The sequence below is a fragment of the Excalfactoria chinensis genome, chromosome 3 (assembly GCF_039878825.1).
Source record: "Excalfactoria chinensis isolate bCotChi1 chromosome 3, bCotChi1.hap2, whole genome shotgun sequence".
In the NCBI taxonomy this organism is placed as follows: domain Eukaryota; kingdom Metazoa; phylum Chordata; class Aves; order Galliformes; family Phasianidae; genus Excalfactoria; species Excalfactoria chinensis.
In genome coordinates, this window is record NC_092827.1 from 35,478,185 (window position 1) to 35,622,363 (window position 144,179).

The 144,179-nt window shown below is 35.5% G+C and overlaps 1 protein-coding gene across 1 annotated transcript; it reads left to right on the top strand.

Annotated features, from left to right (window-relative positions):
- The first annotated feature begins 12,128 nt into the window (after window positions 1–12,128).
- On the top strand, window positions 12,129–66,417 carry LOC140249911 (uncharacterized). The gene is made up of 3 exons (XM_072332187.1): window positions 12,129–12,180; window positions 62,166–64,770; window positions 65,640–66,417. The coding sequence occupies exons 1-2, from the start codon at window positions 12,129–12,131 to the stop codon at window positions 64,319–64,321; spliced, it is 2,208 nt and encodes a 735-aa protein (XP_072188288.1). The 3' UTR covers window positions 64,322–64,770; window positions 65,640–66,417.
- Window positions 66,418–144,179: the final 77,762 nt, after the last annotated feature.

Here is a 144,179-nt window from a genome sequence, read left to right on the forward strand (position 1 = left end):
CTGGAAGATCTTTTAGGTCTTTTCCAATCTTGGTGATTCTGTGATTCTATGACTGAAATGTACGTAGGTCACACAGAAAGTAATGCCTCCTGTTTGTTTCCAGGAAACTACAACAGATACAGAAAGCACAATAGCACTACTTCATAGAGCAAATTCCTGGCCATGAAACACTCTATTTCAGCATAGTCACCTCTGTTCGTTATGCATCCTCATCAGGGCCAACAGGAGCCTGCATACAGGCATGACAATCTTCACCAGTGGAGGTGACCCACTGTCATTGCTGAAATGTACCACTACCTCCTCAGTGCGCTCAGATCCACTGTTTGGTCTCCACAACCATGCAGGAAGCACTGTTGAATGTTAATGGCTGCATTTGTATTTTTTTTTTTCCACATGGGACAATTCAGTGGCACACCTTTGCTTCATATACACTTCCATGTCCAACACCATCTTGTCAGACCGCCCCTCTGCAGAGGGGTGAGAAAGTTCAGCCTCTATTGCCATGTCATCAGCATCCATTGTGGGCCAACATAATAAAATACAAGACATTATTTTCAGAGCATTCCTCATAAATTTAAATTTGAGCTTCAAATGGAGTTAAAGGGACTTTCATAGTTAGATGTAAGCTAAGCTGGATGAGAACAGCAAAGAAATCTTAATGTAATAGACCGAAACATCATTCTCAGCAAATCTATTGAATAGAATATTCCTTGAAATTCTTCCAGCACTGCATTCTGGATCCTTTTTGCTGATAGTAATGAAGAGAATTAAGCTGACAAACTTCTCTAACCAGCTGCAACTGACAGTCCTATTATTCTCATTTTAGAGGTGAAATATGAATTTGATGATAATCAGTGCACTGCTCTATGTCCAGGTGGAGGCTGGTAACGAGCAGTGTCCCCCAGGGATCTGTCTTGGGACCGGTGCTCTTTAACATTTTAATCAATGACATCGACGATGGAATCGAGTGCACCCTCAGCAAGTTTGCTGATGACACTAAGCTGAGTGGTGTGGTTGACACGGAGGAAGGAAGGGATGCCATTCAGAGGGACCTTGACAGACTAGAAAGGTGGGCCTGGGTGAACCTAATAAGGTTCAACACTGCAAAGTGAAAGGTTTTGCACTTGGGCCGGAAGAACTCCAGGCACCTGTACAGACTGGGAGGAGTAGTCCTTGAGAGAAGCTCAGCAGAGAAGGACCTGGGGGTCCTGATGGATGAGAAACTTAACATGAGCCAGCAGTGTGCTCTTGCAGTTTGAAAATCAAATGGTATCCTGGTCTCCATCAAGAGAGGGGTGGCCAGCAGGGATAGGGAGGTGATTGTCCCTCTCTACTCTGCTCTTGTGAGGCCCCATCTGGAGTACTGTGTCCAGGTATGGAGAACTCAGTACAAGAAAGACAGAGAGCTATTGGAAAGGGTCCAGAGAAGGGCCACAAAGATTACCAGGGGCTGAAGCACCTCCCCTACAAAGACAGGCTGAGGGAGCTGGGCTTGTTCAGCCTGGAGAAAATAAGGCTGCAGGGTGACCTCATTGCAGCCTTTCAGTACCTGAAGGGAACCTCTAATCAGGAGGGGATTTTGAAAGGACTGATAATAGCAGGACAAGGGGAAATGGTTTCAAGTTGAAAGAGGGAAGATTTAGGTTGGATGTCAGGGGGAAGTTCTTTACTTAGAGAGTGGTGAGGTCCTGAACCAGGCTGCCCAGGGAGGTTGTGGATGTCCCATCCCTGGAGGTGTTCAAGGCCGGGTTGGACTGGGCCCTGGGCAACCTGATCTACTAGGTAAAGTATTCAGTCAATGAAGAAGGACCAAGTCATCTCTGGAGGATGAGTTGTCTCTAATAATATGCAAATTTATTTTGAATAAAATAAATTGCCCTCTGATACTGCCTTCTTTATTCCACAGAATGTGAAACAGCCATGTTCTACATTATTAAATTGTTTACTATAAAAAGTAAAAACTATCATCTACATTTCAGGTGACAGAAGCATGGATAACTTAATAAACAGAAGTATCAGAGATTGTTAGAGACAGACCTCAAAAAGGCTTCTCATTCTACTGAAGAAAAATGTCATTTGAGTGCAAACAGATTTTTTTCCTGCTTTTATTCTCTAAAAGACAACTATTATATTGCCTGCTCAGTGGCCCATACATTATTTAATTTGCAATGAAACTCCTTAGAAAGTAAAACACAGGAGGTGAAGGAGGACTGTTCATTTAATCTCATCAAGGTCACATCAAATTGATTATTTCAGATTTGTATGTTTCTGAAGTAGCAATCTGTACATTATTGGGGAAATGGAAGAAAATTGACACAAGAGACCTCTAGACTAAAAACACCCCACAAATCTTCCAAGTGATAAAGATCAATGCAGTTCACTTCTCTCCCATCATTTTTAATTTAGCACACATGCACAGACATTATTTCTTTCAATATGTGATGTCAATATTTCTCTTTGCTTTTATTCCACAAACTCATAGTTTTACTTCTCATACTTTAGCTAAATTTTACCCCTATTGTACCTTGGGAAAAATCCATACTAATTAGATCACTAAAAATTCCGAAATAAACATTGCTATACATATGTTTTCAGTGTTTCAGTGTTCGGATGAAATCTTGTCCTATATGGAACTAAATGAACTGCTCAGCTTTGATTTCTTTGAAGGGAAAATGTCCAGTGAGTTTTGTGTGACATTTGAGATTACCAGGGTAATTTCTAGGAAAAAGTCAAAATAAAAAGCTCAAAACGTAAAAAATTCCTAACTTCTGGTTTAATATTTAATTTCTACCAGTCTGTTGCATGCCATTCTTTAAATTTATGGGGAAAAATAGAATAGGAAATAAGCTTATACTTGAAACTCCTATATGAAGGATTCAGAAATTAGTTTGGTTCATATAAAGGCAGCAACCCTTTTCACCCCTACATGATTCAAAGTAAGAAAATTGAAAGTAAACACTGAATTAAGGAAAATGCAATTTTGGTAAACGTTAATATATTGAAGCTTGTGAATTATATATAATCATTGATTAAAGATATAATATAGGTCAGGAAATACAATTAACCAGAGAAGATAAATTGACACTTGTATTATTTTTTATTTATGAGATTTTTCTGTTAATAAAGTACCTTTGATAGTGTACTTTTTGCAAATAACAATAAGTAATCATGATTTTATTTCTTCAACAACACATCAGTGAAACTTTGTTTTTATATTATTGTATATGGCATGATATTGAATGCACATAGGTCACTCTCAAAGTAGTGTCTCCTATTTATTTCCATGGAACTACAACAGATACAGATAGCACAATAGTAATGACTGATAGGGAAAATTCTTAGCTGCAAAACACTATTTTTCAATCTAGTCACCACCAGCAGCTGATTCACATGATGAGCAGATGAGACACTCTTCATTTCATGGTGTGACAGCTGTGCATGACACTCTGGAGTGTGGCTTGTCTTTAATTTTGCTGTCACCATTAATGAAATGCATCACATACCATCTCAAACTTTGTTCACATCCACTGGTTGATCTCCACAAATGTTTAGTAAGTATCTACGATTGTTAGTGCATGCCATTCTTTCTGCTGGGAAGAAATCAGCGACATACTTTTGCTTCATGCCCACTTCCACGCCAGATGCCACAACATCTTGTAATATACACAACATATTGTAATATAATATTGGACAGAAGGTTCGGCTCTACAACCAATATCTGCCTCTGACGTCATGGGAGAACATCATAAAATAGGAAACATTACTTTCAGAATAGAACTTGTATACATCACTCTCTATACTAATGTAGTAATATTTTAAATTATACTTCTGTTCATCATATCAACTCCCAATTTGTTTGTTGTCTCTCTCTGTTGTAAGTCATGTTAACTTTTTAAAATCTAAATCATTAGACTGTTTGTTTATTGAGAAGCAGGAGGGCAAATGTGAAAGTTAATGCTATTTACTGTCTCTGTTCTGTGAGCCTGTCTTACTAGTCATTAGCCTGTTTCTTCAGATCCTAAGAATTCATGACTATCCCTGAAATAAATGAAGTTGTTACAAAGTTATCAAGAGACAGAGTCAGAATCAGGCCCCTGAGTGTAGGGAGAGAACAGACATAGTACCCCAAGACATCTGAAACTAGACAACTCCTTTTAGCTAATTGCATTTCCCATTATAAGATAAACTACAAAGACTATTAAAGTCAAGAAATAATAACAGTCATAATACCAACCAATATTCAGTGATGTCACAAGAGAGACCTCTCATTAGGGTCTTTATGAATTTTGCTTTACTATGTAGAAAATAACAAGATAAATTATATGTCCCTTAATTAAGCAACATTAGCCTTTATAGTCTCTGATTTTGTAGTCAGGAAAATGAAGCTCTAGGAAATAGACTTAGTATACACTCCAGGACACATAGGCAACTGTGGTTCTATTCCTCTTCAAATCATGAAGAAGTGTACTAATGCTGTGACTGCAAAACATATCTCTGAATATTTTTCTCAAACATCTATGGGTTCTTTAAAGGACCAAACTATTAAAGCACCATTCCTGTACATCTGAGATTACACTTATCCTGCACTGTTTTAGTTTGATCATCTTGTCATACAAGTTTGACAAGCACATACTAGAGTTAAATACATGACAAAAAAGTTAGGTAATTAAGAGGTTGCTTACTGTAATGATTCAGTTGTAATTTTAATAGAAATCTGCAAATTACCGGTAGCTTTATATAAATCTTTCTTGCAAGCAATATGCCTCTAGAATTTAGTCCACCTTAGACATAGTTGCACAAACACCAGCAGCTGAAGTGCCATTACACTGTATGCAAAATTTACCAGTAGATAAGCCTGTTTGCTTCAGAGGGCACAAAACAATAAGACACATTTAATTTAGTGTATGTATTCTTATCAATCTTCATTAGCTAAAATACTGACCTAGAAATTCTAACTCAGTAAACCTGAACGTCAACATTGTTTTTATTTTCTTATGAAATTCTATATTGTAATAAAGTACTTAGGTATGTTCTGACAATTAATTTGCTGAGTAAATGGAATGGTCTAAATGCTGTAATTGTGCAGTTAGAGTCATTTGGTTTGTGTAGAACTGGCAACTCTGAGATTAGCAGATTGATAAGGATACAAAAGGAAGGCCAAAACATTATTTTAAACTGAAACTTTATTTCATTATCATGTAATTGGGTTAGGTTTTATTTTGTTATTCCAGCTTTCAGTGGGTATGATAAATATGAGGTGCCTAAGGGTGATACCTGTGCTATGATTTACCTTGGTGTGGGGTTTATCTGTGATTATGTTACTGTCTTAAGATTTGGGTTTGGAGCGTGGTATTTAGAGTAGCCCAAATATCTCTTTAACTGTGGAATAGAAGATTTTGTGCCTGACATACATAATTTTTGTGCTTGTATCTTTGTGCATTTTTTATACATAATTCAAGTTTTTGTGCACTTTCATTTCTGATTTCAGCAGAAAATTCAAGTAAATTTTGAGTAGTGATTTTACAGATTTTGTACTTCTGTCTGTTACTTCACTATTCTCGACATTAAAATGTAACAATCAAAGAATGTTTAGGAAAAAGATACCTGATCTTCAACAGTTATTTTTATTTCTGTTAGCAGTTTTCTCCTGTGTAATACAATTATACTCAAAATATAAATGGTCTCCTGTACCTCAGTGAAGAATGGAATTTTGCTTCCTACTATAATGCTGCTGACTTTTTAGATGTAGTGTAAGGAGGGAAGGTATATGGTAGATTATTAAACAATTTTTTTTTCATAGTGGAATGTAGTTATTTCTCCTATTAAATTGTTTGAGCAACACATGGACATGCCTTCAGTCTAAGCCAACTGGTACTCCGCCACACATTTCCTGGATATTGTTTGGGAATTAACATACATGAGGTTATGTTCTGAACAAATTGGGTTTGACCACTCTGTTTATTAAGTGTAACAGTGCAACCCCGTCCAGTTTTGTGCTGGTAGGCATGAAATATCTGAGAACGGCTGTGGGAACTGTTCAATTAATTAAGCTATATCTATAGTTGATATATCTTCTCTAACTTCCTTGTTTTTAACTTTTCTGAATAGTTTTTGTTGTTGTTGTTGGTAATCTCTTTTGAATATTGATTGTTATGCTGTATCTGATCCAGTATGAGTATGGAGAGTTTTCTCATCAGTTCTCTTTTTCTCTCAAAATAATAAATTAACCATGGAGCTGGAAGATATAAAAATAATACTGATGAAATTATATAATATCATATTTGGGGAAAAAAAAAATAAAAAAAAATTGAACTGATGACCCTTATATAAATATAACCAATAACATCAAGAAAATAAGATCTTTTAAACAATATAATTTTAGAGATAATTGTATGTTTTCTTATGCTTTTGTGAAATTCACCTTGCAACTCATGTTCACTGATAAATGTTCAAATCTTTCTTAAATTAAAAACTTACTTTTGTGTTTGGGGTATAGATACTTCTCCACATGGGACTGAAACATCCAAATAATAATAGAATCAAACATAAACCAATAATTTATTGTGCTTACTGAAGAATGTCAATCCTTATGTTGGAAATTAAATATCTTATTCCCAGGTGATGTGTTAAAACAATTAATTCTGAACTCTGAAGATCAAGTGACACTTAAAGTAAGGCTTATTGCACTAACAGAAGTTTCAGATTCATTTCTTTGTCTACTTATGGAAATCAAACTTGAAATTCATTTGAAAGTCAGTGTAATCTATCTCTGCTTATCACAACTGATTTTAACTCTGTGTGTAACTCTGCCTATCAAAACAAATGGAATAAAGTAAAATCAATGCTGTTAGGGAATCTTGGGGAGATATGCTGTGCATTTTGATTGTAAAAATGGGAAAAATGTTTACATGTCCTTTACATAGATACAGATATTCAAAAGACATGGATTATATACTGGTAGAGGACTAGGTAAAAAGCTTCCTCCCTAAATATTGTGCAGCTGCATGTCAAGTGAAAATAAATTTGTAAAGTCTCATTGGGATACTGGCTCCATAAATTTAAGATGCAAGGGAGCTAAGCCTTTCATGTCCTTTAATATATGCATGCACACATGCCTATGCACTCTATCAAAACAAGTAAGAAGGGATACCTTTGTTTTTAATCCTTCATTAATGCATTACTATTGCATCAAAGTGACAAAACTTTAGCAAAACTAAATATGTGAGTTGCTCAAAAAAAAGTTAACAAGATGTGCAATCAGTAAAAGCATGTACTTTTGCCTACTATAACAAAGGTCCACCTATGCCAGTATATTTTAGTATATGCCAGTATATAGTGGAGGTATCAGTCAATGTTTAAGAAGAGAGGACAAGAGCTTATTTGATTGATATATGTTCTTAGATGTCCGAAACCTGAAATCTGACTTCTGGAGCAAGAAGCTGCAGATGTATACCTTGCCTTTCTTGAAGCTGTTCAGTTTCTTCCTCAACCCACACTGCAAACATCTTATAATGACACATTCTTCAGTGTGCACTATACATCTAATTTGCTCTAAAGCAGTCTCTTAACAATTTCACTAGGCTCATCTTTGTGTCTTATGCTAAATAATGAAGGTTTCATCCCTATTCACTTGCTCCACTGAATCCTTTGTGCTGTAAATCCTTCTTGCATTCCCCTTTAAATTTCGTTTCCAAGTTGGAAAGTAGCAATCTGTTCACTAGCTTCTCACAGAAAAGGTTGTCATGAGCCTGACCAATTTTTTTCTCTTCTGAATCTTTTTTAGTTCTGTATCTGTGGCATGTGCAGGAATGTAACTGTGTACACTGTACAGCACAAACTGTCGAGCTGATTAATAATGTAAATAGAAAGTTTTCTTCCATAGTAGAAAAGTAGAGCATTTGCACAAGCACAGATTATCATTTAAATCTCATATTTTAATGTGTATGATTCTTAAAGAAAAAATAAGGTAAGAAACCAGATTCTGTGTTCTTAGGTGAGAAGGGTTAAAAAGTATTCTAATATTAGTTATTTCAATGTGCAATATTTTTTAGCATATAAAATTCAGTTCTTTTCTTCATTAAGTCATATTCTAGCACTGGAATTAAGAAAAAGATAGATTCCAGGGGGGAAAGGGTTTCTAACAAATCTAAGAACAAGCAAATGAGCTCAAGAATTTATGTCCCCATTTTGGTTTATAATTGCTTGTTATTAGGGATTTATGCAAGATCTTGTTTACACTTAGTAGTGATTCCACCTGCCAGAAGTCCTGAAGAACAGTGATCTAGTTTGATATGTTTTAATATCATTCTCTCTGTGTTCCCTCTCCATATTGGTTCATCTAAACAAGCAAATTTTTGACTCTGTTTCCTGCATAGGGTCGTTTTATGTTTTTACCTTGGACACTTTGAAGTTTACCTTCATGCACATCATAGCTGCTGTTCAATTTTACTGTTCTTATACTGCCTAAGAAAGCAGTGTTAATGCAGAAAATATCTATTTCCTGATTTGTTACTGTGACTCAATACAATTCTCAAGTTTAATGATTTCAGAGAAGATAACTGTGCTTCAAGCATGACAAGTATTTAAATTGTATTCGTATGATTTTGTGGAAGGAGGCTCTACAGAATGTCCAGTTTGCAGTTAAATACAAAATCAGTGCAATTATCCCATTGAGGGTATCACTTGATAACATTAAAAGATCTAGTTCTAGAAACTATTCTGTTAATATTAACATAACATATTCTCAGATAATTCATCTATTTTTGCCAAGGATGCTTCATTTATAGCAGTACAATTTCCTGATACAGATTAATCAATTTCTTTCCTCATTTCTTCAAGTTAAAAATCATGAGATTCTATCAGGGCCTCTTGAACAAAGTGGGACTTTGTTCAAAAATACAAATCAATGACATATGTGCTAAAATAAACAAAACTACATCACACACACCACAGAACAGAATAAGGCCACAAATAATTTTTTAAACAACTTTGCTCTTTACTTTTCTTAAAATAATAAAAATTTAAACCATAAAAATGACAATGGGCAGGGAAAGAGGCTAGACATAGGGCAAAAACATAGTAATTGCACTAAAATTATGATTTATTTGATTATTTATTTTTAGGGAGCTCAGAGCAGGTGGAGGTTTCTCTCACTCTGAATATTTTTGTGTGTAAGTCAAACTAAGTATGATATCTTCAGCACAGAGTAAATTTGTTGCAGCAAGTTTGTTCTAGGGCCTGGATAGAGAATTGTTGTGTTAAGAGAGTGAAGTTAACTGCTTGCTCCAGTTCTGACAGAATAGAAAACAGCAGAGTGAATGATCCAGGAAAAAGAATTTGTAACAGAGACTAGATCATATAAATACATGAAACTCCATTGCAGATTCTGGCCAGTGACAGAAGGAAAAAAAAAATTCACATGATTTCTGTTTCTTAGTACCATGTCAGCAATGGCTAATTCAAACAGTCCCATGGCCTTTGTATGGGATTTGTAGCTTCAAGCCAGGTGAAGGTGGGAATCATCAAAAGCAACTGAAGGAATTTCTCCAATATATGTCTATGTTTCTGATTGGGCTTAACACTGACTATTCTTCTGGTGAAAATAACAAAATGTGGGTCATCTAAATCTGTACGACTGATCTAGTAGGAGATAAATAATAACACAGGGAAATCCTCTGACTTTCTCTGAAAATATGTTGCTATTTTAAACAGAGTCTTCAAGAGACAATGAGCCATAATGGTGACACTCAGTAGGATCATATGGGTAGAATACCAATGCCTGTGAAAAGAGACAGAGACCAGCATAACTAAACTGAATTAAATTGAAATAACAGACTTGAAACTTCTTCTGCCAAGGAAGCTTTTGGCCTAAGGTTTTTCACTTGTTTGTGGTAGTGATTTTGAAACCATTGTTCATATTTCAACATGTTTGCTCTGTGTCTCCTGGGTAAACTCTCACAAGGAAAATATTTGCTGTATCAGATTTTTCAAAGGTCAATTACTCCAAATGTATTCAGCCCTTGGGACTTGTGTATATAGATTTTGATGCTGAAAATTTTTATCACATTGTCTTGCTTAAGGTACTGTAAAAGGTCTATTAGTTTATTTTCTGTATCACCTAACTGCCATATATTCTGAAGAGAAAACAACTTGGTGAATAAAGAAAATAATTTAGATTCATTATTTCAAGTTATATTAATACTTATTTTTCCTGTTAGAACTGTTAAAACCATTATATTTCCATATTGACTCTAAGAGTGCTTCTATTATAAAGTTCTCTTAGTTATTAATATGGGCTAATGTTCAGCTGTAAACAAAATGTTTCTTTTGTGTTCTAAAGAAATAACTAAAACACTGTTATTAATGATCTCCAGAGAATATAACACTGATGGGGTCAATCCTCAGTCCCCTGTGGAGTTAATTAATTACCACAAACACACACTCCAAGTAAGCTAGAGGACTAAGAAAGATATGGAAGTACTGGAGCAGGTCCAGAGAAGGGCAACGAGGCTCGTGAAGGGCTTGGAGAATCAGCCCTACGAGGAGAGGCTAAGGAAGCTGGGGTTGTTTAGTCTGAGGAAGAGGAGGCTGAGGGGAGACCTTATTGTCGTCTTCCAGTACCTGAAAGGTTCTTACAGTGAGAGTGGGGCAGGTCTCTTCTCACTAGTGACAAGTGACAGGACGAGAGGAAATGGCCTCAAGTTGCGCCAGGGCAAGTTCAGGTTGGATATTAGGAAGAACTTCTTTACAGAACGGGTGGTTAGGTACTGGAATAGGCTCCCCAGGGAGGTGGTTGAATCGCCATCCCTGGATGTGTTTAAGAGCCGTTTGGATGTGGTACTCAAGGATATGATTTAGCAGAGTTTTTTGTTTTTGTTGTTGTTTGTTTGGTGTTTTTTTTTTATTTGTTGGTTTTTTGTTTTGTTTTTTTAGAGATGGGGTACTGGTTAGGCTGCGGTTGGACTTGATGATCTTCAAGGTCTTTTCCAACCTGGGTAATTCTATGATTCTATGATTCTATGACTATGCTCAAAATATTTAGTGAAGACCCTGCGCTATATATGACAGTTCCAGAGTGCATGGCTTACTAATACTCAAGTGACACAGCCTGGTTTCTGAGAAGACTTAAACACAAAGACTTATCCTTCACTTGCCTTTCAAAAACATCTCAGACTCTCTCATTTACCACCTGAACTACTTACACACCATTCACTTCTCTATAATACAGGCCTTCCTATATAGCATGGCTTGTTTCCCTTAAGAATGTCTTCAAATTGTTAATAGACTGTTCCCATCTTCCACAATTCATGAGCTAAAATGGAATGAATGAGCAGTCCTTGAAATACAACTGGAATTCTACATTTCTAAGATAAAAGTAAGCAAGGCAGAAAGTCCAATAGGATAAGCACAATTTTGGTACAATTAATCTCCACAGCTGAACTCCCTACCCATCCACCCCCCCCCCCTTTTTTTTTTTTTTTTTTTTTTTAAATAAGAAGGTTGAAGAACAAACTTGAATTTTAGTGTTTAAATGACTCTGCAGCTGCTGCAATTTAAATATAGGTTTAACTTTAGATATAATCAGACAAGGTTTTCTGAACACAGAAAATTACTTTAAAACCCACTGGTTAGAATAGAAAACAATAGTGGAAGATCTGGGATTAAAATCATTATATCCGAGTGATCCAAAAATTTGAAACTGATGCTGAGGTTTTGTTTTGGTCCCAATCCTTACATTTAATCTGATCAAATTATTACTGACAGAAGAACTGGCCATTGTGTCAGACTGCCCCTCTGCTGCTATCTGTCATAGAGCAACAAAATGTAAAGGAATATTGACAGGAAGGTTCAGCTTCTACTGCTGTACTACCAACATCTGCCTCTGATGTTGTAGGCCAAAGTAATAAAGTTGGAGGCGTAACAACAAGCCCTCACTGAGATTTCCATACAGTGTTTCATCACTTCCTTGGACAGGTGTCTAAGATGACTAAGGAAAACTAGTGTTTGAAACTACTAATATTTTTTTTATTCATTGTCTAGAAAGCATAACAGAATCCAGCTTTGACCAGTTAAAGGTCAACTAGGGGATCAGGCCCAGTCAGCATAGGGTTACAAATGGTAGATCCTATATGACGTACGTGATTTCATTCTATGACAAGGTGACCCGCTTAGTAGATGAGGGTAAGGCTATCGCTGTGGTCTACCTGGACTTCAGTAAGGCCTTTGACACTGTCCTCCACAGCATCCTCATGTAGAAGATGACTGCCCATGGTTTGGATGGAAATACACTCCACTGGGTGAAACACTGCCTGGATGGCAGGGCCCAAGAGTTGTGGTCAATTGGAGTTAAATCCGGTTGGCAGCCAGTCACAATTGGTGTCCCCCAGGGCTCAGTACTGGGGCTGCTAGCATCCTAACATCTTTATCAGTGACCTTGATGAGAGGATGGAGTGCGCCCTCACTAAGCTGGCAGACGATACCAAGTTGGGAGGGAGTGTTGATCTGCCATAGGGGAGAAGGGCACTCCAGAGGGACCTGGATAGACTGTATTGATGATTCAAGGCAAACTGCACAAGTTTTAATAGGGCCAAGTGTCGGGTCCTGCATTTTGATCACAAAAACCTCAGGCAACACTACAGGCTTGGGGAGGAGTGGCTGGAAAGCTGCCTGATGGAAAGGGACCTTGGTGTACTCGTGGACGGTCAGCTGAATATAAGCCAGCAGAGTGCCCAAGTGGCCAAGAAGGCCAATGGCATCCTGGCTTGTATCAGGAATGGTATGGTGAACAGGACTAGGGAAGTCATCCTGCCCCTGTACTTGATACTGGTGATGCCTCACCTCTAGTACTGTGTTCAGTTTTGGGCACTTCAGTACAGAAAGGACAATGAGGTGCTGGAGTAGGTCCAAAGAAGGGCAACAAGTCTTGTGAAGGGCTTGGAGAACATGCTCTACAAGTAGAGACTGAGGGAACTGAGACTGTTTAGTCTTGAGACAAGGAGGTTAAAGGGAGGTTTTATTGCTTTCTTCCAGTATCTGAAATGTGCATACAGTGAGAGCAGTGTTGGTCTCTTCTCACTGGTGTCAGGTGACAGGGCGAGGGTAAAGGCCTCAAGTTGTGTCAGGGTAACCCCTTACAGAAGGGTTGTTAAGATGGAATTTTCTTGGAATTATTCCTGGAATATTTACTGGAATAAGCTCCCCAGGGAGGTGGCTGAGTCACCATCCCTGGATGTGTTTAAAAACCGTTTGGATGTGGTGCTCAGAGATGTGATTTCGTGGAGGGCTGTTAGTTAGGGTAGTATGGTTAAGTTGTGATTGGATGCGATGATCTTAAGGTACAATCTGAGTGATTCTATGATTCTATGACTTATTCAACAAAATGTAAGATATAAAAATTGAGAAGAAAACTACTGATTTTAGATGCAGTTCCCCACTTTGGCTTTGCTGCTACACCAGCTCCAAGTCACCCATAAACTTCATAGAGGCTGTATTACAATTTCTACTTCTACACGTTGACCTTGAATGGTTTTACTTTCAGTAGTGAAGTTCATATTTTTGGTTCTGTTTTTACATACTCTTCTTTATCTCATGTTATTTTTGTCTTTACTAGGGGCAATGGAAAAGAAGAATGGAGAAGAAAAACACATTCCAAAATTATGTTTTGTTTCTTTGAGCTATTGTTTGTCTATGACTAGTTTAATCATGCACAACATTCACCCTTCATTACACTGAATGCTGTTAGTAGTAGATGCCTCTGAGCACAATAATGTCTAATTTACATTAATCTTGCTTTTCCCAATTCTTTTATAGTGATGCAAACATATGCCACAAATTACTCCCCATTTTTCAAACTACAATAAATGTATGAGCTACACTCCCATATTAAGCAGCACTTAATTTACCAAACCATTTTAAACTAACTAAAAATGTTATAATATCACTTCTGCAAGAAAATGTAGAACCAAAATTTCTCAAAACAGGCAACAAAACAGTGTCTGCATAATGATGCAAACAGGTAATCAAGCATAAACAATATTCTCCAAGGCACAAATAAATAAATATTTGCACGGTGATTCTGGACTTTTAAATTCTTTATCCTCACAGTCCTTTATTTTCCTACAGATACAATTTTGCAAGAGCAGCCCAGACAACTTCATTTTGATAGGGTCTCTAGAAAAAGGTTTTATCTAAATATAGCTGTCATCTCATATAGCTGCTACTGAAAATGCTATCCATTCTAGCACCCATTTGTATTCTTTAATATATACTGCATCTTTATCATTCATTTTAATTGTTCAAGTTCCACTGTAAGTTCCTGTGGGTTTTGCTCAGAGAAGTCAGCATTCCTCCCACTTATTTGATAAGATTTGCTTTGTAACTTCTATTTAACAGTCTAAGCCATAACATTTTGCAGAAAATGAGAGATCCACTTCAGCACCATTCTGTCTGAGAAATGTTTCTTCAAAATTTCTGGAAAAGGGTCTACCAAACAAAGTTGGTTGCTCCAAATAAGGAATCAGGTCACTGTCCAGCACTTCTGAATCCTAGATTCCCTCTTCTCTGGTATTCACCTATTTTTCTACTTGAATAAAAAAATAACATAGACCTAGACAAAAAGATCAGCACAAAGGAATTGATTTGCTGTAAGTGTTATGATTGTTAGCAAAATGACTATGCTCTGTCATAATCTTACTCCTATTTTGATCCAACAGAATTTGATCTTTCACAGCAGCCTGCTTCCCCCCTTACCATATCTTCCCCCCTCCCTCCACACAAAAGAGTTTGAAGGAGATAAATGAATCATCATTGGCAGAGAATATCCAATCCTTAATGAATATTCTCATGAAGTGGATGTGGCTTAGCATAGTCTCAGACAGATGTGCAAATTTCACCTGTGTTTTTTTTTTTTATGGGCAAGTTTTCTAATCACTAATTAAAATGAGGTTGCCACTTAATTTTTATTTCCTTCAGCGACCTTTCCAAAGAAGGCATTGTTCTTTGAATATCTACTGGATAAAAAATAAAAAAAATAGATATCTCTGCAGGAGGTCTGAGCTGTAGATCCTAGATGGGATCATATTTCTGCATATATTCTGTGATAAGGCACTTGGGATTTGGACTAATTCACATTAACCTCATGTTATACTCTTTTTTGGGCTCCAGAGAACTGTGTACCATATACCATCTTGCCTACATTGTGCAGTTATCTCTGAATTCATGCCAAACGACTTGCCTTCAGTCGTGAAAGTAATACAGTTATTTCAAAGCTGATGCTCACTACCTGCATGTAGTATCTTGCTGTCACAGCGTTAACTTAGCAAGTCAAAACCTTATCCAGGATGTGTACTCAGTCCTTTTCATGCATCCATCCCCCTCCCAAGCAGCTCTGTAAATCAGTTTGAATTTCCACATACTCCATGATAGGAAAGCTGCAGATCACAGCAGAATTATAGCTAGTGCAATTGCTGAAAGGTGAAGGGCATTATTCTGTATGCTGTCCTCACCTCTCTGTCCAATATTGGTCTCAGGGAGAATTTCATCCAAGAAAGCTGTCAGAATTCCCAAGTGAAACAGCTCTCAGAGGGGATTAACCTTCTCCATGACACAGCAGTATTCCCTCCTGAGGGAAACCATATCATTTTAGTCTATGGAAGGTGTCTATTACTTCAGAATTTCAGAACTTGCACATTTCTTTTTGTAGAGAGAAGCAATTACTTTAACTACTGTGCTCAGCACGAAAATGTTTGGGGAAAAATGCCTCTCTTAATCATATTTTGACATCTGTATTTAAAATGGGGCTAAATATATAAAAATCTGTATGCACCTAAAATATAAAATGCACACATATAATAACTATTGTGAAACTGCAAAATACAATGTATGCATTATTAATATTTTACTGTCTATAAATATTGTTTTATGTGGTGTTCTGTATAAACTGAGGATTATTTTTTTTTTCATTGTAAAGCAATGAAAATCTTGGAAATGACAGTTTGGAAGAAAGAAATTCTCATAAACAAGAGCATGCTTGGATATGTAAGTATGACCCTTCATTTTGTATTCTTTAACAGTTCTTTTATCAGCTGAATACTTTCTGCAATTGCAAGTGGAAACTCCTCAAGATTTTTCTAGAACTGACAAACAAAATTCACCTTGTGATTTTAATATACTAATGTCAGTAAAGTATTTGATTATACCAAGACACATTCTATTATCAGGTTATAGATTTCTAATTATTATTTCCCTTTTTTTCCCCACTAATTCAAATATGTGCAAACACGGTATGCAAAATGGCTCTTGAGTATTTCCTACAATCTCTCCTACTGCTGTTGTTCAGTCACTTAATTTACCTTTCTTTCTTGCCTTTCCCTAATTTCCATGGAGGAAACTGAAAGACACTAAAAGTACAGGACATTCCAGGGTCACAGAGAAAGTAATTTTTGGTGGCTGGATTCCAGCATGCAGCCCCTTTTTCCACAGTTCCCTGTTGGCATGATCCCAATTTGAATTTCCCTTCTAGTCTCCATAGTTTTCACAGTCATGACTTCTGCAGAAAGGTTGGATAATCCCAATCTGCATTATCTTTCGAGAGGAATCACTTAATTAAAGAGGATGAAAAAGGGGATAGGAGACTGATAATAACTTAAAGTTTTCATTCTTCGCTATGGCTTGCTGAAACCTGTGAGTGAATTAGTGTAATTTAGTCTCAGAGTGATTAAATGAGGAATTTTCATCAGCAGTAAATTCACTGTGAAAATTAGGACAAAAGGTAAAAAAATTACATTATAATCATCATCAAGTAGAAAAAAAAAATCATTATGCAAAATTTATGGTCAAATAAACACAATAAAAAGAACACTGAAAAACACATCCTTTTTAGGGCACATTCCATCTTCCCTGTTCTATTCAAAGAGAGTAACAGGGAAGATTAAATCAGTAGGAGAGACATAAATGTCATCCTTGTAAATTATTTTGGTGTTATTGAAAGAAGGCATCTGAAAACAAGCAGTCCAGAGACAGGAAAAGCTTGATCTGTATCAGTCACAGGGAAGGCAGCCAACCATCTACAGAAAAAAATTTGCAGTGCACAGCTGTTGGGGAACCCTGTATAAATATCTTCACTGGGGTTTTTAACAACTCTTTGTAACTGTGTCTTGCCTTCCTAAATGCTTTCCTTAGTGCCAGAATAAAGGTTGTATGACTTCAAGTTAATTCAACTTCAAACTATAAACTAATGCAGTGTGTTGCCTTCTATGTTCTGTTTGATATCAGCTTGGAAATGACAGTACATGACCTGCAAATAAAAATGAGTTACTTTAATAAATAAATAAATAAATGTGAGAACAGTGCATATCCCCAGAATCTAGTGATTTAAAACACAGAAAAATAATTTCTCCTTAATAACTGATGTAATATTACCAACTTGAAATAATTTTCACCTTCTGTCATCCAGATCTTTTGTAGATATTAATCTGATAGAAGCCAATTTGTCACTGTATTTGTAACTCATATCACAAATTATAAGCCGGTTCTGTGCTTCACACAACATAAATGACAGCACATTCTGATGGAATACTGCAGCATTTGATTGGAAATGCTTCATTTAAATACAGGCACTGAAGCTGCAGGCCTCTCTGAATGCCCCTTAAAGTGGCATTTTTTAAAAATACCCCACTACTGAAATTGGATGTAGAAGGATGCAATTTTTGTGACTTTGTAGTCTCTGCCTATAATCAGCAGAACAGATGAGCTCGCCTTTCATTACAGTTTTGTAGAATATCTGCCTGGGTTTAGAAATAACACTGGAAGTTTTGTAAGCAAATATTATGAAAGAAAAGGCTTCTTACTTGTCTAAGTCAGTCCATCTTTATTAAGATTCAACTTGTTTCCTAATCCTGTTTCTGCCTCTGCTATTATTTCTACCCTGGGCAACTCATCTGATCTTTGCATCTATACAATAGAAATAACATGGTCTAATCAGTGTTGCAAAGAGAATTGTTTGGCATCTTTATTTAACATCACCACAGTGCTCTGAAAATACAGTGAACAATAAAACTGCTAAACAGTTTTATGTTCATTGTGTTCCCACAAGTGGCTGAGCTCCCATAAAGAAATGATAATAGATGTTATATGAGTCAGAGAGGTACCATCGATATTGTCTCTTATGAATCCAGGTTGCCATTTTAGATGTATTTTTATTTTGACCTCCTTCTTGCCTGTAGATTTATAATAGCAATACCTAATCTTTCCATCAATCTTTGTGATTTTATTCAACCGTTTCTTCTAAAAAAATGAAAAACAAACAAACAAACAAACAAACAAACAAAAAAAAAAACCAACTGTATTTTTTTCAATCTAATCAGAATGAAGAAACTCTGAATTATGGTATTTAATGAAGACAAACCCAGAATTTCACATGGTTTTAGAAATAATTGAACCTCAGACAGCACTTTGTCTTCTTCCACCACATTGGTGCTTTTCTATTAGAAAAGGAAGGAAGGAGGAAGGTGTCATATTGACAAAGCTATTAAAACTAGACTATGCAGAGAAATTAGGAAATGGTAGCTTAGAAAAATGATTGTCAGCTACAATATTAATGAAACGTATTCCAAATCTCAGATACCTCTCTCTGATAATCACGTTATTAAAAATTCAGCTGTTGGCTGAGTTCAGAAGTGATCTTGAGCCTCCCAGGGCTCTTACCCTGTAGGTTAACAAGGCTGCAAGCATTAAGACCTGGTTCAGCAAAGCACTTCGTCAGATCTGCTGGGGAGAGGAGGTGATAGATCACATATGGTTCAAACATCCACTAACCCCACTTGCCCAGAGTATATTGATAGTAGCATTAGTCTTATAGATTAGACATGGAAAAAACTATTGAATCATGCTGATTGTCTAACTTGTAATTTATTACATATCATATTGGTATATTAATATACACAATACATTTTTGTTTAGGGTCTTTCAAGAGACACAAGTGTTCATCTGAATTTCATTTAGTGCAGTCACTTATGGCATTGACCGTAAGGGCTAAATTTTTTTTGCTGTTTTTAAAATTTACTTATTTATTTCCTCCTGATGTTTAACTCAGCTTTTATTTTATGTTGCAAGATTTTGTTTTGTTTTGTTTTTCACTATTACTTTTACAAATCTACATGGTGGACCCAAACTGGTCTCTCATTAGTTCTGAACATTTATAAGTTTTCCATAATAAACAGAACTTATTTTTCAAACATTACAGGAAGTGGATAATAAAATGACATAAATTAAAACAAACCTTTCTGGCACTATCCAGCATTTAAAAAGGGATTAGATAAAAAAATTATTTTCATGTGTAATACAAATCAAATATACGAAAGAAAATTGTATAAAATAAATTTATAGATAATTTTTAAGAGTTCCTGCCTACATATAAAAAATTTTAATCAAAGCTATATTTCCTAAAATATGCTTCTTATTGTTCATATACTTACTTTACTTCTTTAAATACAATAGAATTTAATATATGTATGTCTTTATATGGCATCTTTTAATGCAAAGTGACTGTTTAAACATATAAAAAAGAATGAATACATTCCATAATTCAAGAAAAATTACCATACAGGCATAATTACCCCTTGAGTCACTTTAAAATGTGTGTATCTTTTCTTTGAGCACTCTCTCATCTGTCTGTTAATATCTTCTTTGTAATGCTTTGCTCAGAATCACATGTAATTTTCTATAGACAGTCAGATTTCCATCACACACTGAAGTGCTTTTATCTTTCTGCTACACGACCTGATGCCTTTTTTCATGCATGCCTCGAAAATAAGTTCTCTTCATGCCACATGGATATGGAAAATGTGTGCAAATGACTGTTTTCTTCCACCTATGGCCATTTTCAGAATTACTGCTGTAGAATTTTCTGCTTCTGTTGAATATTTGTGATTCTGTTTTCTTTATTTATTTCTTTTCTTTTTTTTTCTTTTTTTTTTTTTAAATCTTTTCACCTATTATTAAAAAAAAAAAAAAGGGGGGGGGGGGGGGGGGGGGGGGCAGGGGGGCTCTCTTATTCATTTTTGAAACAATTCATATTTTCTACTAGGTTACTCCTAAGAAGTTTCAATCAAGAACAGTGTCCAGCCGTGTCAAGCATTACGTAAACACAAAGGTATTTTCTGTTTCTAAGATAATTGAGTCTCCTTGTATTACTTCCTTGTCCTCCAAGCATCTCTTCAGTATTATCTGTGAATGTAATTAATACTATTTACTTCCCTCCCAAGTTAGTGAAGATATTAATCCCTGACTTAATACAGATCCCTGCAGCACTGTGCTACACACCTCTTCCCATCTGGATATATTGCTGGCATTATCCTTTGTTTATGCTCTTTCATTCTCTCTCAGTCTTTCAATGAGACAGTGTTTCTACCGAAGCCAATTTTAATTAATGTTGACAAAGATTTTAGCATGTACTGCAAACCAAATATATTGCAGCAATTGTTTTTCATGTTCCCATTAATCTTTGTATATAAAAAAAAAAAAAATATATATATATATCTTCTACCCCTTTGTTCTTTCCCAATCTGTTCTGCCTCTCACTGCGAGGTGCATTAAGCTATAGATTTGTGTGTGTGTGTGTGTGTGCGTTTCTTTTTATTTTTCTTCTTTTCTCTTTCTCTTACTATAGGTTTTACTGTTTGGAGAAGAAAAAGAAAAAGGCAAAGCAAAACAGTGAGCAAGATGACCTCAGTCCAGCAAAGCAATGAAATACATGGCTGTCTTTAAATACAGACAGAATCTTGGTGGAGACTATGGAAATATTTGCATGCTGGAGACTACTATCCATCAGATGAAGTCTGATGCACTGAATATACAAACATATAGTGTAAATCATCTCATATTTTCTTTTGTGTTTAAAGGTATTTTCAGACTAACCTTTCAAAGCTCACTTTATTCTTTATTGTAGATGAAGCAGCAATACAGTACATGTTTCAGGTAACACACATCGAAACAGTACGATGCAAAATATTTAGATTTTCTAAACTGCATACTTTCATATTTCCACCATTATTCCCTAAATAGTTCTTTATTTGCATGGGAAATGTTTTCGCATGTTTTGCATATCACCTATTTGTTAGATTCTCTTCTTCATATTATTTATTTATTCATTTTTAAAAATGTAGTAATTCAGTTACTTTAGAAACACAATTCATTTCATCTCTCCTCAGGATATACTTGAATTCTTCAGTAACAAATGCAATTTTACTCTGTACCCAGCAGCATAATGGTTCTGTTGACAAATGTTAATTATTTGTGTGGGTTTTCTGTTCCCAGAATTATTGGCTCTGAACTCATAATCAAAGCAAAATGGGGGTGGTGGGACAGAGGAGGGAACCTTTCCCCAAATAGTAGAGCAGCTTTATTTGTGAATGTCATGGGAAGATGGAAGGAGAAAAGAAAGTGAGTGAGTAAACGTGTTAGCCCAAGGGAAAGAATTTCTAAGGATGTGCTCTTATGTCCAGCCAGGGCTGGTGTCTTTTCAGTTCAACAGATTTAAAACTAAAAAAAGAAGGAAAACAACCTCTTGGCCCCACATCTCCAGAAGACACCAGGAGATACAATGGGATTTTAACACAGAGGGGGAATCTCTCTTGAAACACAGCTTAACTAGACTTAAATCAGACTACCTAATCAACTTAAATCCAATGAAAAATAGCTGCTGTTACTCCTTAGAAGCAGAGTGTGGATGAGAAGATTAGCTGGGATGAGATTAATCACTTTAGAAAAAAAGAACTTTAACCACATTTTAATAACATACAGTTCAATCTGGTTGTGAATATGGAAACTCAGATAAAACCATTTAAAAAGTAAGAGCCATCAAAGCAGTTTGGCAGTGTTTAGATGTTCATATACAGTACTGAGAAGAACTCATTTCATCTATGTTTTTCTAAGGTGATTCCTTACAATCATTCTGTAAGACTCACACTAGGCAGAAAAAGAAAGATTGGATAGAGTATACTTTGTGTGCCATTAATGGTTGTCAATTTGATTTAAAAGAAAAAAAAAAAAAAAAGAAAGAAAAAAAAAAAAGAAGAAACATTGCAGTTTATGGGTAAATGTAAATGACCTCAACACTGCAGTTTTTTACTTCAAAGACAAGTAAATTTGTTTTGAAGTTTATTTGGTAGATGAATTGCTGTCAGAGATAAGCAAAAAGTTATGAACTCCCAGGGGCTCTCATAATGCATCAGAAAGGGGAAAATTCAAGTTATGCCATGCTTGTGATCAAACATAATAAAAATTAAGGCTAACAAACAGCCTTTCTAGCATTAGTCTAAAAGGCGTGCCAAGGAGATTTGTGAAATATAACATTATCAGTTTGGAATTCACAAGGCTTGCTATCTTTGATTTTTTTTAAATCTTTTATTTTATTTTTTTTTTTTTTTTGAATGAACATGACTTCCACCCCCTAAAATAAAAGTATTCTTCATACACAATAACCTATCCACATTTTGATTTAAAATCAAACTCCTTGTATCTGGGAAAAAATTAATAGTTATGGTAGAAAGATTTCTTCCCCACATCTCTCTTGATAGGCAGAAGCACAGTAGTAACTTGCAGAAGATAATTTCAATAACAATTGAACTATTGTACGTGAATGACAATTCATATAGACTGCTTGATTATCATATTCCATGCTCCTCAAAACTATAGAACAAAAGCACAAGACAAGATTACCCTTTCATATGATATATGTATATAAAATCTCTCAAAATTTCTCTCATTAAAGAAATGTAAAAGGTATGCTTTTACTTTTGAATTATTCAAACACCTCTTCAGTAGTAAATGCAGATACAACTACATTTCAAAACATTGCATTGCCTTTAGTGTTTTTTCAGTGTTGTGGTGTAACTGGGAGTTAACTGGTTTCTGAGTAAATTTATGTTGATTTACACCTCTTGTGACTCTCTCCCTGTAGCAAAGTAATAGATATTTCAAACCTTATCCCTTACTGGTACTTACTGTTCTGCAAAACTTTCCAGCAAGGCAAATTTGTTGATGCTTATTAGTAGCTCAGCAGTTGATGCCATTTCAAAGGCACTGACTCTGCTTTAATATCAGACATATATGTACAACAAGACACAAATCATTGCATGTTTAATTCAGGGGTGCCATGCTGTCAACATGACAAAATTAAGTACAAGACAAGAAGCAGAAAAAATCATTTATCTTTTACTATATGTAAAGATAGCTTAAAGCAAAAAATACAAGTTTTGACAAGACATTTGAACACTCACAACCAACAATATTCTGAAATAAAGCAAGTTAAACATGTTCGTTTTAGAATCTTAGCTAAACGGGAGAAAATAAAATGTCACGTTAGGGTGCTGAATGTCTCACCAACTTCATAACTTCCCTATTACTTAAAACCGACATAATCATTTGAATTTCATTTTTGAGACATTTAGGTATGGGGCATTCTCTCTCTATGACTGAAATGGACAGCTAATAGTCTATAAGGTCACACTGGGGAGAAAGTACTGATCACTAAATGAAATACTAGATAAGGTCAACAGCTGAAATTCACTCTTTTATTCTCACTCACATACACTCTAAATGTGAATTTGAAAAAATCAAACATTCTCATAGCATTTTATTTTTAAACTAATAGAATTACTCAACACAATCATTTCAGAACCAAGACTCACTTCACTTAATTTTGGGCATTCAATATATATATGTCAGATGCTATAGGTTACATTAATAGCTGATTGTCATGGTTTCATGATTTTTGGTTACTGGTATTCCACATCATAACATCATGTAGTGCACTGGGAGTACTCCACTTATGGGTACCAGCCTGGAGGAGAAGAAGAACTACATTCTCCAGGGGGCTTTGCAGTCAGAGAGAAAGTATAACTCCTTGCAAGGTCACCTGATCAGACATTTCGTCTCAGCGCTCCTCTCCTTTGCTTCTCCTCGCTGCTGCCCATCCCGGCTGTGCGCATCACTTCAGTATCAGTGTAAGGCCTTCAGTTTTTTGGACAGTCTCATTCTCATTATATTTGATTTATTAGCTTCAATTCTAATTATATTGTATTATAGTGCGTTATCTTGCATTGCCTCTTTCACTCTCTCTTGAGGTTAAACATCCAACTTTGGAAACTGAGCTAGGCATCTAAAACTGGACTAGATGAGTATACACCATTTTCTCTGTACATGGCCCACATATTCACAGAATCACAGAATTCTCAGAGTTGGAAAGGACAACTAAAGGGTACCACGTCAAATACCTTACTGAAGTCGAGATAGCTGATACCAGTGGCTCTTCCTTTATTCACTGATGCTGTCATGCCATCATAGAAGGCTACTAGGTCAAGCAGGTTCTGCCCTTGGTAAAGCAATTCTGGTTTTCCCATATCACCTCCCTGTCTTCCATATGCCTTAGCATAGCTTCCAGGAGGATCTGCTCTGTGATCATACACGAAACAGAGGTGAGACTGACAAATTCCAAGTGGGAGGACATCATGGTTTTGTAATTTTTGCTATTGGTATTGCTAGTGGCCACCCTCAGCAAGTTTGCTGATGACACGAAGCTAGGAGGATTGGCTGACACGCCTGAAGGCTGTGCGGCCATTCAGAGAGACCTGGACAGGCTGGAGAGCTGGGCAGTAAGAAACTGGATGAGGTTTAACATAAGCAAGTGTAGAGTCTTGCATCTAGGTAGAAATAATTGCATACACCAGTACAGGTTGGGGGAAGACCTGCTGGAGAGGAGCTCTGCTGAGAGGGACCTGGGCGTCCTGGTGGACGACAGGTTGGCCATGAGCCAGCAGTGTGCCCTTGTAGCCAAAAAGGCCAATGGCATACTGGGGTGCATTAAAAAGAGCGTAGCCAGCAGGTCAAGGGAGGTGATCCTCCCCCTCTACTCTGCCCTGGTGAGGCCTCATCTGGAGTACTATGTCCAGTTCTGGGCTCCCCAGTACAAAAAAGACAGGGATCTCTTGGAAAGAGTCCAGCGGAGGGCCACAAAGATGGTGAAGGGCCTGGACCATCTCCCCTATGAGGAGAGACTTAGGGAACTGGGTCTGTTTAGCCTTGAGAAAAGAAGGCTGAGAGGGGACTTGATCCAGGTTTATAAATACCTGAGGTGTGGGAGCTATAGTGGCGAGGCTGGTCTCTTTTCAGTAGTGCGTGGGGACAGGACTAGGGGCAATGGGCTGAAACTCCAGCATAGGAAGTTCCGCATGAATGTGCGCAAGAACTTCTTTACGGTGAGGGTGACGGAGCACTGGAACAGGCTGCCCAGGGAGGTGGTGGAGTCTCCTTCTCTGGAGATATTCAAGACCCGCCTGGACGCCTACCTGTGCGACGTGGTGTAGGGAGCCTGCTTTGGCAGGGGGGTTGGACTCGATGAGTGTGGCTTCCTGCTGCTTCTGATGCTGCTGGTAGCATTGCTGGTGACCTGAAGAAATACTCATGCCTAACTAAATAAAGGAGATATTAATAGGAGTTGTATGTAAAAACATGCTTCAACATCTTGTAGTGTGCCACATGGAGAGAAAAACGTGCACTTTTTTTTGTATGCATGTTTTCAATACCATCCAGGTCAATGGGAGTCTTGCTTTCATGTTTGCAGGAAATGGTCACTCTCTGAAGAGTTATACAGATATTTCTTGTTTTGGGCAGACAAAGAAGGCAAAAGTTGGCTATATGAATTATCCAGACTGAAGATGCTTGTAGGACTGTGGGAGTTCATATGTGACTGACAATGTTTTCAAATATTGTTAAAATCCAGATCCATGGAGTAGCTTCCATGTGGAAAGTTAAACTTTTCCACTGACTCATTTCAGTGTATTTTTGTTTGTTTATTTATAAAATATCCAGCTGTAATTCTTCAGGTGTGCTGTTAGAGCACTCCAACCTTCCAGGTAGTCCTGGTTCCTAGGACTGACTGAATCTTTGATGCTTAGCATTCAGAATTGAATACATGCAATGCTGATTTCAGCTTTCAATAAGATAATGAATTTGGCAATAGCACATGAAATGGTAAACATTCTGGTAAGCATTATTTTACAGATTGTTCACAAAGCAATTTAAGAACCTAAGCATACTATTTTATTTGATACTAAATTTCGGACACTCCTTTCTCTCTTGTAATGTCATTTTGATAACACTAACTTTCACTGGAAGTTACTGTCGTTTATTCAGCAAAGACTGCAATGTGAAATTGGTTAATTAAATAAATAAATAACTTAAACTAGTTACAGAAAAAATAAAGAAATGCATCCATTCATCTATACATTTCCCTGTGCCCTTCAGATCACCTCATAAATTTCAGCACTGAAAATACTGCTGAAGTTAGTGGTAGTTTGGTTTGTTTTCTTGAGATTCTGAACCAAGGCTAATCATGAATATGATGCTTGTTTCCCTTTGTTAGACTGGTCAGAGAGAACTTGAAAATATATCCATAGTTACATAATATAAACATTTATTTGTTGATCATTTATATACTGGCATTTGAAACTTGTGTTGCATTTCACGGTGAAGGTGCAAACAGCTCCAAGTCTCAGCTCACATAATTACTCTCCACCTTGCACAGATTTGTCCTTCAGCCTTTTTTAAGAGTAGAATTCTTTTATTTTCTCAGTCCTGTTCTTTTATATTTTGCTGTGCACAGCAAAACTGCTCCTGTATCTCATTTTACACCGTAGTGTGCTGTGCTAGGAAAACCACTGCCAGACCATCTCCTTTTGTCAAGTAGTTTTGAGGCCATTTCTTGTTTATATCAAGTCAGCACTTACATGCAGGTCATTTTGCTGAAGCTAACTGCACTTAGTATTTCTCCACAGGATACTGCAGAATCTATACACTCACTACACTTATCACAGGGATTTCCAAACCTGTTCTGTAAAAATACTTGTTTTGGTGCAGTGTAGAAATGAAAGTTTGAGTTCAGTCAATGTTTGTAGTAATACAAAACTGGTTTCTGCTGTTCCCTTCCTGAATTTTCATAGACAGAGGATCAATAGCACAAACATGCACTGACTGAGAAAATTCTCCAAAAATGTGTCCAAAGACTGTACATTCTAAACTGTCAATTAGGCTCCCAGGTGAGATGAGAATTCACTGTTACAAGCTGTTAATTGTCTGGAGAAATATCCTCTTTCCAGAGAGATCTTTCTGCTTTTTTTTTTTTTTTTTTTTTTTTTTTTTTAATAAGCATTGTCATGTCAACATTCCTGTAACTATTTTCTTTTATCCTACAGTATCCATATTATCAATATTTTCCATAATATGCAGAGAATGAATTAAATAATTTGCATTTACTAAGAACTCTCTTGTTTTCTTTAAAATACATGGGACTTTCATGTGTTCAGGACTGTGTCATTTGCATGGCATAATTCCTATCCATGTTATTAAAATCTGTTTCTTAAACTGCCCATTGTCAGGGGTTTCTATGACCTTGTAATTCTAGCGAACATGTTAACTGTTTAGCTCTGTTAAAATTCTAGTATTTGGAACTTTTATTACCACTGCCTAACTTCTAAGTCTAGACAAAGAGCAAGTTCTTCAGCTAATTGCTTACTAGGTTTCCAGATACCAATATAATTTTAGCATATCTAAAATTATACTGCATAAAAAATATGGTATCTGAAATGTATAACTTGCCAGAATTCTTAATATAAAATTCTTGCCCAGTTTCAGGTGATATATTTATGAAGAAGGTGATCAAAACCACAGAGGCTATATACTGTGTAAGTAGCTGAACAGCTTGAGAACATCAAGAGATGGCATCATAGTATTTTCCCTGGTTATATATTTTTCACTTCTCGTTTACTACAAATAGGTAAAATAATACTGAGTTATGTGTAGCTTTTTTTCTGTGCATGCATTGATATTGTGCATTATCTGCATTCCATTCAACCGTTTTGTTTGAAAACTAATGCATACAACAAGGAAAGTATGGCATGGGTCCCATGTCATTGTTAGGTACAGATCTAACCCAGGCTATTAACAATTTTTATATTGTTCACTCCATTCCTGCTATAGAGGAGGAAGTTTAACCAATATTTATTTATTTATTGTCAGTTTATTTTTCTGTCTGACAGTTAACCTAGTAACATAACTACTGAGAAATTCAATGGAAATGGAAGGGATAACTATATGAATACTTGTTTTGATATCTTTGCATCAAGTTATCCATCAAAGTTGGATTTTAACACCTACCTATCAATTCTGTCATTCAAATCCAGCTAACTGAAAAGAAAATAAATCTGAATGTTTCTACTGAAGCCACATCACCTCATATAGTGTGCTTATATATTTTAGTACTATAAATATATGGTCTGCTCCAAAATTATTGCCTCCAGTTTTATCATGTTAACCTACAACATCAGAGGCAGATGTTGATGGTATGGCAGTAGAGGCTGAATTTTCCTACCAAATATTCTGTTAAATTCTGTTGCTGTGTGACAGATAGCAGCAGATAGGCAGTCTGAAACAATGACATCAGACATGGAAGCCCATATGAAGCAAAGGTGTGTCACTGATTTCGTCCCTGCTTGAAAAAAAAAAAAAAAAAAAAAAAAAAAAAAAAAAAAGGCACATGTTCACAGTCAAAGAGTGGATATGAGTGTTGAGGAAGCTGGACTGCATGGGCAACATTTTCCTAGCAATTGCACCATAATAGCAGTTCTGAAACAACAGGCCACATCCACTGGTGTAGAATTTTATGAGCACCTCATGCTGTCTCTTATTTATCCCTGATGGAAATGTTTAGCTAACAGTGGTGACTACATTGAAAAGTAGTATTTTGTAGCTGAGAATTTCCTCTGTCCAGCAGTGTTATCATTTCTTTGTACCTGTTTGTAGTTTCCATGGAGATAAACAACAGGTATTACTTTTGGAGCAACCTACATTTGTATTTGTGTGTGCACATATCTACGTACATACACATGCATGTTATTAAAACACATAAAGCAACTGTAGATCTAGATCAGCTTCTGACTGACTAAGAACCTCAAGGCTCCTAGGAATGTAAAAGTTTTCAGAGTAAATTTCTCATTAAAAAGACTCTCTATATATTTATTTTTATATATTCATCTATAATGTGTGAAATGAGTAAAGGATAACCTCTACAAATACTCAGCAATCCTGGTTCATGATACTCTTACTTGTGGTAATTTTAAATTCTTCTACAATTAACAGAATGTGGAAGGGAGAAATAAATGAGCTTTTTATACATGAATGGGTTTTGGGGTATAAAACAACACAATTCCTCATTACAGTTTCAAGAACAGCCTTGTCCTGTGTTTGCTGTCCTCTTCCAAGGCTTTAACAAATTTTAATCCATTTCTTCTAGCCTGAACTTACAGGACTAACTCATCACAAGGCAGGACTTCTATTGGTACCACCTTCCCCAGGTTCCTCATCCTTTAGCTCTGATTATGTCAGTAGCTGCATTTCCTTTGGGAACTTTGCCTTAAAATTCTGTCCTGTACCTTATGTTTTTCTACTGAACCTACATTACGAAATATGATTGAAAGCACAACTCAAATAAAAAAAGATACTACACTTATAAAGTACTGAACATCTGCATGAATCTTTAAAAAGCATTTTATATATCTTCAGTGCTGTTAACATTTGTGTGTGAACTGGGGCGTAATATACAAAAGGTTAAATTGTTGGAGGATTTTAAAAGTTCTTTACAAGATTACACACACACATATATATATGTATATATATATATTTCTTCATAGGAAAATGAAACCTATTCTTGCAAAGTTTACTGACAGTTCGCCTCTTGGATTTACTTCTGAAAAATTCAATGAGCAATTACAGAGTCAAACATAATCCATGTAATGTGCAAACTCAAAAATAACTTAGTCATTATTTTCCTGTAAAAGTGCCACGTGGTTGTGTGCTTCCTCTTGTTTTTAGTTAGAAGTCACCAGTCTGAAACAGTGTGCTGTTTAGTGTTAAAAGCAATAAACTAATGGTTTTACAGAAAATAATCGTTCATTCATATCACAGAAGAGGTAATAAAAGAAAATATGACTTTCTCCTCTTTGACTTGCCCATCATCCTCAGACTCTAACTTGTTAGGACTGTCAAAACAGTAAGGAAATAGCCTGAATGAATGTATGCATGCAGGTATGCCTCACTGAAACAAACAAATAGCAACAACAACAACAACAAAAACACAATAAAATGAATACATTATAGCCTGAGAAAGGAAGAAAATAGGTTTGCTTGTTAAAAAAGTAATAACTCATGTCTTTTAGACTTCTGCAATTAACTTATCAATTCTGACATTTACAGAGATGCAAAACAAATAGAGCCAACTGTACTCAAAGCTCTAATCTGTTCATCCTTTATTGTTTAAATTTAATTTACCATTTCTATGATAATTTAATAACACTTTCAGTAATTCTTGCTTTTGACACTGAAACAGCATGGGGTTGATTTACTGTGTTGTCAGACTTGTGCTTTTAAGTAAACACATTAATATTTTCACAGCAGGGTTGGAATAAATGGAGTATATTCTGTTCCTCTTACACCTATACTAAATCTATTTACTTTGTTGAGTGACAGAGAGAAAATTTGACTGAACTTCTGTAGGAAGTCAAGAAGAGTCATGATAGAACATGAAAAACTTTTGTTCATTCAGGAAGGTGAAAGAGTCTGACTTCACCCAGCTCTGAAGAAATGTTCAAGGCAAGTTCTGTGTCTGACGGGTTTTATCTGTTATAGCTTTCATTACAACTGGATTTACCAGCTTTCATGGTTACAGAAAGTAGTTTTGTATGTAACGATAGCACAATATGATGAAAATATGGTTTGCATAACATCTTTCACAAAAACAGATCCCTAAACTTTTTCACAGAGACAGGTGGCAAATTGAAATAATAAAAACATAGAGGAAGGAGAAGAAAAGTAAAAATAATACGTGAGGAGTGGATGTTTTTTTTTTCAGGTGTGAGCAGAAATTGTGGCATCCCTATGAATTGTGTCTTTCATTGGTAACAAAAGCTCTTGCAGTTGTTAAAGGATTTTATCCATCTGTGTAGCTTTATGCCTTTATGCAGTTGCACTAGGTAATAAAAAAGTCTTATGACTTTATTTCACCTTTTTTAGTAAACGGATTGTTGAAGACCTAAAAGGCAAGGGATATGCTTAGCACGAAGGCACAAGTTGGATCTAATTCTGAGTTCTGTTAACAGGAAAATGCCATTGAATTTGATGTTACACAGATGTAACTGGATGCTAACAGTGTCAAAGGGCAAAAACTGATATGAAATCTGTTCAACTTCTTTCACCTTCTGTTCTTTTAACTTTCCTAAAAATGTGTTGCAAATGAATTATTTTTTTCTGGACCTTATCCTATTTCTACTGAAGTCTGTGAAAAACTCCTTGCCCTACTAAGGGTCTATGATATGATCTGGAGTCTTGTGCAAAGGTAAATTAACCAACAGAAACTCTGGCTTTCATTATTTGTTTTGCTTTCTTTTGTTTCTGCAAAACGATAGTATTTTAGTTTTCAGAGTGGCAGTTCTGTAAATCTTATATATTTCAATTGTATCAGTAGAATTATACCTATGGTCATAGAGTAGCTCATTTACAGTCATCTCCTTTTTCTGATTTTAAGTTCCCTGTTACCTCACTGTCGATTTTAAATAATGAAATAATTGTCATCCAAGCTAAGTCAGAAACTATACCTATAGGTTCAAATTCAGATAATAATCCCTTCTCCAAATAATATTTAGGGGTATATTTACTCAGCAGAATTTAAGAACGTACTTAAACAACTTCTTATGAGAGTGGATGCTGAAGTTTTCCTGCGTCATCTAGAGGCTGCTGCATTGGTGTTCACTGACTAGTTAAGTGGGCATCCAATTGGCCACCTAAAAACAATATATCTCTTCTATATTTTACCACCTGTAAAGAAATAGATGGCCATGTATAAGCAAATGTGTCATTTGTGTGTGCAGTTACTGAAATTATGTTTATACATCGAACTGAATCACCTAAATTTGGATCACTTAAATTTGTATACCCACCCATTTGAGAATATCTGACTTCCATGATTTAAAGTATGATGTTAGTTATACAAATGGTGACTGAATCCATACCAACTGAGAAATTATAATCTGGGGATTTCTCTAGATGTGTACTTAATGTTATGCCAATGTTTTGTCACTGATAGCTAAAATGATTCATTGCTTCTCTTTCCTGTGGGCTTGTCACTGATCAAAAAGATCTTTTGTTCTGTAGCAAAATTGTACAGCACAGAGCAGAATGATAGCAGGCGAATTATTTTGTTGAAAAAGGCAAGTTAAACTCCATTCGCTTCATAAGTACTGCTCTCTTACACTAGCTGTCACTTTGCCACTTTATATAAAGATTCACTGTGCTCAGATATTTGCATAGCATCATACATCCATGTGGAGCTAAATGTTAGCATTCCTTCTCAAAAGATAAGAATATCACCTCTTGTCCTGCAGCATCCTTCTGGCAGAAACCGTTAAGGAGATATAAATAAATCACAGCACTATTCAAAAATGGAATCACAAGAAAAAAAAAAAAAAATATGTCTCTTTTTCTTTGAAAGGTGACTTTGAGACAAAAAATTCAATGTTGTATTGAATGAGGCCTCTGTTTATCCACTAAACCAAGAAGGCTGGGAAACTATTAGGGAACTACTATTGGTTTTAAGCATCATTTAGACCAAAGAACAGATTTTAAGTGACCTTCCACTGTGATAACAATATCTGTAACTTAAAAAAATAGCTTTGACTATCAGAAGTTAAAGTCTAAGCTATGAAATACACTGAACAACAATTTAAGTTTTGTTTAAACCAATAGCTACAAATAATATACTACTTTATATTAATAATATTATATAATATATATATAATATATATATAAAATAGTATATTATTTGTAGCTATTGGTTTAAATATATTGGTTTATATATATATATAAAGGTATCTACTGAATCAGCAGTTTTGATCTTAGTTTTATGCTTTGCTAGATATTCAGTGATCATGACTAGCCAAGAAAATTTAACAGTTTTGGGTTTGATTTGGTTTCAGATAACAGTTGCCTTCCATCTAGTATTTTGCCTTTTCTTTCATTAAGACTTTTGTGAAATGTCTACTATATTTTAACCTCAATGTCAGTATACAAAACAGTCTACATAGCTACTCAGAGGAGCTTCAGTCTTGACATTAAAAAGCCACAGAGGCAAACCTAAAGTTTTATTCTGTGTAAATATCAATCCATATTAGATGAGATTACTCAGATTAGCTGAGTAAAACATAAACTATGAGATTTATGCTAATTCATTTTACTTAAACCCTGCTACAAGATGAAAGTATAACTTCGTAAAAAGTATAGTGATATGTAACACTATTGAATGTATTAATGCTTTCTCAGAAGAAAATACCTAGGATTACCCATTTTACACTGAAGAGTTACTGGTTAACATATCTTGGTGGAGAGAAAAAATCCAAACCTCCCAGATCTCCCTAAACTCCCAAATCAAAATTCTTCTTCTAGTTGACCTTAATATCATTTATATATTTTATTAAGTAAGGTGAGCTTCTTATTCCTAGGTGACTATTCACTAATCTCTTACATATGAAGGAAAGGAAAAGAGAAACCATCTCCTCTAGCTGTGACTCAAAGGTATGACCTCTGCTGAAGTACAGCACTGATCTCACATGTCAGGTTACAGCTCCATACTCAAAATTGCTGAAGCTGAGAAGCTTACATTTTCAAGAAATGAAGGGAAGAATTGGAAAAGAATATCCCTGTCTTCAGGCTTTGGGCTATCTAAGTTTGGTGCCATCCTCAGGCAGAAAATAATTTGCTGGAAATTTCTTCCTGGCTCCCTCAAATCCCCTCAAGCTCTGTACAGAATATTGGGCCAGATTCTTGGTTGTATATTCCCCAGTATGAAGTAGATGCTGAGCTCTTATGCTTTTGTGAAACTTAAAGTTTGCTGCCTGTGTATGCATTTACAAAGGTACATTGGATTTTTCAATTATTTATAGTTAAAATGGATTCTGGCAAAATAAAACCATACATTTAGATTTTTAAAAAGATATACAAGTTGTTTTTTATTTAATCAAGGTGTAAAAGAAGAATCAGAGAAATGTATGTTAGGCAGTACATTTCCAAAAGAAGGTGGTCATTATTCCAAACAGTGTCTTTTTATTATTTTTTAAGGGAAGTTGTTAATATTTTTTTTTTCAGTCTCCATGACAACAATGGGACTCCACTCCTGTCATACATTTTCAGTATATCAACCTTGTCTTTATAGAAGCAGTGTTTCAACCACACTTCCACACTTTCATTTTAAATTGTTATTTTGTGCAATCTCTATTTTCTCCAGGAGAAAATAGAGAGCCTCATTCTGATCTTTCCTCTGCTAGATTTTACAATGATGTCACCCTTAAATAGGAAAGAAATTCAGTCTGACTCACAGCATTGAAAAACAGATCTGAAATAAGGTCATGCTGTAACTGACATCATGTCAGAGTTCTCATTGTTCAGAACGTATCTGAGAACTATTGCATTTGTTTTTCTTCATGTGCAGAATTATTCTTCATGCTACACGCATGCAGTCCAGAAATATACACTGAGAGAGATTTGGAGATTATATCTCATAAGTGGTAAACTTGATTAAAAAAGGAAAGTAGTAGATACCCTCTATACAACACAAAAGCCAAGTACAGGTATAGCCACCCCTTCCACAGCAAGGCCTACCTCCTCCTCAGCTGGTGGGAGGAGAAATGAAGGAAGGAGGCTGGAGCTGGAGGAGGCTCCTCAGCTGGTGGGAGGAGGAATGAATCCTTCCAATGAAGGAAGATTTTGTCACGTTTTCTATATCCCATCTCTTTCTTTGACAATTTGCAAATGAAAACATTTGCTTGCAAATCCAACTACTGAAAGAGAGATAAACCTTACAGAATGATATATCCAAACAATGCCTATGCCATTATGTTATGTGACTAATCTGTCACATGATTTTTGAAGAAGGAAGTTACATATGGTCTTAATAGGAACTCATGATCAATTTACAGGATGAAGGTATTGATTTCTGTAGTTATAAATATACACATAGTTCTCCGGTAGCAAAAGGTTAGATGGGGATTATTATAATAAATCTTATGATTTTAAATGACTACAGGAATCTTCATTTCTGATTTTAAAATGCATGGCATTGGTGACATTTTTTTCTCAATCTATGAATGATGTAATTGTTGAATTTCTAATTCATAGCATACCTAATTTTATATAAATTCTTTCACTATTTTAAGGAATTCAAACTTCTTGACACTGAGAGCTTTATCAGATTAGTAATTAGTAAGTCTTGGAGCAAGGTCCTAGTGGCAAAATTCCTGTTAATTTCAATGAGAGTGTGATCAGGCTGAAAGTCATCTGACATTTCTGTGGAAATAAAAGCTATTTCTTTCTTTCAACTACTTTTGGACACTAATAAGGTTGATTTTAGTGGAACTTATTACATCCTTACTGGAAGCAGAATTTGACCCCAGCTGAAAAGATTGCCCCCTTCTTTCACTTTGTTTAGAAAAAGAGCTACATTTTCATAATAGTGTCCGGCTACATGCACAAATCTCATTACCCAGTAATAGGATTTGTCCACATACCTCCTGCTCAGTCTTTTGGAAATGTACATGTCCCTCAGCATGGGTTATTTTTTTTTTCTCCTTGTTTCCATTTACATCTGTCCACACGAGTACAATAGATTAAATTCTATATAGCAGTTTTAGTTGAGAAAAGGTAGTTAAGTACATAATCAAGAAGAAGGTGGAGATACTCTTTAAGTACAAAGTCTATTTGGAAGCTGAACTCTCACTTTTGTTACAGTGATTGAGACATATGAGAGTAAAACTGTGCCAGAGAGTTGAAACAAAATGTACTGGGGGAGCCAAAATCTAGCAGCAAAAGGCTAAAACAATGCTTAGTTATAGTCTGCAGTTTGAATGTCCTACAACTGGACTAATCTGCAATAAACAATTTGTCTTATGAAACCATGGGATAGTAACATTTTGAACTGGAGATATGAATAGCAGTTTAGTTAGGTTTTTTTTTGTTGTTGTTGTTTTTTGTTTTTTTTTTCTAAACTAGTTCTAATCTTCATTTCTTTCAAAGCAGTGAAGTAAAAGAAGTGAAATGTGTTTTAATATTTATTGCCTTACTTCCTGTCATCAGTTCTATAACTGCTCTGACTAAACCCGTTATAGGAGCTCAGTAAAATATTTATTCAGAATGAAGAACATTAAACTGTGGAGAAGCCCTTAAAGGTCTGGCAAAACAAACAAATACATAAACCACACACACACACACACAAAGAATAATCTGTTGGAAGTAATATGAAACAAATGAACAGAACAAAAAAATGCACCTTGATCAGGTTTATGTTCTGTGAAATGCTCTGGAAAGCCACATCACTTATCAGATACATGAAAATCAGCTAGGAATTTAAACTCCAAGAAGTAGTCTATCTTCTGTTCTATTTCTCCCACTGCGGTATCATACCACCATGTCTGTCTTTGATCCTTTCTCTGTATAAAAACAGTTGTGTAATTCACATAAAGCAGCATTTTCCAGTGACTAATCATACTAAACTTGCCTTTTACATAATTAACTTTCTGAAAAGTTAAAGTCTGTCTAACTCACTTGTTGAAAAGTGTGAATAAAATGTGAGGTCACTATTTAGATATTGTGTTTTGCTCTGTGTACATATGTTGTACAGTAGTTGAGGAAGGTTGAATTCTCCTTTTTTTTTTTTTTAATATAGACAAGTGTCCTATGTCTTGTTGCTATGCAGTTTAACCATAGCAACAAACTCAAAAGCCAATGAGCTCTTATTTCTATTTTCCCCTCCATTTTGCCTGGTAAAAAAAGAGATGCTGAATATAGCAACATCAAAATAACTGCAGTATTTTCTGTGAGAGATGTCAAATATTTCATCTTCTGAAAGATTAGAATGAGTGAAAATGGTAAGCAAAATGGTGGAGAGGTTGAAGTTACACCATCTACATCCCTTCAATGCATAAGTAAGGAAGTAATTATTCTAAAAGGGGAAGTCAAGTTTTGTTATATCTTTATAAAAAATATTAAAATACATATTAAAATATCTCATTAGTTATAACTTTTTTAAAAAAAATGTAATTTAAAAAAAACACCCATTTTGTTTGTTTGTTTGTTTGACAAGATAACATTACTTTTCTTTTACATAACCATGTTTGGACTAAACGTGTAGTCTTCAGTTCTCACAGAATCTTATGCTATATGTCTTGCATCATTGCTTTGCAAAAGACTTTGCTTCTTCTTTCCCACCTGTTTTAACTTAGCATCAGTACTTTACTGATCCTGGGCAGAAAATGTAGGATAATGTAAAGATGTAGAGGGGATTTTCATGTGGTTAAGATGAGAAATGCATAGTAAGAATTTATTAAATAGGTTCTTCCACAGTTTCCTTGGTGTTTCTGGGAAAGTCATGCAAAAAATAACTTGAAGAATAAAAGAAGAGCCTGACTACCTACCTGTTGCTCACTTTAAGTGAGATCTAGACAACTCTCACTTCTGTTTCAGAAAATCTTACCTGTTGCCTAGATAGTTTTTTACACACTAGCAAAAGAAAAATAATGAAGAGAATATCTCAGGGGTGCAAAGAAAATTTAAATATCCAAAGATATCCTTTACATTTTGGATATAAAATGTCAAAGTACTTATAGGCTATTACAGCCATACAAATTTATTTATTTCTGCTAATTTAGTTAATGAAGGATTTTAGACATTTTGATGAATCTTAATTTCAGAAGTAACTAAGTGCACAACTGCATTTGCTTTAAAAATCCTTTATCTATTTCAAATATCTTGAGAAGAAGCATAGTGACACATCCACTATTTAGAAATATACCATTAAAATCACTGTTTGGTGTCCTTTATTGATAGTGGATTCAAGGATTTAAACTCATCTGGTATTTACAAGCACTTTATAAAAAATTATCAAAACCTTCTCATTTCATCTTTTTTGTGTCCAACTGACAATACATCAGCCTACTCTGGAAGTATGCTCTGTATCAACCTATAGAAAGGATAAGCTCTTCAGAAGCTCATGGGAACAACTGGAATCCTCCACTTCCTAGTGTGCTGAGTTCAGCTGCCTGCGCTTGGAAGAACTGGGACTTTAATCTCAGTCTCTCTGCCGTTTCTCCCAAATGGCAGTGAGATGCAATAAAGAATACAAAAGGAATTTCATTTCAATGATGAAAGATGAAAATAGAAATACTTTTCTGTTCATTTTTAATGCTTCTTTTCATATTAAATGAAATAGTGGAGCCAGAGAAGTAAGGTTTCTTGGTTGCTTTCTTTTCAGGGTAGGGGATGAGAGGTGGGATGAGGGTGTCTTTTTTAATTAAAGTAAGAAATTCAAAATGTGATTGACGCTCATTACCACTATGGAATTCAGTAAGCAATTATTTTAAAATCCATAAATGGATATCTAGATGATATAAATGGAAATTTTTGAAAAAGTAGGAAAGTTATAGTTATATACAACTGCAGTGGGTGAGTATGCTACTCACTTCATTTATACAGCTATGTTTAATGAAAAATTATGCCAAACTCCACCTTACTCTCATCAAATGAGAGTAAAACTTTGAATATGAGTAAGAGAAATCATTCAATCTACTGCTTGGTCTGAATGTTGTGAGAACATTTTCAGCTGCAGAAGCTGCACGTAAGTACTCCCTCGGGCATCTTTCTTTCCTATCCACCTCAGCATGACATTGACAGTTTTGATTTTCTTCTTCAACCTACTAGTTCGTCTTTCCAAGTGACACTCTGTCTTGTTGAACAGGCAGCCTTGAAAACTCCTGATGTCACTGAAACAAAGTGCAGACATGACATCAGAAAATTACTCATACCTTGATCTTGCTTACTCCTTCCTCCAAGATTAGTCATTTCCAAAGCATGGGTCCATATAAGTGCTTATTTAAGAGCAGGAAATATTCCAATTTTTGCTCACTATTTTAAGTCAACCACAAAAAAGCAGAATGTGATTTTTTGATTGCTTCAGGAATTTTGAGGCTTCATGCAGAGTTAATATTGTATATATTTTCAGAATGTGCTGGAACAAAAAGCTATTTCTTCATTTTAGAAAAGAGCTTTTGTGTTTTTCATTAAATTTCTATACATCTTAGAAAGAAAGATGCAGTATTTTACTAAATCTTTTCACTTCCCCCAGGATCAAAAAATAAATCATTTCATCATGAGTCATCCAAAGCTTCCCTTAAATCAGGAAGGAAAAACAGGGATCTCCAGAGAGAAATTCATCTCATTGTGAGGTAGATGTCTAGGCAAAGTGACATGAATTCTCTTCAGAAGGTTCATTCAGAGAAGATCCAACTTTCATGTACAAAGAGAAATTATTCTTATTTGCACATTCTCAGATAGATAAGATGAATACGGCCATTCATTCCCTTTTCCTGTTGTGATGGGATATCTTTTAGAATAAGTTGAATAAGTGCTCACTCCACCTGGATATATGTGAAACACCAGAATTTCCAGAGCAGCAAACTGGTCCTTTGTTTATGCAGAAGCCTTGAGAAGTTAGGCAGGCTGTTGTTATGAGAAGTATCTGACCAGTTGCTCTTATTAGCATGGAAAAGTCTTCAGAAGACTTGGTCTTAATTCGTAATCCTATTCTGAGTGCGATTTAATTAAGCATTCTCCTGAATGGAAAACTTACTCTGAAACATAAGTAAAATTGTCCAGGCATTCTCCTATGTCAAATTATATATTTGATTCTGGACAAAGAATGGATAATATCATAGAGACAATTGTTTATCAATTTTGCAGCTGCTTGTGTCCTAATTCACTGCATTACAGCCTGGAAAATGTTTCCTCTCACATCTTAAAGAGATGATAGTGGAAAATTTTCAAAGCAAGTTAAGTGTTAAGTTGTTGAAACAGTAAAAGGTGGTAGAAATAGAGTTGAAAATCTTGCTTTAGTGTAAGAACATTTTCTTCATATAACAATTCATAATATTACGTCAATATTCTCTCCATTCTGTATTTTATTTTTCTATTTATTTCATTTAAGTTTATGTCATATTCCACATCCTCTGTCTCTGAACTGTTTACTCAAGTCCTCCTGTCTCAGCAGTTTCTCCTTCTCGTGACTCTGCTTTCTTTTGCTGCTTTCCAGTTTTCCATCTTTACTCTTATTCTAGATTCTCTCTTTGACCCTCTGTTTCTTCCTTTTCCCTGTCCTGATGATTCACGTGGGTCTTCATGATCTCTATCTAAGCAATTCTATTTCAGTATTTTCTTTATAAATTGAAATATGCTTACTCCAGTTTCTGTTTTTTGTTTGTTTGTTTGTTTGTTTTCTTTTTCTTTCTTTGCTTGGTTGCTTTGTTACTTTCTTTCTTTCTTTCTTTCTTGCTTGCTTTTTATCTACTGGTTATGAGCAGTATCTCCGGCTTACTGTTCTGAAATACAGAAACTGTCCTAAAAAAACAAGCTGTTCATGATTTTCTCCTTCCCCGCAGTTACTCAAGAAATATTTGCTTTAAAAATAAAAATTGAGAACTCTTAATAAAATGAAGATATCAAGTTTAGTTATCCATAAACGTAATATAGACTTTTGTGTTGTTATACATAAAAGAAAATATTACCCTAAATTCTTTTAAAAAGCAAGAGGCTAGTAAGGTTAGACAGATTCAGGAAGACATGAGGAAATTCTGCCTCCAATACCTTGAAGCATTTTACATATGAAACAATATCCTGGTGCATTTATCTTCACTGTAAGGATAACTAAAAGACATGATGAACAGAGCATTTCCTAAATGCAAATCCCATGCATCTATTTGGTTATGTTTTTGACACCACCGAAAACCCCTGAACACCCTCCTTAATCTTTGCAAGGACTGTTTTTGTTACAAATAGTCTTTTGAAAGGTTGTCAGATGCTCCTATTTGACATGAAACCACAAGGCTATGGAAAATGTACAAAACTGAAAGAGTATAGAGACAAGGAAATGAGGAAAAGATTTTGCCAAACAGATAAGATTGGCTGTTATCCCAAACAAGCTGCTTTATGGCTCTGCCCAGTAACAAGGATTTAGAAAGAATTGAATAAGATCTCAACCAAAAATATTTTTGTTTGGTTTTGCTGTTGTTTGCTTGTGCTCTTGTTTTTGTGGTTGTTCTTTTTTTTTTTTTTTTTTTTTTTGTTTTTTTGTTTTGGAATTCTATTTCTTTCTTCATTTAGATATAATAAAAAAGTTGTCAGTGACTACAACCTCTCCCTTATTCTTTAACTTCCTGAGTGTGCACATGTATAAATCTTAATGTACAATAAATGTCCATACTAACACTCTGGCTTGGAGCATACCTATAACTGCTCCCATGTCAATCAGTACTTATTTCTTACCTTGCAGTTTTAGATTAGATACTTGTCAAAGCCCTGAGAGGATCATTTTTTGTTCATATATTTATGATGTCACAAATATGATGGGATAGAAAAGTAAAATATGAAAAAATTATAGATAAAAAATAAATAGATACATATAGATAGATATAAACATAGATGAAGGTGTAGTTAAAGACAGGGGAAAAAAAAAAAAGCATACATTCACCACACTGTCAGAAGACAAAACAAGTTCATTCTTTTGGAAATCATTTGGAAATAAATCTGTGCTGTTTATCTTAGTCCACAACTCCACATCTTGCTCCGAAAAGCTTTTCTTGCATTCCCACAAATCTGAATACTATTTCCTGCACCTTTATTTATTTATTTATTTATTTATTTAAATGAATTTCAAATGAAGCAGTAATTGGATAAAATGCGAAGATTGTTTTCTCCCTTTTGGGTCCATGTTTTAGTCTACAATGACGTTCTTCCAAAGAATTATGTGTGTATGCACATCAAGGCAGCTCTGAGATTATGGTTCCTTCCATTTCCCTTATGCCTCTGACATACAAGTTAGGCACGTTTTGTGCCTTTTAACAACGTTTGTGACAATAAAATACAGAGAAAAATACTACCATGACTCATTAAGTGTTATAATAATTATTATAGTTAGTGCAGATACAATATAGAGACAACAAAAAAGTTAATTTTAAGTCCTAACAGTTACGGCTGATGATAGTTTGATCAACGAGGTGAAGTGAAATCCATCTAAGTGAGAAATATTTTTGTACACCACAGTTTTGCTTCTGTTCTGATACAAAGCTCATTAAAGCCAACAGTAATAATAACTCAACTGAGTTTCTTGGGCTTTAACTCAAGTTCCACGAATATTGCTCAATTACTATATAGAAATTTCAGCTGATATTTACAGTCATCCAGATTGGAAGATCACTCATTTTCTACACAGGAACTCAGCAGTCACCACAGTGGCCTACTCCGAATGAAGCTGAAGATAGAGTTCCTGCTTCAACTGGCAGCTTGAGCTGTTCTCGCTCCTAATTTCCTAACTCAGTCTTCATACAAATGACAAAGAAAAATGAAGTAAAAATAAATAAATAAATAAATAAATAAATAAATAAATAAATAAATAGAATCAGCTTTGTAAGAGAAGTGATATGAGACAATGTTTCTTCCCTGAATCTGAAGTACTGGTCTTCATGAATTTCACTATTTCTGTTTTCTGTCTGGCACTTTCAAATTCTACTCAGCTCTGCAATATGGACTGATATGATTTGGAAATAACATATGAATAGAATTTACATAGCACTCATATATAATCAGTGGACATATAGTTCCAAGGTAAAAAATCCTATGGGACCCCTGAAGTCTATTTAAATGTCCAAGTATAATTAACATAGATATGCATTAAGGCATGGCACCAGAAAACATATTCTTCTCAGTACTCTGCCTTTAGATATCCAAGATATTTTCCATTATCCATATTTGTCATCTATGAAGAGATGATACATAAGTGACAACTCATGTACATTTGAGAACTTAGAGATATGCATCTTGTCTGAGGTCATATAAGAGGTGTATGATTTCAGAGGAAATGAGACTTAAGTATTCTAGTTCTGCACCTAACTATTAAAGGCAGTCAAATAAAAAAGAATAACATCCAAAACATGAAGCAGAGATGGAAACAGGAAATTCTTGACCATTACTCAAGATGTTTGAGATGCTGAGAACAGACCTGTGTCTTAGGATGCTTACCCCAAACTCAACAGACACACACACAAAAAAAAGCAATTATGAAGACAAGTGTATTAAGTTTGTAATTGATAACAGAAGTGAAATTCTTACTGATTTTACTCCTCAGACACATTTTCTTGGATGGTGATTCTGTACAGCTGTAGTGTTGCTTCTGATCATTTGCTCATTTCAGTGATATCTTCCTTTAATGAACATTTCATTTAATGTCTTCTTTATTCATCTTCTTCTCCATCTTATGACTGATAGTAAATTACGTAATATGATGGATGGAACAGACAGCTTTGCCTGTAGCACCATCTTTCTACTCTTCCATTCCTAAAATGATTGCAGATAAGCAGATAAACACATACGAAACAGATATGGAGGTTGGGGATAGAAGAGCATACCTGTACACACACAAAAAATCATCTGCCAATCTGTAGGAAATATACTAAACAGAAACACGCACCAAAAAGCTGTGAGGCAGTAAAGTGAAAACAGATTTAAAGATACTGTTTTAAATAGCTCTTGCATGCAGTGCACGCTTCATAAACTGCAGATAGGCTTCCTGAATAAAATATGAGGTCATGTAGCTCCATGACTAGCTTGGTTAGTTAAAAAAAAAGATCTGAAAAAAATGTATAAAGAGGCCATACACTATCTCCAAAGGGATAAATAAAATAGCCAGCAGTGACAGTATTTTCTTTTTATGTGCACAAATACAAGGCATAACAATTGTCAGCTCCTCATTTGCAAATTAAGATGTAAAGGAAATGTCTGTAACAGTACATGCAACAGTTCATATTTGAAGTTTGGCACAGTGAACTGACAGCCACAGAGGAACTGCAGTCACCTAATTCTTTCTTTCTGCCTTCCAGCTACTGGCAAGGAGGTTGGAATTTAATAAATATGTGATGAGGAACGGCTGTGAAAGGCTGGCGTATCTTCTTTGCAAGGACTCATCTTCAGAGATAATTAACTAGGTGACAATATACAATGTGCCATTAACAAGAACATTCAAATCATTTCTAGACTTAAGTACAATTTTAAGCCTCTTATCAGATTTTCATTTCTGAATCCATTCAGCTGTCAGGCTTACATCCCTGTTCTTTATTAAAGCCCACATGGGAATCCAAACCTTCTAATTTTCTATACAGATTCATTTCAGAATCAATTAGAGCTGGTGGCAGCCTTTTCCCTGTGTACTGAAGGGGATTAACTGGGTACTTGCTCAATTGAAGCTACCTTTGAAAGTACATTCAACCCTCTATCATGAAAGATTTTTTTTTAATTTTTTTTTTTTCCCCTGAACACTGGGATCTCCAAGAGAGGCTGGTAGTTAAGAGGTGGCTGATCAGTATCCAGGTATTGTATTTCAACAAGGGACTGTTTAAGTTATCAATCTTAGTCACCACCTGCAGTGGTCTTGACCAAATTTTTTTTTCAGTACCTCCCAAAAGTGCATATCTGTGAGGTATTTCTCCCTCGCATAACTTCCCTGCATGAGCCCTGCTGTAACTTTCCTACAGAAATGGCATTTAAGCTGTTGTAAATCATCTGGAAGCCAAGAGCCCTGGTCACCGTCCAACATCACAGATGCTCAAGGTGAGACATCTGATAACCTCTGGAAATAAAAACATTAGCAATAGTTTGATTTGAGCTACTTCTGATGAAAGTTTGATATTATTATTTTTTTTTATTCACTCATTTCACTGATAGTCATTTAACACGAGTACCTCATTAACATTTTCTGAAATCTTCTAAATTCAGCAAAGTAGTTTTGACCTTTAGGTAATGCTGTCACATACAGATTCACAAGGAGATGCGACCAAATACTCCTGCTCTCACTGGGAATAGAACACTCTCAGAGTTTTCGTGGACTCTGACTATACATAAAGATGGGTTCAGAAAATAAGAAATTATTCAAGTAAGGATATACTGTACATTTAATTTTTTTTTTTCTGATCTCTGCCCTTTTATATGTGTGTGTGTATAAAATGTATATATATAAAAATATAAATTTATATATATGTGTGTGTACCATTTTTTAATTGGATTATTTACTCTTCTGAAAATTTTTATTTCATACAAACAGTGGAAAGATCACTACATTCAGGGAAAATATTGAACAAAGACTGACATAAAAATATATCACTTTAAATTTTATTAATTTGTTACTAACTTCTGAGGGCAAAACCAGAGACTTGGTGAAAGAGCATAGTTATTACTATTAGTCTAATTTCAGCTGAAACTCATGGACTCCGCATGTTTTCATAGCTTTCATATTTCTGAGCTAATAAGATTTAATGTGTTCACCACAAATTAGAAGGAATCTGGAGATATGATTTTGTTATATTATTTTCTGGGTGAGAAAACACAAAGTAAATAAAGCTCATCCAATAAAAAATAAAATAAAAATAAAAAAAGAATAGTATTAATGCAATTAGGATAAATCACACAATGGTATGTCAGTATATCAAAATTCAAATAGTACTGAAAAGCTTGCATTCCAAAAGTAACAATTTTGAATAATTTTGATTTTCAGAGATTTAGATGTGCAAATTTTGCTTTTCCTTAAGTACCCATAATAATAATTTTGGACACTATTTTCCAGTGGAATGTTTTACTTTTAACATATGATTCAATAATATTCATTCTAAATTAATATGACAGCATGCAGAAATTAATGCTGTATAGAGAAGAATCTACAGAATTCTATCAGATAAATGAAACAAAATGCAGACACATGAATATGCTTCATCTTCTATAAATAGTCATAACTGTCTTAATTTCACTAAAACTTATGTTTTCTCTTGAGTGGAATTGTGATCATTAAAAGTGACAATGTAACTATCTGTGAGACTAAAGATATCTATTGCAAAGAATAGCTAGGTAAGTAGAATCCACAAAAAGTTCACTCAGCAAACCAATGAAATAATGTATTCTGCTTGCATGAGGAACTGAGTGCATAAATAATCAAAAGGTAAGCCTGATAAAAATTTTTGTTTTCATAAAACAAAATGAACAAGCCGAATCTAAACTTGGTCATACATTAAAAATAAAACCATCAAACAAAAATTCCTGCAGGTATTCCATTTATTTAGTAATGTAGTATGTAAGGATGTTTCTTCAACTGTCGAAGTCAGTGCAATTGATTTCATTTCAAAAACAGAGCTGAAATATTTATATATATTCACTTTATATGCCATACCTAGTGAAATGTTGCTCTTATAATTGCTTTAGATGGAAGCCTGACTTACATTTGAAATACTTTATGCAGATTTCCATACATTAATTTGAAAAAGATGCTGAAGGCCTAGAACTGTTACTTGATTTCTATTCATGCTCAGCTAAAATCAGCAAGCAATCTAGCTGTGTAAATTGTCAGTGACAGATTTAGAAGAGCTGCAAGCATCACGGAAAACTCAGAAATTCAGCATGAGCAGAAAAATTCTGCTTTAAATCATGTTTAGATCATGTTTCTGTGAAGAGATAAATCCTACAAAAATAGGAAGGGAGGAAACAATCTGGAAAGAAGGTTGGAAACATCAAGCAGCCACTTAGAAATACATTTCCAGTAAGAAATATTATTGCAGAAAAAAATAAAATGAAATAAAAAAAGATGTTTGGACTCCATATTAATTACTTCACAGAGCAAAAATTTAAAGGAACTTCTTTGAGGTGCTGGAATTATTTCACCTAGAGCAGTGCATTCAGCCCTAGGCATCACATGTCCACAAATATGTGGACAAATTGGTAGGAGTTCAGTGAGCTGCATAAAATAAATAATAATCAGTGGCCTAAAAGGAATGATTTATAGTGAATGATTTAAAAGGATAAATACAGGCCTAGTCACTGAATGGAACTTTCCCTGATATGATGCCACTGAATGACATCCACCTTGCATAAAAATGAACTCATTTAGGTTTCCTGAAGACATTTCTTTTACCATAGTCAGCTCTCTATAAAAAACTTATTGAAGCAGCAACTAGAGAAACTTGCGGCTACAATGTAAAAGTAAAATTTTTGACATATGTACAAAAGAGAAACCATTACTATTAGCATAATTAATTAATTCAGTGGACGTTTGAAAAGGAAACAGCAAACAGCGTGAAAGAAAATCAGTCTCTGTAAGACTATGCTTTTATAAATAGATTCCAGAGACAACTGAATGAAAAGTCTGTTAAACAATGCATTAGGAGGAGTCTCAGAAAGAACAGTTCCACAGAATCATCCATGATTTTTTCTAGAGTTCTGATATAGGTAGAAGAAATAGGATGTAGTACATTTTGTCATTAAGCGATGCTAGGAAAACAAAAAAAAAGCATTTCACATTTTTTTTTTTTTTTTTTTATCAAGGAGACACGTTTCAAGTATTAAACATGTATTCGTAGAAAGATCAAACCAATATAAATACAGATAGATATATAAAATAACTATAGAACCATAAAGATAAATAAGCCAGGCACCATCTTCCTTTTCTCTGGCTTCTAGGTCCCTCATTATCCAGCTTTTTATTTTTATTTTTTAATTTGGTAGCATATTTTTAGACACTAATTTTAGATAATTTTACTAAAAAGGTTAGTTGAGACTTTCTGAATCTTGAATATTATGCATTACTTCAATCAATTATTAAAACATTCTTGATTTGATTTATCAACACTATACACCATTTTTCACATTTCATACCATTCACCACATTCTAATTTTTCACCCAAAGTTTCAGCATATTTCATATAACAAAGAGATAGTTCCAGCAACTATTCCAAATTCCAGCCTTATGTCAAACTCTTCTCCTTTATATTTCTCTCATATTGGAAATTTGAAGTATGGTTTCATTCTTGATGGTATTAATAAGTCTAACACATCTTTCTTTACATCTAAGTGGTCTTTCCTTCATACTCTTATTCCTAATCAAATTAATCCAAACTTATCTCAGAACTTCTTTCCAAAGACAACAGTTTCATAATCTAGAAGACAATGAATTTCCATAGTTGCTTTTTACTATAGCGTCATATTTCAGACCACTTAGAATAACTATTGAATAACATCATTGCTACTTAAATAAAAATGCTACCCACTGCTTTAGAAGAATTCTTTTTCAGTTGAAATTTAAAATTGCACCACTTATCACAGCAAGAAATCCATTTTACTAAAAATAATAGAAAGGGGCACACTGTATGCCAACTTCGCATAACAGTTCATTTGAAACAAGTGAATTCATAATGTCAATGAAGAGGTCCTACACTAATCGCACTTTCTGTTTTCCTATAATTCATTTCCTAAAAGTTATAAAATAAACATTAGACATAACTGACATCTCTGACAATTTGCAACTGTTTTCCCAGACTTTTTTTAAAGACTAAAAATAATGAAAATTAACTCAAGCACTTTAGCAAGAACTTTATTTAAAAGTAAGATTTAAAAATAGATTAATGCATTACTTCAATATGTATATTTTTAACCTTTGAATTTATTAGTACTTCTTTATGTTGAGAATATTTCTTCTCAAGAAATACTTACATCAGGAAATTAGGTCCCTAATCCTGAAAACTATTAATAGAAGCTTAATTTCAAGAATATTACTCCAAATGTGGCTAATACTTTATATGTGATTGTATGTCTCTCTACTGTTATTTTTATTTTTATTATCTGCATATGTCGACTTACTGATCAGTTTCATAGAAGTTTGAATGTTTTGAATACCTAATCACTGTAGTCTATATATTTTATGTTTTTCTTAGGAACTCCAAAAACCTAGTTTTTTTTTCTTTCTTTATCTTTCAGTTAATTTTTTCAAACATAGTCTAAATTTTCGATTAGTTATCATTCTGAATACACCAACATTATCAATATTTGCTAAAACCCCTTTAAGTTTTTAATGACAAACTGTTGGTTCAGGAGACTGGTTTTCTAAGAATTTAATTTTATAAAACCAAATCAAGTAAGAGAAAAATATGTATAGGAATAGAGCTCTACTGTAGCCCGTGATGGCCTAAACATGGAAGTTGAAAGTCATGTCAGTTTGTGGACCTACAAAGTGGAGGGCTAAACTCTTTGGATTCATGCATATGTCAATCTTCTACGTGGACTGGTCAGAAAAGAGAGAACAAAAACACATCTATAATTGCTATTTCTTTCAAATCATAGAATCCTTAATTTTGGGAGGGACCTTTAAAGATCATTTAGTCCAACTCCCCTGCAATTAACAGGGACATCCACAGCTATATCAGGTGGCTGTACAGCCTAGTACTGAATGTTTCCAGGAATGGAACTTCCACATCTCTGTTCTTATATCTTACCACCCTCACTGTAAAAGACTTTCTCCTTATGTCCTTGTTTTTCCTTGTATTTTTACATTTATTATTTTCCATACAGTTGTGATTTTTAAAATTTATAATAACTCAACCAAATTGCAAGAACAACACTATATGAATTGAGTTTTTACACACCATGAATCACATAGAATCCTAATCCCTAGTATAATATTCTGAAGCCTAAATCACGTGACTATCCTCCAAAGCCATCCTAAACCATATAGCTGCTAAATTTCATATAAAATTGAGGTGGAAGACCTAAAGTTTGCAGACAAATTCAATACAGAAACAAGTGTTACTTCAACAATATCTTTGAATGAGCAGCATACTGTAGAAAAAAAGATCAGATCCAAAAAGTCTGTATAATAACTGGTACAAACAAATGAAATAAAGGAGAATTGAGGTGTTCTAGGCAATTTTAATTCCAATTTATCCTAACTACTTAATGTCAGAATCTCAATAAAATAAACAATAAAATAAAACAAAATAAAATAATAAATCAATTAAAAATAAAATTTACAAAGATGCTTGTATGTATTTCTATCTTCATGGTCTGGCCGACACAGGATGATAGATGGGCCCCACAGTATGTATGAATATGTATCTGAATTCCTGTGAACTATTTATTATGTATTAATTCAGCCTATATCTGTAGCACGCTTTCTGCTAAAGGTGTACAAGTGAGGTGTAGCTACTCCCCTTGCACCAGGGTGTATGTGCATCACTCATTAAACATACCTGATTTATAACTACTTTGTGGTTATGGAGTTTGCTTCCGCAAGTCATTGTAGCATTAGCTGCAATTGCTCTACTTCAACACTGATTCCTATTGTTTGAATATTTTTTTACTACTTTGTCATATTTTCCTGAAAATATTCATAAAATAGAACAAACACATAACCGAAGGGAAACATCCTAATCCCCCTTACCATTAAAAAAAAAAGAAAAAAAGAAAAAAAAATATAGTTACATATAATTATGCATAGCTAGCATATACTGAGGGTTTGGGCTAAAATTTGTCACCTAACCTCAATTGCTTAGTAATTATATTAAGAACTTAATATACTCTCAAGAATGCAAGAAATCTCAAAAACTGTCTGGATGTCTGGGCCCTTAGAGTGGTGATGACTGGTCATGAGCGGTGGGAGAAGTCATACTGGGAACTGCTGTGTTTAGTATCTTTACCAGTGACTTGGATGGCAATGAAAATTTGTCTCATAATTTTATTTATTTATTTGTTTGCTTGTTTGTTTGTTTGTAGGAATCCTTTATCAAACAATCTACAAATACTATGAATTTTCTATTGTTTTATTTTTAATCCCACTCTCCATTTCTGCATTGTATTAGCTACATAGATTCCCACTGCCCTATAAATGAACTCCTTAGCTATATTACAGTGGTGGATTAATTTCACTTCATATCTGAGCCATACTTTTTTTTTTTTTTACTAGTGATGATGTTTTTGTTTGAAATTCATGTTACTTTGTTATATCTCATAAAAATGATTAAGAACTCTTAACTGCTTTTTTTACAAGCTTTTTACTCTTGTCACTCTTGCTGCTTAAATTTCTATTTGAAAGCCCCACAGAGTGAAATCTTCGTCAATCCAACGTATGTTATTTCAGACTTAGGTTAAAAAACAAACAAATGAACAACAGAAACAGATTCCATAGACAGCAACAGACCAGAATATACTTCCAGCCTTTGCAACACCACTTGCAAATATTCCCAGAGGGATATTTCTCTCACTACCATTTAATATATGAATAAAATGTGTTCAGGTTTTTTCTTCCCTTTTTCACAGCCTACAATAATGATTAGCTAGTATATAAACTAATCACGGATTTGTACTATGTATTATGATTTTTGAATACACTAGATACAAATGTATTTAATGAGGCTCAAAATCCATTCTCATTTAATCAGGAAAAAAAAATAAACAACAACAACAACAAATCATTAGTTATTTTAGTATATACTTTAAAGTTGTCCTCTCCATGTCCTTTTTGGTATATATGTGAACTTTTAGTTTTCCAATTCATACTTCCCACATCATTTTTTCATCTTATTATTACTACTCTCTCTGAATGTAGCTACATTAACTGAATGCAAAGTAGGTGAGAGGAAGAAATTGCATCTAATGTCCGTAGTTAGAGGTAGAAAGAATGTTGCCATGTCAGAGGTCAATGATATCAAAGATATCCAAGAAAAGAAAAACATAGCAAAGTGCAGGATCATCAGTCAAAAAAGGAAATTATGTTTGGGTTACTTAAAGGTTTTCTCGATGTTTTATGTTGTTTAGAAATTTTATCTCATCAAGTACTTCTGAGTAGCCTAATTTTGTTTAGAACTTGTCCCACATAATGCTCTTCATCTTATTGCTGATACGACATTTAAGCTGTAATACAATAGTAAGATCCCTGTAAGTGTTGGTAAGTTTTGAGATACCTTATGCAAGAACTTCTGTATCTGATTGACATGCAGTAAAGCAATTTCAAAAGACTGACTACCACATGCTGTAAGAGGCCATGCTTTTTACACTGTTGCCTCAAAAGTTTGCTGAAGATGGACAAGTCCAGGAAAGCCCTGAGCAGGGGATGAGAAATCCTTTGTCTGAGGGAAATAGATGGACAAGTCCAGAGGCAACGAGAAAGAGAAATAAGCTGCAGATGAATGGCCGTGAAGTGGTATTTTGTGTGGGCTTATCTCAAGGAAGATGGCCATCCCAGAGGTACTCACATGACTCTTACCCTAGCCCCCAGGAATGTCACGTAGGCAGGGAACAAGTAGGATAAAAAGAGCATGGACAAACCATGAAGTTAGGTTTTCCGACATCAGATGCCTCACTATGTGACGCCTGCATGCCTGCATGCTGAAGAACTTTGCCTACTGCTACCAATGGACTCTCCTGGGCTTGCTGCTCGAAAGGCTGCTCGAGATTCTGCTTCATGAAACCTTGCTGCTCCTTCTACCACCTGCTCTGCACTGTACCAGCCTGCTGCTTGTGGCCTGCCACTCTGCTGCTGCTCTCCCCTACACCCTTTTTCCTCGGACCAATGAAACGACGTGTGATGGGATGCTGCTGCATCCAGGTGGTGACTATCCCCGCTTTTACGCAATTCTTGCCCTTTTCCTACCTTTCCTATTGCCCATTTTCCTGTCCCCATCACCCTAATTTTGGTATTCACTGCTCTCCCTTCCCCATCCCCTCAGCTGACTATTATTTCTAATAAACTGGTTGGAACAACATTTGAATGTTTTCTTCTTAATCTCAAACCAGGCAGAATATATCAAAAGAACCTTGCCTCCCTCCTGTAAATTGGAGTGAGACACATGCTCATTCACTTGGGAGAACTGCAGAGTTCCTGGTGGCTGGGTACACTGCATTCAGTTATTCTGAAGAATTCAAATCATGGCAAACACTGAGTGCACCTAAGATATACCCGTCCATCTTAATCACTGAAAATTAAACAGAACAAAGGATTTCTTAGTATATCTAAATCTTGAAAGCTAAGGCAGCCAGTTATGCTGTGAACTTTCTCTCTGAAAATTAACAGGGTACCATGGTAATAAATGCTTCTTTGTGCAGCAGAAGAAAAATCCTAGTAAAACTGGAGGGGGAAATATATATATGTACAAAAACAACTTTTAATATTAGTATTGACTTTGATTTGTGAAGGTTTGAACTGGACAGTCTCCAGAGACCCCATTCCTCTTTAGCTCATATGTGATTCCATAGCAGTGTGGGATGACACTGGTTTGGAGAGCTTCCTTGTTGCACAGTATTCAACCATTTTCCTTTATTAGAACCTAAACCAGTATCTGTCCAAACAGTTCACAGCATTTACAACAAAAGAATAGCCATTTTTCAACTATTTTTAAAATAATTTGTTCTCTTAACAATTGTCCTGCACTTTCCTTGAGGGAACCAGAGATCTTTCAGCCTCACCTCTGTGCCACAAAAAACTATGTAAGAGATCTTAATGGAAGCTATGCTAAGACACATGGAAGACAGGGAGGTGATACAAGAAAACCAGTGTGGCTTTACCAGTGACAAGTAACTCCTGAACAACCTAGTGGCCTTCTGTGATGGCTCAAATGCATCAGCGGACAATGGAAGAGTCACTGATGTCATCTATCTGGATTTCAGTAAGGCCTTTGACACTGCTTACCATAACATCCTTCTCTCTGAAAAGATAGGGATTTGATGGGTGGACTATCTGATGCATCCAAAGAAGTGTGGCCAGTAGGTCAAGGGAGGTAGTCCTGCCCTTCTACTATACACGAGTGAGACCTCACCTGAAGTACTGTATCCAAGTTTGGTGTCCTTAGTGCAGGAAAGATGTGGACCTGTTAAAGTGTGTCCATAGGAGGACTACAAAAATGGTCCAAGGGTGGAATACCTCCTCTGTTAGGACAGACAAAGAGAGCTGGGAAAAGAAAGCTCCAGGGAGACCTGATAGCAGCCTTTCAGTATCTGAAGAGGGGCTTGTAGCATTTGGACCATCCCTCTGTATTCAGTTTTGGTGAGGTTGCACCTTGAGTGCTCTGTTCACTTTGCAGTTCCCCACTATGAGAAAGACATTGAAGTCCTGGAGTGTGTTCAGAGAAAGGCAATGAAGCTGTGACAAGTCTGCAGCACAAGTGTTATGGGGAACAGCTGAAGGAGCTGGGATTGTTCATTCTGGAGAAGAGGAGGATCATGGGGGACATTATAGCTCTTTACAACTACATGAAAGGAGGTTGTGACAAGGTGACTGTGGCCCTTTTCTCCTGCATAACTAGCAACAAGACTAGAGGGAATGGATTCTGGTTGCATCAGTCAGCATCAAGTTACACCAGGCAAGGTTAAAGTTAGTTTAAGTTAGAAAAAAATTATTTTCCAAAAGAATGATTAGGCACTGGAACAGGCTGCCCAGGGATGTGGTTTAGTCACCAACCATCAAGAAATATTTAGATGTTCTACTAAGGAACATTGTTTAGTGTGGAAATATTGGTGCTAGGTGGAAAGCTGGACTAGATGACCTCGGAGGTCTTTTCCAGTCTTGGTGATTCACTTACATGGAGTCCTCCATAAAACATTTTAACATTTAGGTGCTACTGAGAATGCTCTGTTGCAAAGAAAACCCCTAATACCTGAAAACTAAGTGAAGATCTGTAAGTCTGTATTGACATGGTATCCTTCAGGTGGCCAACCTGTTCACATGCAAAGACTTCATCTGGTGCAGCGGGAACTATCAAGCAAACTGTTTCCCTCCCTATTTTGACTGAGGGATAGATCTGGACAGGGTTCTCAGGACATATCTTCGTCAACACCTCCCTGGTATAGCAGAAGGTTTGAGGCTAAGACAGGAAGCCAAGTGAGGAAGTCAGGATTAGGTTTTGGTGACAGCTGGGAGAGGCAGCCACATGGTCATGTGAGGCAAGCCACAAAAAGCAGATACCAGTTCACCAAGGATTTAGATTAGTGAGGTCTATGACTGAGTTCGATTGCAACTCCCAAGAAAGGTGAAGCCAAATCCCACCCTTCACCACACTTTATGGCACATCTGCCCCATGGCTACACAGCTGCTCCTCTTCAGAGCTGGACCAAGCATAGGCAGACAAATCCCAGGGGTGGATAGCTGCACCTAGGATCCTGATGCTTGCAATTATACTTTTCTCAAAGTTATGTTTCAATTTTCAGACGATAGAGCCCAAAATAAATGGTCAGGTCAGTACGATGGAAAGTAGACTTAAAAGTCTGCTAGGTAGTTTTCATTCATATAGGAAGCAAAATTTCAATGCAAGTGAAATTCAGTTTCTTGAGAGAGAAAGAAGAGCTATGGCATTTTCCCCTCTGCTCTGAAGAGCAATGACTCTGGGCTAAACCTTTCTTGAATTACTTGAGAGAAAACAGAGGTCTAAACAAGGAAAGAGCAAAAGGTCTTCCTATTCCATGTGGAGTTAAATTTTAAATGTGGAGTCATTTTTATTCTCTGAGTCTTTGGTAAGTAGTTGGATGGTTTAGACTCTCAGCTTCATCACAGAGACATTCAGATTTTCTTCATCCTGAGCTGTGTCTGTTACAAAGAAACCATCTAGAATGCAACAACTAAGCCAGGTCTTGATATTTCTTAGTTCACCTCCAGTTAATTAACATATCATACAACATGCCAGGAATTATATTGTTTTAACCAGTAGTTAACTACTGAATAGTTGTTGTTTGGGGTTTTTCTTTTGTTTGTTTATTTGTTTGTTTATGAGAAGGGGCAGCAATTATTTAAATCCAGAATACATATTTCCACTTATATTCACTGTTATGCTTTTATAGAACAGAGCTTTATCACTGCTTAAAAACCATGAGATTTCTGGAGGCTGTCCACTGGTAGCTGTCCTCTGTATGCTCCAACACAATCAGAAATCCGTTTAATTTCATGAAGTTCAAGTTGTTTTCCTTTCAGTACTATTTGCTTTTTCCTAGCCATAGTATTCCTCAATGTCAAGAAATCAACAGAGAGACCAGAAGTACAGACCATAAATACAATCAGATGAATTCATATCTGTGGTATGAACTAGTCCTGTTCTATACTATAGTTGTGTGGATACACGGTTTTGGAAGCATCTTTTTTCTCCTCACTCAATTATCTCTCCATTATCTTTTTTTCTTTTCTTTGAGTTGCCTAAATGGATTATAACTGCATTGGTTCTCTAATCCTCACTACTGCATGGCTGGTTGATTTGTGTTGCTCAACATTTTAATGAGTTTTGTGACATTATCTAACGGCAATGTACTCACAGAAGCAAGAAGAAATGGCCAAACAAAAGTCTGTGAAAATAGAGTACTTATATTGTGTCTGATGGCATTTATGTATAGAAGGATTTCAATTTCCCAAGTTTTGGTACATATAGGGAGCTATAACAGTTGTTCATTTTGTTTGTTTATTTGTTTGAAGCAGAAACAATTACAAGCCAGTGAAGATTAATCAGTTTCACCAAAATTAAACTGCAAATTTTACAGCAGTTTCTTTTTGTATAACTAACTTCTTATTTTAACTATGACTGACCTCATATTGAATATTATAGTCATACTTTGCAAGTTAACATCTTAATTAGCTGATTACTGCTATTTGTTGATAATATGAGAAAAAATTCTATATGGTGAAAAAAAAAAAGAGGAATATCTACAATAGATTGCTTACAAAAAAGGTTCATATTTTTATACATATTTATTTTACAAAAGAAATCTATGGATTGTTTTTTATTATGGGAAGATGATTTGAAGACTATACTAGATTATTCAGATTCTTCTCCCTCACATAGATCAATCTTCATACTAAACCACATTATCATTCCTGAAAAAGCATTGTATTCATAAACACATTATAAAATGCTAATAAATGTCATAAGCATGTTGCAGGCTTAAGTATCCAATATTAAAATTGATTATAAGAAAACAACTAGAAGGATTTACAGTTAATCTATTGATCTGTTGAACTCTATAGCAATTTATAATAACTGACTAGTAATTCATCATCATACATAATGCCTTTATTTTCCTTTATATATACATGTTAATAAAATGTATTTTAAAGTAGAACATGATTCAAATGCATATTAAAAACTGATCCTCATAAATAGTTAGGTTTAATTAGCGATCACTGTCCATGACTTTTTTCTGTGAACTCTGATTTATGAACTTGTATAGTTTTGGGAGTTCTTACTGCTTTGTTTACTTGATTCTATTTTTCATATAGAAGTAGCTACATATGAAGGAGTGCTGCAACTCATGTATTATACAAAACTTTACCAGTATGCTGCTATTGAATTGGATTTTCTTAAATGTGATATGTTATTATTAGAAATAAGCAAAAGACAATGTATATGTCAGGAGTTATCCATGAATCAAAGTGGGAGATTAGATGCACTACTTTGGCTAGGACAGCTGATATTATTCATAGAGGCTCACATGGTGATACATTTTGGATTTGTGATGAAAATGCTTAGCACACCAGTGTACTGGTTTCTGCTGAGCAGTGCTTGCACAAGGTCAAGTACTTCTCCTTTTGCTCTGCCAGTAGGGATGCTGAAGGTTCACAAGAAACTAGGATGGCAACTAGGACTAGAAAGGGAGGAACTAGGACTAGAAAGGGAGGAACAAGGCTCATGAAGGGCTTGGAGAATTAACCCTATGAGGAGAGGCTAAGGAAGCTGGGGCTATTTAGTCTGGGGAAAAGGAGGCTGAGGGGAGACCTTATCGCCCTCTTCCAGTACCTGAAAGGTGCTTACAGTGAGAGTGGGGCAAGTCTCTTCTCACTGGTGACAAGTGACAGGATGAGGGGAAATGGCCTCAAGTTGCACCAGGGCAAGTTTAGGTTGGATATTAGGAAACACTTCTTTACAGAAAGAGTAGTTAAGTACTGGAATAGGCTCCCCAGGGAGGTGGTTGAATCGCCATCCCTGGATGTGTTTAAGAGCCGTTTGGATGTGGTGCTCAGGGATATGATTTAGTGGAGGGTTTTTAGAGTTAGGGTACTATGGTTAGGCTGCGGTTGGTCTTGACGATCTTCAAGGTCTTTTCCAACCTGGGAAATTCTATGATTCTATGATTCTATGATTTGGAGTGTTGGCATTTGTCTTCCCAACAAAACATGATTTAGGGTGAGTCCTAATTCCCTGGAAATGGTTGAACATCTGCCAGCTGATGGGAAATAGTGAATTAACTGATTATTGTTCTTTGCTTGAACACTGAATTTGTGTTTTACACAGAATTTTCATCTCAACATGTGAGTTTCCTCATGTTTAATCTTTCTGATTCATTTATTCATCCTGCTGGAGGAGTGTTCAAGAAATGAGTGAGCAGCTGCATGTGGATCAGTGGCTTCTCAGGGTTAAACCACAATACCATCATATCCTCTGTTCTCTGTAATCTATACAATAATCTATATAATCTATATAATTCCCAATTCTTACCAAAAACTTGTCCCTTTTGTTTACTTTCACTGATTTTCAGAAAATAAATATAAATGTTGTTTTTATTCATATGACTTTTTGAAAAGCCCAAAGAGAATTTTGAATATTGTGTTAATTTATTTGCTTAAGTAACAAACACAAAAGAGCTTCACACCACCACCATCACCACCATACACACACATGCAACTGTTTCTTTGGCTGCAATAGTAAATTTATCAACATTTTTCTGCTCTGGAGCTTATAACTGCACAGAAGTACTGTGTGTAAAAACAGGCGTAAGCCCCTAACAGCACTGTAAGTCCTTAGCCTAATGATGTCGGACTTTACTCTAGGGATCATGTACCTATTTTAAAATGTATTTCAGAGATTCACATTTTTTTGGTCCAAAGAAGTTGCAGATCCACATTCACTGTGCATGTTTGACCTGTACACCTCCATTCGCAATCAGAAAGGGCACAAGGCTGTTGTTTTTTTTCCCCCTCAAACTGAATAAAACTGTCATTCTCCCCATTAATGAGAAATTCTACTATTGATCTGATCTTTGCTCTACTACCATTGATTTCTGCTCTTTGTTTTGCCATTTGGACCTAGAACTGTCAATAAATTATTGACCGAAGAAAAGAAAGTCAATCATTTGTATTCTCCTTAGAGCATGTGAAAATTGAATTTGTCTTCATATTCACTGACATTTTACTATGAAATTCTGAGACCATAAGAAGTCAGTCTGGACTTGATAAGTTTATGGTTGTGAAAGATAAATTTTTTCAGATTAATGGTTTCTACATGAAAATAGAGAACATCTGGGTAACTTTTAAAATAGATTAAAGTCATAGTTTCTCTGAAATTTCATAGTATTGTATAATATTTTACATACAGGTATTCATAGGATCCTAGAACCATAGAATCATTAAGGTTGGAAAACACTTCCATGATTATCTAATCCAGCCATCTACCTACCACTAATATTTCCCACTAAACCACATCCGTAAATACTAAATCTACCCTTAAACACCTCCAGAGACAATGACTCCACTGCTTCTCTGGGCAGCTTGTTCCAATGCCAAATCACTATTTCAAAGAAAACATTTTCCCTAACAACTAATCTGAACTTCCCTAGTGCAACTTGAGACCATTCCCTCTTGTCTTGCTGCTAGTCACCTGAGAGAAGAGGCTGACACCCACCTTGCTGCAACCTCCCTGCACATAATTACAGAGTGACAAGGTATCCCCTGAGTCTCTCCTACTCCAAACTAAACAATCCCAGTTTCTTCACTACTCCTCGTAAGACTTATACTTCAGTTCCATTCTTTGGACATGCTGCAAGGCCTCATTGCCTTTCTTGTAGTGAGAAGCCCCAAACTGAACACAGTACTGGGAGTTTTCCATTTGGCTGAATATAATACCCTTGTTGTCCTGGTGGCTCCACTGTTTCTGATAGGATGCCACTGGCCATGAATTGGCCAACTGGGCACACTGCTGGCTCCTGTTCAACTGGACGCCAACCAGCACACCCAGGTCCTTTTCCTCCACACAGTTTTCCAGTCACTCTGCCCCAAGCCTGTTTTCTGGAGTTGCTGCCATAGTGCAGGACCCAGCATTTGTTCTTACTAAAAGTCATTCCATTGGTCTCAGCCCATTGATCAAACCTGTTCAGATCCCTCTGTAGGGCCTTCCTATCTTCAGAGTGTACCTGTCCAAGACACAGGCCGCTAGCTTCTCCAAGTGAATGATGTAGGAGACAGACAGTGTCAGAGGGCTTCACTGAAGTCTGGGTTGACTACATCCACAGCCTTTCTCTCATCCACTGGATGGGCCAGCTCGTCATAGAAGGAGATCAGGCTGGTCAAGCAGGACCTGCCTTTCATGAACCCATACTTTCTGGGTTTGATTCCCTGGTTGTCTCATACCCTCCACATGTTCCTCCTCATGATGATCTGTTCCATAACATTTCTTGGCACCTACATCAGGATGACAGGCCTGTAGTTCACCAGATCATACTTAAAACCCTTCTTACAGCTGGGCATTAAATTGGCAAGCCTCCAGTCATCTGGGACCTCCCCAGTTGACTAGGAATGCTGATAGATTGTACAAAGTAGCTTGACAATCACATCTGACATCTCGCTCAGCACTGTCAGGTGAATCCAGCTGGCCCGATAGAATTGTGACAATCCAAATGGATATAAGGTGGAGTAGTAGGTCTGTTATTAACACCTGAAATGTTAATAGGTATTTTTGTCTATTCGTTAATGTAATGGGAGTAGAAAAAAAATGAAAGTAGAAAATAGAAAGTATTCACAGGAAACTACATCAAGTAGCTACAGACAAGAGGGCTTGAAACAGAAAGGATGACTTCAGAAAACTTTCTATGTATAGATGTATTAAAAATCATTTTTAGATTTAATTTTCTATTTGGATCACTAGCTTCATGTCCACTTTGACGAATTCTGAATTCTGTGCTGGATGATCTCAGGTTTAAGGGCATACTTAGGTCATTAGTTTTTCAAGTAGCATTTTTTAAGGTCACTAAATTCTCTGTGAGTCACTTTCTGTTATATGTTTTACTTGATACTTCTGTACATGCTCCTTGAATTTAGTCCTCTGGGTACACTAACATAGAAGAGTAAAGGCCAAAAAAAAAAAATAAAAAAAAAAAAAAATGCAGAGAGCTGTATAAGCCACATTGCCAAAGAAAATGAAATAGCCTTCCATTTGACCAAATACACAGTGTCAAATATATATATATATATATATGTTATTAAAAGATAATCTGTTAAAGGTATATAGCAGGAAATTTAACCACCTCCAGTATTCAAGGGAGCTACTCACTTTGCACTTAGAAAAACAAGTAAGACAAAAAAAAAAAAAAAAAAAAAAAAAAAAGATAATTACCAGTATGTAGCAGAAAATACCAGTTATTCTGAAAAACCTAAGTGTCAAGGATTGTAGCCCTAAAAACTTTGCTGATCACAAATGCTTAGAAATTGGCATCAAAAGTAGAGAAAACATCTGGAACAGATAAAAACAGAGTATAGTAGTACTGCAAGATGAAAAACATCAGTGTTCAAGTCATATCCTAGTCAATCACAGTATTCCTATTGGTTTTCAGAAACTCTGATGTGTTGACCATTCTGATGAATGAGGGGAGAGTAGAGGATATTATCTTTCCAGACATCAAGCCTTTGAAATTGTCCCCATTAAGATCCTCAGAGAGACTTTAAGTATGGGATGGACAAGAGACAGTGACATGGACTGAAAACTGGCTAAATGACCAAGCCCAGGGAGTAGACATCAGAGGCATAAAGTTTCACTGGAAGCCAGTAATAAGTGGAGTACCCCAGAGGTCAATGCAAGGTCTAGTCTTGTTTAATATAGATCGGAAAATCATATCATTGATTGGCCTAGGTTGGAGAGGATCTTAAAAACCATCTAGTTCCAGCCCCCACTTTGGGGAGGGTTACCAACCACTAGATTAGGCTTACCAGGATCTCATCTGTTGTATTAGGCATCAGCGAGATCTCGTGCTGTAACGCGATAGGTCTTCCCATGCTCAGTAATGCATATGTATTAGATGAAATAGGAGCCCTATATAAGGGACTCACGAGGTTAATTAAACGCCATTTTACCACCCACCACATTGGTGTAAGCAGTGCGTAACTTGGCCACGGGGCCGTCGGAAGCACATTACAAAGGACGTGATTCCTTAAGGTTACTTGATTAAGGTAACATTTGGTGCCCTCTCTGAGGCACGTCCTGGGGGTAGTGTGCGACGGCTAACTGCGTGGCGGACGCAAGTCCTACGGTTAGATCCCGTAGAAGCGCCTCGGTGGGCGGAAATTGAAGCAGCTGCTACCTGCGGTTCGGTCGTAAGAAAACGAGGACCGTGGAAGACTGCGGGACTACAGGTCTCGAGTATATACAAAGGGTGCAAGGACGTACGGTGTCGCGCACCAGAAAAAACAATGGATTCCGTCATTAAGGTAGTATCACGAGTTTGTAAAACTCACTGCGTTAGAAATGTTCCTTCTAAGAAGGATATAGCTGCCGTCATCTCCTGTTTGGAGGTGGCGCAGATTTTACCCTCCCCTAGTAATCTGCTCGATTCGGAGCGGTGGGATTCTTTCACCGCTGCCATGCTCCATAGAGCAATGCACGAGTATAAAGCGGAGGAGTTAAAAACCTGGGGTTTGGTCCTGGGTGCTCTTAAAGCCGCTAAGGAGGAGAAACAAGTCCAGGCCATCGCGACTGGGGTTTTTGGTCTGGATACTGGGACGTCCGGGGTCCCGGGGGGTGCGGAGGAATCGCTTTCTGGCGGCGACTCTGCACCCAAAATGGCGCCGGCCACGCCGGCCGTTTTCACAATGGCCATGGCCGCGCCCGAAACAACTCCGGAAGAGAAGGCGGAAGTTGTGTCATCTGGGGAGGCGCCACCATATTATCCCCGCCTATACCCCTCTTTGCAAAGCTTTTATTCGCCTGAGGGGGATGGAATTTGTCCGAGGGAGGGAGAGTCGTGTGGGGAGGCGCGCCGTGGAGGCGTTGAGCCACCCCCAGACCCACCTCCGGAGGAGGGATCTCGTCCCGAGAAGGGTGAGAAAAAAGCGGAGGAAAGAAAATTGCCTATCCCCACCCCGTTTGTCTTATCTCCCGAGGAGGGGGAGGAGAGAGGGGTGGAGAGAAAGGAATTGCCTGCCCCCACCCTGCCGGTCCCGTTTCCCCAGAAGGGGGAGGAGAGAGGGACGGAAAGAAAGGAAATGCCTACCCCTGCCCTGTCGGTCCCGCCTCCCCAGAAGGGGGAGGAAAAAGAGGAGGAACGAAAGGTTCCGCCTACCCCCACCCAATTGGTCGCGTCTCCCCGGAGGAGGGAGGAGCGAGAGGATTCTCGCAAGCCCACCGATTGGTCGGATATCCGTGAATCAATGAGAGGGTTGGGGCTTAAGGAACGGGACTGGGCGGTGTTTCCGATAGTCGTCCAGAAGAAAGGACCAGTTTGGGTGCCTTTGGAAGCGAAAGCAGTGACTCGGTTTATAGAGGCAATTGAGAAAAAGGGCTTGAGGTCCCCGATGACTATGAGTACCTTTGAGGCTCTTATGGCCCCGGGTCCCCTACTGCCATATGATATTGAAAGCCTTATGAGAGTTGTCCTTGAACCAGTACAGTTTACTGTGTGGAAGGAGGAGTGGACGGTACAACTTAAGGCTGTTGTAGCACAGACTGCTTGTGATCCGAACCACCCAGCGAATGGGAAGGAGGGAGATCCGAAAACTAGTTTAATGAGGCTTTTAGGAACGGATGCAGATCTGGCTGGATCTGCAGAGAAGCAGCTTAGGCTCCTCCGTCCGGGAGAATTACTTGCCTCCACGGGGGCGGCTTCTACTGCTTTTAGAAACTTTGTAAGAAAAGCAGAACCTGTTTCCCCGTGGTCAGAGATAAAGCAGGGTCCCTCAGAAACATTCTCTGAATTTGCCAATCGATTGATACAGGCAGTAGAAGGATCAGAACTACCTAAGGAAGCATTATCTTCCGTTATAAAAGATTGTCTTAAGCAAAAGTCTCATCAGAATATTAGAGATATCATTCGGGCGGCTCCTGATGATCTGGAGACTCCGGGTGAAATTATTAAGTATGTGCTGGACAAACAACAAGCAACACCATTGCCCAGTGATGGCCTGACAAAGGCATGGCTTTCGGTTATGACCGCACAAAATAATCAATCTAAGAACCCCTGCTTTAAATGTGGCCAGATAGGTCATTACAAGAACCAGTGTACAGCTCCAGAGAGACGGTATAAGGTTAGAGAAAAATGCCAAGCCTGCGGGAAGCTGGGTCATGATGGGAACCCGCCAGCCGCAACCGCGAAGTGACTCTTCAGGAAAGAAGAAAGGAACAGATAAAGAACCACTGCTTGTACCTACGAGAAGGACATTTGTTGTATCGCTTGTTGTGTGTTTTTATGTATTTGTGTTTGTTACAGGGGGAGAGGGTGCTCATCTCATGTCACAACCAGAAAATATTTGGGTCACATGGTCTAATCGAACTGGGCAGAAAGATTTCTGCCTGAGTTTACAGTCAGCCTCATCACCGTTTAGTACATGCCTTATTGGTGTACCCAGGTGGGACCCAGAGGAGTTTAACGGATATGTGCGAAAGAACAAATGCGAGAAAGATGCAGTGAGCACAGTTTTCTTTATGAAGGCGTTTGAGTCTAACTTCACTCATTGGGCCAGAATGTCTGCATGCCTTATTAGATCTTTGAATACCTCCCTACCATGGGATCCACCAGAGTTGCAGCTGCTTGGATCCCAATCAGTCGGTAATGTAACATGGAATAAGAAAACTCAGAAGTGGGAACGTCCAGTTAGATGTCTATATTTTTCGGGTTTTAAGACACCGGGTCAATTGTCTAATCATAAGGTATGGCAGGGCCTGCTTGGGAATAGGACACCATTACAGAGAAGAATTGGATCCGAAACTTTCACTTTAGTTAACCCCATTCGATATGACACATATAGGTTGTCAGGGGCATATTGTGGTTTTTCTGCTGAAAGGGTGGAGGGATTCTCTCGTCCTTGTTCCGGGGATGGCTCCGAGAATGCATTTGCAGACCATTGCATAAAGGAGGGTGGGAATTGGCTCTCTTACAATCAGAAGCATGTGGTACGTCATCCTAACGGGTCCAACTATAATATCTCATGCTATTGGGGTCCTGACAATCTAGCATGCTCTGGTTGTTGTGCTCGGAAGGAACCTTTGACTGGGGAAGGATTATGGAGCAATGGTACAGCCAAAGCTCTTCCTAAGGGTATATTCTTGATATGTGGGGATAGAGCTTGGCAAGGGATACCAAAGAATCCAGTTGGGGGTCCGTGTTATTTGGGAAAATTGACACTGTTGGCTCCCAATCATTCTGCGGTGATTAATGTTATGAAAAGCATGGTTCGAGTGCAACGCCAGAAACGATCAATAAAAAATCTGGATCGGGATTGTGGGGATGAGGTTCAGTTGTGGGGTCCCACAGCCAGAATCTTTGCGTCAATCTTAGCCCCAGGAGTAGCTGCAGCCCAGGCGCTGAGAGAAATTGAGAGATTGGCTTGTTGGTCTGCGAAAGAAGCTAATGTCACCACAATGGTCTTGTCGGAACTCCTGATGGACATTAATAACATCAGACATGCTGTTCTCCAGAACAGAGCTGCGATAGACTTTCTGCTACTGGCCCAAGGGCACGGATGCAAGGACTTTGAAGGGATGTGCTGCTTCAATCTGAGCGACCACAGTGATTCAATTCATAAGAAGTTGGAGTGGATGCAAGAGCATACCAAGAAAATTGCAATTGATGATGCATTCGGCAGCTGGCTGGATGGACTATTTGGTAATATTGGCCCATGGCTTAAACAGTTTCTTAAAGTATTAATTATAGGGATTTTAGTTTTCTTAGCTTTAATGATTTGCCTACCTTGTGTGTTTCAATGTATCCAGGGTTGTTTACAGCGTATGATAGAAAGAATATTTAATGACAAAATGGAGTGCCAACGGATATATGATAAGCTTTAAGAAGAAGAAGGAACTGTATAAACCCAAGATGCCTTGGATATAATAATTAGAAAACCACTAATATTATTAGACATTGCACTACCTACCTCTGCATGAATTGTAGCTTGTCTACCTCACTTTTTAGATAACTTATATATTTTAGATTTATATGGAGACTAACATTTTTATATATTAGGTTTAGGACTAGCGTTCGCGTTGTAACGGGACATGACTTTATTGAGCATGGGGAGGGGGAAATGTTGTATTAGGCATCAGCGAGATCTCGTGCTGTAACGCGATAGGTCTTCCCATGCTCAGTAATGCATATGTATTAGATGAAATAGGAGCCCTATATAAGGGACTCACGAGGTTAATTAAACGCCATTTTACCACCCACCACATTGGTGTAAGCAGTGCGTAACTTGGCCACGGGGCCGTCGGAAGCACATTACAAAGGACGTGATTCCTTAAGGTTACTTGATTAAGGTAACACTCATCCAGCCTGGCCTTGAATGCCCAGAGATGGGGCATCCACAACCTTTCTGAGCAGCCTGTTCCTACTCCTCACCACTATCTGACTAAAACATTTCTTCTTGACATCTAAACTGAAATTACTGTCTTTTAGTTTAAAGACATAACCCCTTGTCCTACCACTGTCAGACTGTGTTAGAAGTTGATCCCCTTCTGGCTTATAAGCTTCTTTGAGGTACAGGATAGCTACAGTGAGGTCTTTCCAGAGCCTTCTTGTTACTTCACTCAAGAAATAGTGCAGTTAATACAAAGAGGTCCTGTTTGATCAACCTAGTGGCCTTCTACAATGATGTGGCCTTCTACTGTGACTATTTCATTTGACAAGGTAAGGGCCACTGACGTGTTTTCTGGACTTCAGTAATGCCATCGAGACTATGACCAACAACACCTTTCTCTTCTCTAAATTGGGAAGACATGAATTTGATGAGTAGGCTGTTTGATGGATGAGGAACTGGTTGTAAGATCCTACCCAGGGTATAGTGGTCAATAGAATAGAATGAATCATAGAATCATAGAATCGTTGGAAGGGACCTCAAAGATCATCAGGATCCAACTCCCCTGCTGCAGGCAGGGCCACCAACCTCCATATCTAATACTAGACCAAGCTGCCCGGGGACCCATCCAACCGGGCTTTGAACACCTCTAGAAATGGGGCACCCATCTCTTTGGTCAGGCTGTTCCAGCACCTCACCACTCCCTCTGTAAAGAACTTCTCTAAGATATCCAGCCTAAATCTTCTCTCCTTCAACTTTAAACCATTTCCCCTTGTCTTGTCACTATTTACCCTTCTAAAGAGTTGATTGTAGGCTCCCTTCAAGTACTGGAAAGCTGTAATGAGGTCCCCCCCACAGCCTTTTCTTCTCCTGGCTGAAAAAGCCCAGCTTCCTCAGTTTGTATTTGTAGGGAGAGTGCTCAAGCCCTCTGATCACTTCTGTGGCCTCACTCTGTCAGCTCCCTGTCTTTTTTGTATTGGGGGCTCCAAACCTGGACACAGTATAGTATACAGTCTGTATGTATGTCTGGGATTCCCCTAGCCCAAGCACAAAACCTTGCACTTTGCTGTGTTGAACCTCATTAAATTCACCTGGGCCCACCTCTCGAGTCTGTTGAGGTTGTTCTGAATGGCTTCCATTCTTTTCACTTTATTTTTACACATTTCTTCATATGAAAGATTAAACTTGGAGAGTTTTTATGAGAAGTACATGTCAGAAGTTACAGACTCTGATTTGAAAGGAACTGAATATTCAGATACTTGGGAGTTGTACTGATGTAGGGGTGTATACTGAGCATAGGGAATGGGTTTTCTGGAGAGATCGTAGATGCCCCATCCATGGATGCATTCAAGGCCAGGCTGGATGCGTCTCTGGGAAGTCTGATCTAGTAGTTTGCAGCCCTGCCAATGGCAGGGGGTTAAACTGAATGATCTTTGAGGTCCTTTTCAACCCAGGACGTTTTATGATTCTATTTAAGGCAGAATTCAAAAAGACTTAAACAAGGAAAGAACTGATATACTGCCAGTGCTTTGGGATAACATGATTTTTTTTAACAAATGCTGTCTTTGTTCCTTTCTGTAGAGCCAGTAGATGTCGAGTTGATTTTAAATGAAAGAAAAAGGTACAAGAAAATGGTATTTTAGTTTTTCTACAGTCATTTTATGTAGTGGATAGGAAAGACAAAGGGATTTCTATTTATTTATTTATTTATTTATTTATTTTTAAGAAATGAATATTTTGGCAGCTGTTAAAGTGCAACTTTAACTTGCATATTCTATAATGAAATAAATGTGTTGTCTATCCAAGTGTATTTTTGAGTAGGATTTTGTTTGTTTTGTTTTCTTTGTTTGTTTCTTTGTTTTTGTAAATAGAGCAGATAACCTGAAAATGCATAGAAATATTATCAAGACTTGGAGATAGTTGAAAGGACCATAGTACTGGAGTTTAGTAAAGATGGAACTGAAACTTGTTTGCAGCCTGATGACAAAATATTTAAATCATAGAATTAGAGGACAGTCAGTGCAGTCATTACAAGTGCCTTGGTCACCTAGGCTCATGTTCCCTTGAAGTGTTCCATTGCATATTCTTTCATGAAATTTTGTCTTGGAATGTCATATTTATTCTAATTGAGATTGCAACAACAGACTGAGGAAAAAAATAAAGGCTTTCTGATCCCTGTAAGATCACAAAAGCTGATGATGATTTTTTCAGGAAGCAAAACAAAACAAAACAAACACATTCTTAACATTAGTAAGCAGTGGTAACTGTGAGGAATTATGAGAAGGGCTGAATAATTTCAACTCTGTAAAGACCTGAAGAATAATGGAAAAAAGTGTAATATAGATCTATAACTGTCATTGGAAGACGCTACTAGCAAAGATTTTTAGTCCTTTTGTTTTTAAATGAAATACATATGCATTATGAACAAATTGTAGTTTTTCACTAAAAAATAAAATAAAATAAAATAAAATAAAATAAAATAAAATAAAATAAAATAAAATAAAATAAAATAAAATAAAATAAATTTTATGTTAAGGTGGCATGGTAGTTTTCATTAGGGCATAGTTTTTGCTGCAAGAATTGCTATGCAATATCATAATTGTCAACTGATGGCTGACAAACTTTTGATAACAGCAACACCCACTGACTTCATGTAAGGGAAATTTCTCTATGAAATCTTTTTTTTCCTGGCATAGCAAGATAAATAGCTTTCCTGTGAAACGATGCCAAATCTATTTAACTGAAATACAATTTTGTGAAGTTACAATAGCAAGCAGAGGGTGATCTCATCCCATTTTATCTGTTTCATGCATCACACTGCAAATCAGAAAGAGAAAATATAAGAAAAATATACATATCTTAAACAGGGCACATGGGTATACCAATAAATGTGAGGATATTGGTCAGGAAATAAGATCTATTTAAAATGACCTAAAAACTAACGAAATACTTTTTTGAGCACTTCAAGATTTAATTCATGTTGGAAAGACTTTACAAGCAATCTGAAAGCATGTATTAAGTTTCATAATACAAGCAATGCTGATCTCTTTCTCTTGGGATCATGCTTGATGATTCCCAGGCCTCTCTGCCTGGGCTAAAGGGATATGATATAATTAAAGAAAATAATAATCAAGATTCATGTTGTTTGCATTTCAGGTTCCCACCCATGCTTTTTATTCATGTTAATTAAAATCAATTGAACTAACAAATGGAGGAAAAGAACACTTTTATCCCCTTAAGATCTTACAACATTCCTTCACATTGGGATAAAATCATTATAGTAACAAATATTTTAATTAAGAAATATTGGGATTAAAAGTTTGATTGTCTCTTCATTATTTTGTGAAGACGCGTTTATATTTATATATATATACCTTCATAACAATACACACTTTTGCATAGGCTCAATGAATTTGTGTATTGATTGACAAAAACATAATTACATTTTGACAGCTATTTATAATATATAAACAACAAAAGTGATTAAATGTCACTTATATTTTTACATTCATTTAAACTTTGTTTGATAAAAGGGTTTCATTATTCAGTTTTTCTAGATGAATTTAATTATTATTTTTTTTAATGACAGAGGTAACAGAGTTGGAAGCAAGTGAAAAGCCTGAAAATATGAATACATTGCAATGTAATATTTTCTATCCTCCATGCTCTTCTAGGACTTCTGATATGAAAGAAATTAAGTGCAAAAATTCATTAATGTCAAGCAAACTGTGCTTGTAACAAGACAGTGATCAATGCCAAAATTTTCCAGAAGTGCCTTATGAATGGACATTTTCTCTGTTAAAGCCCTCCTACTCTGGCTTTCTTCATGTTCAATGAAGATCCCCCTTTTGTAGGGGATTTCATTTAAGCCTAGTCCTCCTTTTGTCAGAACCTTGAATTTGAGAAGTATTATGTAAATGAAATTTGGTAAGAATTTTTTTAATTGCCCATCTCCAAGTATGTTTAAATTTAGATAATAAATTTTCATTAGTTTGAGTTTTATACATTTCAATACACAAATTGTTATGATTTTCACTTTTTAGTGGCCTGAGTATCAGAATTCTTGAATACAATTTCCTCAACTTAGTAAATAATAGGGTGTTAAGTTATAAAGTTTTATTTTCAGCCTAAGGATTTGCATGAAAATAGATATAAATTGTTAAGAACATAAGGTTGCTGATTGCTCACAACTATATATGTGTGTGTGTGTGTAATAAGCATAATGTAATGATGTAGAATAAGGGGTGGAATGTCATGGTTTTGCAATGTTGTAATTTTGCTATCAGTATTCCACATCATAACATCATGTTAAGCATAGATAATTTTGACGAATCGGCTGCTCACAGAAAGAAGACTACATGTCCCAGGGAGCACCACGGTCAGTCATATGACCAGGACTATATAATCTCACTTCAGTGCTGGACTCGCTCTCTTGGATCCTGCCAGCCAGGGGGAGAGCCGTGTGGGAGCGTTCCAGCTGTTTCGCCTAAAGTTACAGTAGGCCTCTCGGTTTCGGAACTCACTCTCTCTTATTTTACTCGATTCGTTAGCTTTAATTCCAATTATATTGTATTATATTGTGTTATTCTGTATTCCGATATAGTATTTAGTAAATAAGTGTGCCTCCTTAGATCGCTGCCGCTGTATTTATTTCCTTTTCCCTGTTTTTCTTTTCCTTCTGGGCCAGCGGCCTGCGGGCCGACTGCCCCCCTGTCATGGGTGCAGGTAGGTTTTAGGCTAACCCACGACAATTAAGATAAAAAGTACTTTGGAATTCAAAGAAATGAAGCCTAATCTTTAACTTAGAGAATGAAAACTTTATGATTTAGATTTTCTTTCTTTTTCTTCATTCTTTTCTTTTTCAGACTTGTTGTGCCTTTTCTTAGCATGCCATTGAAATATGGAAAATCAAGAGGAACATTCTATATGTAGATTATGTATATATCGCTTAGTAATATCATCATGATTTTTGTTTTCCTGATAATACATTGAGAAGGCTAGAAAAGGAAAGTCTTATGTAGTCTTATGACACATAGCATGTCTGTGAATAGAAACAGAAACTGATGTCAAGAACATTTGCATCTCTCATAAAACAACAAAAAGTGTTTGAGTTTTTTTTGCATAGAGAAATATATATAACAGAACTTGATTTCAGGGCAAAAGTCAAAATTCATCTAAATCAGTGGAAATCTTAGCACTGACTTCTGAGCTCAATTGAAACCATTATTATGTAGGTCTCTGAAAGTAGTGCCTCCTATTTATTTCTATGAAAACTGCAATAGATACAAAGACAGCAATAACATTATTAGAAAGACCAAATTCTCAGCTCCAAAACACTGTTTTCCAGCATAGTCAATACCATCAGTCATGCATTTTTGCCAGGAATGAAGAAAACCTTGCATGCCTTACTTACAAAAATCGCACCACCAGAGGCAACTCACTTTCACTGTCCCCACTGCTGAAATGCATGACCTCACAGTATGAACATCCACTATTTGGTTTCTATCAGTGTTCAGAAAGAACTAATGAAAGTCTGTGGGTACCTGTTTCCTGCATGGAGGAATTCAGTGACACAGATTTGCTTCATACACACTTCCATGCCAGATGCCATTTTGTCAGACTGTCCCTTTGCTGCCATCTGTCACACAGCAACAAAATGTGGTGGAATATTGTCAGGAAGGTTCAGCCTCTACTGCCATATCACCAACTTCTGTCTCCAACCCAAGCCATTCTATGATTCTATGATTCTATGAATCGTGTTTTTGATAAGTTTACTCATAAATACAAAAAACAGTTTGTTTTCTTCTTACAAAATGACATGAAAAGCAATTTTCTGTAGAAACATTTCTAACAGGTTCGTCATATGGATTATCAACAATTTCATGTGCACAGTAATAACATGTAGTATTGACTGGGCAAAATGAATTAAAAAATGAAATCTCCAAAATTAATTTTATATTTGCACACACAGAAATAAAGTGTGTTGCATCAAAGAAGATTTAAGTTATAAAAAAAACTGATATACTACATCCAGCCATGGTGAAAGTATCTTAATCTCATTAGTGTAGCTTTTCCATTGAGAATCCTTAGAGCTATTGTTTGCAGTGAATGACTGATCAACTGCCAACCTACTTGCTAGGGACAGTGTTCTTGTATGAAAAGGCCTGTAGGTGTGAACCCTCTACTAGGGTAGGATACTTCAGACATTTGACTGATGAGCATAGAGACACTTGGGAAAGTAGCACGAAATGAGAACCCTATTTAGAAGAAAAATTCTAGTTTGAAGGTATATGCCAGATGCTGGCAAAAAGAGTGATGATGCTTAGGTCTAACAGGAGTGGAAACACATTGAATCCAGGAGCTGCATCCACCTATGTGACAAGCAAATGAGGATTTTAAAGGATTAGAAAGTTAGTATCATTTGCCATTTTTTAATTCTCTTTTAAAAATGTCAACAGTTTACAGGCTGATCCTGCCTAGTTCCATGACTAATGGGGTGGAGGGATTTTGCAAAATCCACGCCTCCAGAAAAGGGAAACAGGGGACCCCAAAATGATTCAAAACAGTGTCAACGATCTGAGAAGAAACAAACTAATTTACTGAATATGGTATTGGAATGCAAGATAATGCACTATAATACAATAGAATTGAAGCCAATAAATCAAATATAATGAGAGAAAGACTGTCCAAACAGCTGAAGGCCTTACACTGATACTGAAGAAATGCACACAGTCAGGATGGGCAGCGGCGAGGAGAGCTGAAGGAGAGGAGCTCCGAGATGAAAAGCCCAATCAGGTGACCTTGCCAGGACTGACCACAAAGTCCCCCGGGGAATGTAGTTCTTCTCCTCCAGGCAAGTACCAGGAACTGGAGCATTAATACTTTAACTCCCAGTGCACTACATGATATGATGTGGAATACCGGTAACCAAAAATCATCAAACCGTGACAAAAAAATATATTAAAAAAATCCACCAAATTCCTAATTAAATATAACACCTGTTTCTGTAGTGGAATGATTTGGCAAAGATTCTTCTATGTCCTGGATAACAAGGTAGGAATCTGTGTAAACGTCTCTTCCGAGTTCTGTAGAATGTGGAGCCTGACTGTGATCCTGAGGCAGTCACTTGCCATCTCCCAGACTCAGAATGAGCCAAAGCTCTGTCTCAGTTGCCTTCAGAAAATGGAACAGCAGGGTTCAGCTTCTTCTAACAGAATTCTCTGTCATTCCCCAAAACTTTATTTCATTCACACTTCCCAAAGGGAAATACCTTTAGTCTGTTCAGGGTAGTGTCAAATACCAACCAGTCTGAATTAAAGCTATGCCTGTACCATACAGACATTAAAGGATGTTGGTGTTTTGGCCTCGCATCTGTCTGGTTAACATACCTTAGCCACATATGTGCCTGATATGGATGAATCCAGCAAAGATGGACGTAATGAAAACTGTTGTTTCCTAAAGAAGTGCAGTTTATATCTGTAACACATTGAGCATAGTTGCATTCTTCCAGCACATAGCCTCCCAAGCCTCACACTGCTCCTCCCATATTTTTTTTTAATTTTTTCTTCCATTTTTTCTTTCCTCTTTTTTTCTTTTTTAATGTATTTTATTTTATTTTACATTTTGGTGGGAGGGGTAGGAAAGGAAGATTTTTTGCATGTTTTTCTTGCTTTATCTAGCTTACTAGGGAAAATAACATAGATGAATGGAAGAGAGAAACTAGTCAGGTTATTAAGAGAGCAGCAGCCCTCTATCTCTGCTGCTCAAGCCTTTCAAGACAGGTTACAGTAATGCAATCTCATTTTCGCATTTAGACTCTCCTTCTTTCTCTCAGGCCTCATTTTTCCTCCATGAGGCATTTAATCTCTCATATCTTTTTTTTTTTCTCATTCATGACCTGGTATCCAATTACAGTGTCTATTCTTACTTCCTCGTGTCAGCTATATCTTTTCAGTATTTATCATTTTCAAATAATATCTTTTACTGCAGACTTTTTTCGTATTTTTAGTCTTAAAAAGCCAATTAAAATTCACAGGGGCTGATAAGTAACATTTTTCACTGGTTTTAGTGATTTTCATCACAGTCAGTTTTTATATGCAAATACAGTCTTCAGTTTGATATTTCTGAGTTAGGCAAAAAACATGGCCATTAGAAGCTTATGATTCCTACTGAAATTTGCCCCAGGTGAAATGTTTGATTCACTGTAGCTGAAGATCAGAATGATTAGAATATCTGCCTGAAATAGCTATTTTTAATACTTCATTTATCATCTTAAAATCTGCACACATCTGCTTTAAAGAGAACTGGCAATCCTGACACGGAGAACTGTTATGAGGAACTTTCTATTTTAAGTAAGCACTGATTGCCACCTTTGAGGTACATAAGCTTTCATGTACCAATAAGACATGTATTAATTTAATTTATGGGCAATGATTATTTTAATAAATACAATTTATGTTAAAGTTAGTATTCTGGGCTGAAAGTGTTCAGAGGGCAAAGTATATTAAATCCAGTTCAGTCTCTATCTATACACACAGCTGCATTTTAAAGAAATCGAAAATTCCGTTGCACAGAGAGACTTATTCTTAATTTGGAAATATGATGGTGGTCACAAAATTTTTCAAGCTACATTTCATGACTTTTCAACAGACAAAGGAAAGACAGGCCACTAATGTCACTGTCTGGACTTCAGGAAGGTCTTTGACACAGCTCCTCCATAACACCCTTCTCTCCAAACTGGAAAGATATGAATTTGATGGGTGGACCATTGGATGGATAAGGAACTGGTTACCAGATTGTACCCAGAGAGAGGTGGTAAGTGGCTCCAAGTCAGATAGCGACTAGTGCCAAGTGGTGTACCTCATGGTTCAGTACTGGGTCTGGTGTTCAGTATCTTAACCAACTTTATTTATTTATTTATTTATTTATTTATTTATTTTGCTTGATGTGATGTTAAAATTAAAATTAAATATTATTTAATTATAATAAAAATAATTTATTTTAAATTATCTTTTTAAAAATGATTTACATTACTGCAAAATGATTTTTTTGAAACTCCTAGGGGGAAATAAAAAAGTTCTATTCAGAAACTTGCCAATGGTTGGCTGACGATTATAACTATCTGCTCAGGGATTTAAACTATTACAAAGAGTACATTCATTCTATTTTGCTCAATTTAATATGTCAGAAAACTACTCAATTTGTGTATAAATTGCATTTAAAAAGTGTTCTTAATCTTTCCTGTTAATACAGTGCTATTCCCTGAACTGTAAATAAGAAAACAAACTTAGCTTTTTCCAGTAATTCTTGCAATGGTACAGAGAGATGACATTCAGAGAAGATTCTCTTACCCAGGTTTTAGTTGAAATTGATTTGTGACTGAGATAAGTTGAAGAAAAAGTCTAACTTTTCTTTTGAGCATCTGAATTACATCTCACGTACTAACAAGATTGCAATTCTGAGAGGAAATATGCCCAGGGAAACCACATTATAACATCCTTCATGGATGTCTCTTGCTAGCTGAGTACATTTCCACATGTTTAATTAAGACTTTCCAGATAAACACGTTAGGTCTCTTCTATGAGCATCTCAAATTTTTCAACATTTTCTATTAATTTTTCAATACTCAAAAACCTTTCATAGTAATTTTTAAAATATGCCCTTCTTTGCCACTCCAAGGTTTATATGGTATGTGTTAGAATTACTAATAAAATACTGTGCTTAAAATGAACATTATGTAAATCTAATCTTTAACAGCAATTTGAAAATAGCATAGTTTAACTTGAAATATTATTTCACTTAAGGAGAGGTAGTCTGAAAAAAGGTTATGGGGTGAAGGGTCTGGAGCACAAGTCTTATGGGGAGTGGCTCAGGGATCTGGGATTGCTCAGTCAGGAGAAGAGGAGACTCAGGGGAGACCTCTTCACACACTACAACTTCCTGAAGGGAGGCTGTGATGAGGAGGGACTTGGCCTCTCCTCCTAGGCAACAAATGGGACCCAAGTTGTACCAGAAGAGGTTTAGACTAGACATAAGAAAGAACTTTTTCTCTCAGAGAGTGGTCAGGCACTGGGATGGCTGCCCAGGGAGGTGGTGGAGTCCCCATCCCTGGTAGTGTTCAAGATGAGGATGAGGAACTACAAGATTCTGTTTATTGGTTTGCTGTAGCTATGGTAATGGGAGGACAGTTGGGCTAGATGATCTTGTAGGTCCTTTCCAAATTTGTGATTCTATGATTCTATATTAAAATTTGGAAAAAAACAAGCAATTTGTCTGAGTATCAGTTTAAGAGTTGAGTAGCTATGAGGACTCTGAACTTTAAAGAAATGCTGTCAATTTTCCATCATTTTTTAAAAAGCAATGAATGTTTTAATGATGAGCATCTTTCTAAGTGTAATACTGCAGGAACTGCAGTGTACAGCATATCATCAGATTTTAAGTGTAAGAGAACAGCTGAAAACTCCAGTAAGTCTGATATTATCTGTATACACTGAGTCTGCAGATCTTAAGAATAAAATATCTTTAATATCACTTTTATATTTTCCCCCCACAAACTGCCTTAATAGTTGCAGTTTCCCAACATGAGAAATGCTTAAAAAATGTTTAACATTAAAGATGGCGGTCAGAAACATCTTTCCTTAATACAAAAATGGTCCTAGAAAAGTTCATGTGTTGATATGAGGTGTTTGCCAAGTCAGGATATTTAATGCACTAGTTCAAACAGTTGCAAAAGTATTTCAATTATTGAAACATATGTATGTGCATAAAAATGCACATTTATCATCATATTATTTTTTAGGCTGGCAAGATCTCTAGAAATTATCTTGTGTTTCTGTGTGCTTACAGCAGAGATTACTTCAGTGTCAGAAATGTTCAAAATAAACTTATATATCTATTCTTTATTCTGAAGAGAGTTTATCTATGGCTATCTTTAAAAAGGTTAGAATTAAGATTCCTGGATGTGTTAAGAATAGAACATTTAATAAAATTCACATTGATATTTGACTACTATATTCTAAAAATTTGAAATCAAATGTGTATTTCTTTTTCAGGTTTTATTTACTTTTATAATATTCTTGATTAGAAGCAGAATAAAAAAACATATCTCCTCTATCCACTCCTTTTCTTATTCCCATTAATACTATGTATATCCCCTCATTTTAAAGTTCTGGCTGTGTGCATCATTCCACTGTGTTGCAGTAATTGTTCTGTTTTCACACTTTTCCTTCAGCATTTATGATTCAATTTCATCTGTTTAGTAATTGTGCTTCCAGACAATAGAAAACTATAGGTAAAAGAAAATCTGCTGCCTCCAAAGAATTTAGAGCTTAGCATAAAAAAAAAAAAAAAAAAAAAAAAAAAAAAAAAAAAAAGGAAGTTCCCACAGGAACAAATTTTTGGGATAGACTTCTAAATATTTCTGTGTTCAATAGTACTTAGAAGAATTTAAAAGAAAATGAGAGGGTAAGTTCTGTTCTTCACATTCATCTTACTGCATTGTTAAATATATCATTGTAATTACCTACACTGTTAATCAGAGTTGCTGATTGTCATAGCAGAACCAATAGGCTATGACACTTATCCTCTGTGACTAACCGTATCTGCCACCTCTGAGACCCCACTCATTTGACATTTTCTCTTTAGTACAATAGAAGCTTGGACTACACAGGGATACAACATTTTACTTTTAATGATTTGCTTTTTCTTAAAGAAAATGTAACAAGAGAAGAATGTCAAGTTCAGTCAGCTGAAAACTGGTAGACTTTACTAGAAAACTGTCCAGCAGTGAAGATTGCTCAGCTTAACATGTCTTACTATCTAGCCTGCAACTTAATACAGTCTGAGCATGGAAAAAGGAGAGGGAAAATATCAATGAAATTTTCACAGAACTTCCAAAGCAATGAAGAAAATTTGTTTGCATATTTTCTCAATATGTTTAAATTAATTTAAAGAAACTTGAGCATTTATTATGTCCTATTTTGCTTTATCTCTGTACCTACTCTGTGTTTAAAATTGCTTCTGCAAACAAAAAAAATAAAATAAAATAAAATCAAAAAAAAACAAACAAACAAAAAAAAACCTCTTGTTAGTCAGGAGACGTGAACAGACCCAAAACAGAAAGGAGGAAGAAAACAAGTTCCAGATCTTTCCATATATTCCTTTCCCCATTTGAGTTTCACTAGTAACTTGAACCATAATCTGCATTTGAAAGCTCATTCTTTAGCAATGACAAATAGGGGGCAAAGTACAGGGAGGAGAAGGAAACTATTATAGGAACATAGTGAGGTGTAACTGCTAAGTGCAGGAACAGGAGGTAGCTGAGGTGAAGTAGGATGTAATAGGCCAGGCCATGCCTTGTCCAGTGATAGATGGATCTGTGACATTTTATCTCATGAGAGACTCAGATGATTATTTACATAACAAGTTATTAGGCTATTTAGCTTACCAGATGAACAACTTTGAGAAAAAATGAATGAAAACTGAGCAACACTAAAAATAATTTCTTCCTAGCTCAATTTTAGTACAGGTCTTGTCAATATTCTTGCTCTTTCTGACCATTCACACTTATCAAAGCAAAATTATTCCAGAAGAACAACCACTTCATAGAGACAGTATATCAGTGTAATGGCCCACTGGATTATCGTAGGACCCATGCATTAATCTTCTAGTACGACATGATTATTTTTCCCATTTGTCCTCTGTAAGCCATTCAATTCTGTACTATAAATTGATTGCTCTTCTAGCCAATGGTGCTATGATAAAATGTGGAGTTCTTCAGGTAGAAAAGTATAATTTTATCATTAATAGGGCTAAACATATGTTTTTCAAACATCAGATTTTGGAAAATTTAAGGATTTATAAGCATTACTTAAAGTATTGGATATATTTTTTTCTTCTTTCTCGCTGATCTGCACTGCCAATGTTCTTTCCAACCCGTGTATTTGTAATTGTTACTACTGCAACAGTAAATTTATCACATCAAAATTATAGTTACAATTAGTTGAAGTGCACCACAACAGAAAACTTGCAAAGAAAATGATAAAACTATGTACAAGTTGAAGAATGGTGGCTGATAATGTTGTATTATCTCTAGCCATAAGATCTGGAGCTGTTACAGAAGTAAACGTAAACAAGAGCATAAACATGGTGGGGCACCAGGACCCAGATCTAGTACCGTGCAAGAATAGAAATGAATCAAATTATGCTATAAATGTAGCAAGAAATACAGGTCATGGTTACAAAGCTAGAGTTCCTGTTTTAAGCTTCTGGAAAGGAAAGGGAAGGGAAGGGAAGGGAAGGGAAGGGAAGGGAAGGGAAGGGAAGGGAAGGGAAGGGAAGGGAAGGGAAGGGAAGGGAAGGGAAGGGAAGGGAAGGGAAGGGAAGGGAAGGGAAGGGAAGGGAAGGGAAGGGAAGGGAAGGGAAGGGAAGGGAAGGGAAGGGAAGGGAAGGGAAGGGAAGCATTTGCTTAAGAATGTTTAGCTCTGCCATTGTGGACAGCATATCCATGCTATGCAGACAACCACAGACTTACACGAAAGAACAGCATCAGTAAATTTGCTTCCTTTCACTTAATAAAAATGCCTAACAAATAAAGAAAAAGGCAGTTACTTTCTCTGTTAAACCACACAGCAAGTAATTTAATCATCCCTCTGATAAAGAGAGTTATGAGAAGAGAGCAGCAAAGGTTAGTGAGTAGCTGAAAAAGATGGTCATATCCTGATTATCAGAAACATCCCAATTACCATAGTAGATTTCTCATTTTTCCCTGACCATCCAAAAGTTTGATAATTAATATCAGCTTTGTCACCTAGTTTCTCAGTATTCCCAATAAAGATATTTCATAAATGTCAGTAACAAATGAAATGAATCAGCTTTGAGAGGTAATCAACACTCACTTGATTGTACAGACAGTTAAAAAGTTGACATGGCTAAATGTAGATGTGTCAGATTGGGTTCACATAGGAAACACATTGAATGTTTCCAGAATGTTCTCTGCTTGCATGTGGTGATCTCAAACACCTATTCTATCAAATATATTTGTTTTTCAAAATAACATACAAATTTCACAGGCACATACAAATCACTTGTTGGGAATGGTACATGGACAATATTTACTTCCCATCTGTTTGGATAGGACCACTTGGACTAAATAAAAATCATGTTAAAGATTATGTTAAATATTTAATGATGTCAGCCTTGTTCTACTGCGTGGGAATCTTGCCTGGCATTATCCATGCTGTTTTAGAGAGAAAAAGCAGCCCATACATTTGTTATCTTAATATGCATAGGTCACTTTAAAATCCAGATATTTTTAATGAATGAACACACAACTTTAATTTTTTACCTAAAAGCTATTCATCCATCACTTTTACATTAATTGACGCTAGACAAAGTAGCACTCTGAATAGCTAAGTGGCAAAAAAAAAACAAAAAACAAACAAACAAAAAAAAAAAAAAACAGGCCTCCTGCTGAAACATTATAATGTTCCAAGTCTACTTTTAGCTAGTTAAATATCTAGCAATTCACAGAATACTTAATCTAGCTAAACTAATGCTGCAAAGCAGTAGGTGGTAAATGGTAAAGATTTAGATCCAGCTCACTAGTATAAAATTATCTCTACAGTCTTTATGTCTTACGGTTAAAAAAAATAATAAATTTAGAATCTTATTAGCATCTTGTTTCAAAATAGTCATAGAAATATGGAGAGCTAGAATTACACCTCAGTTGGATGTTTCTCATGCAAGTGTCAGATTTACATAAACTTATTTAAAGCAAAGTTGAAATAAACAATATTGGCAAAATGTAGCTAACAAAGTAGTGCTGTCACACTGGAAAAAGTTTTGTTGCTAAATCTCCCATTCCGTTTTTAGTTTACATTGGTTACATTGTCAGAGAGTGAGCCTCAGCATAAACCAAAAAGATTTACCTTGAATTCTGTGCAGTATAGAATATGCAGTCATATTACACTAAGTTTTATTCATGTGCGTTATATCATCCTAACAAGGATGCACAAGTTCAGTCTTGATTGGAATTTTCTGATCAGCTGTGCGGATGGTCTTTGTACATTTCCATTACAATGACACATTACGACACAAACCAATATATTTCTTGGAATGTGTTCCTTTCTCTCTTTGTCACTGCCCCACCTTCTGTATCTTTTGTCTTGTCTACATAAAAGCAAAGCATTGCAGGAAATTTTTCCAGTCATTGAACTGGTTATCATTTCTTCTTCCAATATAATGCAATGAGATCAGTTGATGAGCAACAGATATACTTCTGTAGTTCACAGCATGTAAAAACTCAGTATATGTAAAAATATAACTTCTCAGACATCTCTATCAACATAGGTAAGTTTATGTAGAAATATTAATCAATACTAATATTAATATGATAAAAAAAGCTAGTGATTGATCACTCATAATATGGATGAATACATGTTTTGTTTGTATTTCGTAGATTTAATTTGATGTGGTAAACATATTCATTTTAGTTAGCTTATTTCCTTTTGATACTATAAAGATTATTCATATTTGCAAGTATTACTTCCTCTTCTATCCTCTTCCTCTCATTGCAATCTTCATTATATTTCTTTTCATATGATTTCTTTATTTTTAATGCAAAAAGTATTTAAGCATTTTCAAATAGTCCTTTATAGCTTAGATTATTTATTACAAACTAATTTAAATAATTAAAACAAACAAAAAATAGAAGTAAGAACAAAACCAAAAAAATCTATCTAAAACAAAATTAATTGCCCAGGGTAACCAAAATATATGTACTACATTACCTCTTATAAGCCTGATGACACAGAAAAATCGATGCATCATGCTTTCAAAATACTATTTTTATGCTTGTGCATAGTTTTTATATTATTTAATTATCTTCAAAGAACCATTCTGTTTTAGGAAGAAATATATAAAACTATTTAATCAATAATATATTTCCCTTTGATGTTATCATAACCCCTTTCCTTTTATCAGGGTATGAAGTGTTTATGGTTAAACAAAGCTTGCTGAATGTTTATTTGATTTATCAGCTTTCTGCAGGTGGTTTCTTTTCAGAAAATAAACTGAATATTTGGGCTTCTCTCCAGAACAGCCCATGAGCACATGCCTAATTTTAAGCATAATTTATTGTTTTGGTATTTTATTTTTTTTTTTGCCTGGATCTAAACTTATATTGGCATGAAATCTCAGTTTTGTTCTTTTTCTTTTGTCCTGTCTTTTCCTTCTTTTCTCATGAACTAGGAAACCGAAATAGTCCTAATTATGATGTAGTACAAAATTCTATGGAGGAACGTAAAAGTTTTGCCTGTTCACACTATGAACTGTGCAAACACCTGGAGACTTTATCTTTAGTTCTATATACATCAGCTTGTCACCATTTTTCAACAGTTAGTTTATACTATGACACCATAAGTGGGAGCCTAAATCATTTCTCTGTTTTCTACTAGAAAAATCACAGCAGTTATTGTGGTGGCTTTTTAACCTACAACATGGTGATAAAATAGTATGATGTAAACATTTGAATTTGTCAAACTTTCTCTTACTGTTTGCAAACTGAACAAGAACAGCACAACACTGGTGCATGTATCTCTTTCACATGACAGAAAACAATATCACAAGTGAAAAAATTGTAAACATGGCTAGTAAGGGCAGAAAAATCTGTGTGTATCACTCATAAACTAGAAACACTGCTTAAAGCTATGAAGTGAATAATCATAAATTTCCAAAGTACAAGAACATCTGAGGTATGTCCAGGCATCTACATAAGGCCATTAGAATTGCAACAGAAGCTTTCTCCTTATGGTCCACGACTTTTGTGTGAAATTCAGAACGTTGTACAGACTTAAGATTTAACTTAAAATAAAACAAAACAAAACAAAACAAACAAAAAATTCAAAAGTAACTGTTCCTGCAAAAAAGGCTTAGGTTCTATTTCTATAGCAATCCAATTCCATGAACTGATCAAAATCTTTTTTCTGTATGTCTGACGTCTCCTTGTAACTAGAATCTCTCCCACTTTCTTATTTCAGACACAGAATCCAAGACTCTCCTCTAGTAAGTCAACTGCTGGGTTGCTATTACTCTGATCAGTGTTCCGGACAATGTCTTGTGTTCTTTTAACTACACTAAAGAAGCTCACTTTCAGAAATTCCCTCTCTTAGCCTAAATATGGAATGTAACCAGACACATCTGATAACAATAATATTGTTTGAAAAGAATAAAGAATTCCTAAAATATCTTTAAATCTGCTGGCCAGAAGGAAGGAAGGAAGGAAGGAAGGAAGGAAGGAAGGAAGGAAGGAAGGAAGGAAGGAAGGAAGGAAGGAAGGAAGGAAAGTAGGAAGGAAGGAAGGAAGGAAAGGATCTTATGGTCCACTGTCACTTTTAGCACATAGTTAAATCAATAAACACAAGTTTTATTTTACTTATCCTTCTCTTTGTGTAATTCTCTGGCAAATAAGCCTCACCTCATTTAAAAATATGACAAATAACTATATTTAAATGTTTCATAAACATTAATTAGAAACTTCCCATCATCTTAGTAAAAGAAAGGGATAGCAACCCTGTTAAATTAAACTAGATAGGAATTATAAAGAATTAAGAACTGAACATAAGCCAGAAGGGCTGCATCAGTGTAGCAAGCAGATCAAGGGAGGTGATTTCCCCCCTCTACACTCTTCTCATGAGATCCCACAGTGTTAAATATTCAGGAAAAAAATGAAGATATTAATAATGACCATTTAAAAAAAAAAAAAAATAGCTTTCAATGACTTAAAATACCACCACGGATATTTCGTGGCAGAAAAACAGTGTTAATTTATCAGAACAGCATTTATTCACCTTTACCATCCCCTGCTTATTTATTCAGTATGCACCCTTCAATTTTGAAGAAAAAGCAGACTGGGTGATACAAGTGATGTGCTTTCTTTCCCTAGTACTGAGTCACTGAATCAGCTGGCAAACTTCTAATTGCAGGGAGTGTGACATAATTAGCGTATCACATACACTCCAATAAAGTCTGCCTTCTACCTTCCTTTACCAGACTGTCTTTAACTGCTGACTACTAATCTGTGTCTTATATTTCTAATACAGCAAATATTGATCTCATTCTTCTCAAATTTCTCACTACAGACTAGGGATCCTTGCTCAGTCCCCAGAAACATCACAGCATAATTATCTCCAATCCTATTATTTTTCTCTGAGGACCTTTCTGCTAAAGCACCTTCATCTTTCTTACTGTGAGGATGGTATCTAAACAGAAATGAAACAGGGTACAATTCCCAGCCATAGAGTGGCACAGAAAACACTTAGCCACAGCTTAAGCATAGCATACGGACTGTTTTGCAGTTTTGGCCACTGAAGTCTAGAAAGTCTTAACACTGTGTGTGATACCTATATTATTGATAAGATCTTTTGCATTACAAAATGAAGGTTCTGAAGCAGAAAGCACAGTTCTTGTTCATACGCCACCTTCCTTATTTATACAAGTCTTGATCAAGAGATTTTCAGAATTTCTGTTGTGAAATTCAATGTGTTCTCCATTTTTATGAAGTAACATTTTGTCTTGTTTTAAAGAGTATCAAAAATCCATTTGAATAGATGCAGATAGCTTTCACAAACAAAGAACCTTTCATAAAGTTTAGTATAAGATCAAAAGTGACTGAAAACAGAGCCAGATAGCTTTAAAAGTAGCACGCTCACTGGCTTCAACCATAATCCATCTAAAAATATCTATATGAATTATTTCTTTTTCAACAGTAAAAATATTGTTAGCCTCATGTTAAAAATTCATATAATTCAGAAAAAAAAATAGAGGAAAAGGACGGACATGAAGGCTCCTGGGAACAAAGCACAACTAATCTGGAGTAGTGAATTTCCTGACAATTAAAAAAAAAATTCTTTTAAATAAATTATGAGTCACCAAATACTTCTTTTACCTAAGTATGTTTAAAACAATACATCAGTTGCCATCCATGTTCCTAACTCAGTCAAGTTGCATAAAGCTCAGTCCCATGCATTAAATGTGCTGGAATTCACCAGACCATTTTAGATTTCCCCAACAAAGTTAAGGCTTGCATAATTTATAGAGTCTGCTGTTTGAATATAAAACATTATTGTTCATTTATTTCTCAGTAACACTCATGAAATACATCTGAATCTCCACTGGAACCAAAAAGAAAATATAGCAATAGAATAGGAGATCACAAGAAATAATAACAAAGGTAATTTTTAAATATAGTGACATCAGTGTTTTCTACTGCCAAGTACAGATAAGTGAATAAATAAAATTCTAATTTTGAGCATAAAGCAGGAAAGCATAACATTTCTTTGTGCTTCATACTGTTATTGGCCTTGCCACACTTGTCTTTTTGTGAATCTAGTTCTTATTCCCTACCGTATGCACTGTCATATAACCCTTTTTTTCTTTCTTCCTCTGAGATAGTCATAACTTCATCTCTTAAAAAATGATGAGCAATAGATATCAGGCCAGCGAGTGATTTAAAAGCTTTCCTAAAATGTATATAGTTTATTAGATTTTAATAATTCAAACAATTTCTATTTTTCTGATATCTTTTTAAAAGTGAATAAAGTTAGTATCAAAGTTCCAGCTTTTGAGAAATTGACTAACATATCTGCTAATTTGAAATGTGTCATCTTAATACACATTTATTATGGTCAATAGACCTTAAATTACTCCTGATTTAGCATTCAAAAAGACATTTCAAGGCAGTATTTTCACTGTAACTAAAAGACATTAACTCTGGTTTTTGTTCCTGAAATTAGTGGACCTATAAGACTTAATATAAGTGTGAGAGAACAGAATGGATAAATTAAAGACACAAGATATTGTATATTTTCATAAATGTAATAAATAATTATCAATCCTATTAATTACTTACCTCATATGTTACTGGTTCTAAGGACAATTTCCCTAAGTCTATATTTATGCAGGCTGGCACTCATCCTGCAGCTATCAAATAGTACCAAATGTGCTTCCTTTTGTAAGAAAGATAATAGGTTATATTTGGAAACATTTTTTAAAATGCAAGATAAGTACAATTTAATAAAGCATTCAACTAAAACTGGATTTAATATTCTCCTTTAATTCTATTCCATTCACAATTTTTGCCAGCTTCATCACTATTAGACTATGAATGCCTCCCCATTTTGCACTATTCAGCTGTGTATTACAGTGTGTAGGATTAATCTCAATTATATTAAGACATCTAAAACTTAAGTATCTTGTCGAAAAGTATCATCTGATCACATAGTCAAGTAGTAATCTAGTCATTAAAGAAATAGATATGAACACCCTCAGGGGTTGATTAATCTCATCCTCAGTTTACTATCAAAAATATAAAGGATCAATTTTTCTAGGGGAGATTCTTACTGGTGGCAACTGAAATATCTTGCAGATAGAGTTTTTTGTTTGATTGGTTTGTTTTCTCTTTTCACCACACCCTGACACTGCATCTACTGCAGGTGGTCAGAAGAAGCTTTTACACGTAGTATCATCTATCATCTCCTCTTTCCAATGGGATTCAAGAACATGCAGGTCTAATTCTCCACAATAGTCAGTGAGAGTTTATGAAATACCATAGGAGCTCACTGGCTGGAGCCATATTCTGTTTTAATCTCTATTTTATATATTTATATATATATATATATATATAGAGAGAGAGAGAGAGAGAGAGAGAAATTCTATATATATATATATAGAAAGGGTGTTATTTTCAATTATTTCTTATCTATTCAATCTCTTTTATTTTTTATAGGCAATTGGGATAACCCATCAGAATTTTTAATGTTGACATACATAAGGAATCATAGGAATCACAGGGGTTGGAAGGGACCTAAAGAGATCACGGAGTCCAACCCCATTCCTAAACCATGTACCCTACAATAGCTTGCACTTTTGGCATCCTGACAGGTTTTGAATATCTCCACAGGAGCAGCCCATTCCAGCACCTTACCTTTCTCTCAGGGAAGAAGCATTTCCTACTGTCCAGCCTGAATATCCCATGGAACAACCTGAGGCCTTTCCCTCTAGTCTTATCCCTATTTATATTTATACCTCACCACAGCCTCCTTTCAAGTAACTGTAGAGATCTATGAAGTCTCCCCTGAGCCTCCTCCAGACTAAACAATCCCAGTTCCCTCAGAGGCTCCCCATAAGACTTGTGCTCCAGACTTATCTTCTTCGTTGCCCTTCTCTGAAATCATCCCAGAGCCTTGATGTCTTTCTTGTAATGAGGAGCCCCAAATTGAATACAGTACTTCAGGCGCAGTCTCACCAGGGTTAAGTACAGAGAGATGATTGCTTCCCTTCTCGTCCTGGCAACACTATCTCTGATACAAGCCAGGATGCCATTGGCCTTCTTGGCCACCTGGGCCCACTGCTGAATCATGTTCAGCAGATTGTTGACCAATACCCTTGGGTCCGTTTCCTCTATACTGTATTCCAGACAGTCTGCTTCAAGCCTGCAGAGTTGTCTAGGGTTATTGTGGTTAAAGTTCAGGACCCAGAACTTCGGTGTTGTTAAACTTCATCCCACTGGTTTCAGCCCAGGGATTCAGCCTATTCAGATTGCTCTGCAGGGCCTTCATTCCCCCAGGTAGATCAAGACTTCCCGCAAAGTTGGTATAATCTGCAAATTTGCTGAGGGTACAGTCAGTGCCCTCATCCAGTTATAAACTCTGTTTTAATATACCTAAACATGGATATTTTAACTGATTTTCAAAAGCCTGAATATCTGCAAAGAACTTAGCAGAAACTCCTAGAACAATGCTGTGAGTAAATCTTTGTTTCCATAGCAGAAATTATTCCTAATATACAACCGATAGTGCAAGAAAAAAAGCTGCAAGCTGGATAGGTATTTTAATTAAATAAGTAAAACTCATGATTTTTTTCAGTATATACTAAGCAGATCTGATGAACTTCTAAGGAACATATGGGGATCCATTATCTGAGATTTTTATTTAGCTCAGCCTGTGCAGGACAGTGTGCCTTAAGATGTTGTATTACAAAGTACTCAGAAAATGAAGTCTCTATCAACTTTCCATAATCTTTCTTATTTCACCTGCTTCTTTGAGATTATTTAACCTTTTTTTCTGCGTATCCATTTCCTTAAGTATTTCCAATTTCTTCATGGGCTACCAACTTTCCTGAACGAAATGTTCTTCTATTTCTTTGTCAAACTTTCTACTAATCCCCTGATCCCTACTTGAAAAAAAGTTCTTTAACCAGCGTTGAATTAATTCTTTTCTTCTATTTTTTTCCATTTTATAGCAGCTGAATTAAATTTTTTATTCTTTGAATCTCTCATCTATATTTCTTTGATTGTATTAAAGAGCATAACCTGATATGATGAATAGCCAAGACTCATCATAAAGTGTCAGCAATTGTTTTTAGCTGAAAAGGAATACGAGGAAGACTTAGAACAAAGCTGTGTCTTTGTCTTTCCTAGACAGGGACACTGGGGAGAAGCATAAATGCTTCATCTTAGACTTTGGAATCATATCACAAGACTTCTGCTCTGCTTTTAAATATGTAACTTATGTCAACAATGACTCAATTATGGAAGTCACAATACTAAGAGTAATGCTGGAGGTAAAAAAAAAAAGGGGGGGGGGGATTAGTTTATGTATTATTTTATATTTGAATACAGTTAAAGCTAAAAATTCCTTTATGGAAAATATTCATGCCCTTCTATATTTTCATTGATAAAGCAAAAATAAGCCTAATTCTCCCCTTAATCATTCTAGTCTCGCTAGGACTATTTTTTCACTTTGAAGCAGTTAGTGTCATGAACTATACAATTGATTGGTTAGGCAGTAACTGAGCTACAGTCTGCTAAACTGAATCAGTGATGCGATGTTCCAAGGGAATTTCCCCTTTTCCAAAGTAATAAGGTTGTATCAAACTGATTAACAAAACTGCTATCTAATGATGATAGGATATTACTGAAAGTCCATAAAATTTCATATTTTTTTGCTTCTGATCATGAAACCACTAGCCCTTTAATTATGTCTGCTCTATTTTCAAAACAGTTTGGTTCATCTCACCTGGATCCATTTGTTAATGGTCCTGTCATAATGGTGTCAGAATTTTTCTTGTTAAAAATATAAAAATAAAAAAATAAAAAAGGAAAGAAAAAAGTTAGCTGCCCTTATTTGATGTGCATATATGTCTGGGAAATTATATTATTTATTAATCACTCTTCTTAAGCACCTAGATGAGGAATATCAGCTTCAATTCAGTATGAGTTTCAAGTCAATAACCAGCTTCTAGGAACACTCTTCAGCTTTTTCCAAAAGTCTGATGTGAGTTTCCTAAAAATTACTTTTTAAAATTGATTTCATATCTCTCAGTAGATCTGGCTCAGTTTTCAGATTGAAATCTACTACTGTTACAGCTTATGAATCCAAGTGAACAGACCTAAAATTGAGATCTGCCTATGAAGGCTTCTTCAAGAAAATAAAGGATGACTTTTTATATTTATCTAAAGAAAATATGGGAAAAGGAGCAGTTGACTTTAGTTCCTTCTCTAAGGACTATTCAAGAACTTTATGTTATAACTGAAAAATAACAATAAAGGAGTGAATTAACTAACTATTCAGCAGCTGAAAAAAAGGAGGAAATACTTGCAAACGGCTTTTGGCCTAAAAATAGATGCTAAATATTGTATTGTGAAAATATCAGTTTTGAATGGTAGGTCATTCTAGGACCAACTTTTAGACCAAGCTGTTCTCAAGTTACATTTTCTACAAAGTGTCTGGCTCAACATACTGAAGACTGAAATTATATATGTTTAGGAATGAAAAAGCACCTGAATGGCCTAGCTGTAAAGATGGAAGATTACTGCTCATTTGTAAATGTCAAATTATTACTCTGTTATCTGCCTGAATACTGAGACAGCACCCTAATAATCTAAGTCCTTTTATTAATACACTACAGTAACAAAATTTCAATATATGCTAACTTCTCTATAAACTGCTGATGTAATGGAATAGCTGTGCAGCTATATGCACACATATAATTAACAATGAGAAGTCTCTTATGTTTCTTACAACATTTGGAAAATCTCAATGATACATTTCTGTATCTAAGATTATAACAATTTCTCTGTTTTTTTAATGTATTTGTGGTAGATTCACCAAGTCTTTTTCAGTAACTCCTAAACTTTTTCTTATTTCATATAGCAAATTAAGCTTTTGTTCTTATATAGAAAAGGCCAGAAACTCTCATCTGGGACTAACAAAGAAAGGTTTAGCTTCAGGGTACCTGGACAATCAATTGTTGCTTAATTAGGTTTGTAATTACTAGTGACTGTCTCATTATAAAAAGCAAATTGTATTGATGTGCCACTTGAACTTATACCCATAGCATTAGTGTGTGGTCATAAACATCAGTAATTCAAGCTGCACATCAGTACTAATGTTTGCTTAGATCCAGAAAGCAATTCTAAAAGTAGTAATAAAGTGGCAGAACAGGACAAACATTATCTTATTCTGGGCAAAAGAATTTCAGATTTTTATTCTAGCAAACTTGAACTGGATTCCCATGTAGTTCAGATGCAGTCAAGCCAATACTCAGTAAAAAACAGAGTTCTGACAGACTGATAGATAAGAAACTCGTGAAATAAACAAGCAAAATAGTGGTCATATGCAGATATAGGTGACAAAGCAATTGGCTCAGCCAGGCCAAAAATCTGAAATGTGACATAACTAAAGTCAGATTGAGCTAAACAACCTACCTCAATTTAGCAGTCATATGAGAGACATGGATGTCTCCAAAAGGGATTAATTCACCTCAGATAAGATGAGTATTTGAAATTCATACAATTATATGCTTCAGAATATATTTATATTTCTTCCTCTAGAAGGCTGGAGTGATTCTTTCAGATTCCGATGTCTCTTTTATATAGCTGAAGATACATGAGAATAATCCTTCCAAGTGTTTCTTTGCCTAAATTCCCTGAGGGATCTGATTAGGCATTCCTTCTCAGAGCATGCTTAATTGGTACTGGCTGTTTTAAGCCCCATATAACTGAGTCTAACAACTCACGTTTTATCCAGTGTCTTAATGACTAAAGCAAGGTATTGGTGCCTGGTGCCAATTCACTACTCATCCTAAAATTCCCTACTTTTCAGGATGCTACTTTGACCATATCGCTGTGGACTATACAGAGATGAGAAAGTCACATCAAATATGAATGTTGGAATGTCTGTGTGACCTGTTAAATTGCTCTGCTAAAACTTTCATGTTAGAGCAATTGCTTCCACAGTTTAAGGTAAGAGCCATTGGACTGGAGTCTGAATATAAATTTTGGTTTAACATGCAAAACCAAGGGACAAAAATAAAAATAAAAATAAAAATAAAATAATTTATATCATTACAATCTTCACTACCTGTAATATTTATATAATGTAAAAAGAAAAATAAAAAAAGACACCAAGTAAACAGAATAATTTTACTAGAATTGAAAAAGGTCTTTCCTCTCTGCTTTTTAATATATTAGCATACAAGAAACGTGGTTTTTTCCTCACATTCAAAATGAACCTAGGTGAATACACAAGACATTGTGTAAGCAGAAGTGCATGGGTGGAAGTAAACACATCGTACTGTGAGGAAAGTAAACCTCCTTAGTTTTCATCTACTTTCAGTCAGCTCATAGTGATCAAAAAAGTGAAAATTTATTTTAAAAAAGCAAAAAATATTTGTAATGAATGTGCATTCTTGAACTTCAGGCTACCATTACCATTTTTTCTACATTTTCCATAAGGTTCTACCAAAGAAAGAAGTCTTAAATAACTGGTTAAACAAGATTTTGTTCTGCTGGTTGTCACAGTAAGGGGAAAAGGATCCAAAGCAACAAACACTGTTGTACTTTCTGTAAATACACTGTAATTATGCAATTATGTGCATGAGTGAAAAACAGAAACCTATTTGGAATTCCACAGACTTATTAAGGGCAGCATGATATACTTCAAGATATTCTTATTTGCAAGGTGCTAATTATAAATAAAGTTAACATAATTTGATAGAAAATATATTCTAATGCCTGTCTTCTTGGTAAAAAAGAATATTCTCTAAACCAGGAAAAAACTAGAGGGCTCGAATCCCGGGAGCTGGACTCGATGATCTCTAAGGTCCCTTCCAACTCGCATGATACTATGATACATAAATTAATACATATGTATATATACAGTTAAAATTGCACAGGCACATCTATCAAGTCTGAAGGTCAGCTTTATTCTGTTTATACATACTGAGTCCCAGGAGCTACTTAAGAGCAAAGGATTTCTCAAAATGACTGTAGAATCATAGAATGGTTTAGGTTGGAGGGGACCTTAAACATTATCCAGTTCCAACCCCCATGACATGGACAGGTTTACCAGCTACTGGGTCAAGCTGCCAAGGACCCTACCCAACCTGGTCTTGATTGCCTTTAGAGATGGGCATTCACACGCTCTCTGGGCTGAAACTAAGTACTGATTATTGAATCTGGATATAGCCTTAGAGAAACACTAACCCCCTCCCCTTCCCAGCTATTTTGTATAATATGTTTAAAATAAAATATGCTCCTTTGTACTTGAAAAATTGGCTTCAACAAATAGTGTATAATTTCAAATAATGAAGCCCTTTTACTGTCTTGCTCTTAGTGGTGTAACTTCAATACTCAGCAAAATCAATATTTATTTTGCTGCATGTTTAGAACCAAATAATTGAAATTTCAGAAGGGTAGTGAGCTATGGAGCCTTTGTGCAGAGGAAATAAGGCATTATAATGACAATTCTTTCAGTAGAAATACAGTTCTCAATGTAATTGGTGCAACTTTTGAAAGCACTTTTTTTTTTTTTTTTTTTTTTTTTTTTTTTTTTTTTTTTTTTTTTTAAGCACTGTGATAAGAATACAGGTGTGTAAAATGAACTCCTGAAAACCCCAATGGCACTTCAGTGTCATTGGCATCAAAAAGAAAATCCACATTGTTCTCAGTATTACTGCTGCATATAAGCCATAGAAACTCCACTCAAAGAAGAATATTATACAGATTCAGACAAAAGTGACAAGACTTGTGGACAAGTCTACTGCTATAAATGAGCTGTAAATGCTTTAAAGCTAGGAATAGTTCCAGCTGAACCCTGGCTCCTCTAAAAAGTGAAAATAAAAAGAAACCATCTGTATAAAGGCAATACTTAATTCATATTTTCACTTTTAGAGAAGAAAGGATTCTCCCTTATGATATAAAATCAGGAGAATCTGTAGGTGAAGAACAAGTCAAGGTTAATATAAATTATGTATCTGCTATTTAGTTGCAAGGCAGAGAAAAAAAATCCTGACTTTCTTATCAAAGAATTACTGCAATATTATTTCAAAGGTATTCACTGTCATTGTAGTATCATAGTTTTATAACGGAAGTAAGCATGAAGGTTGAACAGTTTATTTAATGAAGCAGTAGCCTTTCATCCCTATAACTGTAATTTAAATCCATTTTTCAGTCCTAAATAGAATAAGTGGTTTCATCTTTGTCCCTCATGGACAGTAATTTGACACAGTTTAGATCAACTAACATCTGTTTTGTCAGTGGAACACCAAACTTCAGCTACCATGAAGGCTGAAATTTCACTTTTTAAGTAAATCACTTTTCAAAAATATGCTTTGTGTGCTTATAAATAAATAACAACAACTCAAATTATAAAATGTACACTCTACTATAATCTCCGGCTTTTCTCATTGTAACCCCCATTGCAATAGAAATTTTCCCTCTCCGTCTTCCATATTAACCCCTTTAAAGTCCAGAATTTAACATTGAACTTTGTGCTACCTCTATTATTTTATACAAAATGCCACTGAAAGCTCACTTCAGAAAGATTAGGGAATATTTTACACATATTTCTACAACCTCCTCTTTCACCAAAATTTCATTTTTCTCTCTGATTTTTTTTATGTTTCTTTTTGTTTTTTAAAGAGATAAAGTAGACTAGAATCTCATTCTCCAGCAATTCAAAATGTGTCAATGTATATCGTGAACATTTAGACTTGAACTACTTCACTCATTTCTTTTTCAGTTTTTTGCTTTTCTTTCTAGAGTTTTGTCTCTAATGTTTTATACTAACTCTACCTTTTTTCAGCTTTTTTTTTTTTTCTTAAGTTTCTATAAGATTTTTTGTCTAGATCTGAAACTATTCATCTTAGCACACCACAGTAACATCTGCTTGAGTAAAGACCTAAAGGACGGTGATATTTTAATAAGAAACTTTACAGAAGACCTTGGAGCTATTTCTTGGTTATCTAATCTAGGAAATTGCTTGCTTTTGTTATTATTTTCCATAATATGAGTCATTTTTATAGCTGTAACTGATAGGGATAAATTTGAGAACGTTTGTAGATGTCAATTTAGTGATATAATTTTAACAGGCATAATAAAAATGTAAATTACTTTTTGTGTGTGGCTTTCCACACACAAACACTGATGGTTAGAGATCCTGAAGCCAAATCTATCAGAGTTGATTTGCACTGCAAAATCATCTAGTGATTCTGTAAGCTAAATTTAACATAGGCAAAATTTCAGTTTTCGGGGTGTATGGCAGTTTCCTTTTAATATCAGTGAATTTTCTGAGCATTTCAGCTTTCAGATAAAGAACTCAGAAAACCCATTTTCTTCAAGAAATGTTGAATGATTCTCATTGTGTGTAGTGAAAGTTAGGAACGTTTGTGTGTGCGTGTTTTTTTTTTGTGTGTGTGCATGTGTGTGTTTGTTTGTGTCCACATTTCAGTCATATACATCTCCGCTGACTTGGATTAAGGTCAGTTACATACATAATACTGCTTTGGAAACCTCTTTTTTTCTTCATGTCTATCTTTGTAAAAATGAATTCGTAGCCTCCTACTCCTATGATTTAATGGGAAAATTTTGATTGTTTCTGTTGTTCCTTATGCATATTCTGCACTCTGTATTTTATTTCAGCTTGCTGAGCTCTATCAGATGCTTCTGTTTCTTTCTGAGTAGTGAGAGCTAAGATCTAATACATGTTTGCAAAGGCTTTACTAAGAGCAAATCCTGCCTTAGCAAAAGCAGCTTCAAAAGCATTGCATTTTTATTAACAGCAAATTTGTTTTAAATATTGTGTTTGTATAAATTAAATTGTGATAATAAATTCAGAACTAATTATATTTAGCATTTTGCTGGTACATTCACTAGAATATTCACTTTCTGTTTTGTTTTGTTTTTCTGTCTTTCTTTTTAATCTTAAGAAGTATTATCCTCACTTTGTTGCTTAGATGCAATAGGAGAAATAGACAGTTGATTTCTGAATGGTTCACATCTTGTTTGCTTTGAAGGCACAACATAAAGCAATTTAAGAATGAATAACTGATAATTAATGTAGTACTGAAAACAAGATAGTGCTTTTATCTATTGCTCACAGACTGTGGAGTACACTTATGTAATTTATAATTAAACAATATCATGAGTGTATAGAAAACTGAGGAAATGATTCTCCCCCTTATCCAAAATTATAATATACCCATTGCTGTGGACAGAATTTATCTCAATTCAACATACCTTATTCACTGCAATCCTGAAGCAGTCAATGAACTCAGAACATGGAAAAGAATCACTGAAACACGTTTTACTCTAAATAGTATGATAATCCAGATTACTGTTGATACATGAAAACAATTTAAAAAGCGCGTTACATGTGACAGTGATGGTTTACTGAACTGAACCCAATTCAGACAGAGCAGAAATGTTTGCTACAGTTATCTGAAAGTTGATTACTTCTCTGAAAAATAGACATATATTTAGACTAATATTTTCATTTATTTCTCCCTACAAAATCTTTCCCTTACAAACAAAGAAATAAATAAATAAAATTGCAAAACCCTTTAGCACAGTAAGATTTGAATAGTAGCAAACTGTGAGCTACTTCTTGGGGAAAAATAGCAACAACAACAAAAAAAGAAAAAAAAATGTGAATCCAAGAACTGGATTTCACTTTATGTGGCACTTAAATTCACCTTTCTAATCAGCCTAAAATACCACAACAAGGAGCATTTCAAAGTGTTCATTTTTACAAAGCTTGTTCAGAGCCTCTTTTCTCAGTCTCAAAAGCTTTCATGAGCAGAAAGGCTGAGACATGAACACAGTCTTGTCTGCAGAACTGCAATCATACATCACACAGATTTTGCTGCTCTGTTTTTCATGAGAGAGATTGTAATAGTAGCTGATTTCGGATTCATTTACTTATTAAAGATCTTGTTATTTGATCTTAAGTATTTCTTATTAAATACTTTCGACAGAAGGAAAAGCTATTTAAATCCTCTGATTATAAGTGATATGCATGTACTATTAAAAAAAAAATGGTTATATTTTGCTGTTTATTACTATGCAGTCATGATTTTTCAAGAAGATGCATTTGTCGCACCTTAAGGTATACGCTGTACAGCTGACATCTGTTATTATATATAGGTCTGGATCTGTAAAGATATTACCAATGAAAAATCTATGATACTATTAAATTAAAACTAACATCAACCTCATCATCGTCATGAAAGAAAAAAAAAGAAAGGCCATAGAAGCAAATATCTCATTATCAAGTGTGACACAGATTTAATTTGCGTAATTTTTTATGAATGTTTGCTTACTGGGCTGTGGCCTTTACATTTTCTTATTTCTTCAAATATTTAAAGCCAGTGTTGCTGATTTCTTATTGACAAAGTATCTCCACAGTAAATGAGTAATAAATCCAACAGTGTCTTCATATGCCAGAAGTCCCATGACTGAACACGTTTTGCAAAATATCTTGATTCTTTGGAAGAATATTAAAAAAAAATCTTTTATGAGTATGATATCAAAAAGAGAAGTAATATCTGCACTCAGGAATCCCAGACTCTTATTCAGGAATGATCATTCAATAGAGAACTTTGTCATGGGTAGATAAAATAGATGAAAATTTCAACATTTTATTGTTTTTCAGAATAATTATTTATTTAAATATTTTTTCTTTGAAAAAATGAAAACCTCTGACATGCAGCAGATTTTATATAACATTTTAAATAGAAATAGTTTAGTTTCTCATGTTTTAAATAGGTGAATAAATTTCAGTGTGATATTCCTTAGAAATAAAAATATTTCCATACATTAATGTTGCATTTTGCTATTTATTCTGATCACTGACCTCAACCATTAGTGAGGATATTTAGATATGTGTACATTTAAAATTGGGATGTTTTATTTATATCTAAATGCAAATATAGAATATCTCATATTTTTAACTGTTTGTTGTTGTTGTTGTTTGTTTGTTTTTGTGACTTTTTTATTTTATTTTATTTTTTGCAAATGATAGATCCACAGCAGTGCTTAACAGAACATTCGCTTTATTTTGCAAAATACTATTTACTGCTTTGTGTATAACCTAATCACAAATGCGTCACTTAAAACCATTAGAATTACAGCACTCTCTCTGTAAGTAAAGGAAAAGCAATTCCTTTGTTCACTTTCACAAGTTACCTGTATATTGTATGCATGTTCACTTTGATTCAGACGTACACATCTTTTCCCAGTCATTTTTATCAAATAATGTCCCTAGACATACTGTGAGTTAAACTCTTATGCAAAATCTCAGTCCTACGTGCTTTGTTTTGTTTTGCTCTGAGTCACTTAATATCAAAGCATACCTTCAATTGTCTGTGAAGTGCAAAGTAAATACTTCCATAAATCACCGCTCAGGTTTTCTTTATCATGCAAAACAGTTAAGACAGATTGCCAGCTAAATTGTTGTATCTTCAAGTGCTACTTCAGTGACCAGAAACGGAGTTTAAAATGTCACAAGGAAAAGTGATAAGCAAATGCATTATTTAGTACAAATCCTCAATATGAAACTCTCAAGTGAAAAGGTTACATACTAAGGCCTATCTAAAGCCCCCAGGTGGACTGGCTAGGGGAATCCTGCCTGAATGGTCCTTGGGGGGGCTCTGGGGATTAAGTCCTCTTTCTCTTGGATAAGGCCTGGCAAAGTAGCTGACTCCAGCTGAGAATGTCAGACCTGTTGGAGGTTACTTTGTGATGTAAAGCAGCTGTATAAAAGGAAAGTTAATTCTCAGCTCCCCAGAAGTCACCCATACTTTATTTTGGGAACTGAAGTTTCATGTGGCCAAAGACTAATGATAAAATTAAGACATTTCCCTGATAAAAGGTGAAGAACGTGCACCATTCGCCAGATGAACTGAAAAAGAAGAAAGAAAAAAAATAAGCTGAGACTGAGAGAGAGGCTTTTAGAGCTATTTGTAGTAAGTCTGTATAGTCCTATTTGGGGGATTTGCATCAAAAAAACTTGAGTGAAATATTGTTTGGTCTCCATTGCTAAATGTAAGAGAAATACAAAATATTTTAAATACAAAGAATTCGAAATGTTCATCTGTTTTAGAGTAAACTATCAGGTCGTAATGCCTAATAATCTGTTAAAGCTCAGAAAACAATCAGTAGTAACAGTAACACTGACTCTCACTGTTATGTCTTAGAATATAAATCAGTCTCCAAATAGGAGAAAGAGCTGTCAAACTTTTTTCATATTCTTAAGATGGGAATCTCAACTATTTAGAAACTAATCATTACAAATCTCCTTTATAATTGTGGAGAAAAATAGACATCCCTGAAGTATGGTTCATACCATTATATACTTAGTACTTCTCATATTTCAATCTAAAAGTCCCTGGCTTGCTGCACTGGTTTTAAGGAAAGAAAATACCTCACAGGAATACAGCAAATAAAGGGCAATTAAGCCTCTCTATAATGAATGTTGTAGTTAAAAGTGAGATTACATAACAAATACATTTTTTTTACAGATATCTGAATATGAAATGTTATAATCTTTGTTTTCTGACAAACAGTAAAACAGTCTTGTTGAGAACTACTGTAACTGAGATAGTGTGTTTATGTTTATGGTGACAAGGTTTGAAAATCTCAAGTTTAGTGGCGCAGTGGTATAAGCTGCTGCCTGTGGCACCGGAGGGCCCGGGTTCGAATCCCAACTGTGGCTCAGGGGTAGAAGTGCCGCTTCGCTACTCAGGGGGCTCGAAACCCGGGAGTTGGACTCGATGATCTCTAAGGTCCCTTCCAACTCGCACGATACTATGATACTATGATACTATGATAAGATGTAATATAAGTAATCAAATACTCAGAACATGTTAAAAAACATCACTGCCAGATAATAGAAAATTTTGAGTTCCTGGATATGAAAGCACTGTAAGGCAAAAATATCTGGTGACTGAACTATTCATTCATTACAAATGAATTCAATTACAAAATTATTTTTTCTTGAGACAGTGATCATAAGAACATGACAAACAGTGATCTCACTTCAGCATTTATTTTTCTAAGATCAGAAAAATAAATAATCATGCTAGGAAATTTTTTTTTGTCACATATAAGATTAAATTAGTGTATAAACAGAATGCAGAATAAGGTATGGTTGGACCATAGACGCATTCAGTTTGTTCAGTTTTCATTAACAAAACCCCATTTCAGATGACAGTGTTTCATACTTTAATGCAGTGTAGTCACAGACGTTGCCGAGGAGTTAAATGTACTGTAATCAAGAAGTGAAGAATCAGACAGGGAAATCAGCAAATACTATCTAGACTTGGGTTTTGTGTTTTTTTTTTTATGCTCAGAGATAGGGAAATGTATGATCTATCCAAGTTTATTACAATTCCCCCATTCTTCCTCCAGACAGGAGTGATTACCATTGATTACATCAAGAAACCAAGAGACTGGTATGGCCAAAAAAAGTTATTACCTGGGTATCACTTGCTCATTCTGGGAAGCATGCCAAAAGGTTAGGCTAGTACCATAAAATACAAATGCTTAAAGAAGTAATGCTGTTTGGCTACTTGGGAATACATCAGGCAAATCTAGCTGTACAACAAAGAAATTTTCTGAAGTGAAAGAAATTCAATTAAGACAGATGCAAAGTACTACATTTTCTCTCTGGTATATACAATAGAAAGGAAGAACCTGATTAGGCTGAAGAATTACAGCAGATCACCTGGAGTCAAAATGCAGATGTAAAGAAATCAACAACACAATTCTGTTCTGAAATGGATGAAGAATGAACTTTGTGTTTAGTTTTTGCTCTGACCTGGCAATAGTCTAACCTTGGCCTATATCAGAGAATCATAGGTTCAAAGAGTGGCTCAGATTGGAGGACACCTTAAAGACTTTATATTTCCAATACCCCTGCCATGAGCAGAGTTGTCACCCACTAGATCAGGCTACCCAGGATCTCATCCAACCTTTTAATTAATGCCTTCAGAGATGGAGTAACCATAATCTCTCTGAGCAACGTTTTCCAGCTCCTCACCACACTCTTGAGTGAAGAATTTCAGCCTAACACCTAACCTAAATCTACCCTCCTTTAGCCTAAAGCCCTTACCTCTTATCCTATCACTAGCAGACCATGTAAATAGTCAGTCCCCCTCTTGCTTGTAAAGAACCTTTCAAGTGTTGGATGGTCCCAATGACATTTCCCTGGAGCCTTCTCTTCTCCAAGCTAAACAATCTCAACTCCATCTGCCTCACTTCAAAAGAGAGGTGAATAGCTGACATTCATCATCATTTACATGAGAGGGTGAAAATATGTATTTTGCAACAATTAGGCTTATCAGTCCAGATGTGGTATGCAAAAGTCTTCTCATATATTCTAGATGAGGCAATCCTTGAAAAAATTCTTTTTATGATAATTTTTCATAGCTGTAAAACTGGTGAAAACTGTGGGAAAAGTTTGAAAGCTCATATGCAGCCTTATAAAGAAGGTGCTGTAGTTGCTGTTCCTCACAGAGAATGTCCTTGGCTTCCCACAGTGATGCAAAATGCTTGAGAAAGGGCAGGATGGAAAATGGTTCTGGAATAGATGGGCACCTATTGTGGTGGGTTATCTTTGTCTTCCTCTAAAGCAAAGGCAAAAGATGAAAAACACACCAGTCCACTTCCATCTTTCCTGGATTCAGTGAAAGAATAGACATAAATGGATTGACTCATCCTCTGCTTTGTATAGACTGTAAATAATAACACTGAAAATACATTTGGATGAGTTTTGATTAAAAATAATAATAATAATAATTTAAAAAAAATCTGATTTTCCTGAATGAATCCAGCTTTTTCAACTCTTTTTGTTGTTTAAAAATGTTGCACAAGTTGAATTTTTTATGCTATCTATTATTTATACAATATTATCTGCTTTTCTTTTCCAGTGTAGTTCTTTACTCTTTTTTCTTCAATTTGGTTGTTGGGTGACTTGCTTTATTCTTTCATTGTCTGTTTGAAATGAGCTGTGTCAGCATTCATTGTGTCATATATGAGCTGGGATATAGTTACTTGTTTTTATAGTGTCTGCTATGCTGTAAAGTCTTGGATTGAAGATGAAAATAATGTTGATAGCACAGAGATGTTGCTGAGCAGAACTTACATGAAGTCAAGGACTTCATCTTCTCAGTCCATCATACAGTGTGGTTTAACCTAGCATGCAGCTAAGCACCGTACACTATGCCATTACTCTGACCATTTCAGAGAGACACAAATCACTGCAACTTTCTGGGGTTTGACCTGTGTATTCCAAACCCTATTTAACACCATCTGTGGGAAGAGAATTTTTCTGGACCTGATAGAAAAGCAGCAGGTACTGCAGTGAATTAATTCTCCAACCTCTTCAACAGACACTATGAGGAAAATTAACAGTCCATGGTAAAACAAAGAGAGAGTAAATCTTAAAAAGCAAAGATCTAAGTAAAAACTTGTCCTGTATACATTTTCAAAGCTCTTATGAATGTCATACTCATTTGACCCAGCAGTATTTCTGTTACTGGTAAAGGCACCAACAATGCCACTGATGTGAATGAGAGCCAGGCTGGGATTTGATCTGGTTTATACTAAACCAACAATTGTAGGCACTCAGCCTTGGGAGAATGAAAATGCATCTAAGACAAATATAATTTATTCTGTCTTTAGAAATCATTCATAATTGAACAGACTAAATTAATTTAATTTTAAGTTTCTTTAAAGCAAAGTTTTATGTCATCTTCCTTCTTTTTTATACCCTGGTAAGATCATTGCTCTTGATTTGGAAGCTTTAAATCATGATTTGAGTGTAAATTTGTGTTTATAAAGTTCTGGTTTCTATGAAGTAATGAAAAAGTCTGAAGTGAATTATCTTCATAAAAGAATTTCCCTCTTCAGCAGTTTCACAAATATAGTTAACATTAACACTTGGAAAATGAATGTAATTCATATACTCCATTGAACCAAATTGAGAATGCACTCTATCCCACCACTTGATAATTAAAACAAGTCATCCTGATGTATTCTTCAACAGAACAGGCTAGATAAAAAGAAAATCTCAGTACAGTATATCCGTGGCTAGTTTGGACAATAACATTCCGTGGATTACCATTTATTCTTAAATAAGAAAACTATTGTTGTTAGAGTGTACCTGTTTTTAGCAAGGTGTTTCATGTTCAGAAGTGTCTTTGACATAATTAATCTTCTGCACACATACTTGCCAAATGTTTAGATTAAATCTGAAACTTTAATGAACATTTATCAGTTTGAACGTACACTGCTTGTGTGGCAATACTTTTCTTATTTCAAACAGTGGTGGAGAGGGGGGGGAAACAAACAAACAAAAAAAACACCTGGGAAAATATATTTCCTGGGAAAAGGCTTCAGATTCTTACAGAAAGGAATCATGACTTACTTTAGGACAATCTACCCTATGCACGAAATACTGATGTTGCTAATCTACCCCAATTTTTCAGCCTGAAGTTTTAATCTTTCCTCTCAGATCCAATAATTACCATGGAGGAAACAAATGCTGAGGAAAAAAGGCAGTGGAAAACATAGTGATCTCAGAAAAACATTCACTTGAGGGGGAAAAAAAAACAACAACAAAATAAGTAAGCAACAACAGCAAGTACCACCAATAGCTCAGCTTTTGATGAATTCTGAGAAAGTTTTAAATGTGCAGAGACTGATTCTGGCACACAAGAATATGTGACCACATGTCAGGACAAGGTGCAAGCATATGCCATCGCCAGTATTCCTTCTCTGTCCTAGTTCTAATGGAAAAAAAATCAACCTGTGAGCACATACAAACAGATGAATACAGAAGAAGTTAATTTTTTCCCCAACTGATATCTCATTTTGAATCACTGATCTAATAAACAACCTTACAACAATTTTTTTTTCTGCTAGCCAACACTTTATTTTATTTTATTTTTTTACGTTTCATTGTCTATGTAGCTAAACAAGAAATCTGTCATTAAACTTTATGTTGAAAAGGTGTAGTGGTGGATGACAGTGTAAAAGGCATTTTACAGGGTTCTTGGTTGTGACAGAGTTGTAAGTAGTACAATAGTAGGATGAAAAGTGGTAGAAAGAATGCAAGAGCAGTAAAACCATAAATAGAAAATTAAAATAGTAGAGAAAAACAGTCAAGGAGAGAAAGATCCAAAGATTAGAAGGCCCAGGAGAAATACTAACAGTAAAATAAAGAACTTACTCTGGATCAACTCTAATAAATTTCAGGGAGGGAAATCAATGGACTGACCAGTGATGCACAAATTGCTGGTAGCAGGAGTACATAGGAAGATTATCAGAAATTTTAATTAGCCAGATGGTTGATATGCAAGAGAGTCTACTTCTAGTAATAAACTTTGAAAAATATACTACAAGGGCTCCCATGGAAGACAAAGTAGCTAAAGGTGTTACCGCTGAGACAGGAAGACTTTCCCCTGGGAAGGGGAATTACAAGTTAGGGACATCAACTCCAACTATTATCAAGAAGATAAGCAACACTCAAATGAGGACTGAGGGTAATCTTGAGTATGAGGAAAGTCCGTTCTATCACAGTGTCCGTTTATACAAACATACATGAAAAAAACTGTGTCATGGTAATTCCTGCCTTAATTTAAACCATTCATTCCAAACATTTTAGCAAACTACTAAGTTAGTAAAGCAGACATTTGCCTGCACCCCAAGGAGGATAAAATTGTTCTGACACACACAGTTGTAATTTACAAATATGCAATATATTATACACTAGTAAAATACAAATTTTACAAATGCAACTTCTTACTTTAGAATGAAGCACATCAAAATTTTCCTTTTATGAAGAAAAGCTGTTGCACCTAAATATTCTGCTTTAACTCACTGTTTTCAGAAACTAATCAGGTAGTTCAGGAATTGCTTTCAGTGAACAAATTTATGAAAATTAAACTCCCTTCACAATTGCAAAATGGGGGGGTAGGGGTGGGGGGGATGCGGAGGAGGGGGAAAGAGAAAGATTCATCAAATAGATTGCTTCTATCTATTTAATATTCTGTCTATTCAAGTAACCTCTAATCACAAATGACAACAATCTTTTCATTAGGCCCACATGATACTTATTGTTTATCAATGCTCAGAATGAAGTGGTGGTTCAATATTTGAACAACACTTTTATTACACTTTAACTTATTTAAACAATTATAGAAAAAATCATGCTACAGAAGTGATATGAAATGGATAATTATCAGAAGATACAAACCAACTCAAAATCTTTGGACATGTCATTGCCTTATTCCCCAAAATTTAATTTTGGTTCATTTTCTTCTTAAACCTTACCACAGCATCTTCTGCTTTGAAGTCCTTCTCATTTTTTTCTTACCTTCTTAATTGTGAGAGTTGATTTTAATTCCAAGAATATCTATCTTAAAAATATAAAGATCTTTGAAAAAAAAAAAAAAAAAGTCAGCACACTACATTCCTGTCAGGCATATTGCCTAAGCTAAAACTGACAACTTCACATGATCCAATTAGTATTTCATATTATCCTTATTCATTATTAGTAGCATGCTTTAGTATCTTAGTTTTAAAAAAAAAAATAAATAAATAAAATTAAAAAGGAGAAAATTAACTTGCTTATAATAAGTAACTTCTAGTGTTATTTATTTTGTACAAGATGACAGCTGCATGGATATCTTATTTAGAATCATATTATTGACAGATACTCTCCAGATCACCAGCTCTTCTCTTCTGCTACTGGAGGCAAGCAGGCAAGCACACCACAAATCATGTATCTTTCCCATGTGGTACATAAGCCTTGCCTGTTGCTCCCTTTGGAGGGTCCGAATTTTATTTCTCTGATAGCAAACAACATTATGAAGAGACTCTAAAGCTGAGAGAACAAGGCTGATTACCTGTCCTCCTGGCCAGGTCAGAGGTGAAAGAAAGACATACAGTACTGAGTGGGATAAGTAAGATAAGCTTTCTTCAGGCTTGCTGTATTGAATTCAGTGAAACTTTCCTGGGAGTGGAGAATGTTGACTGAATGCATTGCTATGATGTTAATGAAGTTAGCTGGGATAAACTACAGCATCAACAACAAGATATTTGCCAGATAAATCTTCTGTCCAGTTGTATGTACTTTGAAGTTCATTGAAGAAATTATCACAGGAGGCAATGAATAAAATCTGCGTATTTGAGGTGAAAAATATCACTGTAAACTTTTCTTTATGCAGATCTGTGAATCCAAGACTGGGAAGTCTGAACAAACTGTTTGCTTTGTTTGGGTTTTTATGCTATTTAATTACAAACACACAAGATGGCACTTCCTATTTCCCTTCTTCCATATATTGATATTTTAATGTCTTTTTTTTTCTTAATGTTGTACAACATGAATGCAGAAGTATTACAGTTAAAAAATTCTTTGTGATCTTTCAGTATTTAAATTGAGATAATAATCAGGAAAGAAACTGATTCTTTACATGATTTGTTTGTGATAAAAGGAAATGATTTTAAACTAGAAGACAAGAGATGAAGATTTGTTATTAGGTGGAAATTTTTTACTCAGAGAATGATGACACGCTGGAACAGACTGCCTTGAGAAGTTCTGGATGCCCCATCCCTGGAGGTGTTCAAGGCCAGGTTGGATGGGACACTGGGCAACCTGACCTAGTGCCTGATTTCGTGGTTAGCAATGCTGCCTGTGGCAGGGGTGTTGGAACTGGATGGTCTTTATAGTCTGTTCCAACCAAAGCCATTCTATGTTTATGTTAGCAGATTTGAAATTTATAACAGATGTTTGAATACTTCAGTCATTGAAATACACTTCAGCAAAACTGCAAAACTATATTCCCTGGCCAATGATGCTAAATTTTTACTCTAACAATTAGAACCATGGAATCATAGAATCCTTAGAGTTAGAAGGGACCTTTAAAAGCCATCTAGTCAAACTCTCCTGCAATGAACAGGAACAATACAGCTAGATCAGTTTGCCTGATCCAGCCTTGCCTTGAAAGTCTCCAGGGACAGGCATTAACCACATTTCTGAGCAACCTGTTCCAGTGCCTCAGCACCCTCACTGTAAGATATTTTTCTTATAGTTATCTGTGGAAATACAAGTAAAGCTGTTCAGAGCAGCAGCTGTGGAGCAAGATTAACAGCAGTTATCCAACCTTTTGGCTTGCCTGGGTCACAGTAAGTGCAGAGGAATTGTCTTAGGCTGTATAAAAAAGATATAGTTAATGTGTATATATATATATATTTTTTTTTTTTTAATAAAAGCCTAAAAAAAGGAAGAAAAAGAGAAAACTAATGGGATGTGTGATCTTGTTTTTGTGACACTAGCACATCAGGGCTAGTTTAATGGAAAAAAATGTGCTTCCAAAGAGTGATTACATGAATAAGGCATGACTGTGAGGAAAGGTATATCCTTCTCTGATAAGACAAGTCTTACAAAAGTCTAGATGATTCTATTTTTGACTTGAATATATGCCTGCAACTCTACACATTCAAGTTGAAAATTCTCAGATAATGTATTTATGTCAACTAATAATGGAGTTGCAAATATATTTTAAAAAATGATATTTTTCATCAATCTTGAAACCTATTCTTAAATTCCTTTTTCAAAATGGGAAGTGGGGCTACCTGTTTTTCACTATTCATGGGACTATTTATCAAAATACATGCAATTATTTACCATAACTTGAGTTAGCACTCCACTGTGTTCTCCCTATCTCCTGTTTTCAGTTCAGACAGTGTCAGTTGCACACTGTTTTGTCTGGTTACTGCCAAGCAATGAGCACAGGCTTGGGGCCATGCCAGGCCACAGGTCAGGGCAGGGAGTAACTGCGGGACAAGCTGGTCTGACCCACATGTGGCCCATGGGCCACAGGTTGGACATGCCTGAAATATGTGTGGTTATTACTTCCAATCTGCTATCATAATGTCTAAAGTAACTGCACACCTATTTATTTTCTACTTAATTTCATAATTTAAAACATTTGGTTAACAAATATTATTAATTCTGCCAAACTTGTAATTAAGTGCAAGTCTATAAAGAATTTCATTTTTACCAGTTTAAATGCTGTGGGTTGACCTTCTCTGTCTGTCAGATACCCATCAAGTCACTCTCTCATTCCATTTCCTCAGAAAGATAAAGATAAATTAAAACGAAATAGATCATATGTCAAGATACCATCACAGGCAAAACAGACACAACTTAGGGAACATTACTTTAAATTATTGCCAATTAAGAAATGGAGTAGGATAGCAAGAAACAAGTAAACACATGCACAGAAAAACAAAACAAACCTAAGAATGCTTTTCTCCCACCCTTCTTTCTATACCAAGTTTCAGTCCCCAAACTTTTCCTTCCTCCTGTGTGATCAGTGCAGGGTTAAAGAGGAATGGAGTTTGTAGACAGTCTATAAAAACTTGTCTTCACTATTCCTGCCTACTCACACTCTCCTGTTCTCCAGCATGTGGTCCCTCACATGGGATGCTGTCCTTCATGAAAAAATGTGAGTCATTATCACAGACATCAATCTGTATTACAGTATGCAGTCCTTCAGAAACAGACTGCTCCTGTATGGGTCCACCTGTCAGTCCCCCATGGACCACAGTTTCATCCAGTGGTCTGCTCCTTTGTGGGCTCTCAATATGCTGCAGCTTCATACAGGACACATCCACGTTCTGCACTGTGAGGTCCACAATAGGCTGCTCCAAGTGGTACTCCATGGGCTTCAAGGGGACAGTCTGTTCCACCACGGGCTTCTCTGTTGGCTCTAAGCTAACTTCTGCTCCAGCATCTTCAGCACCTTTCTTCTTCACTGACTTTGGTAGCTGCACACTTCTTTCTCTCATATTTTCTCACTCCATGCTCTGAGTACTGTGCTCTGTGCTCTGATGTTTTTAGATGCTTTCTTAAATATTGCCAGCAGTGGGTCCTTTATAGAGCCATCTGGAACTCATTCTTATCTGACAACTGGCAGCTATTCACCCTTCTCACTGAAGACAAATCTGCAACTCCCAAAAAACTTTCCAATACAATGTCAAGCCATGGATGGTTTTCTCAGCTGCACTGCATATCTGTGCTACAAGACAATTTTGGAGATGCTTCCACAAAGAATAAAAGTTTATATATTCTTCATAAAGGTTTCATAGCGCTCAGGGTTCATTAATCTCCCAGGAATAAAATGTTGAGCCAAATTTCAATAAAATCAATTGTCCAAATGTTCATAACTTAGGGTCTCTGAACTTAGGATTATTTTTCCCAGAGGATTTCACATCACTTTTGTTTTTGTGTGCTTGAATGTTGTTCTCAGCAATAACTACCATGAATAAATAGCTGAGAGATCAAAACCTCAAAATCTCTCATATAAAACTGTTTGTGGAACTATTGTTGTACTGTAGAAAAAGGGTAGAATAGATTTGAGGAGTTGCTGCTATGACCCACCCTTGGGGTGTCCAGAGTAACCCCAACTATTAAGGTAGGACTGTGAGTGTGGGCAGGATGCATGTGTGCCGTATGCACAGGACTACCGGGAGGGTATCTGCTCCAAATTGGCATGCTAAAAAGGTAGACAGCTAGCACCAGCAAGATTAAATGGTTACTGAGGAATTACCAGGAGAAAACAAATTTCTATCAAACAGGCATGAGGGCTAAATGGAGATTTGCCAGGTGGGGATATGCAGGAGGGGTCTGGCACCCCTGCATGGGCTAGAGGTGAGAGATACACAGGGTACTGGGCCCCTGAGGTCAGTTATGGGGCTGAGAAACATGTAGCTGTTTGTTTATGCTTCATAAGTGCCTAGTGATTCATTTATGTGAGATTTATCACTGGTGTTGATAGTTAACTTTGTTAACATGTTTTTAATAAATCAGCAAACTGCTTCGACCCTAATTTTGTTGAAACAATATGAACTGACTGTTTTTCATTTGTGACAGGATCTAGACCAGTACAGTTTTATTTCACCCAAGGTCAGAAAAATGCTGTTAGTTTTCCTTGGTGCACAATCTCAGAAAATTTTCCTTTTTTTCAGCACAGTCTGACTGGGGCAAGTGACTATAGGCAAACCAAGCAACCCAGAAATTATTGTTTAAGCAGGAACCAAATACTATAATGAAAGTATCAGACATCATGTTTGTTTCAGAATGTTCTTTTCCCAGCTAGATAATTTGGCCACTGTTTCTCATTCAGTACTGAGTTTATCATTTCACCTTTCTTTGGTTATCCAGTTAGAAATCCCATCCTTGTTTTAACCCAGGCAAAAGAACAAAATTAAAGAAGTATCTAAGACATCTCTGATGAGACAATATAATTTCATTACTATGAACTACGTGTCAGGAGTCACTTCTGTGTTCTGTTCTTCCTCTTCCCTACTGTACTGGCCTTGTCTGCATAGACCATAATCTCCTGTACTTGTTTATGCTAGAAATATTGATATTTATCTAAAGAAAAAATACTACCATGGCAACATAGCAAGACTGTTGTCACTATAACAATTTACAAGTCATATTTTGTTGAAGCTTTATCCCATCAGATGGAAACTGTAGATAAGAAAATCAAAGGACTGAGGGAGTATTTAACTGTATTTTTATCTTTGAAGGCAAATTTGCTTGCTACTAGACAAATACATAAAACATTATAACTTCTTCTTTTGTTGTTGTTTTAAAAGAAACATGAATATTTTAATTTGGACAAACAAATAGCAGTACCTGAACATTTCACAGATATTCATATATTTCTATATATTTATTATATTATTTCTCCACTACCTGAATGCAAACCATTTATATAAAGTGCTTGATTGTTGAAAATAAGTTAAAGACATTGAAGTTCTGATTTCACTGAAATCTGTTAGAATCAAACAGGCAGTTAAGTGCTTTACTTATTTGGAATCCAAATCCCTCAGAAGGAGGTAAGCATTTGGAGCAGGTATGAGATTAGATTAAGATAGTAGACAATTAGGATTTTTCATGTATTCCTGCCGAGGCCACCCAGAGCTTGCTTCAGGCTTATTTCCAAGGAAAATCATTCATCTGAAAGATGTATTATCCATTTTCTAATTTAAAATTTTAAAATTCTCCTGACATATTTCTGGAAAGTAATGGCATTTTTAGTGACTGTTACGAGCTGTTTAAATCTCATAAGATCTCTTTGCTACAACCTTGGCGGAAGGATTGAGTCCTGTGCTCTGTCAGTGTCATATTCTATGAAAAGTCTCCAGAAGATATTACCTAGATGCTCAACATTTACACTTCTACAAGCTCCGGTAGTCTGCAAGTTTCACTAGGATCTGTTTTTTGTACATTTCCTTACAGATTCTGTGTTTGTTGTTGGCTGGTCAAACGAGTAACAATAGATCAAGGATAGGTTCAGAAGATGTCAAGAATTACTTGATGATAATATTCTAAAATGACAAGTGATATTATAATAAAAATAATAAATTAGAGAAGAAAAAATAACGCAGTTGTGTTGGCAGACAATGTTTACTTGGTAAAAAACACTATGGAGGTGTATGTTCATAGAATCACATAGAAGCCTTTGAGTTGGAAAGGACTCTTAAAAGTCATCTAGACCAGCTCCTGTGAAATGATCAAGGACATCCACAGCTCAATCAGGTTGCTCAGAGCCTTGTCCAGTCTGACCTTGAATGTTTGCAGAGGTGGGACGTCCACCAGCACTCTGTTAATGAAGAATAAACCAACACGTAAGGATGCTTTCTTGCCTTCTCACATCTGATCTGGAAGTGTCTGATGCCATGCCTGATTGCAGAGTATCCAAAGGCTACAATCTTTATGTTTGCAGGACTTGCTAATAACATCTACAAACACAGAAATGTTCACACTTAGACGACTTGGGAAAAAATTAAAATGAAATTGTAGCTTACAAGTACCTGATAGAAGTTCACATTTCAGCTTGAAATTTTACAGGATAGACAGATCTGTCTTTTCTGTTAGAGTTCTGAGACCTGACAGGCTCACCTCAGATAGGGAAACCTAGGGAGACTGCAGCTGATGGATCTTTCACTACTTTGTAATGACATTGTTGGCATAATTCATCTGAACAAGCTTTAAACTAAGACTCAGAAATTCTAATTTTGGCACTTAAACAGCAAAATTTTTCTACATATAAGCTAGAAAACAATTATCTGCCTCTTTGCTTATTTACAATGTGGCAGACATGTTAACTGTTCAGTGCCACTTGAAATGATTCATAGTGCCCTGTTCTGCCTCCAGCATCTGTTACAAATGGGTACAGAACTCTTATAGGTCACATGTCACATCTGGCAATTACATATAAGTCTCTCAGATACTCAGTGTTGTCTTTAATGATATTAGACATTCATCATCAAGATAACTGTGGGTAAAAGAAGGTTCCACAAGTGGAAGAAGATCCTGGAGATAAAAAAGGATGAATGGAAATGAATAGCAGAGCAGTGGCACTGGCCAGGAACCTTGATCAGTGACACCTGAGATTGGTAATTGTGCTGTGGCATGGCAGCAAACAACATAACCTTCTGCCAAACTTCCCTACCTGGTTAGTGTTCACAACCTAAGTTATTTTTGTGGATTAATGTTTTTTACCACCTATTTTATGAAGAGTTACTTTGTCTCTCTTGGCTGAGAAAGCCTTCCTACACTATTCTGCAATATGATCATAAGTAATGATCTCCATAAGGAAGAATATCTTTTCAAAACCAGAAAGGCCCTGGTACATTGAGATATTCTTGCAGTCATCCATCTTTGATTCCTGAGCAGTAAGAACCAGAATCACTGTTCACTGTAGTAGTTTGCCAGTATTTACTGAGACATTCAACATGGTCATAAGTTTGGAAAATATTCTCAAAATGTCAGAGTACCCTGAGAAACAAATTTGACCAACTTCATAGATTAAGGTCAAGATCACACGAATTTTTAAAGGAATTTCTTCATTTTCCACTTCATCATTAATCTTCTGTTGTGTGCTAAGTCATTTCTGACATTGATGTGGGGTTGGATTCTTTTTTTTTTTTTTGTTTCTTTGTTTGTTTCCTTGTTTCTACTTTTGTTATGTTGTTTTCTTCATTTATATATTTTTGTCTTGCTAGAAGGTGATCTTCCATCAATACTGAAAGAATGATCAGGAAGAGAAAAGTACCACAGTATTTCACATATTAGGCTACTCTGGAATGCCTGTTGACATTTTTACTGATAGAGTTTCTTGATGCAAAAGCACATTTCCTTGGTGAAGCCTGTCAAGTGTATATGTACACAAAGAATATGGGGAAAAAAATAAAATAAATAAAAGAAAATGCATGCAATTCTGGTATGAATTCTAAGAGAAACAGTTTTACTTGTACATTCAGCTCAACAGAATCAATTTCTCTTGTGAAAACTAGGTGCAAATATTGGCTTTTGTGTGATGAGGGCTTATATGCTTCATTAAGATGCTGAACACTATCCCTGAGTGCCAAACACCTCCTGTGAGTGATTCTGTGTCTGCAGTCTCACAGGATTTAACAGTACTGGCTTTGCATTAACATTTGTTCCAAACCTATGGGCTTTAATCTACTGAAATTACTTTCAAAACCTCATGTTGACTTGTCTAAGAAGATGGTCCATATTTAGAGAAATAGAAGAGTACAGAGGCCTAGATGGTTAATTGAATGCACTCATCTGAATTTTCAGGAAAGAGATGCTTAGATTCTTAGTCCATATTTGGAACACAGTGTCCATTCCATTTTAGATTATCATAAACTTTTGCTCACAGTTTCAAAATAAACATTTTTTAATACGCAGTCATTTCCATTTGACCCTATGAAGTATTCCTTAGAAGAAAACAAATCTTGGAAATTTTGAATAAATGCAATTATGGAGGAAAAGTAAATAGGAATTTCAAACTAAATCTCATAGAAATGATTAGCAGAAAGAAATTAAGAATCATTTTATTATATTGATTTGAACTTCTACATGATTTGCATATCACTGCATATTCTAATCTCGAGACAATGACAACATATTTGTTAATAACTCTAGAGAAAACAGCATTCTTTCATGAGGTTACTGCCTTTTAAAAATACTTCTTCATATTAGGAACTATACAGAAGAATTAAATAATATGCTGATCTAGAGCTTTCCCTTTTAGACCCCAAAATCAAAATTTATCTTGTACATAATAAAAAATGTGAAGCTGAATAAACATTATGGCAGATTGGCAGATTCTTAGCACTGGATGTGAAACTGCAAAACCATACTTCATTCATTGCCTAAGTGAACTGAATTAGAAAAGACTTAGCTAAAGCAAAAATCCGAAACTGAAAATTCCTTATTTTCTTGTGGCAAAATAACAGTGGTGTAATGCATAACATACCACAACATAGCAAATCTTTCAATGTAGTTAAAAATCAGTAGAATGAGATACTTTTTTTTTTTTTTTTTTTTTTTTTTTTTTTTTTTTTTTTTTTTTTTTTAATCAAATGATAGTCAGCCAGGAAATTTTACTGACACAAAGAATCACTGAAATACTGTCTATGCTAGAAAGTGGGAAAAACTATGATAATCAGCTATAACATCTGTGGGTATCTAGAGATCTAGTATAGAGAGAAAAAGAAGCTGAAAATGTGCAGCAGGACATTATGTCTCTATTTGTACATTTACAAATTGTACCTAGACTAGCATCCATTGTCTAGAACCCTGGACAAATACAAATGGTGTGCACTTGTTTTTCACAAACCACTTGCCAATAGCCATAAGTACTGTCTGAATTAGATAAGGCAGTCACCCATCAAGGTTCATGTTCCCATGTGTTTAAGTCTTTTGTGTAAAGTCATCAAAGCTAGTCTACATTTACAGAAACCAGAGAAGACACTGCTTCCAGAAGGCAAGTTGTTTTATCTCACAGATAGAATGTCAGATTGATTACATTCTTGTATTTCTTTATTTCATTATAATGAGTCTACATTAATTATCTAGAATTTAATCAATTAGCTACTTATAGACTAATAAACATTAGATTAGTCCTATCCTCAGGGTCTATGTTCTGTCAATGAAGAGAGGCATCTCCAGAACCTCTTTATTCCATTATAATGTTGTCTAAGGCAGGTGAAAGGATTCCAGAATGGTTGGTTCTCTCCAGTCAGCACAGGAATAGTCAAAGTGGACAGCTGTCATAAAGTTCTGTCCAGATTTTATCATGTTTCTTTTCAAAGTATTTCCTTATCTGTAAGACAGCAAGACATACAGAGAGATGATCCAGTCTGAAGAGGCTCAAACAAATTAGGATTTTGTTACATAATATTTTGTTCCATAATTTTATTTACACATTAAAAAGAAAAAAAAAAAAAAAAATCCTTCCCAAAACAGTACAGTCAAACTGCATGCTACTTTGAAGCTGTCAAGATGAAGAAGTTTATTACTGGTATACAAAAAGGTCACTGTGACACTGTGACACTGCTAAGAAAGTGTGGATATTGAAATTTAAAGATGCGTTGATTAATTTCACAGAGGTAAATACCCAGTGCTGCATAACTCTCTCTGTTTAATTATCTTGTCAAAAGGTTTTGACAAAGACCTTCAGTGGGTTACTGAATAAACCTGAACTGCAGATTACCTGTATTGAATCATCTATTCTTTCAGAGCTTTTAATAGAATCGGTTTAATCAGCTCTATTTTCTTATCAATTTTCTGCTTCTCTTCAGGTCCTACTATTTTACAACAAGTTTTTCTGGCTACTTAGATATTATTGGGGTTATTTTTCTTGTTTGTTTTGTTTTGTTTTGTGTGTTTGGTTTTTTAAGATTTGTTGTTGTTTTGAGTTTTTGTGTGTGCATGTGTTTTTTGTTTGTTTGTTTGTTTGTTTTTCCCCCCTTTCCTGTTTGGTCAAAGACTGTGTTTTAACACACACTTTAGATGTTTCTTGATTTCTTTATCTGGTCTTCTGTACCTATCAGTTAATCAGAGGGCATAATGATATTTTACTTTTCCTTGACTGGTTTGTGAAGGTATCTTTACATCAACAGATAACAACCTCATTTTAACACTACAATATAAAACTGCCCTTGGATGCAAATAGGCATCTACAAAGGGATCTAAATATCATTAAATGCTTTCCTCAGTGCCTCATTAGTTGTGTTTACTTTATATTGTTATTTCTCTAAGCACAATTTAATATCACCAAAAGGACTGGTAAGAACTACATAAAAGTGCATCTCAACTAGATAGAATTTGACAGACTTGAGGATCAAAAATCAGTAAAATAATGAGTTGAAAACTATTTTCTGACATAGAAATAGAAAAAAAGAAGAAAGAAAGAAAGAAAGAAAGAAAGAAAGAAAGAAAGAAAGAAAGAAAGAAAGAAAGAAAGAAAGAAAGAAAGAAAGAAAGAAAGAAAGAAAGAAAGAAAGAAAGAAAGAAAGAAAGAACAGGGAGAAAGAAAGAAAGAAAGAAAGAACAGGGAGAAGAAAAACTTCTCTAATTTTCCCTTTAAACATCTCCAAAAACACATACAACCAACTCTCTAAATTATTTCAATGGTAGTAAGGAGAAGTATCTTACCGACATTCCGACATTTACTGATGTATGAGTAAAACAATGGAAGTAAAAGTTGTATTTTGGATAGCTATAGGCACTCCAAGGAGCAGTCTGAATTTGGGTGCAGCAGTGTTAGAAACAGCATACTTTATTCTCCCTAAACAGTAAGGTTAGAGGACAGAGTGGCCATTTCTACTGGTGCTGGATGTCTACTCAGACGTGGCCCTGTCCACAGAGTAAAGGTTGGAATGGATGGTTTTTAAATTTCCTTCTAACCCAAGCCATTCTATGTTTCTGTGATTCTATGATTTGAATGCATATGCACTGTCAAATATTATGTAGAGTCCAGGAGAGAGGTGATGAGGGAGGCTTACTTTAGCTGCAAGACTTATTCAATGCACTGGGCAAATAACATCGTGTGTATTCAGACTGTACATCACACACTTTTGTACAATGTAAAGAGCATAGAGAGAGTGCAACAGTGTGGAGAGAAGAGAGTGTGAATGAATCAATTTGTCTTTCCTTGCTTTACACCTATGAAGGACATTCGAACTGGTTTTCAACATAGGTGAACTGGGTTCAAATTTCATCAGAGAGAAGAAGGAACTGAATGCAGTTCCCTGCATTCTGGATATGGACTGAGAGTACTATTATTCAGTGAAATAAGGGTATTGTTTTCATCCATTTTCAGTATCTAAGTTGAGCCCTTCATTTCCCGCAATTTCTTCTTTTTTTTTTTTTTTTTTTTTTTTTTTTTTTTTTTTTTTAATAGATATGCCTCTTAGTAGAATACAAATAAGATGTTTTGCTTGGAAGCGTATTCTTTTCATATACAGTTCATACATATAAATATGTATGAGGATGTAGTCAAAATGTTTGTGTCTATTTGTGCGTATACATAGTATTACTAGTCTGATGTTAACAAAGATTTTTATGCTTGTTTGTTTTACTTTTTTAGTTAGTAAACAAAGCTAATAATCACCACTTTTATGTACTTATAATGAGCACAATCATGCAAGTCTAATTAGAATTAGACAATTTCTAGTTGTCCAAAGAGTTTTGCTCTTTTTGATACAATTATAGGTAATATAGAAAAACGATATATGATTATTGGTGTGTCAAAAGTCTCCTGTAAGTCTGAGTAATTAATTGTTAATCTGAGATATTTATAACAAACAGTTGAAAGAATAAATTTCTCACATTGATTAAGGTAGATAAGGAAACCTCTGAGAAAAATAAATCTGATAAAAGTGAGTGTATTTAAGAAAATATATTTAGTGTGGTGCTGCAGTCCAAAAGAGATGCTATATGCGGGACATAAACATATTAATTTGTCAGCAGTTTTTCTCTGCCAAAATGCTTGGCAAAGTTTTAAAAGACCTGTACTGCAGCCTGAGTGGTATGCTGGCAAGATGCCAGCCTTTGTTTTACCATTTCAGTATAGTTTTACTTACTGGTTATGAATGATTACTTTTTCACTTCCTGCACTGTCCATTTCGTCCTTCTCAAAAATGTCTATATTTTGTCTTTCAAAGCTACTTTATCAGCATGTAAAATAAAACAAAATAAAATAAAATAAAATAAAACAAAACAACAACAACAACAAAAAGTAATCACCCAACCCCATATTCAGAATAAAGCAATTAATTTGATGGGTTGTCAGTTAAAAAAGGTAGCTTTTGACAGACATCCTGTGTGATGCCAGCCAGAATGATGCACTGCGTAACACTTTCCTTAAAAAGGAAAATAAATAAGGCATCCCAAAGGCAAATCCTTTTTATTCATTCAAAGCAATTAGGCATTAGTGTATCTTTGTTGTGTATTCTTGACAAGTTGTAAAGAATTCTACTGAAAAAGTTACATAAGCTTGCATGTAGATCCCAGAAAGGAAAGCCAAAGAGCCAGTCAGAGGGCAAGGGAAGCAACAATGCATTGCTCAGTCACAGCATAGATGCCTTGCAGACCTCTGCAGCTGTCAAGGGCAGTGTGGACAGGAAGCAGGTTAGCACTGTATTTGGTCCATTATGTTCTCTTCAAAATCTGTTATCTATTGTTGTGGTTAAAGCATCGTAATTTACTACTGTTTTTCTACTTGGTACAAATTGTTGTACAAGAAGGGAAAATAAGCACTTTTTTTTTTTTTTTTTTTTTTTTTTTCTTAATTGAAGCAAAGTATTTCAATTACATCAACTAGGAAAAAAAAAAAAAAAAGAAAAGAAAAAGAAAGAAAAAAAAAAGAGAGATCTTTAGTATTCGTATATCAAAAATATCCCATACCTGTTTTGTTGGCACCAGTTCTCGGTATACTGTGAAAGCAGCCTAAAAGGCATGTTGTCTGTGAAGGATGTGTCCCCTCAAGTCATGGAGAGAAAAATTTGTGATTATGTTTTTTTCAAATACAGAAAGAAACAACAAAAATAGTTGCAAATAAATAAATAAATAAATAAATTTAGTTAAACTCACTAGTTTAATTCCTTGGGATATTAAAAAAAAAATAAAATAAGACAAAAAAAAAATAAAATTGAAAGCCTCATATAGCCATTGGTTAGAAAAACAATATTTCTATAGGACTTACAGGAGCTCTCAGTACAGGATAGACATATACCTGTTGGAGCGTGGGGTTCTGGGCAACCTGTTCTAGCTGCAATGTCCCTGCTCCTTACAAGGGAGATGGACTTCAGAGATCCCTTCCAATGCTAAGGATTCCATGATTCTATGAATTCTGAATATGCACTGATGACTTGATTTAGCAAAGCACTTAAGCCCATGCTTAACTTTGGGAATATAAAACCCAGACTGCCACACTCAAACTGTATTTGTTACTATAGTTTAGTGATGGTAAACACTGTTCATTCCATTCACCCTTTTCTCATTGTTTCTCTCTCTTTAGCCATCAACTCTGTGTAAGTAAATTAGCAGAAATATAACCTAGTTTGTGCTTACATTACTAACACAGAAAAGAGTGGAAAAAATAGCGTCATCCTCTCTTGATTTTGCCGCCACACACAGTTTATGTGACAATCTAGCTTTTGCGTTTACCTCAAAGATCTGATCTGGAGGAATAGTCCCATTCATCTCAAGGCTGTGCACTCACTTTAGTATTGTATATTAGTTGTATTATTTATATTTGTAAGGCTTTGTTTCTCCTAACTGCTGATGGAACCTTTTGAATGACCATTTGGACAAGAATTTGGGTTTTTTGACTGATTGTTTTTGTCTCAGTTTGTAACTAAGAGATTACATATTAGTTATGAAGTGCTTCTTTTGTACTTCCTTCACTGGAAGCTACTTGCATGTTTTACCTCAACATAAATTATAGTTTCTGTGAGGTCACTGCCCTTGCAGTTCAGCTGGCTGTCAGCGTTCCAGCTGAATGGCATCTGCACTTACATCCTGCTTCAAGGGGAAATGCAAACAATCATGCTGCTTAAGGAACAAAACCTTCAATATTTATGTTAAAATCACTTTTGATTAAAAGCCAGTTGCAATGAAGATGATGCAAATTCTTCTTGCTTTTGTTTGGGCAAATCCAGAGATAAAAGCCCTGGATCTAGACCCACTCTTCTGCTCCCCATTTAACTATCTGTAGTTTTGAAATTGTATCTGTTCTATAACTCTAATCAGCCACAGCAGGATACCAGAATATATGACTATATCAAGGAAATATGTGAAGGCAGTGACTGTTAGCTGCCTCTCTACTGCCATCTTCCACAGTGACTCTCTTGGGCAGTTTTAGGGGTTTTACTCCTGATACTGTGTCTGGTTTGCCAAAGCAAGACAATAAAAAATCTACAAATTATTTGATCTTGTAGGAGTACCCCCTTCCACAGTTCTTGAACTTTCTGTCACCATTCTATAGCAAATATAGAAATAAAAGTTTCACCATCAATCTGAAGCATTGTTATCTCTCTCCATTCATATTATGAATCCTAAAGAAGTAAATCACAAATATAGCCTGATATATCTTCATGAGATTTGTTGATGGATCCCCTTTGATTAATCAGTGTCATAAGAACAGTATGTATAAGAGAGAATGAGCTGAGAGTAATACACCAGCCTCAATATCTTTATTACACAGTTTATAAAATAACACCATTGTAATGACAGAAGAAAATAACTTTCATGTCTGTAAAGCAAAACCCTTTAACATGTAATTAACTTATTTGAGTATTTAAGTCCCTTTAAGTAAATTGTTAACAGGAATAGACTTAAGCATAGCATGAGACTAGATCTAAAATGATGCATTCCTTAGTGCCCTGGAAATGTGTTTCACTGTTCATGAATAAACATAACACACACAGTATGATACCACAAGAGAGACATGATATAAGAGGAAAAGATCCTCCTGCAAAATAAATGCCATGTAATGTAAAATAAACACAAGACAGAAAATGGAAGAAATAAAAAATAATCAAACTACCATGCTATTGACTCACTGAATCAAGCAGACTGATAAGGCATTCTACTCTGTTTACAATTCCATGGAGTTATATTAATCAAGCTGTCTTTACCTATCACAGTATTTCCTTGTTTCTCTTCTTTTTCCTTAAATTTCTCAAGTAAGATCAGAATTGAGCTGCTTTTCTCTCTCTCTCTCTCTCTCTCTCTCTCTTTTTTTTTTTTTCCCCCAAAATCTGATTGACATTCCCACATAGGTCAACTATTTGCCATGACATTGTCATAGGTTAAAGGAATAAAAGGGTAAAAGAGATCTATTGTTTTATTTTTCATTGACTTGATTCATATGCCTATTCCAGTAAGCCAGGCTTACATTTTTAAATAATGTATTGAACAACCTGAAAAAAAGTTCACCCAGAGCTAACAAGAGCAGGAGAAAGATGAGAAGGAGCACTTTGCAAAATATCTTTTTATAGGTACTCTATACACATACTAATTTCTATTGTACCATTCCTGATTCTCAGAGGCAGATCAAACTTGAAAGAAGATTGAATTCAGGTACTACTTTTGCTACGTGAACAAAGCACAGTGAGATGCTCTTATCATCTTCAAAGGTTGCCTCCTACATTATGAATAATGAGTCCTTAAAGCAATGTTGTCAAAATAAACTGAACAAGCTGCATTCAATTATAATTGCTGAAAGAATGCACCAGTAGTAAAGGGAAAGGTGTTTTTTTGTGTGTTTTTTGTTGTTGTTGTTTTTTTGTTTTTAATAAATTTTTAGATGTAATGGATGCACCTTGGCCTCAGAAACAATGAGAAAAAGAAATTCTAGTTCAATTATTTCAACCATATAATACCTTTATAATTAGAATTTATATGCACTTGAAGACTGAATTCAGCTATTCTCAAACATCATGCTATTCAAGGGTTATTTGAATTTCAATTCATATTCAGATATCTCAGGACTGTCTTTGACAATAACACAAGAATTTCAAACCCTACAGGTAAGCAAGATCTTGTTATCTTTCTATTTCTGTTCTTTATTTTCAACACTTAAAATTACTACTTATTAATGCATACAATATTTGCATTGCCTATTAATGCAGAATACTGAAGAAAAGTAGTTAAATATCATTCTTTGGGCTTTGCTTCTAGCCATTCTCTTTTTCAATTTAAAAAACAAAACAAAACAAAACAAAAAGCTAAAATAATTGAAGACTTGAAATGATATCTATAAATCTGCCTCTCTTTGAAGGAGCAAAAAAGATTAGTGACTAGAGTCAAAGGTATATCTAGAAAGTTAATATTCCACTTCAGAGATTCCAATGGAGTTATATCCTAAATTTCTCCATAAATCTTGTCCAGAAATCTTATTTGTATGCAAAGATTTAGAACGTAGAATCAAACATTTATTGTAAACAACTTTTCCATGTTTCTTTTCTGTGTCCAGAAATGCAAGTCTTCTAAAATATTATTTTAACAGCTATAAAATATTAAAGTGTTTTGTTTTAATGTTCTATGTGAAATAAGCATTTTTAAACTCCTATTTAAATCAGTAAGTATTTACTTTCAATTAACTTGAGAACTTTTCTCTATGAAAAACACCAATTCTAGTAACTAATATTGCCTTAAATATCATTTTCCCACTCTAAATTTACCCAAGATTTCAGAGGCATCAGATTTAAAACTATTAGTTCAATCTCAGGAAAAGTTGACTAATTGTTCTGTTCAAGAATTTAGAATAAACATTTCACAAAGAATTCAAAAGAAAAATATGGATAAACTAATGGCATATGAAATACTAAATAAATTGTACAGCGTTGTTCATCTTTTTAAAATGAAAGTAAGTGAACATTTACAAAATATTATTAAGGCTGATTAAAAGTTTTTAAAATTCAGCAGAGCAAATGTCCTCCTTTATAACATAAGGAGAGTAGAAGATCCTAATCTTCTTGATATTTGTTCTTGAGCTATTCATGTATTGGTCAACAGCTGCAATGACTTTCCAGACATGGAACCTAAAATTACAGTTTGTGTAGTCTATTGGGAGATCCCTTTGTCCTGCCTGCTATTGTGACATGTAAAGATGGTGTGGTCTAACTAGACCCATCCTTTAGGTATTCAACCTGTGTTAGAAAAACAAAATCAAAGTGACCGCACAAACAGTCAAACAAACAAACAATCAAACAAAAAGTAGTGTACAAACAGCATTAAGTGACACTGTTGCCTTTATTCACATAAATAGATGACCACTTCAAATATGTGCAACAACTTGAATCAGATAATGAATAAACCTGAGTATGGGATGAAGGATTAAACTGATAAATTTGCATGAAAAGCTTAAGAAGGAAGGCACTCAATATACTTAATCCAGAGAGAATGAAAAAAAAATGAATGAATTTACTCATTCCAGCTCTGTGCATATTGCTGCTGCACAATAGATATTAAATAACACTCCACTCCACTTTCCTCCAGTACATTAGACATATCAGAGGTGAGTCAGACTACCCCTGGAAAGTGTTAACTGACAGGAATCTGGAGCAGTGAATCTTTAAGGTCATTGGCAATAGCAGGTAGCCTATCAATTCAGTGAAGTTAAGGTAAAATTGCATTAAATATTTGTGTTATGTCCATCAGAAGACTTCTCAATGGATTGTAAAATGCTGAAAAAAGCATTATGAAATTATACTGTAATCTCTCTGTTAGCCTCAATTTACACTTAATCCAAGGAAGAAAAGTTAGCAGGAAAAAAAAGAAATAATAATAATTAAAAAAAAAAAAATGTTTGGTTGTATATGCTTATGCTAATTTTAGAGAAATGAAGAGTATAAAAAATTACAACATGACAAAATTTGCTCTCCCTCATCTTCATTTCCCTATTTTCTCTGTCATTTTCAGAATGTTGATAGCTTAAATTTTAATTTTGTATTTTTAAACGAGTGTGAAAAACAACTCAGTGAATTAAAGTTACGTTGCGTAAAGTCTTAATTCAGAACAAGAAATGATTAGTTGACCAGGTGGATTAACATCAACAAATTACAGAACTCAAAGTAGTTCTATTACTTGCCTAAATATTTTATGTGTAACTAGGAGGACTGGCTGACACACCAGAAGGCTGTGCTGCCATTCAGTGAGACCTGCACAGACTGGAGAACTGGACAAGAAGAAACCTTATGAGATTCCTACATAGAGAGCCCTACACCGGGAGAGGAATAACTGCATGAATCCATACAGGTTAGTGGATGATGTGCTGGAAAGGAGCTCTGCAGAGAATGATTTGGGTGTCCTGGTGGTCAACAGGTTGGCCATGAGCTAGTTGTGTGCCCTGGTGGCCAAGAAGGCCAATGTCCTGTGGTGCATTAGATGGAGTGTTGCCAGCAGGTTGATGGAGGTGATTGTCCCTCTGTACACTGCCCTGGAAGTCCTGTGCCAAGTTCTGGGCTTTTCAGTTCAAAAAAGACAGAGAACTTCTAGAGAGAGTCCATTGGAGGGCAAGAAAGATGATGAGGGGCTTGGAGTATCTCCCTTATGAGGGAAGGCTGAGAGACCTGGGACTATTCAACCTGGAAAAGAGAAGACTGGGAGGGAATCACATGAATACCTTTAAGTATGTGAAGGACAGCTTTCAAATGGATGGAGACAGGCTCTATTCCTTGGTGTCCGCTGATGGACAAGTGGCAACAGGCAAAAAGTGGAACACTGGAAGTTTCATCTGAACATGAGGAAGGATTTCTTTACTTTAAGGATAATAGAGCACTGGAATAGAGGTTATGGAGACTCCTTTTCTTGAGATATTCAACTCTGACCTGGACACAGTCCTGTGTAAACTATGGGAGAGAACATACTTTAGCAGGGTGGTGTTGGGGACACAGTGATTTTCAGAGTCCTTTCAAACCCATAAAATTTTCTGATTCTGTGGGAAAAGGAATTTTCTATAAATATGCATATTTAAACTGTGCTAAATGGATTGATGTGGAGTAATGTGTTTCTTGTCTGTGGCAAGGCAGTAAGAACTATAATAACAAGATCTTGAAAATTTCTAGTTGTATCCCAGCAATGCATATTAACAAGAGGAGAGGAGAGGAGAGGAGAGGAGAGGAGAGGAGAGGAGAGGAGAGGAGAGGAGAGGAGAGGAGAGGAGAGGAGAGGAGAGGAGAGGAGAGGAGAGGAGAGGAGAGGAGAGGAGAGGAGAGGAGAGGAGAGGAGAGGAGAGGAGAGGAGAGGAGAGGAGAGGAGAGGAGAGGAGAGGAGAGGAGAGGAGAGGAGAGGAGAGGAGAGGAGAGGGAATGCTTATGTTTAGTTTAGTATCTATAACCTCACAAGTGACTTAAATAGGTAATAAAAAGAAATCTAACAACAACAACAAAAAAAAAAAAATCATGCACACACACAACAACTATGAACAACAGCAACAAAAAACCACCATAAATCCATTAATCCACAATCATGTAACAACCTGAACGAAGGGTTCCAATATCATTTACCTTTGTCTATGCTTATCTGGGTTTTATTTTATTTTGATTTATTTTCACAGTATCACAGTATCACGGTGATGGAATGAAAGTAAACCAAAGCCCAAAACCATAATTACAACAGTTTTTAAAATTGCTACCTATACATGGCTACTGGGGACACAGTAGCTTGAGTCATGGGATGTCCCAGGATGCTAATACATTGGTGAGGACTCAGAGCCTGCCTGAATTCTCCATCATCTCAAGGACACAGGCTGCATTTATACATAAAGTGGAGGGCAGGGAACAGCCTGAGAAATGAAGAGCTGTTTCCATGATGTGTCAGCTTATTCTTTATATAGTAGAACATATGGCAAATTCCGTTTTCTTCTCCTCCCATTCTCTGTGTTGGAGTTATTTTCTACAAAATGATGAAAGGCATAAATAAAATGTTCTTGGCTGTGGGCCTTCTCTATTGAAATCAGTGTGTGAAGGAGAGGGGGCTGCAAAGGAGTGTAATGTGTGTAAAATGAAGACATTATTTTCAAATTATCTTTTCTTGTATTTATGCTATAAAATTTGAAAATTATTCAGCATGTCCTATATTGATAATTATTCTCTTTGTCCGCACTGCTGTAATACAGCAACAACTGCAGTGTACTCTTTTCTTTATATAAACCCGTACTATATGCAAACTAATAACCTTGAAGTAGAATGCTGGTTGTTCAAATCATGTTTACTATTGAGAGCATATTCAATATAGTATAGAAATTCTTGCCTGCTAAAATGTCTTCTATAATGGGCTGCACTGACATTGCTGTTTTTAAACTAAATATCAACCATAAGGTAAGAGTGGGAAAGAGCAGATGGAGTTTGTTTCTCAAAGTGTATTGGAATCAAAATGCATTCTTTAAAATTCATATCCAAATGTGGCTATGGGAAATTATAAATTATAACTCAACACTGCTTTTTATAGTGATGCATCTGATGTAATGTTAACAGAATGATTATGTAATAATGACAATAGAGAAATAATTCCTATGCTCTCATTGCAACCATATAGCTGATGTCTCGAGAAAAACAAACAAACAAAAAAATCAACAGGACTGGATGTAAGAAAAATGAAGCTGTGTTTATACCATTTCTAATGACAGTAACCACAGCAGTTTCCAACAGCCAGTGAAATATTTTGTTAACTATCTGATCATTAATACTATACGCCTTTAATCTTTTTCTCTTCACACTGTACCCAGTCTTGTCTTTAACTTATATTAATTTATCTTTTGGAATAAAAATCATACAAATCTTTTTATTAACATTTACAGGGTTGATGTCTATGTTAAATCCAATAAATCTGAACTTCTGTTTCTTTACTGAAAAATGTTGTCAGGAAAGTGGACAACTGTGTGACCTTTTTTAAAAAGGGCATTCTTTTTGTTAGATCAGATAGCTTTCATTTTCAAGTGAAAGTCTTTCTCATGGAAACATATACATACCAGAAAATGATCTATAAAACCTGGTCATTCAGAGAATGAAATTTATGCAAGAAATGGTATTTTTATCAAGGAAAAAGAGCAAATAGTTTCTGAGACTGAATGAAAAAACATCACTGTTAGTAAGTTAGAGGCAGAGATCACTTACACATTACTCCAACTGCTGGAAATAATCATCTACATTTAGTATGCCATCAGTAGATTGCTTCTGACAAGTTATACATTCAAGAGATTAATTCATCAGTTTCCAGCAATCACTTTCAGTAATGTTTAGCATGAAAAAATACTGTGCGCTGAAATAAGAAAATCTGTGGTCAGCTATCAAAATAACAGACTATTTAGTCTCCTTCTCATGACATTTTACATGCACACATATTCAGTACAAAGTAGAGTGAACATAAGTGGTTTTTTCCATCAATGGGGAATTTTTTAAATATATTACTTTCAGATCCTATTTACGTGGAGTTGAAATCAAGGACATACAGAGGAGTGGAGTTTAGTTAATTATAAACAGAAAATTAAAAATAAATAAATAAATGAAATTATGTTCCTTCTCCTCCCATGCAATTCAGAGTAGGGCACTGTAGAGAAAATTACAAGATACTGTGAAATGGAGATACTATATCTACACAATTCAGTGCAAATCAGATACATTGCCTTTGCTCCTGGAAGTGTGTGAGCCAGAAGGCAAGCGCTGATCTTAATAGGTTTTCTAGCTGGCACATACCACGACATTTATTCTGCTAACTACTTGGGAAATGCTGCTGGCAGTCCGTCAAGCCACCTGTGTTGTTTGCACTTTTGTCACCACTGGCACTCTCAGAGGAAGAAAATGCAGTTTTGATTCTGTACCTGGCCCTATGCAGAGCAGCTGCCTGTGTTACAAGAAATCTGTCCAGTCAGATGTTCAAGACATTTTTTTATGATCAAAAAAGCAGACAAGTTCTGCCACACACTTTTCTAAATAAAGTTTAACGTAATAGATTCATTTCCTAAAAATTTTTAATTACAGTGATCAATGTTCTCAAAAATAAATAAATAAACAAATTACTTCAACAAATTCACTGGCCAACAGGCTTTGTCTGAAATTTATACTGATAACATTGAAAATTAATTTTTCATTTTAATTTACAATATGTTTTTAGTTTATGCAGAGAACAAAAGAGTCCTGTAGTTAATTCAACACCTGTACATTCTCAGAAATTATAATGAAACACTGCATGATTCAGTTGTTATAGGATGGTGAATTCTAATCCTGTTAGGGTGGCTCTTTAATTAAAATATCTATTAACTTTTCTGCAGTTAATGTAATCACAGATTTATTACTTCTTGTCTTTCTTGGGGGAAAAAAAAAAAATAAAAAAAAATAATCTGATCCAATAATATTTAATTTATAAAATCCTACCTTACAAAAAGGAATGCTCAGCTTAATAACCTATCTGTAAAGCTATCCACATTCAGAAATTAACTATCCATTAAGAGTCCTAAATAAACATCATCAAATTGAAGTGCCTGCATTGCATCCTGGATTCACAATTCTCCTCAAGATGTTAAAAAATATGTTATAATTCAATTTTCTGTCATAGTACTTCTTTTGTCACACTTTCTTTAAGTCTAACATAATTATAATATATATAATTATTCCTCATATTCTTTCTGTTTTTATCAAGCACTAGCCAAGAAAGAGACATCAGTGAAAAAGAAGTTGCTGATTGTGCTACTTACTTCCAGTACAAGGAGGCAAACAGTAACATCGTAAGCATCAAAAAGCTGTGATCAAAGTCTAAGACTGAGCATACAATACGACCTAGTAATCCCCTTGTGGGCCAGTGTTTACTGCTAACACTTTATACAGTATCAGCTGGGTTGAAAATTCATGTATTAAACCATTGGCTTTCAGGATTTTTATAGCTCCCTGCTTGCAGTTAATGCATTTTGTATTAGCCCTCAGTGTGAAGAAATCATAACTCTATATACCAAGGGATAAACTCCAACTTAAATTACTAGAAAACAGTATCTAGAGACTTGGATATATGCACTGAGATGCTTGTTCTATTGCTTTTCTGCAGGCAAACTGAGTTTCCATCATATTTCTAGACTAGAAACACAGTATTCATGATCTGGGACAAAAAAAACTTGGGAAGTACAGCTCTCAAACACAAGAAAGGTTTGATCAATAGAATAGTTAAGACATGAACCTACTTCACATGAGCTTTTGATAAAATCTAAAAGTGAATTGTTTTGTTTTATAGCTAAAACTTAGTTCTGTTACATGCTTTAATAAAATGTAATTGCTAAGCTGTGCAAACACATATGTCCACCAAGTCTATGCAGCTAGTCAGAACCGTAATGCTATGCAGGTGTGTGCGTGTGTGCAACTCCTGCTCAACAATGCAAAAATGGAATCTTCAGTCCTGAATACAAGTGATGTATTAATTATAACACTGTTATTTGGATAGGGAAAACAAATTGTCATCTAAGACTTTCTAAATTGCTGTGCTTTGACTGCAGGAAGTAAATTGTTCTTCTTTCCTTTCCCTGCTTTCTTGAGAGCAGAAATAGCAAAAAATTCTGATCAGAAACAATGAAAAGCAAAGAATACAGTGTTTGTAAACCAGAAACAATTTTCAATAATTATGTAAATTGATAACATTGTGGTTTTACTCTCTAGAAGAGAATTAAAGGCTGCATCAGAGAATGACTTGAATTTCCTAGGGCTTTTTCTAGCACATGAATGAAAGCAAAATATGCCTGATGTTCCTGAACAGAAATGTCTGACTTTGCAGTCAGGGTAAAATGGTTAGTCCTTGACAATGGGCAGGTGAGCACAGTCTTAATTCACATCTTACTGGTAGTTTTGAAAAACAGGATCAAGCTGGAATGGATTGGGGAACACACATCTTTTTTCCTGGCTCAGGCATACTACAGATACAGGAATAAGTACAAGAATCTTAAGACCATATGTTTGTTAATACTTGTTTGATGATACATTGTGTTTTACAACTACTCAAGATCTTGTGGTATATATTAGAGCTTTTTACGGAAGAATAACATCAGCAACAAAATGTCAAATACAATTCAATAGGCTCACACTCAGAGTAAGATGGAGGAGAATATTTCCCATGAAGAAGTTTATCTTTTCAACCTACTCAATGACAGTACAGGATGTTGATGCAGCATGCCACCTAAAACAAGTGAATTGAAACATCATTAAGCAGGGTAGAAAATATGGTGGAATTTGCTACAACATGTAACTGCAGTGACCCAAATCCCATTTATCTTTGTTTCAAATTCAAATTCAAAACCAGATTTATTTATTTATTTATTTTTCAATAAAAGTCTTTTAATCGTCCCGATAAATTCAGATGAGCATTGGCTCCTTCCTTGCCTTGTAGGTTAGCAGGAAACTTGAAATAACAAACTCTTTTTGTTTCAAATCTATAACATGACTGACCCTAGGTACTCCTGTGCAAGTCAATTACTGTATGAAACATAAGAGCATTAGGAAGAAAGATAAAATAGTTACATGTGTGGTGATGTTTTATATTCCTTGTAGTGCACACTGTTTCCAATATTATATGTGTTATTTCTGACCACCACAAAAACACTGACAGTACTTTACTAAGTGGCAAAAGTTCATATGTTCATTCTAAGTCCTCAGAGTGCTCATACTGGTTTGTTGTATTATCAGATAGACAATCCAAATTTGTTTCTTAAATTCTTCAACAGAAATTTGCCAGAATTTGGCCTGTCTCAATACATAACAGACTACCAAAATTGTACCCTAGAATTTAGTCTCCTGAAGGTAACTAATACTGAAAATTTGAAACTAGTGCCACTATTAATTATATGTGATTATAACATCATAGTACAGATTATTTTGCTTAGGAGTGTAAATAGAAAAAATGTTAATTATTTTGCTGTTTGTTTCTTTGTTTATATTAAAAAAATCTTGCCAGTGACTTGTTAGAGTAGAATTCATCTAATCTCTACCAGATAACTCACTTGTCTGAATTATTTTGGGGATGTGTTTGTTTTCCTCCATTAAATACAAAAGAAACATTTTCATTAGCTTAGACTGAGGTGTTTAGCGGAGATTAAGACAGCTCAGACTACTACAATCTTAAATGTTCATTTACTTTTTTGAAACATACTTTGGTGTAATCTTATTCGGATATGTAAATATTTAATAGAAGTTTAATAGGAATAATGAGACACAGGAAAATAGACTAAGGCAGATAAAGTAATTATGTAGAATATAAGTGCTCTGAGTGTTTAAGTCATGGCACCCACCACTGCAAAATTAAAATCTTCAGTAACAGAGGGAAAAAGACCAAAACAGATTGCCATACAATGCTCAGTGAGGAAAAAAAAAAAAAAAAAAAAAAAAAAAAAAAAAAAAAAAAGCGTTTTTATCAAAATAATAAAAGTTTGAAGCAGAACTGATCACATAGGGAAAGATTTTTGCTAAGTGCTGAAACAGTTGGAAAAGTATATTTCCTCCCAAGTCCTACTTTTAACTTCCTTTGATACAAGGTGGCACAAAGTCAAGAGAGAGCTTGAAACAAGCTTCACATTAATATTTGAAAAAGGGCACCCAATGTGTTTGATGTGGCGCCCTTCATGCAAATCATGTAGTTGGAGAGAAATCTCAATAGGAAATACGATTCTTTCTTCTTAGCATTCAGGTTTTTTTTCTGGTTGATAATAATGAACTTTTCACACTCCCCTTGCAACCCCCCTGAGCTATGCAGAAATGAAGTTATTACTCACTAGGTGATCCCCGTTTAGTTAGGATTTTTGTTTCTTTTTTATTCTGTTGTTGTTTTTGAAAGTACAATCTCTATTTAACACGTATTTTGTACTTATTTTTCCAAGACATCTGAATGACAGAACTCAGACATTTTATCAAAACAATAAAATAGCTTCTCTCTCCTAGGATTTTTAAGTGTGGGAAGGTGTATACATCATCAAAAATGTCATAATATGTAAGTACTGATTATAGGCAGTGGAGAAAGCAGGATCTAGGTATAGCTAAGCAACAAAATGAAGTTTTCTTTTGGTAATATTCTTTCACTAATATTGTTAATTACACTAATAACCACAAGCTCTATCTTACAGAGTTCTCCAGACATTACCATTTAAAGTATAGAGGACAAACTAGCTACAATCCATCCAAAATCCTGTGAGGACAGTAGCAGTGATTGCACACTCTCCTTTTCTTCTTGCTGTGCATACTTAATTCCTATGTATAGCAACTAATGTTTCTCCCACATTATGCCTCCTACGCGCTTACTAACACTTTCTGAATGCACAGAAACCTTTTTCTACAATTAATTTCCAGATAACATTTGAAAAAATGTCACTGATTGATAGTGGAATTCTTGAAAGTAGACTGAAAAAGAAAGTGTCTTCTCCAATAAATCCTAAAGAAAAAGAAACCCTCAGGATTAGACCCAATGCAAGCTTCAAATTGAAAAATAAATCTGAGCAGGAAAGAAACAGACATTCAATTATGATAATATTGTATTACAAGTAAAATTATGTATGATGAAATGTTATTTAGAAGAAACTATTAAGAAAGATTAAGAGGAAATATATATATTCTGAATAAGTAGGATTATTATTATTATTATTTTTGCTTGCTTGTTTCAAATTCTGACAGAATAATTTTCCTATGGATTTTGTAGCTGTGTCTGCATGTTTGCAGGACTTTGTCCTCACGAGGAGCTTCAACCACCTTGGTATCTGCTGGAGAACAATGAGCTCCTGACTAAATTCAAGCATATAGTGTAGTGTACAAGAACTGGAGGGAGGAATAAGTGGCCCAGAAGGAATAAAGATATGTTGTTCAGCCATGCAGGAATATGGTTAGGAAAGCCAAATCCAACCTACAGCTGAATTTGACAAGGGATGTGAAAGGGAGAAAGATGGTCTGCTACAACTGCACTACATGATTAGATTGGACTACATGATCTCTAGAAGTCCCTTTCAGCCCCTACAATTCTGTGATTCTGTATACCCAGCAGCTTAGATGAGGAGGAATTTTAACAACTAAGAACTTCACATAAGAGTTTAGTGTTATAAAATGGACATATTTACATCCATAAAGCTTATTAGGATGAACCCACAGCTGTTGAGGTAGTTAGTCTGAAGACATTGTCAATTATCCTTATTAGGTCATGGTGATCAGGGGAGATTCCTTACCCTGGAAGAAAGCAAATGCCATTCCAATCTTCAAGAAGGGTGAAAAGGAAACTTTAGAAATCTTCAGACCAATTATCTTCACCTTGATTCTTAGGAAGGTGATAGAGCAAATAATAGTCCTGAAAATAATTTCCAAACATTTAAATAATAGGAAGGTCTTTGAGAGTAGTCCCTGAGGATTTATGAAGGTGAAATCACACTAAACTAACCTGGCAGCCTCCCACAATGAAATGTCGACCTTTGTAAGTGAGGGGAAAGCAGAGAATATGCCTGATCTTGTCTTCTGACAAAGGCTTTACTTTCTCCCACAGCAACTTCGTAAGATGTATACTGATAAAGTAGAGGACAAATAAAAGGACAGTGAGGCAAATTGAAAAATCTTTACTTATGGGGCTGGAATTGTTAGATCTGTGGCACAAAGTCCTGTCAGGGACCAGTTGCTAGTAGTATGCTCCAGGGTTTGATACTGAGGCCAGTGCTTTTTAACATATTCACTCCTTGATCATGGACTACACCTTGGAGGAAATACCAGAAGCACCCATACATGCTGGAGGCCAGATATCAGCAAATCACTTTGGTCAGGAAAGTCCTGGGGCTCTGTACAAGCTGACCATGATACCATTATAGTGAGAAAAGTCTTATGCCATCCTGGGCTGCACTAATAGAAACAATGTTGAGGGTGATGATTTTTCCTCTCTGCTCAGTAAAAAGATATCTGAAAGAAAATCTGTTGGGTTGGGTGTGGTTCTGAATTAGAAAAGCATGGATAAACATGCAACAAGTCCAGGGAAGATACATGAAGATGAAAAAAAGGAACTACTGCATGAAAAACGTATTTCTTCTTTTCAAGGATGATCTGATGCTGGAAGATCTTTCCAGAAGAAGTTTGGGAGTCAGCTGCAGATACTCAGAATCTTGGAGAGCTCTTAAACAGGTGTGGGTTTTTTTGTTTGTTTGTTTGTCTTTTTGTTGTTGTTGTTTTGTTTTGTTTTGTTTTTCTTTGTTTGTTTGTTTTTGTGATTCTGTATAATATCCATGGAATTCTTAGTATGAAATCTGCCTTAGATTTTATCATTCATTTGATCCTTCTCTTGCTTTAAAGAGCATATTTTTGTTTTTGCATCTACTACGAACATTTTACTCACTCAACCCCCTTTCTCTAATCTCATCATTTTCAAGAATGTTCAAATTAGGAAAATTAAAATAAATAAATAAATAAAATTTAAAAAGCTTTTATACTTATCTCGATAGGTAATATTTACCTATTTTAAAAAATGAAAAAGGAAAGGAAAAAATGAAAATATTCATATAGAAATTCATCTGGATTCATATGTTCAATAATAATTTTTATTTATTTATTTATTTTTATTTTTGAGGGGAAAAAAGAGAAAAAGACGAATGATCAAAATCAAATTAAGTGAGGACATAAATTGTGCCTGGAAAGGAAAGAGAAATTATACAACATATATATATATAAGAAGGCATTAAAAAAAAAAAAAATTGCAAGCATATTGAAAAATATTCTCTAATTTTCAGTGAAGAAAACATTTTCCATAATGTTACTTTCATAAAAATACTTTTGGTAGAATTAGTGTTGCTTTCTTTTTCTTTTGTTGACTTTATTTTCTTCACTTTTTTTTCACCAGGAGAAACAGAACACCATTGGGAAAAGAAAACTGGAAAAGAAGGGAGAGATTAAATATAAGTAAATACATAAATAGCTCAACATTCTTAACTCCTTAAATTATTTACTGGGATCACAGCTAATTTTGGGAGTATAAAAATATGGAACGCTAGCACTGTGTTTAAGTAGAGTGAAGTGAGTAAAAATCTAAATATAAATTCAGTTATGTCATTGGTCTTGTTAATTAATCTCGATGACAAAATGCTCTAATACATTAGTTATACATTCTTGTGAACTGAGAATTCAGAATATCATCTATTCTTTATAAGGTTGTCCTTGATGGTTCTGCTATGAATTTGTTTCTTATACAGTGATAACCAAAGCTCTGCATTGTTCCTAAAGAATCACAGCAACTGTCATCTAAAATGATAACCTCAAGTACATGCTATGAACCAAAGTACAGTCTATTCTTTGATGTGAGCAAAATATGATGGGCTGTTCCAAAAGTAATGCCTCCTGTTTTATGATGTCCCACAGTATCAGAGAAGACTGTTCTTGGTGTGGCAGTAAAGGTTGAATTTTCTCACCAGTATTCCATTACATTTTGTTTCCACGTGACACATGACAGGAGAGGGGTAGACTGACAAAACAATGTCTGTCACAGAAGTGCATACAAAGCAAAGTTGCACAACTGAATTGCTCCATGGGGAAAAAATAGCATCTACTGACATTCACTGATGCTTGCCAAACCTTTATGGAGACCAACAGTGGCTGTGAGCAGTGGCTGTGGGTGGTGCCTTTCAGCAGTGACAACAGTTAGAGTGGCAGTCACCTCCACTGGTGCAGATTTTTCAAACATGGCATGCAGGCTCTTGTTCATTGCTGGTGAAAATATATAGTCAATGGTGGTGATGATGCTGAAAGGTAGTTTTTGTAGGAAAAAATTTGATCTATCAAATAGCGTTATTGTGCTCTTTGTATCTGTTGTAGTTTCCATGGAAACAAATAGGAGACATTACTTTTGGAGTGACCTATGTATCATGCTAATTGATTTTTTTTACTTTAGAATTTCTGTAAAACTGCATGAAAGCATTAATAATCATAAATTATTAATTGCAAAACATAAAAGTTTCATGTAAATTACATTTTTAGTTAATTCAATCACATTTTCACTACTTCATAAACTTTGAACTTCACATTAATTTTGTACTTGCAGATATGTAGATTCTATTTCATTGTCTTTTGCTCTCTAAGATTAATATTGATTTATCAAATCAATAAAAAAGTAATAAATGAAAGTTAGTATAGATATTACTACACAAATACAACTGCTCTTTGTCCTTGTATCTGCTAGAATTATTTAATTTATATTGTATTACAATAAAGTCAAAGAACCATTAATACATTAAGACAGACCCTATTCCATACCCTGCTTCAACACTAGTAAGAAATCCAGACAGAGATTCAGTTCTCTATTAAAGGAAATTTTTTCATTGAGGAAGCATAAAACTGTTATTAAAAATAAGAATCTCAGTCCCACTGAGATCAATAACTGTAATTTTGTCTCAAGAAGGGGAGTTATCTTTAAGTTGCTGACATGCTTCAGGTAAGAAGTCTTTTCAAAGACCGAGTTAAGTGGCTTTTGTCTTCTGTGACTGAAGCACAGATGCAAAACACACCAATTAACTAGGAGACACTTGGACACTGGGAACTGCATTTGTTTGAAGGAGTAATAAGGCCTGGCTGAAGAGTAATTCTGCAGAGGAGGGAACCCTGTGGGGTTTCTTTTTGTTAAGAAATGTTAGTTCCTTCCCTCCCCAACCACCTCCCCTCTACTTTTTTGCTTGTATGTGTGTATGTGAGTGTCTGTCTGTCTGTTCAGCTTTTTCAATGCAGCTTCAGTGAAACATCATTAGGATAAATAAAAATAAACATTATAGATCAGAATCCCTCTGATTTTAGCATTCAGTACATACATGCATAGTGAAAGACTGGAAAAAACAATGTTATCACCTGAAAATCTCATAATTCACATTAAAACTTTCCTTTTGAGGATAATTCCACTCATGTGATGCTTCTTTATATAGAAACTATGTGTTTTAACATCAAGGAAGTGGCATAAGAGTTTTTAATAAATCATCTAAATGTGTAAAAAATTTTCTCTGTGATTGCTCATAGTCCTCAGCTTGTGCACAGTTACACTCATACAGTACTGATCATCTGCTATATTTTTTCTTGCCTCTGTTGACACATCTAATTAACCAAAGCAGTGCATACTGAGTATTACAATTAAATAGACAATTTTTAAATTGCTTCTGACAAACTGGAGATTAACACGTCCTTTTCCTGATCACTTGTACTAATAAAACTTGAGTACCTGAATGTTCAACACATAGTGAAAACAAGCAAGGCACACAGATATCAGGGAGATGAGCGAACAAAGTATTTTTATAAAATCTCAGATTGCAGAGGAGATGGGGAGAGAAAATAAAAAGATAATTCTATTATTTCCTCAGCTGCAGAAGGAACATAACTATAATACAGCTGCCAAAAACATGAACATGTTAAAAGATGTGCAGAAAACTTTAGCTTCAGTCTGGGCTGGTCTCTGTAGGCAGCTCTTTGTTTATTAAAAGTTTATTGTTGAAACTCAAGTATAAGAATGTGAATTCTCCTTGCTGTACATGGTTTGAACAAGTAATAAAAGCAAACGTAGCAGGCAGGTTTGTTAATGAAATAAAAGGTATAGTAGAAAAAATCGCACTTTGAGCAATGTTTGCAAACAGTTTGTTTTTGAAATGAATTTAGTGGAGCATTCCCAAATACCCGGGTCTTTTAAAATGTTATGGTTTTGGACATATTCTTGTTAAAAAAAAAAAAAAAAAAAAAAGTGCATGCTCCCCTTCCTATTTATTTCTCCTTTTTGTCTGTTCTTACTCCTGTGAGGAGTGTATGGAAGCAATTGTCTCCATGGGGTCTGGAATGGAGCATGTGTTTTCAAAGAAAGACAAATTAGATCACCAGGAGATGTCTCAGGAGCAGAATTCTTTTGGCCAAAAGTTCATATTTATTTATTTTAAAAATAAATGTTCTGTATTTAAAATGCTCAAACTGAATAAAGAAACAACGCCTGTGCTTTGGGAAGCAACTATGGATCAGCTAAATAAATTTTAAACTACCGAGAAAATGGAAAGGGATCCTTCCTCAAGCAGTAAAGCATACTCACATTTTTGTCAGCTCAAGTCAGATACTTTCATTCTAGCAGAAAAATTCAGAAAAAGTTATTTACAGCACTTCTGTAGTAAGTGTCAGACAGGAACAAGGAGGGAAGATATGCCTATATGGAGAACATTCTGGACCTGGGATCAAGTGAATAAGCATTAATATTCCACTTTGAATTCTTGCTGGAACACTGTATAGTATTTGTGTGAGCTCTGTTTTACTTTGGGGGTTTGGGTTTTTTTGTTTTGTTTTCCTGTTTTTTCCCCTGAGCCTCTTAATGTCATTATAGCTAAAGGAAAAAAAAAAAAAAAAAAAAAAGACAAAATAAGACATAAGGCAATTTCCCTGTTTGTCTTTCTGTCAGTAAAGATCTGGAGTGGGAAGAAAAAAAAGAAAAAAGGGTGATAGAGAGCTACATATTTCTGTAATGGTGGCTTATCTACTCTCCCTATCACTTCTTTTCCACTGGCATAAAACCAGAGAAGCATTTAGATTCCCATCTCCCAAAATGCACCCTGAAAATACAGTATAAAGTACATTACCTGTATCTCTGTTCTTCAGCAGTTGGGCAATAGCAAAAGAAGAATGCAGTATTTATGCTTCAGAAGGAAAGAAAGTAGACATTTGATGTGTACTGATGAGCCTGCTTAGAAATAAAGTGAGGATGTCTTGGCTTTCATCATGTCTAACACACCTTTAATAGTCATTATTGAATACATAGCAGGAATAAGCTTGAAAAAAGAGAAGAATAAAACTTGCAAAGAATATGGTAGTGTTCCACTGAGCCATAATAAAAGTATATTTCATAGAGTAGCCATTGCCTGAACAAATCTCACATCTACCAATCATTTTCCATCTCAGTTCTGAGGATTAATTAATTTTTTCAGTATGTATATATGAATGTGTGTGTCTGCCTGAAATTTTTGGATAAAAGAGAAGCATTTTTCAAAAGATTCACCCTTCTTTCCTAGGCTGTGCTCTGTATTTTGTTTTTCCCCTACCACCTTACACCTCCTCCATATATTGCAGTTCTCTCTGGCCGAGAAAATCTAAATCATATGGTATGTCAGGGAGTTCTGCCAACCTTGGCAGAAGGAGTCACATAGCTCCAGCTGGTTGCAATGGCTTTCCTTGTCCAAGAGATATTTATCAGATAAAAAAGAAAAGGTCTGATTGCAAACTCCAAATAAACTTAAATAACAGTAACAAAAACGTGTGATTGTGAAACAAGGTTTTTCTGTTCCCTACTTACTAAAAAAATAATGATATAAATTTAGCAGATGACTAATTTGAAGTTTTTGCATGAGGCATTTTATAATAAATATTTAAGAACCTGCTATTTCATCATCCTAGATGATGCTCTGAGCACTTCGGGAGGAAATATGTCTTTGATTTTTGAACCTGATTAAGTAGGGAATTTGAGTGTATGCTATTTGCGGAAATGTCTGTAACAACTTGTAAATAAACAAGTTTATCTTTTTATTCCATTTTAAAATACATTTCAAGAGGATATCTCAAACCTGGCTTGAAGCCAAGGAACATATAGACTAGTATTTTCCTATGAAATGTGTTTTATAATATAGATACATAAAATGAGAATAATGTTTTCTCTGTGTAAAACTGTAAAGATGATACTTTCAATTTCACTGACAGATGCACTGATAAGATTTTAGGCCCTTCTTCTCCTCTCTTCATTGATGTTGATTGAGATAATCACCCAAAACTTTCTTTTGCACTTGCAGACTTTCACCAGTACTGGTGAAAAATTTCACATAATTGATTTTAACTCGTGGTCTTTTAAAATATTGCTATTCTTCAAAAGATAATTTTTCATTAAGAAGATAATGTAAAACAAACAAACAAACAAACAAACAAAACTGACTTGACTTAATTCCTTTCTCTCTGTGCCCACTCTAAACCAGTAAATACACCTCTAATTCAACATAGAAAAACCCTACTCTCATCTGTTGTGTATTGACAAAATGTAGCTAAGCACCAGCCAATGAGTTTCTATGGAGCTTTTGTCCATCCCTGATCCCTGGAAGGTGCTTGATGTCTGAGGCTGGGTCTGTCCTGGCACCCCTAGCTGTCATGTTTGAGGCAGTCAGATGCACACCTGGTTGGTGACTATGCTCTGAGTGATGCTATGGTGAACCCCCAGACCTCCTGCATCTTGACAATAACCAGATAAACAGGAATGTTGTACAACTTTAAATATGCTATAGAGTACTTCATACCAACATTTGAAAAACATTATTTTACATGTATCAGATGAAAAGGCAATTGAAATGCAAGTACCTGAGGCTTGACTTTGTACTAGAGCCTTCTGTGTCTAGGAATAACAAGCTCGGAGTTTTTTTGAAGAATATTTATGAATGTAATATTTCATAGTATAAGAATCTCAAATGGTGCATCTTATTTAGCATACCCCGGTACAGAAGTACAGAAAGAATTAGTTCTTGTGGAGTCTAAAGCTAGTCTCTGAAGTGAAAGGCTGCTTTATTTTCTTTTTCGTGTGATTATGAGGCACCCAAACTCTACTATCTACCATAGTTGTTAGCAACTTTCCTCCTCTAAGAAAGACAGCAAAGGGTCACTAATAGTGAAATAATGTACTCTGAGAAGGAAAAGCCACCATAGTGCTAAAGTATCTAAAATATCCATATGACAGAGGTCTTCAGCTGGAAAATAGGACATAATGGCTGGTACTGAAGAGTGTCATTAAGGTATAATAAAGTACCCTGACTACATGATGATCTAGTGAACTTTGATCTATCCTATTCTCACCGGACTAACTAAAAAGGTTATGATGTACATTCTTAGGGGCTTATTAGGTTCAAAATCTTCCATATCAAGTTTAAAAAACAAAAAGAATCTCCAAATTTTACATAGGTATTGCTTTTTAAAAAATGCATTTTTAAAGATGTCTAGCACCAAACTTCACAGTGCTGAGCTTAGCACAGTAAATAGAATCCCCCAAAAAACAGCAATCAGAATGCATTCATAACCTTTAGACTTACATAAATAATATCATGGATAATTCCAGCCAAAAGAGGTTTTAGGATTTGAATACCACTCTGTGTATCAAAATGTATATGATTTTTCATGCTGGTATGGTAAGAGATCAAATCAAATCCTTGAAGGTGTAAGGAAGGAAATGAAGGGAAGTACTGTTGGTACAGATAATAAATGCATGAAGCTAGTAATTGGACTCCACACCCAAATCTGTTGTTTACAGGTTACATTATGTAAATATTTTGAAAAGCACTCTAATCTGCATAAAATTATTCTGAAGCTTGAGTCTATTTCTTTTTCAAAAGAGGAGATGAATTTATCACTGTCCATAAGTATCTCTAGAAGGCACAGAAATTAAATGAGTGCTATATAAGTAGCAAGTACATAATAAACTCTAACAATTGGAAGACAATACTCTCTCCATTCATACCTTAAACTTTGAGAGCAACTAGGAATAGGCACAATTTCTGAAGGTTGTGGCTGCCCAGTGCACTAATCATTACAATGAGATAGTGTGTCTTTCTGACAGCATCTCTCTGAGTAATGCCCTAAAACAGCAAGAAGTAAAGAACTTGTTTTGGGAGCCATTTGGTAAAATTATGCATATTGTGTTGTATGGTCAATTAATTTGATCATGACAGTCCCTCTTTGGCCTTAGAAAGCTATCAGGAAATCCCTTAGCAACACTGAAGATGAAGACCTGCTTGGTGACTATTGATGTAAATGTCACTTGCAATTAGTAACAGTCAGAAACAATTAGTAACAGTCAGAAACCCAGAGTGGGGGCTATTCAAATAATGGTATTGGCTTACCACAGATAAAGTCCTAAGAATCTAGTTTAGTATGAAACTTAAATCTCCTGAATTGAACACATACCACGTAATAAAGGTATCTTAAAATAGTTTTGTTGTGTCTGGAAAGATTTCTTCAGTACTAATGTACTACGTTCATGGGCAGTTGAACGTTGCTGAGGATATCACTGATGATACCTGAAGAATATTAACACTAGTTATGTCTTTTTATTTTACTTTTTATTTTTAATTTTGATTATACCAGCACAGATAATTTTTAGAAAATACATCCAGAGACAAAAAAAAAAATAAAAATAAAAAAAATAAAAAAAATTTGTATCACAAACCTAAATCTTTTTTCACCTATCTCAAAAATAGGATGTGCATTAAGTCTGATGCTTTTGTTATACAAAATAATTTGATCAATCCTTGTTATATTAGTATTAGCAGCTAATATCAGCAGGTTGACAAGTCCTAGATTACTTCATTAAGATAAGTCATTTTAAAAAAATAATCTCAGAATTCAGTCAAAAAAACAACACATCATAGCATAATGAGCATCCCAATAAGCAATGTGCCAGATCCGTCATGGTGCAGAGTGTGCTTTAAGCAGGCTGGGTCAGAATTCATAGAAGGAAGAGGTGCACAGCATCTCACAGTAATGAGTGAGCTCTTTGCAGGACTGTGCTGCTGCTCTCATACTTTCTGGACTCAAACCTGTTATTTGCTTGGCACAGGTCTTTCATTGCATAGCACTGAGAACACTTACAGTAAACTGTGTGGTAAATCAATAATAAGGCAATCATGTTATTTAGAGGGCAATTTTTGTATTTAAAGATTTCCTAAGCAAATGGCAATAAGCATGGTAGTGTGAAAGATCACAGAAATAGTAATGTCAGTCAGAGGAAAACAAGATGTAAATAATACTGTAACAGAGCAGCGAAGGCTAAGATCACCCAATTTAATGTATAATCTGGAGATGAGAAGAAAATATTATAATATATTCCACATGACACCTTTTGACTCGATAGATTATTTTAAATCCATCACTTTGCCTTTTCTTTGGCAGAGCCCTGTTTTCTTGGTATTTTCAGGTCAAAAGATGTTTATTTAAAAACAAGGACAAAGGGCTACATCTGTGGCTGCATCAGCAAATCAAGACTTCATGCAGGGCCATGAGCTTTGTTCATTCACTGTTGTGCAAATGATTTCTCTATTTACCCATCCTATTTTTCCTGTTCATGAACAATATTCTTAAAATGCTAACAGTACATGTACCCCAAATTTCATTTATTTTAGAGAGAAATGCAAAGTTAATAAGTCAACTGTATGATGTAATTTCCAAGAAAATAGCCTTAGTAATCACCAGCAAGGTGAATGGTTAATAAATTTGCATACATATACAACCATCAGGAGACAGGAAGGGATTTGGTGTTTCTGCAACCTTTCATTTGAGGAGGAAGAAGGCGGGGGAGCTGAGAAAGGAAGGTCTTTCAGGGGAAACCTAATAGTTAAAATACCAACAGGCTTCCAAATTCTTTCAGGTACCAGCAGCAAATGATGTATTGATTTTGTTGTTAAACTGCACAGCTGTAACCAACACATTAGACATGGAAGATAAAAGCAATGACTAAAAGCACCTTATTTCATCTGTCACACCTGAGGCTCTCCCTTCTTCAGACCTTTAGTGTATTAGCACAGAAAATCAATTAGGTAAAGAGCTAAACAAATGAAGGGAAAATAAAAAGGGTCTCATTCACAAAGAATCAGGACTGCGAGCAAGCCCTGGAGATTTCAGCAAAGTGTGAGATATTTTCAAACAAACCACAGAAACTAAACTTCTCTGAACTTTTAAAAAGGTGATTAAGTACTGCTTGGATACACCAGTAAGTATCTGGTATTGGTCCAGAGATGACAGGTATTCACAAACATAGGATTTCTTTTCAACAAAAAGAAGATTTGAAAATGTTCTTCCTGCTCCTTTGTTACTTTAAATATCCAATTATGGTACTTATGATCCTTTTCAGTGCTAAAGAATGAATCAATAACATCTGGTAAATCAAGTATTTTTCTAAGCTTGATATGCTATTGCATACCACAGATTGACACCAAATACTTCATTAGGATCATAGCATTACTGAAGATAATACGCAACAGCTTGTACAATACTTTTGTGAGACAACAAAAACCATCTCTAAGCCAGTAGTAGTAAGCTTCTCAGTTGTCACCATGCATTCTTTACCACAGGGTAGTGTGTAGCACAAATGTTTCATTGTTTTGTTCACAGTGAGCAACAGTCCGCAGTGATACACTGAAGAGAGAGGAGTAAGACTTATCAACAAAGAGGATCTCAGAACACTGAGATTAACTTGAGGAAACACAAGCAAATACACAACTTTGCTTCCATCTGTAACATGAGAGATTTCCTACCTTACATTTGCCCTCCACTGTCCTTTGAGGTTGTGACTCACTGAAGCTGATATTTAAGTACAGGATTTGTTCAGCGCAAGTGTTGGTAAGACTGATTTTCTATTTCAAGTGAAGGAGAATAAGTCTTAAACAAATGTATTTTTTAAATATTTAAGTAAACAAAGGATATAAGTAAGCAACCCCCAACACT

Excerpts from the sequence above, each read along its gene's own strand:
- LOC140249911 (XM_072332187.1), top strand. The coding sequence starts at position 12,129 with ATGACGTACGTGATTTCATTCTATGACAAGGTGACCCGCTTAGTAGAT. Across the intron at positions 12,181-62,165 it reads GACCCGCTTAGTAGATGAGG|GTTACTTGATTAAGGTAACA; the intron begins GTAAGGCTATCG and ends TGATTCCTTAAG.